At 35.9% G+C, this 144,179-nt stretch overlaps 3 protein-coding genes and 3 long non-coding RNA genes across 8 annotated transcripts; 3 read left to right on the forward strand and 3 right to left on the reverse strand.

Moving 5' to 3' along the window:
* The first annotated feature begins 26,505 nt into the window (after window positions 1–26,505).
* Sema5c (Semaphorin 5c) lies at window positions 26,506–92,330 on the forward strand. 2 transcript variants are annotated; one of them, XM_090173916.1, is made up of 19 exons: window positions 26,506–27,061; window positions 56,503–56,810; window positions 76,426–76,525; window positions 77,606–77,714; window positions 82,040–82,138; window positions 82,257–82,470; window positions 82,548–82,636; window positions 82,959–83,158; window positions 83,240–83,381; window positions 83,455–83,567; window positions 83,880–84,078; window positions 84,140–84,216; window positions 84,514–84,650; window positions 84,758–84,925; window positions 85,318–85,491; window positions 86,355–86,729; window positions 87,260–87,442; window positions 88,561–88,713; window positions 90,129–90,396. In XM_090173916.1, the coding sequence occupies exons 2-19, from the start codon at window positions 56,711–56,713 to the stop codon at window positions 90,257–90,259; spliced, it is 2,763 nt and encodes a 920-aa protein (XP_090030042.1). In that variant the 5' UTR covers window positions 26,506–27,061; window positions 56,503–56,710; the 3' UTR covers window positions 90,260–90,396. The 2 variants fall into 2 exon arrangements, with proteins under 2 accessions (XP_090030042.1, XP_090030041.1); XM_090173915.1 differs by lacking the exon at window positions 90,129–90,396 and adding an exon at window positions 90,447–92,330 and having other exon boundaries at window positions 26,507–27,061.
* On the reverse strand, window positions 59,245–61,227 carry LOC149947454 (uncharacterized). Its single transcript, XR_016480663.1, has 3 exons — window positions 61,122–61,227; window positions 60,948–61,016; window positions 59,245–59,441 (listed from the first exon to the last, which is right to left on the reverse strand). It is a non-coding gene; the product is annotated as an uncharacterized LOC149947454 (long non-coding RNA).
* On the reverse strand, window positions 88,681–89,789 carry LOC149947455 (uncharacterized). Of its 2 annotated transcripts, none has more exons than XR_016480695.1 (3): window positions 89,678–89,789; window positions 89,494–89,586; window positions 88,681–88,785 (listed from the first exon to the last, which is right to left on the reverse strand). It is a non-coding gene; the product is annotated as an uncharacterized LOC149947455 (long non-coding RNA). The 2 variants fall into 2 exon arrangements; XR_016480696.1 differs by lacking the exon at window positions 88,681–88,785 and adding an exon at window positions 89,171–89,329.
* Window positions 92,331–92,990: 660 nt separating the features above from the next.
* Window positions 92,991–94,489, forward strand: LOC149947456 (uncharacterized). Its single transcript, XR_016480654.1, has 3 exons — window positions 92,991–93,087; window positions 93,933–93,979; window positions 94,055–94,489. It is a non-coding gene; the product is annotated as an uncharacterized LOC149947456 (long non-coding RNA).
* Window positions 94,490–114,101: 19,612 nt separating this feature from the next.
* On the forward strand, window positions 114,102–125,200 carry LOC149947457 (organic cation transporter protein-like). Its single transcript, XM_090172742.1, has 12 exons — window positions 114,102–114,190; window positions 114,295–114,424; window positions 117,875–118,254; window positions 118,688–118,791; window positions 119,682–119,836; window positions 120,064–120,232; window positions 120,679–120,829; window positions 123,046–123,140; window positions 123,225–123,439; window positions 123,512–123,693; window positions 124,212–124,351; window positions 124,866–125,200. The coding sequence occupies exons 2-12, from the start codon at window positions 114,313–114,315 to the stop codon at window positions 124,957–124,959; spliced, it is 1,797 nt and encodes a 598-aa protein (XP_090028868.1). The 5' UTR covers window positions 114,102–114,190; window positions 114,295–114,312; the 3' UTR covers window positions 124,960–125,200.
* Window positions 125,201–125,878: 678 nt separating this feature from the next.
* LOC149947458 (mucin-like protein) lies at window positions 125,879–140,468 on the reverse strand. Its single transcript, XM_090172767.1, has 6 exons — window positions 140,187–140,468; window positions 137,390–137,584; window positions 136,520–136,705; window positions 127,107–127,283; window positions 126,895–126,938; window positions 125,879–126,065 (listed from the first exon to the last, which is right to left on the reverse strand). Exons 1-6 carry the CDS (start codon window positions 140,248–140,250, stop codon window positions 125,991–125,993), a joined length of 741 nt encoding a protein of 246 aa, XP_090028893.1. The 5' UTR covers window positions 140,251–140,468; the 3' UTR covers window positions 125,879–125,990.
* Window positions 140,469–144,179: the final 3,711 nt, after the last annotated feature.

Consider the following 144,179-nt stretch of genomic DNA (forward strand, 5'->3'; position numbering starts at 1 on the left):
TTATTTCTTCCAGGGAAATTTTACAGGTTATTAAGATTATATGAATAGTAATATTTTATCTATTTCTTTAGTAGCCACAAATTTATATCAAGAAGTTTGATTTTAAAAGTTGATATTTATATACGTATTTACTTACAACAATCACTTTAGGCCTTCCGACGTAAGATACATTACTTAAATTTGAAGCATTGTGGAGTATAGAACTCATATTTTTCAAAACAAACTCTTCATTAAACAATACACCTAAGAAAATAAGGGAAAATATTTGTTAAGATAAAATATATTTAGTTGATATTTAATTATCATTATAATTTTTGTACCTTTATCTTTCTTTTTTTGTTGGGCTTTAGTTATTTTCTTAACTTTTATTTTACAATAAGTATGATCCATAGCTTATGCATAGAAATGGCTCGTGGCACAATGAGACGTGACTAGAAGATTCAAACCTACCACGTAAATTTCTAACGGTTTTTATTTTTTCAAAATTATTCTTATTAATAGAGGGCGCGATCTACCGAGCGAGTGAAAAAAGTCTACCACGTCTATCCCCAAGGGGAGCGCATTCAACGAACGAGTTTTGGAGATTTTCCGAAACGGCTCGGAGAGAGAGAGAGAGAGAGAGAGTGTGACGTCATACGTGGTCGACCCATATTCTTGGGTAGCTAACTTTTATATATGGGTGTCTGTCAGAAACCAAATAATCAGGTATTAAAACCATTTTTCCTAATAATGGTTTTGAATTATATAATTATATATATACAATTACGTTTGTAATATAATTTATAACTAGTTCATTAATTAATATAAATTATATTAGTTAATTACGTACGTAATATAAATTATAATTTCGTATGTAATATAAATTATATAATTAGTTAATTATGTATGTAATATAAATTATATAATTAGTTAATTACTTAAGTAATATAAATTATATAATTAGTTAATTACGTAAATAATAAAAATTATAATTACATATGTAATATAATTATATAATTAGTTAATTACGTACGTAATATAAATTATAATTACGTACGTAATATAAATTATAATTACGTACGTAATATAAATTATAATTACGTACGTAATATAAATTATAATTACGTACGTAATATAAATTATAATTACGTACGTAATATAAATTATAATTTAAGGTAATCTATTTTAACAAACTAAAATGAAGGCTTTGCGATCTTTTCAAGAATAGAGTAATAATATTCCGTATCTTTGGCAATGGTCTTCATTTCGGGCACAAATTTTTTCTATATGAAAAAGCATGAGTTACGTTACATGATGTGGTTACTTTCTTAATTTTGATTACTTCTGGCTTTCTTATTCCCTTCGCTTCTCGTGGTACAGCTGATTCAAATAGTTCATTTGTATTATTGTCCTCACCCTTACAAAAAAAAGATATCTGATTGATTCCTCGCTGAGGTTAATGATAATAGTTAAGAGTAGCAAGATGTTGACTTACTTGTGTGGAACGAAAGGCTTGTCACCACCATCATACGCATTGTAACCTGGCCACTGGTAAATAAGGTATTAAATGTCGCAAGCTGACTTCGTCCTAGGGTATTAGCCTAGCTAATTATTATAATTATTCAACATCTCAAAGAATACTTTTAACAAAATATTTTACAATTCATCTTTCATTAGTTAGACACTTATTGGTCATGTCATTAGTATCAGTCTTGATTAAAAATGACTCGTACATTTTTGTAACGAACATTAAGATCCTTAGGGCCGAAGAGCTTGTAAATTTTCATCTTTTCGGAAACCATGATATGATGTCCCTTTATTTTTCGTTTTCCCAATTCCATTTTTACAGAGCAGCATATTTCAGGCGGGTTATCACAGTAGCTATGAAAAACACAATACTATATTGAACATTACAAATATGAACAAAACGAAATTCAAGCATAAATTTATGTTCATACATATTAAACTAAACAGGGTTCTTTAAAACTAAATTAGAGGTGATAGTTATATGGAATTAGGATCGTGCATAATAGATAAATAATGTAATTTCACTATTTCATTTATTTCTAAACCGTTGAAGGAAAGTAAAATTTCTCAAAGTGATTTCACAGCAAAGGCTAAACTAACAAAGGTTTTATATCATTGATCAACACACCTTAATTCTTAAATTAATAATGACAGTTTAGAATAATATTATTATATTAATATATTACTTAATCCCTAAATTGTAACAAATAAAATACAAAGAACGGCTTTTGAAGCTACAGCAGGCGGCCGCGGCAAGTTGGCAACCACGGTGCTTCAACGCGACTCATGTAGAGCGCCCACGTATGACGTCAGAATTCGAGAAAAAAATACTTTCTACCGCCCACTTCGAAAACCCGGCTTCTGGCGTTTTTAGACAAGCGGGAATGCTCCAACCTAATAGTGTATTTTTCTCTACGAACCTTGGTCTATCCCCTTTTTATTCAATATCCCCTCCCGGCAGCGGCGAGTTGTCACTGCGGTGTGGGATTTAACGCAGCGTCGGAATTCCCCTCCCTACTATTCCTAGTTATTGTAAGGCTTACGTGGATGTTTTAGTGCCTCTCTTAAGCCTTTACCCGGCATGAAAATGTTTATGGCTCAGCCGCTCAGCTGTTACCTAATAGTGTTGATAAATTTTCCTATACTTTTCTTAAATTCGCAAAGTAGATTTATTTATAACGGTTATTACTATATTTATTTTATTTCATTTCATTTAATATAATACTTCTATTTCTTTTAGGGTTTCTGTGATATAACTACAACATGCCATGGGGTGTAAAAATGGTGTTGGGAAATCCAAAAATAAATTATCATATTACTGTTTTCGCAAGGATAAAAATTGAAAATCTCTTTGGCTTACAAGAACTTCAGCTTCGATTAGAAATGTGAAAACCGCAAGAATCTGTTCAGCTCATTTCGCAGCTGATGAATACGAAAATAATCTAAAATCAGAACTACTCAACACAAAAAACTCGCAATTATTTGAAAAAAAAAACATCAGTTCCTATTCTGAATCTGTGAGGTTGTGAAACTTTATTAAAAAATAATTCAGACAACAGGCTGTCATGCGGGAAATTTAAAGCAATAACGGATTATCTTCAAAATACAAACAATGCCACGAAACTAAGAAATCTTCAATCAAATCCTATCAGATTTTCGGGAATTTTAAATTCTAGTTATATTACTGTAACTTAAGACGTTCCTGATATTGTGAATCTTATCAAAGTTCCTAGAATTTCTGAAACCAACAATGTTACGTATGAAGTTCCTAGTCTCACAACCTGAGTGTTTCAACTATTGAATTTTATTTTTCACTCAACCTTATAAATTCAACGGGTGATGGAGATAGTGAAAGATGAAAAAAAATGAATGTTTTTTTCTGGAAAAACAAAGTTCTGATGCGCGGCAAAAGTACAATACCTTTACAGCAACGTAAGAAAACCACTAAATAAGTTCAAAAATAAAATTTTAATGACACAGCTATCACTCGAAAGAATCTCTAGTTCCAAATTAATAAAAGATGTGATACGACTTGGTCTAGAAAAAACTAAATTTGAGAAGCTGTATTATGAAAGCTGTTTTACACAGTTTTTTTGCCAAATAAAGCAGCTTATGGGGAAAAAGAAGGTTTACTGGAATAATACTTATGAGAAAAATGTACCTTAAAGTCAAGTATTATTAAAAATGACTGATAACTCAATCAAATTTTCTCAACTTTATCACATGTATTTTTAATTAAGAACTGTAATTGTGTAAATGATTGTAATTGGAAATTAATACATTTTTAATCCTATAGGAAATGTTTTGTTAAGTCATTTTACCATCTTTGATTGAAACGTACGCTTAAATTAGCAGTATTTTTTAAATTGCTAAAGATTTAATATTATGATTATTGTGATGAGCACAACCATTATGTTTTTATATTTAAATGTAGTCTTGATTAAAAGGATATTAAACTAAAATATATTGAACTCAAGCTTCATATGTAACCATACCATAAACTATCTAATAAAAACCATTAAATATTTTAGGAAAAAATTAAACATAAAAATAAATAGTATATAATAAATAATAAAAAGTAAATAATATACATAAAAAGTACATAGTATATATATATAATTGTTTCGTGTGATTATGTTACATATGCTATTACAGATTCATATTAAATAATCATATAAATGCTAAGAATAACTATAATACATTTCATATTATATATTAGGTTAAAAATAAAAACGTAGTTATAATTTACAATAAATAATAGTATAACAGTTGTTCCTATTAATAATGTGCTTGAGCCTCTACCTGATTATTTGGCTTTTGACAGACACTCTTATAAAAAAGTATGCTACCCCATAAATGTGAGTCGCCCACGTATGACGTCACTATCTCTCTCTCTCTCTGAGCCGTTTCGGAAAATCGTCCAAAACGCGTTTATTGAATGCGCCCCCCTTTCCCCTGGATGTCTTTCTATAAAAACTAGAGATGTCTTTGGGCCTTTAATTTGGTTCAATCATAGAATATACTGCCGTGCAAAGCACAAAAGCATAAACGACCAAAACCAAAATATGGAGAAAACCCGCGAAATTCAAACTTTCTTTGCCTTAAGATACCCTAACTTACTTCTTTCAAGTTTATATAGTAGACTTGGATTTTTCAACTCAAATTATATTTTCTTCCCCTTCGGTTTTCTAGTAACCGAGCACTCTTTAGTAAGCCTACCGCGGCAATGGTTAGCATTCATTTTAGTAGCAGGTATAGATAGTACTATTTTAAAGAGAGAGAGAGTTTGGCACAGGGACAGGCATGGCCCCCATAGAACCCGTTCGAAGTTGGGTACTTAGAGTAATACCACTTATGATACTTGATATATTTATATTTAAAAATGTATTATTTTATAATTGAATAGAAATAGAAACTTTACTTAAAATTATATACTAATAAAACGGTCCTGGGGGGTGTTACAAAACACTGCCGCCGCCCCGGGGACAGTAGCGGCGCTTAAGGTGGGCTGAAGTGGGCTTTAGCCCCCCCTGCATTTCTGAGAGGGGCCACATATTTATAATTAAGAGGCCACATATTTGAATTTATGAATTTTCTTTATCTATAGAAATTTTTTTTTATTGCCAAGAAACGTTTTTCTGGAAAAAAAAAACCTTTCAAAATCAATTCGTTTAGTAGACCATAAACAGATAGGTTCGGGAGGAAGGGAGCAGAAATTGAGATAAAGTTCAATAGACAATAGAAAGAAAATAAAGGGGCTTAAAGGAATTTAGGGAAATACCTCGGGCATCCATGTGTTCCCTCCAGGTCGGATACAAGGTCAGTAGGGTGTCTAGTAAACGCAACGAGAGCCGCAACAATAAAACGACCTTGCTCTTCTCGCTTCCTGAAAAATTTTGGGTATTTTCAATTTTACCACTTTTGCGAAATATGGTCAATCCCAGGTTCTCGCTAAGGGCCACGAAATAATTAGCCCACATGTGAAAAAACCTTAGCGCCGCTACTGCCCGGGGACCCAGCCTTCTTAAGCCGCCACTGGCGTGAAGTACGATTTAACCATTTACGAGATAAACAGTGTTTTGTGTGAGCGTGTATGGGCATTTCAGCCATATTTAAGTACCATTATCTTAATAACTATTAACTATATAAAAATTTTGTTCGCAGGTTTTTTAGAACAAAGCGCAAACAAGTCGCGTTTTTTAAAATTTCACAATGCTTCCCCTTAAACAACTGTAACGAAAATAATTCGTATATTGAACTTTATACATATTTATGGGTGTCCCCCGTGTTTTAATACATCGGTTGGCCATGGTTTTCCCCAAGTGTGCGTTGGACTCTCGCGGAGTATTGCTTCACCTGTAGCAACTCTCGAGTTTTGGGAAGACTGTTTTAGATCCCGTAGTAGCGATGGCACACGAAGAGCTTGAATAGGGCCACGTGCATGAACCTTCTCTCTCTTGGTCTCTCGACCCGAAGATGACCACAACTTGTCCTCTCGCTCCTTCGTGACAATGGCGACCGGCTCGCCGGTCCCCCAGTTCGTGATTTTCCATCTTACTGTTTCGCGGTAAACGAAACGAGTAATGTGTCGGCGACAACTTTAATTCGCGTCCGAATAGTTTACTCATTAATGTATCGCGTTCCGCGTTTCGTTATGGAGCCCAGGAACTTCAGCCGATTGAATCATCGAAGGACTATTTTTCTATATGTAAGAACAATACGTTTAAACAAGAGCCATGTTCCATAAACTGTCTTCATTAGTGGGGCAATAACTTTTATATTTGTACTTGGTTACCAGCGTAATATTAATTTGATCGTTTCATTAAACCACGTGTGTATTATCTCTAATGCTGACACTTTATTTTTGGATGATTTAATACCCCTAGACAACCTGACCCTAATTCTTATTCATATATTTAAAAGTGTCACACAACAGATTAATCGGAGAGGCCAGAGTAATGGTTAAGGACGCGCACTTTAGAGCGAACGGTTGAATGATCGAATCTCACTTCCGTTAATATTTTTTTCATTTTAATTTTACTTTAAGTTTGAACATTTTCTCTTCTTTTTATATCAAATAAATTATATTACTTAAATTCCTCGAATAATATTACTTAAATTCCTCGAATAATATTACTTAAATTCCTCGAATAATATTACTTAAATTCCTCGAATAATATTACTTAAATTCCTCGAATAATATTACTTAAATTCCTCGAATTCATTCTCTTGTCATTTTCATTCATTTTAGGATCCCAACGCCATCTCGTATAAAAAAATAACTAAGAATTTCGGAATTGCTGTATTTTTCATTTAATATAAATTGATTATTCATAATGGTGTTTAAATTTATTAGTATTTAAAATTTTAGTTTGAACATTTAATACAATTTTTATACCGCCATCTAGTAACAAAATAATTAACAAAGAATTTTGTAATTGCTATATTTTTCACTTATAATTATTTATAATAGTATTTAATTTCAGTAGTATTTCCAAAAATATTGTTAAAAATATTAAATTACACTCTTTAAATCTGAGCAAACCAGCACCTACACACGGGTACACGATTCATATTACAAAAATTTATTTTTATTTCCTTGTTTTTTGAAAAACTGGCTCAATTATCGACAAACTTTTATTGATACACATATTTCATTTTTAATATTTTTAAAAAAATTACAAGAGTGAGTGAAGTGACTCAACCAAATTTTCTAAACCACCACTTCTCATAAATGGACATATATTATAACAAAAACAGTTCTTCGAACTGAAAAAAACAGTTTAGAGCTCGTTAGAGGTGCGGCCTTAAAGGGACATATATTATTTTTTATTGTTGATTAATTTGTCAAATTAATTGAAATAGTATTAAACATTAAAATTTTAAAATTTATTATTATTAGTTTATTTTTTGTTGCAGATTACTGCAATAAATAACTAATACACTAATAATAATAAATTTTAAAATTTTAATGTTAAATGAGTAGTGAACAAAATAAATATAAATATGGATACCTTTGTGGGCAAAATTTGACCAAAGATTTTGTGTTAAAAATTGGAGGAGCAGTGGACTGTGATTTGAAAGCAGAATTACGTCATTATGTTGTTCACAGGAGTATTTTTTAATACTATTTCAATTAATTTGACAAATTATTCAACAATAAAAAATAATATATGTCCCTTTAAGGCCGCACCTCTAACGAGCTCTAAACTGTTTTTTTTTCAGTTCGAAAAACTGTTTTTGTTATAATTCCTATTCTATCATATCGAAAGAAATTTTCTAATTTAAACTTCCCGCCACCCGCATATTATAATCCTATTCTAGCATATCGAAAGAAATTGTCTAATTTAAACATCCCGTCACCCGCCAATTATAATCCTGTTCTAGCATATCGAAAGAAATTGTCTAATTCAAACTTCCCGCCACCCGCCGATTATAATCCAATAATTTATTTCGCAGTTGAGCTGTTTTTGGTAGTGGAGGGTTGTTCAGTCGATGTTGAAGTATACGCTTTTGAGGTTTTTTTACTTTTCTTTCCCGAGAAGAAATTTTTTACCTTTCCGAATGCTTTCTTGGCTCCATTTGAAACGCTGTCTGTCATGGATTTGAATTTGTCTGAAAATAAATTATACCAAATTAAACATTATTTTGATCCACGTTTCTTTGAAGTATTCCCCTGTTCAATTGAACTAAGTTCGTACGTTTTATATAAAATAATAAATTTTAAGCTACGTAATTATCTGTTATTACGTTATTTATGCAGTATGCAGTTATTTTACATTAATTTTACTTCTTATAATTTTTATTTTATATGCAATATGTTCATTTATAAAAGGTAAAATTAATTGTGGAATGTATAAATATAAATCCAAATATGGACAAATAAGTGTCTTATGGAGGCCTGGTTGATTTTGCCCTAACGTTATCAGAGTTGGCGAAATTAAAATTTGAATTTTAGCACTTCGGTAATGTTATTCCAGCATCCACGTCGAATAAAGTTGATTAAAACGTAATTTCGCTCCCCCTTTTTTTAATAGGTACCTATTATCAAAAGTAACATAATCATTCATACATGGGCCTCTGTAGAACATCTAAATACTTAAAACTTCAGATAGATTTTGTTCGGACAGAGCGAGGGGCTGATCACTCCGCGTAATCGGTGTACAGAGCCGTACCTTTGACTGTACTATTGGGATTACGCGTAATCTTTGAAGTCCCTGCCTTTGGCAGTGCTAATCTAAGCGTAATCCGGTGTACAGACTTTCTAATAGTGGTTAGCCCCTCGGGACAGAGCATCGAATGAATAGACTGAAAAGGATATTATGCTTATACTTCTGGTATTTTCCGTCAACTTCACCGATCGAATAGCAAATAATACAATTTAAAGGCTTACGGAATCTCGCGATTGCGAAGCTTGTGATAAATTTGGCTTAGCCGGTAAATTACGTATGCTTTCAGATGAGGTTATGATATGGTACTTCCCTAAATTACATTACCCAACTAAAACAATGATTAACTATTTCATAGCGTGCTGAAAGTTACGCCATTTACGTCACATCCATTGAACTAGGTTTAATTCAGGAAAATTGCTTTACGTCAAATATATAAGTGATTAAATGTTAGGCTATTGATGAAATGAACATGATTGGTGCGTGCACGTATTACGGTTTCATTTTCACTCACTTTTAACGCTTCCAAAAAAGGACTTGGTTTTGTCTTTAAATCCTGATTTTTTGGTGGTGGATTTGATGGACTGGGTTGTTGTTTCCTTTCCTTTATCGGAAGAAGTGCTGTTTGAGGAACTCACAGTTGTCACAGATTGAGCACCGACGGAATACGACGACAGTTGGGCGAGGAAGAATGCCGCGACGACCACGCATATCGTCAGTGTGAGAATTCGATTCATTTCGTTGCCGTCTTTATGATAATAACAATTGGTCTTTATTCCTGGACGTATGAAATGGTTTTCTTTGCGTATAAGGCTATTTTCTGGTGAGATTTTCTACCCATAGCATATCAGTTTAAAGCTTTCGTAGGAAAATATTAAGTATCAAGTGTAATTTTACAATTCCGTTGAAAACCAGCAATCGATTTCAGAATTGTAATCGTCAACTTCATCTGAAATCGCCGTACTTCGAATTTAATGAACCTATATATCTAAATTATGTACAGATTTAATGTAATCTAAGTCTTACAAAAAATATATGTAGGCAGAGTTACAGGACTATTGAACCCCTTAAATATCCTCATGACGCGTGCGATATATATTAATCATAATAATCAGAAATAACATTCTTTAAAAAGATTTAAAAAAATGTAAAAAGAGATAAAGAGGGCGAATTGCAGATTATTAATCGTGATTAATTCTAAACTTAGCTGTAGCTGTATAAAAATTAAATCATTCTAAACCATATGAAAGGTTTTAATCATCATTATTAAGACAACCTGGAAGCTGCTCCTCGATAGACGGGCTAAGCTTTTGCCTTTAACCATACTAACAATCACCACTGTATTTCAATATACATGTTCACTGTTAAATTCAGCAAACTGCGTAATTTTGCAATTTAGCTCGCTTCTGGTACAAATTTTGGGAAATACTCTCAGTTTATTTTTTAGTGACCGACAATTTGCCGGATATTTTGGAATGACTTGGCTGTTCTCCATTTGATAATCTGTTCTACATACCGTATATATAATATCCAAATTCCATCACTTCCCACCAACTATTGATTTACGTACGCAAATGCTTTTTTCGGGTGTATCGTATTGCAATAAATTCGAAAGGTACAGGCACTTTAAGATATAAAAGTCCTTTCAGCTTCGCGCCTTGCAATCGGCGCGAAGCTGAAAAGCAAGGATACACTTTGAAATATCTCATTGATAAAACGCCGTACACTGCAAAGCTGCTGTGATTTTCTCGATCAATATAAACCCAAATGAACCGAGCCGAAGTGATCATAGATTTTAAACTATGCTATCCTAAAAACTTTGAAGAGGTCGAACATTGCCTAAATAAACAATTTTTTTGTTAAACTATTCGGAAACTTAATTTGACCGTAAACTCCGTGACTTTGACTTTCATGATGTGCCTTTCAGAAACTAACGAGTAAGCCATTAACACCAAGTCTCGCATGTGGTGTAAAAATCCATTTCTAAATATATGGAAATCATTTTTTGTCCTCAATTGTACCTAGGAATATGAAAACTCGGATGTACCGAATGTTTTCAAGTTGTGACGTGAATGCCTTCAACAAAATGTCTTTATGTCTATGATTATTTGATTGTTAAAGTGTCATCAAATTCCTATTATAAATATGGCGTGTTCTTTCTTTAAGAAAATTTACTGCCAGACATAATGTCCGATAAAACTCTGCTAATACTAACTGAGTTACAATATGGAAGGCGAACTCCTATGTGTTTGTTAATTTTCATATATATATATATATATATATATATATATATATATACATGAAGTTCTAGTTTTTTTTCAGGTTTTATATTTAGGGACCTTCAGAGAAATTTAGAACGAAACATTCGAAGTGGTTTATTAGTTTAATTTAAAGTCCCCGATTCATCCTAGGCGGTACATGGGCTTATGCTCTGGGCCAGATAATTTAATGTTTTGTTCTTTGATATTAAACTAATTGGAAATCTCGATAATAGATCAATTTGTAAGAGTAGCGAAAAAATTATACTGTACCTGACGTGAAGTCACACCAAAGATTTTAGACCAATATTGCATGTGGAGTACAGGGCAATATAATCCTGTTAAAAGCCATTAAGTTTTATTTGTTTTAAAATGAACAAGCCTACACGATAGGTTATTTGATCAGCATCTCAAATTTAAATTATCCAGCTTGTAATATATCATATACGGCTTTACTTTTATGTCTAACAGGCACTGTTGTACGCAGTAACATCTATATTAAAAGTTGGGCCAAAAAGTTCTACCCACCCGCTAAATTGATATTTGCATGAAGTTAAAAAAAAAATAACTGAACCATAACTATTCTCAGAGGCTTAGGAATTCCTTATTGACTGTTATTATCATGTAGTGTAGAAGTATGTGGATGAATAATTTAAACGTGTAGTTGTAAAAAACAAATAAGATTTACTTCAAAGGTATCTATTAAAATTTATCGCAACGACAAGAAAACATATGGATGAATAAAGTCGAATATGTATTTTTGGCTGCCCTTCCACACCACCACCATTAACTGAATATCAAAGCAAGAAAAAAATGCCACACTGAAACGTTTAAGGAATATTAAAACTTAGATAAAGGTACCCCATTGGCCACACGTTGTATGGTGGCCAGGTTACAGCTCACAAGTCCTAATTCGACATTTTATTTAGTTTTAATCCTGTACGATAATGCTTTTCTTACCTTCGCATATACCGTTTTGCGTTTGAAAGTATTATGACATAGGATAATAATTGAACGAAAACAAATTCGAATATTTAAGCCACTTGGCTTTTAAAGTAAGTAGAAATTAAATCGTAAAATTGTCTATTGCATGTAACACGCGTTAGGACATGTTTTTAGCGTAAATCGCCCCTAGATGCTGTTAAACCTGGTGGGAAAAATTGGAAAGTCTTTCATCTACCTTATATAAGAAACTTCACACTCCCTTAAAATTTGTTGAAATCATATTACAGATTGCAAGTACATTCTTAAATGGTTGGGGTAAACCCATGTTTTGTGTTCTTGTAATTTCTTGCAGGCTTCAAGTATTGCGAATTAGCAAATATGTTTTCTGGTGAATAGATAATGTGTTTAGCCCCCGGTTCGCATCGTGATTCCTCGATGAAAAACCACGCCTATTTGCCTTTCATTATGTAATCTCTGCCCCTTTCCCCCGGTAAGGGGGAGGACAGTCAAGGAAAATCCCAAACTCTATGTCTCCGTAGGTAGATAATATCTTCCGCGAATCATGAAAACAAGGTTATATTTGCCATTGCATATTCTCTGTTAACATGAATATATTCTTGGTAATAGTTCAGCTCAACACACAAATTACGGTATATTAAAATTACCCGCCATCCATTCTCTTATAATTTCTGTTTACACACATGTCTGTAAGCGACTGACGAAAAGAAGAAAATTTTATATTTATTCAAAAAATACACATATATATTCAGTGGAATTTATTCAGCTGACACCAATACGTATTCGTGGTATTACCTTCAGACGATTTCCAGAAACTGAAATAAGTGCACGGGTTCGATACTTTCCGTTGAATTTAATACATTTTAGTTATCGTTTGATTTGGCACGTGCGTATTTGATTTAAGAATGTTGAAGATGTTAGTGCAACTTGTGAGCTTTTCGCTTTGCGTATTTATCGTATTCGCGGGTCCTTCTTCCAGAGAAATATTCTGCGGTAAGACAAACATAAAGGTGACACTTTAATGAACCTAATCGATTTCCTAATCTATTTTACTCAGATTACATCAGCCAAGAAGTGAACTTAGACAGGATCGTAAAGTGCGTTCAAACAGCTATGCCCAAAGAAGTTTGTGAAGCTTATTTCATAGTTTAAACTCAGATCTATAATCTAAGAATGTTTTGATTGTTCAATGTTGGGTGTTGAGCGAGGTTAAGTAAAGTGCACAAATGTGTAGGGGGAACTTGTGCTCGTGTAAACGTAGCCTTTTTGTTTACAAACTAATGGTAGTTCGCGTTCTCCGTACACGTTTTTCAGTAAAAGCTTAATATTTTTTTTTACTTCCTAGACAATTAATATAATTTTAATTGCGTGAATGCACTGCATAGTTGTTTACTTTGGGTGGTTAGTATTACTTATTTTTAAAGATAATGAAGATGAAGGATGACTGTATGAAGGATCTAGGAGAGCAAAACACCCCGAGGAAGGAGTTTCTCATCAAGAAATGCAAACCAGAAAACAAGGCTATATCTGACCAAGTAAGTGTATGCTCATTTTGTTGAGTTAGTCATAACGAAAAGGCAATTAGTCTGTTCTTGTTCAGACCAAAAGCGCTTTCAAAACTATATATTAAACCCTTTTCGATGTGGTCGTACATCTCATTCTCAATACTTTTTAATTGAAATCTATTGAGGATTTAATGTTTTTCAAAGGAGGAATATCTCAAAGAAAACTAAGGCATAGCTTTTCCAAAGATTTTTCCAGGTTCATTTATGAACAACCCACTTATAAGTTAATTAAAAGGTCAATGACTCCGAACTATGAATTTTAATTGATTAACACGTCTACTAGATTCGATTTTATGATGTGAGCTTTTTCGAAATGATCTGAAATAGAACTAGGTTTGATTCCCATCCGGCACGAATGTATTCGTTTCCACTGAAGATTAAATTTTTTCGCTTACATTCAATCGGTTCGTATTACTGAGTTTCTCTATTGAGTAATAAGCTTCGGGACCCGGGTTCGATTTTCAACCGATGCTATTGGCAGAGAGTGTAAAGATTATAGAGGCGTCTCTCTTTCAAAAAAGCGTACTACCTTTTTTTCCCAAAAATGTCCACTACTACCGTAAGAGCGATGGCGCCACCAGTGGCTACGGTATCACAGCGCGCGCGTTTCGATGTTAGGTTTAAAAAAGACGCAAAAACTTTCCCGATTTTTAATGCTAGTTTTACAAGGTTTTTAAATAGTTTAGTATGCCTGGGGTATATTGTTCCGTTTTAAATTGTAAAACATCGAAAACACGTAATCCTCGTTTATCTTATTTTAAGTTTCCAAAAGAAAATAAATGAATAAATATTTTAATTCAGGTAAGTATGTAAATTTTGGTAAATATTTTAATTCAGGTAAATATCTAAATTTGGTAAATACTTAAATTGAATTTAGGTAAGAATTTAAATTCGGGTAAGTATTTAAATTCAAGTTCAAGTTCGTGCATTGTTTATCATTTGATTTCACATTGTTAAGAGTTGCAAGGGCCAAGTCAACAGTGACTTATAGCCCTTTTTGTATAGTTTTTTTTAAAATTTTTTATACAATTTAATACTTTAGTAAAATAGAATACATTTGTAGCCAAAATGTTTTGGAATGTATAATTTAGATAAAAAAAATTCAACAAAACACAAAAACAAAATTTATAATTGGGTATTTAAATTTGGGTAAATATTTTAATTTGGGTAAATATCTGAATTCGGGTAAATATCTAAATTGTGTAAATATCTAAATTGTGTAAATATCTACATTTTGGTAAACTTCTAAAGTTGGGTTCATTCCATGACAAATCGATCAAATGTTTTGGAATTTTCCACCCTACCTTTTTAGATTTGGATAAAAATTAGTCTTAGGGTTATTCTGGTCGATAAAGCTGAATAAATTTGGGTAATGAATGAATTTACAAAATTTACAGTACCTGATCAATCTACCCAAATTTAGATATTTGATATGAATTTACCCAATTTACCTGAATTTAGATATTTATAGTAAATTTACCCAATTTACCCATTTTAATTTAGATTTTTACCCAAATTTATTCGGCTTTATCGCCCAGAATAACCCTTATGACTAATTTTTGTCCAAGTCTAAAAAGGTAGGGTCATAAGTGGTATTACCACTTTTGGTAGGATGGAAAATTCCAAAACATTTGGTCAATTTGTTGTGGAATGACCCCAAATTTAGAAGTTTACCAAAATTTAGATATTTACCCGAATTCAGATATTTACCCGAATTCAGATATTTACCCAAATTCAGATATTTACCCAAATTAAGATATTTACCCAAATTTAAATATTTACCTAAATTCAATTTAAATATTTAAATTAAATATTTACCTGAATTAAAATATTTAAAAAAAATTTAAAATATTTACCAAAATTTAAATATTTACCCAAACTTAAATACTTACCCAAATTTAAATATTTACCTAAATTCAATTTAAATATTTAAATTTAAATATTTACCTGAATTAAAATATTTAAAAAAAATTTAAAATATTTACCAAAATTTAAATATTTACAAAAATTTAAATATTTACCAAAATTTAAATATTTACCCAAATTTAAATACTTACCCAAATTTAAATATTTACCTAAATTCAATTTAAATATTTAAATTTAAATATTTACCTGAATTAAAATATTTAAAAAAAATTTAAAATATTTACCAAAATTTAAATATTTACAAAAATTTAAATATTTACCAAAATTTAAATATTTACCCAAATTTAAATACTTACCCAAATTTAAATATTTACCTAAATTCAATTTAAATATTTAAATTTAAATATTTACCTGAATTAAAATATTTAAAAAAATTTAAAATATTTACCAAAATTTAAATATTTACCAAAATTTAAAATATTTACCAAAATTTAAATATTTACCAAAATTTAAATATTTACCAAAATTTAAATATTTACCAAAATTTAAATATTTAGCAAAATTTAAATATTAACCAAAATTTAAATTATTACTCAAATTTCTATATTTACCCAAATTTTGACATTTAACCAAATTTAGATATTTACCCAAATTTAGACATTTACCAAAAATTAGACATTTACCAAAAAATTAGACATTTACTTAAAATTAGACATTTACCCAAAATTAGATATTTACCAAAAATGAGATATTTACCCTTTAACCACCTTTGTTTTAAAAAAAATCTTTAAAATTTTGAATAGAGAAATATAATATTTTAGTTGTCAAAAACGTTTTCGGTTGCCATGGTAAAACTAAAGCCCAACGCATTTTTTCCCTTTGGGGTTTTTTAAGTTACATGAAGGTCTACTTAATCCCTGAATTTAAACAAAATCGATGAGTTACACTTCGGGTAGTCTCCTTGTTAGTGAGACTATTAGGCACCTAAGTGGAACGAATCCGTGCTTCTCTTTGCGGGTGGGTTTGACTTAAGGTCTATTCACACGAGCCAACTTTTTGATCCAACTAGATGAGTCAACTTTGAGTTGAGTAAACTAGTTGGTTCGTGTGAATAAAAGTTCGATGAGTTGATCCACCAAAAAAGTACGCGAGAAAAAAATGGATCACTGATCCATTTTTGCTGACTCAGCATTTTGATTTGAAAAGTTGGCTCGTGTGAAAAGGTCTTAAATGAATAGTACTTATCTCATCCTTATGACTCGTGATCTCTGCAGTTCCGAGGTTGTGATGACACGTAGCGAATGCGGTACAGGATCGGTAGCTTTACGGCATGTTGGCGCTGAAGTCGCGAACACACGTCCGTACTAATAAACCGACACACGTTACTTATTTGGGAACGCGGTCCATAACTGTTTTCAACCGTTCTTTAATTATAGTTTATAAAGAAAATCACTTCGGGGGTCAGCACTGGTAACTGAGTAGATCTGCATGTTACTCGATCAGGAACGAATCTGATTTTTCAAAAGGTGACAATTAGGTCTCTCGTTTCTTGGCTTTTTCCACACCGGATATTAGTTCGCCTACGTCACTGGTTTTTCAGTCTTCTCAATATGGTCAACCACGTATGGGCACGTGGAAAGTTTACGGGGAAACACGCGAGTTTTATAATATGCCTAAGAATACAATAGGGTACACTTGTACCCAAGTAAGCCTATCCCTCGAGATTCTTCGCTGAAAGTATTTCCAATGGGGATTAAAGAATTGGGAAAGTCCAAGTGACGACCACTAGGCTGGCGACGCTTTCCCTTGAAGTAAACAAGTTGGCCTAGACCCAAAGCTAACTACACTATCATATATATGAATGTATTAATTATTTCGTCACACTGTGAATAATCTCTTGAAACCACCGGATTCTAATTGCATTGATAATTTGGATGAGTTCATTTTAAACATTGACACTTTTAAAACTGCAGCTCCAGGACCGGATGAAGATTTCTACAATTTTGAAAATCTTGTAGTCTTAAAGGCCAGGGGCAATGTTCCGATGAAGACTTAGAAATTTGTAATTCTATTGAAATTACAAAACCTGCTAAAACAAAATGTTCTTAGTTACATTTCAGGATATCTAATTCACCGCTGCTACTAAAACCATCAATGCTCTTCTTGCATATCAACTCAAAAAAAGACAATCCAATTGTTGACCCAACAAATCGGCTCTCTTACTTTAAAGCGTTCAAAACATCAAAGAATTCTTCTTTCGGCAGCCTCATCGTACCAACTGATAGTTCCTTCAAATTTGTAACGGAGACAAATGAAATATTTGACACCAGTTTTAAGCTTTTATCTCACATGACAAATATTAAAGGACATTTGGAGAGATTCATCACCCGAAGAATTGGCAAGAAATGGTTGAAAGCTACCGAAGATTCTCCATGTACAACGCTTCATCGGTGGAGAAAAGGGCTAGACGAAGAGAAAGAGACTCTATTAGAGGGGGAGTGTGGCGTGTTTTAGACGATTACACGACGGGCTGAATATTATCGACGGGGAAATAACTCGACGAGTTTAGCAAGCGGCTTATTCGAGTAGTCGAGTACTCGAATAAGGCAAATTTTTACTACTCGATAATCGACGAGTATTTAAATTTTCTTATTCGAGTTCGAGTTTCGAGTACTCGACCTCAAAAAACGTCGGGTACTCGATGATGATCGAGTACTCGCACACCCCTAGCCATGACCGATGAAAAATATTTTCCGGATGTTTACAAAATTTAAAAATTTTCCAGTAGCGACATCGTGTGTCTCAAAACCTTGCACGAAATTTTAACGTTACGGGAATATTAATAATAATCAGCTAGACTAATACCCAAGGCACCACCTTAGGCCCAAGTCATCTAGCGACTTATAATGCCGTTAAACAGGTAGCCGGGTTACAACGCGTAGGAGGGTGGTGGCAAGCCCTTCATGCCACGCGAGCCAACAGCTCCCTACACTAACAATTATCGTTATCCTCAACAAGTTTTTATGGAAAGAGGAAACCGAAGAACTCAGGGAAAAACCCCTTTAACCAGTGGGGGGAGAACTTGCAAACTCAACGCAGAAGGAGTAGTTCCGAGTTAAGAGACGCCTCTCATAATCTTTACACTCTCTGCTATTGGCCTTGAGAATAAGAGGTATACCGTAAACAATTGGTGGAAGCCCAACCCTCAGCACTCAGTCCGTCTTTAACGTCAAAAAACCGTAATTATCAGCAGCACAACTGAAACACACACCAATACAAATACCCCACACACAACACACGAATACTCCCAAGGCAACTGCAATACCGCTTCTCATATCTCAGATGACGCTGTAATAAAAGTTGCCTTTTCTACGTCTCTGGAAATTGCGAACACAATGATAACACTTTGCCCCAGGTTGCCAACTGCGATCCCCGTGTTAACACTTGGCTCCCGGTTGCCGACTGAGTTCACCGTTCTAACACTTTGCCGCGGGTTGCCAACTGCGATCACCGTGCTAACACTTTGCCCCGGATTGCCAACTGCGATCACCGTGCTAACACTTTGCTGCCGGTTTCTAAATGCGAACACCGTTCTAACACTTTTCCCCGTGAGGTCAACTGCGAGCACCGTGTTAACACCTTGCCCCCGGTTGCCAACTGCGATCACCGTGCTAACACTTTGAACCCGGTTGCCAACTGCGATCACCGTGCTAACACTTTGCCGCCGGTTTCTAACTGCGAACACCGTTCTAACACTTTTCCTCATGAGGTCAACTGCGATCGCTACGCTAACCCTTTGTCCCTGGTTGCCAACTGAGATCACCTTTCTAACACTTTGCCCCCGGTTGGCAACTGGGATCACCGTGATAACACTTTGACCCCTGTTGCCAACTGCGATCACCGTGCTTACAATTTGCCTTGGGTTGCCAACTGTGATCACCGTTCAAACACATTGCCCCGTGACGTAAACTGCGAACACCGTCACACACAGACAAGGCGAAGGCAATACTTCTCCATGGGCAAGTTCAATCGAAGAGGTAAAATGATACTTAACGCAAAAATAGTTTTAGCTCTTTAGTTTTAAAGCTTATCGCCGGTTTCTGAAATTTTTTATTCCATTTTGTAATTAACAGAATCAGTTCGTTCGAATTCATATGTCAGATTGTATCTGAACAATAAAATCTCAACATTTTTATTTTATTTTTAAGGGCAGAAAAATGAGCAGTTGATAACAAAATATGTTGAAATTATTTAAGAATAGTTAAATATCACAATAATTTTAAGTTCGGAAAACTTAAAATTCCGGCTTGACCACAATTTGGGAATTTCTTACAATCTGATACTTTTCATTCTGCAGTACTTTCGTAATTCCCATTGATTTAGCGTAATTAACGATCTTCTCATAAATAATCCATATCCCGCTTTTAATAAAATATGAAGAATTGAAGGAAATAATATCTTTAATAATATATTATATATCCTTTGAGCTCTAGGTATTTCATATATTAAAAGTTTACAATTATATACCTTATATCTAAAAATGTAACATTCGCATTTTTCAATCGGCGTAAATTTCCCACGAGCCCGCTGAAGCGGACACAGTTCAAGTGTTACCGTGTATATTACTCCGCCTACCAATGTCAAATGTAAAATTTACAATTGCAAGGGTCCTTATTTTTAAACATCGCAATATTTTTTATCCCGAAATGTAATTTGAAAAAATTGTGAAAAATACTACCAGAATAAGGAGATCTATACTTCTATCTTTAAAGATACATTATACCCTCCTGCTAAAACTTATATTTGTAACTTTTTTTTCTGTTTCAGTATGAGCAGTGTTCACTGAGCGCTTTCCAAGTAAGTGATGTTTTCTTGTACGAGAATTACTTTCATTGATATAGTAAAACAATGGAAATAGAACCGTCAAATGTAAAAAGAAAAAACGCAGTATTTCGGCAGAATATGCCTTTGATGCGGTTACAAAATTTTGACTACCATGAGATTAGTGTGTGTTTATCACCTTGTCCATCCTTTTTAAACTAGCATTATTTTACGATTTCGTATACAATGTTCTAAAGCACAAGTAAATGAACCAAGTGATAACATAGCTATTTATTCTCACATTGGTAGCTTATAGCTACAATGACTCCTTTGAAATTTGGATTTTCAAATTTCTATCGCCACGCAGCAGTCATTACCAAGCAGCTTGTGGAATGGTGAACTTTATAAGTCAATACCCGTTGGAAAAGATGGCTATGATAACAACTGTTGATTTACTTCTGTTCCAAAACCACATTTAAGTTCAATAGTTTTCCAAGATTTTTTTTTCTAAATTTCAGTAAATAGTTTAATTATTTCTTTCTCTCTTTTTGTAAAGCTTATAGGAGAGCCGAAGTTAAGGAATCTACTTCGTCCTTTTTACGTACGTATTTTACCATACGTGTTGGGGTTGGTGTTTCAGCCTCCCTCCCTAAATGAATCAAGGGTGGCGTGCAAAACGCATCATTGCTTTTAAGTCCCAAGGGGGTGGAGTGCAATACGAAAGTTGCTTTTAGGTCCCAATAAATTACAACGTTTGAATCTCACCTAGGTCCTGATACCGAATTGGGATTAATTTCCTTGACCATGCCCCCAATACCATTAAGCAAAGCTTTACTTTACTAGATCCCTTTATTTATCTTGCCCTTAGAATAAAGCCTATCCAGGAGATTTGTTAATTCGACTCAATTTCAGGAATGCTTGGAAGCGTAAAAATTTCAGTGAAAATGGAACTGTAATCAATTTCAATGAAATATTATTTAGTTTTGATTAAAGTACTCTGATTTTTGGATAACTTTCATCATTTTTTTTCTCATCTGGTGTGGGTGGTTTTGTCAAAGAAACTCTTAAAGCTTTCCGTAGGGGTGAAAGTCGAAAGGACCCTTTACTGTATATAACAAGATGTCACGGACATTTAAGTACACACAATTCCCCCGATGTATTAACTATATTTTAAATATTAGATTTAAATTTGAACAAATTTCCAATCATCTTGTACATTAACATAATAAACCCAAGAGGAATTTAAACGGAATATAATTTTTTGAGTTACCGGGCTTAGAAAATATGGTAGCGAAACGCGAACATGTTAATTTAAAATGATTTCTAAACAAACCGAACTTTTTGAGTTACCTGGTTTTGGAAATAAGGTAGCCAAACATGAACACTGAAATTTTAATTAATTTTTAGACAAACCGAAATTTTCAAGTTACCTGGTTTTGGAAATAAGGTAGCGAAACACAAACCCGTTAAATTTAATTAATTTTTAGACAAAACGAATTTTTCGGGTTACCTGGTTTTGGAAATAAGGTAGCCAAACGCGAACGAACTAGGTGAAAAATATTCGCCAGTCCTGGACTGCTCAAAAAACTGTTCAGGACTGTTCTGACGTCAGCAAAATTTCCAGGACAGTTCGGGACTAGAATAGTCTAACCTAAAATAAAATTAAAAAATGGCGGCCGTAATGGGCATGTTACTTAATTTATTAAATTCAGATATATAAAGCTCAGAATCCACATCTGATGATGAAATTGAAGTAATAGGAAATGTTTTAAGTACGGCACGAAATTTCCGAATGAGTATAATGTATTATGATAGTTTAATTGTTAATCATTATCATGATATTGGATTTAAGAGTATGTTTACAGTTAGGCCTATCATTTACGAAGAGCCAGTCAGGAAATTTGGTAGCTCAGAGCATCTGATCATTTTCCAGGGATGTTTCATTACTTAATATTGTAATGGTTAAAATAAAATTGTAACATAATTACAGGGAGTGGAAGACAGGTATTGTCACCAGATAAACGTCTATTAGTATTCCTCTGGTTTGTTAGACATTGGAGTGTATCATTCCATGAAACTTCAGACTGATTCAACATAACATAAAACAGTGTTAGAAACATCTTAAAAAGACTCAATAATTTTTTTTAAATTGTGTCTGCAAGTATAAATCGATAGCCAGAAGATAAAGAAGGCTTAAATTGATGGTTTGAACAGATTTCAGATTTACCTAATTTCCAGGGGATTTTAGTGAACTCTTTAATCTAATTCAGGGCATATTTTAAAACAAACCTTTAGCAAAGGAAAAACAATAAAACTAGTATAACCGTAAATTGTAAATTTTTATAGAAAATAAAGGATATTTACCATTGATCAATCAACTAATAATGTGTTAATTTGTTTTATGGTTGGCCTGTACTTGTAGACTCTTTTAAATATAGCGATAACGTAAAATGAAAATCCATTTGGAGGCAAACCAATTTTATTTGTTTTTATTATTCACTTTTTTATATTTTAATCCCCTCATAGTTGCTTACTTTGCCTTATTTACAAGACACAGGTTTATCCAGTTGTTGAAAACATGTAGGGGATGTTTTAATTGTTCTCAAACCTTCGTTGGGATTTCTGAAGGCAATATCTAAAAATAACTGTCTAGTTTTGAAAATAATACTGAATTTTTGGCATTTATTAATATCACAATGCTTGTTGCAGTAGATATACATAGACTAGTTTAACCAGCTGTAGAAAACTTGTAGGAGTGTAGACGGTACGCGATAAAACTATCTTCACTCCTACAAGTTCGGTTCACATTTTGTACCACAGGCTTAACCCGTCTAATTTCTATAATAATACTTGTTAATTTCACAATGCTTATTATACACAGTCAGTCAAGAATGAATTATTGTTATCTGAGATTTAACTGAGAATACGCCTGAGACTGCAAGGTGCGCGCACTGTATCTCCCCCTTATCCGTGAAAAACAAAATGAAATATAATCGATTTAGTTTAAGGATAATGAATAAAAAACTATTAAATAATATTTACCGCGGCCCAAGAAAATACAATGGGCACACCACACCATGTATGTAAATAACAACGGATAACTTCCATAGCGACAAGTGTTAGCTGAGACTAGATTCTACGCAGAGCAATATGCAGACGAATTTTCAGTTATTTCGAATTGGATTCTCGCCAGTACCTGCTTTTGAGTAAGTACTGCTCGGACAGTCCCGAACAGACTTGGAAATAGTGATATTGTTTACGGGGGCCCTGCGGGCCCAGGGCCCCCGACCCCCCTTAAGTTTATTTTTATTGAGAGCCACTGGCCCAAGCGGGGGGGATTGGGGAAAAAATTAAAATTAGGTAGGGAAAATAGGAAAATAAAAATTGGTTACGTTACTTACATAACATTTATTAACTTTAAAACAAGCAAGTATATTATAATATCACACATAATCATTTGTAACGCTAGATCCCACTCTCGTATAGGGTAGGAAAACAGAGTTTCAAAAACGGCGTACAAATCATGTTCCAGAAATTTCCGTAAAATGTTTAATAAATATTTTTTAATTAAATTGAGAGCCCCGGTGGCCCGCAACCCCTGTTCGAATGATTTATTTTAAGAGCCCACTGATTTTTATTAAGAGCCATTGGCCCCAAGACTCCCGCTAATTCCAAGTCTGGTCCCGAACGATCCGAAAACCGGTTCTCGAGACCGAATAGTCTGCGCCCGAACTGTCCGAGAATTCTATATCCGGCGAATAGTCTGCGTCGGGACATTCCGAACGGTTCTGGACTGGTGAATAGTTTTCACCTTCTAGATGGCACCTGTATCAATTATCACGAAATTCAAATATGAAAATAGTGCTTGTGGGGTCCCGCAAATTGGCCCGAAATCTCACTTAAAAATAAAATTTCTTAACTCAACCGAACACATAGCTCAGAAATGATCAGTACTAACTAAAAATATAATATTCAATCAAGCCTGTCTTACACCCCATACAAAACGCGTTTAAATCTCAAATTTGAAAAATAAATACCTTCAGAAACACAACTCTTATTTCTAATAGCCAGTTTTAGGTTCTGATGAATTATTTTGCAAAGATAAGTGTTAATTTTGAGTTTTAAAGCGATAAAATTGTGAATAAGCCTTAGCTACGGTGAAACCGTGAAGATAAATATGACCATTTCAATTTGGGCAAATACACTGTTAGAAATAAAGGTCTTATTTTAGACCTCTAAAGACTAAAGTGGTTAAAAAAATTCCAATGTTTAAGATCATTCAGGGTATTGCCACAGAACATATTTAAACCTTCTGCTCTCCAAATTAGAACCATTTGTGGCGTGTTAAATTACTTCTTCTACACTTTGTTATCCATTTTACTTCATAAACCGTAAGAAGTTAGACGTTTCAAACTCTATTTTCAGTCCATTTTTTTTTAAATTATTCAATACGACTCAATGTATTAACCATCAACATGGCCAGATTAATCGGGTTTTCGGCTGGGGGAAATAGCCCAATAAGCGTCCCTGAATTAGCGGAATAAAGGAGGGCAAAATATCATTTAATTATTTCGGTATTTAATATAGATATAATAAAAAATTAAAGAATCTAAACTAAATTATTATACAATCGTTTTATAAACCTTCATTTTTAAAAGTGTAGTAGGGGTCAGAACTCGGAACAACTCCTTCCGCGATGAGTTTACAAGTTCTCTCGCACCTGGTTTAAGGGGTTTTCCCCCGAGCTCTTCGGTTTCCCTTCCATAAAAACTTGTTGAGATTAACGGTAATAGTTAGTGTAGGGAGCTGTTGGCTCGCGTGGCATGCAGGGCTTGCCACCACCCTCCTACGCATTGTAACCCGGCCACCCGAATTAATGGCTTTAAAAGTCGCTTGATGACTTAGGCCTAAGGTGGTGCCTAGGGTATTAGCCTAGCTGATTGTTTATTATTATATTTGGTCATGAAACACATTTCTTCGTCGATAAGGAACTAATATTACGGATTAGCCGACTTGTTGTAGGTTTACTTGAGTTTAGCCCACTACTTGCTAGGCTGTAATTGTTGTTCCTAGCCTCAGAGCTTACCCTTGTTAAATGAAAACTCTTTCGCTATTTTCTAATTTGCCAAGTTCTTTAAGAAATAACTTCACTGCTTGGGAAGTGCCGCTTCCTGTCGTACCTAAATCGAACAGGTACAGCCTTGATAAATAGTGGCGGATTAACCATTGGGCTGAGTAAGCTTAAGACTAGGGGCCCCCGTACAAGCCAAAAGTTAGTGGGACCCAGAGACACTGGAACAAGGTCACAAACACTAAGAACCCTCGGGATATTTAACCATCCATAATTGTGATAAGCTAAATGGAAATACAATAAAAGTATTCTCCAAAAACTTTTATTTTTATTTTTATTTTCATTGTGCATTGAGGAACGACCTCAGAAATAATATATGTAAAGGAAGACTACAGGACCGGCCTACTATATTACGAACGGACCGACCGCTCCAGGCACCAGGTCTCAGGGGCGCCTCAGTGGTAAAGAAAAATAAAAATATTTTTATATTAGGTGCAAGCAAGGGGGGCGCCATAATCGGATCTCACTCCATCCTAAAAATTGTTTCAGGCCAGCACTGGAAAACTATAATTTTGAACGTAATTTAAATATACCTTTAGGTTTTGAGACTGGAAGTGTTTAGTTGCATGTTAAATAAGTTATCGTTTATTTTCGTTTAAAGTCAATTTTGTTTCGATACGCCGCCGGTCCGGTTGTGGCGAATAAAAATCTAATCTAACCTAGCCTTTGCTGTAATATTGTCCAAACAATAAAAAGCTTCTTCATTTGTCCAAGCAATAAAAGTTTTCCATGTCTAAACAATAAAGAAGTTCTTCGTGTGCTCTACTTTATATCCATGTCCGTTTTAGTTACTGTTATTTTGTTTATTTTTTATTACGTTTAAGGGGGTGCCAAATTCAATGCTCAAATTGTTTCCCCTTAATCCAAAACGCTGCTACGGGCCTGAACGTTTATTTTCTATCTTAAAATATAAAATTTTGAAAAACAAAAAAAAAACAATAGTTTGAAAAGTAATCCAAGGTAGTTTTATGGTATATTATGGCAATCGCTTTTTTACGCTACATTTTAAGGCATATTTCATATTTTTCATTTTGACCACTCGATATATTTATGAAACGTTAGAAAAAAATGCGACGAGGGGGAAAAATCCATCCGGGACTGGCTGCGAAGATTTGAGAAAGGCGGGAATAGAAACTCGAAGCTGATTGGCGGCCCAGATGCCGCGGGGCAAAAAGTTCAAGAGACAGCCAGGGGAGTCCCGCCGCCGAATTTAATTCCACGAAGGAACGATTGCCGCCGAAGACGCCGTTGTTGGAAAGTGGAAGACGCGCGTGCTTCTCTCTCTCTCTCTCTTTGCCTTTTCTTCGTAATATTTTACGAGATTGTTCTTAAAAGCGTACGTCCGGCCGCCAGTCGTGGAAGCTACCGAACGAAACTACATCCTTCTGAAGGTCGAATTGGGATTGTTTAGCGCCGCGGGGCGCCCAGCTAGGTGGACTTTGGCCCCTACTCTCTGTTAGCACCACTTGTTCTCTTCCCCTCTGCCCGGGGAAAAAGGTTCTCGCGCCGAGTCCGACTTCAGGCTCCTCATCCCCCTTTTACCCTCCGATATGTTTGAAGTTCGCTGATAAACATCCACCCGAGATAGTTTTCACTCGCGTTCGAACCTTTGCGAGGAACATCTTGAATCGCCGTCGCTGGTTTGAAACCTTTCGCGTTTTGGCGGGCTCTAATGCGGTGTTCGCGAACTGAACTTAAGCTGCGGTAATCGACTAATAAAACTGTACGAAGACGAAACTCGGCTATAGTGAAAAGGGAAGCCAACATTAGAGTGGATTTTCGGTGAGCTTACGTTTCTGTAAATCTTAAGCAGTAGGGGTGCAAACCAATGTTTATGTCTCGCCGTGCTAATGGAAATACCCCAAGGTTACTGGGGATAAGCCTAGCCGACGGTGGTACTGGGATTACCAGTGGCTAACTGAAAACGTTTTATTCAGAGCACCTGACCACCTGACTAGCCTTCCTCAATGGAAAACGCCAGGTTGCAATAAGTACGACAAGTTTACTGCGAGGGACAGATTACTCGAGTAGAGGATGTCCGAATTATCTGGGTTAAAGATTTATTCATGATTTAATCAATTTTAATTTTTCTACAACCAAAGCTACAGATTTAAATGAGATTTAATCATATGAGGGTGTCCTAATAATCAAAGGAGTGATATTTTTTTTATTCAAATTAATTATAAATTTTAAAAATGGTGGTCTATTTATTTAGATTATTTTCTTTCCCTAATTAGGTATAGTCTAGTGCAATATTTTTTTAATAATAGCAAGAAAATTTAGCTGCTTTGTCGTATTGAATGCTGCCATTATTATCAAATTTTTGCTATATTTTCTGTTACTTGCCAAGCGTAATAAAAGATGACCTTTTGGTAACACGTGTCCGCATCTGGAGATTACCCGGCGTCATCGAAGGGATGAGATTTACCCCTTTAATTCAGAAAGTGGTTTAAAGCAGCGTGATTGAAAGTACTCCAAAGTGGAGGTGACTCGTGCACCTCTCCGAGATACGCCTTTAGGGAATGGCGAAAAACTATACGTGTATTTCGCGTATCTTTGAAGTCTTTTAACCTCTTTTAATTTTGTAAATAGGAGAAACTTCATTCGTACCGCAATAACTCGATTTCGATATACCTGGAAGTTAATTTACATCTGTTATAGCCAGAAAATATGATTAATTTACCTTCCACATATAATATCCCCTCCCAAATTCTTGACAAATTTTAAAAAACCACGCCAACATTTAGGTATGGTGTCGAATTCGCCTTTACTTTTTGACGTTGTTTACGCCTTCATATTCAAGTTAAAACTTAATAAAGCCGAGTGTTGAAACCTGTCGTTATTCCCAACCTCTCTTTAGTTAGTGAGCTGCTGGGTAAGAATATCGAGTTACCCTTGGTAATACGTATTTTCGGGAATTGTGTGTTGTACGTGACGGCGAATTTGAAATGGTAACCTCCACTTCAGACAACAAACTGGTAGCTCAACTCTCATTATTTCGTTTCAATATTTTTTACCACGTCGCGTTGTCTGATGTAAACAGGGGCGTAGGTACCGGGGGTTGCCGGGGGAAATGCCCTTCCCAAACAATTTGCTGAGGGGGGCAACTAATGTAATCGCCAGGAGACTGTCCCCCCAGAGCGCCTGCTTTGAACTGCTTTGCCCCCCACTAGATTTTATTCCACTGATTTAAACCAAATTCGTAATTTGAATCACTATTATACTTCAATGTACTTATGGAAATGTACAAAAGTATAAATTGGTAATTTAAATCATTATTATACTTCAATGTACTTATGAAAATGTACAAAAGTATAAATTGGTAATTTAAATCATTATTAATTATACTTCAATGTACTTATGAAAATGTACTAAAGTATAAATTGGTAATTTGAATCATTATTATATTTCAATGTATTTATGACAAGTTGGCAAGCCAAAATATACCTCTCCTCGGAAGAATTGTCCCTAGTGGTATTAATTTCTCGAGATGTCCCTCAAAGATATATCTCCGCAATTCAGAGTTATTTACTTAAAACGTAATCCCGGTTCAATACCGCCCGTTATAAAATTTTAATTATATTTAAAATAATTGAGACGAAACAACCGAGTATAATTTATTCAGAATATTATAAATTAAGTAGTTACAACAATGAGTTAGACGTACTAAAACAATGCACAATTGAATTTAACCCTATTTACGGTACAAGTTTATCAGTTAAATATAATACGAAGCAAATTTTAATGAAAGAAATATCTACAGAGGGTATTTGTATTTTTCTCGCTTACGAAATACTTGCCGCATCTTTAACGCTCATTTTATATCAACACTCGCCCTTGATGAAGATACCGTGTATATCTGGTAGTGGAAGACTCGTAGACTTCCTGTTGACGTTGTGACACATACCGCATGTAAAAGACCAATACCGACCAATTTCCAATATCATATAATGACTCGCACACCCAGGAAATCAATGACTGCATTAGGAATCGTAGTTGTCCAAATATCCACACCAATAAAAAATGTAGAAATTATGTTTAATTCAGAGAAAACGGCATGGTATTAGAAGATAAAACTTATTTTATACAAGACGTTTCGAGCCGAGGCTCTTCTTCAGTCGTTCGTTAGTTTTAATTAAATTAAAACTAACGAACGACTGAAGAAGAGCCTCGGCTCGAAACGTCTTGTATAAAATAAGTTTTATCTTCTAATACCATGCCGTTTTCTCTGAATTAAACATAATTTCTACTAATATTCACCATGGTAAATAATAAGTTTAATAAAAAATGTATTAACAAGAAGCGAAAAACTTACCATTTACAAAGCACAGAAAGCCACTTGACTAAAAGACAGCTCATATATCAATAAATGACCGTAGATGGAATAGTTAGGGCTCTTTATAAACAAGTTCACAAAAATAAAAAATATATCCACAGATATTGTATTCATCCGTTTAGTAAAAAACCCGCCTTATCGTAATGGTTCCTTTACTTTAACTGTTTCCCTAAGGTAGTCCATGGCTCGGCGGTAAGCTATCCGCGTAGTAAAAATGCGACCCGAGTTCGATTCTTGATCACGATGAACTTTAAGAATTAAAAAATTAAAAATTAAAATACATAATTATTTAATAAAATATAAGATGAATATAATTTATAAATATTTAATTAAATATAAGATGAATATAATTTATAAATATTTAATAAAATATAATATTAATATAATTTATACATATTTAATTAAATATAATATTAATATAATTTATAAATATTTAATTAAATATAATATTAATATAATTTATAAATATTTAATTAAATATAATATTAATATAATTTATAAATATTTAATTAAATATAATATTAATATAATTTATAAATATTTAATTAAATATAATATTAATATAATTTATAAATATTTAATTAAATATAATATTAATATAATTTATAAATATTTAATTAAATATAATATTAATATAATTTATAAATATTTAATTAAATATAATATTAATATAATTTATAAATATTTAATTAAATATAATATTAATATAATTTATAAATATTTAATTAAATATAATATTAATATAATTTATAAATATTTAAAATGATGTAGAATAAATTACATTAAATCGCAAATTGATACTAAGACGAATACCGTGTACAATTGGTGGAAACCCTGCCATTGGACGTTGAGAGGTTGCATAACACTCAGCACTCAGTTCGTCCCAAAGTCATTAAGAAGAAGAAGTCATTGGAGAGAAAACGCCCGTACAAAACACAACAGACTCAACATCCACAACCATCATAACACAACTATCTCAACAACCACAACCATCATAACACGAACTCAACATCAACAACCATCATATCACAAATACAACAAACTCAATACCCACAACCAGCGTAACACGAACTCCACATTCACAACCTCGGAGAGGTAAAAATGTACAAAAGTATGTTATCTTGCCATTAAAATTCGGAACAAACTAGATTAAATATAGTTTTTAAATAGTAATTCATTTTAAAGGAGATTAATTTTAAACAAAAGTAGTTTATCTGACAATGTCAATTTAAGGGAACCGTGAAAGCTTAGATGCTTAAGTTAAAAACGTCGTTTGCTTAATCTCGCTTTTGATATGTTGATCAAAACCCATTATGCCGTGACTCTATTTATACGTATAAAAAATTGTTGTATTTTAGTAGAAGATACGATATGGGACTATACTTAAATTGTTTGAGATAATTAAAACCGGGGGTAAAGTACTGGGCTTAACTGACAATTGCTCGGATGAAAGTTAGTTTAAACCTGTTACAAAGTTAGCTATTCGCTCCAGATCAATTTCTATCCCGTTAAGAAATCATTTTATACGAACAATACCTACAATATATATATAAAAGTAAATTTATCATGTAGGCAGATCGGGTTAGATGTAATTTTTTGTCAATTTGATATCTCGCGTAAAGTGCATGTTGGAGACGCTGTTCTAGCGTATGATCAATCAAGTTTCGAAACTATCTTTTGGAAATCCCTTCGAAAATTCCAACAATTTCGAAGCGTAGGCTGAATCTTTATAGCGAAAACATAAAATTACAGTTTATAATCTCGAAAAAAAATTATACAGATACCAGCGTCTTTTTCCTTTTCAGGGGAATAAATGAAACGCGTTTCTATAGTTCGCCAAAAAAATATATTTCGCAACATATGTTTTTGTTTTGTAGTTTTACCCCGATAGATTTAATAATCATTTTTGGTTACTTTTTTTCAATAATAAACGTGTAGGTTCGAAATGGCGACGGTTTTCGGTGGTGTCTGGAAATGGCGTCGCGCCCATCGCGAATAGTCAGTGTGGGTCGTTTTTGGACGGAATCTAAAAAATGGGAAATGGAGGGGGCGATGTGGACGCCGACCAACGAGAGCTCTACAAACAAGACGTTTGAGGGTTTGAGATCGCAGAGAGAGAGAGAGAGAGAGAGAGAGAGAGATAAAGAACGAACGAACTATGGAGTGGCAGCTACAACTTTGGAAATATATTCGCGCTGGGTTACAATCTGTTTGCCTCTGGTAGAGTGCACGTAGTCGATGTAGGCTTACGCGCTGGTGATAAAGAAGGGAGGGACTTCGTTCGCTGCGTCCGCGAACTTCGGAATTATTTCCATTTTCGCGATTATTGAGTGACGTGCTGAGGTTATACCGTTTAGTCGGTTAAAACCATTAGAGGCCACCAACGCGCTCTTCTTAATGCAAACTTCTCATCGGCTGATATATAATTAAAAAGTTAACGGGTTAACGGACGCCCACGCTTATACTGATATGGTCACACTCGTTTATTCTCTTAATTTCGTGTAAGCTCCCGAATTGTATTGCACATTTTCGAAGTTAAGCTTAAGTTAAAAAATAGTTATAACAGAGTATGATATGAACTGCGTCTTTAATAGAAGTTCTCAAAATTTATATATAAAATTGTTCTCTTGAAATTCAAGTAAAAAATATGTTTAAACGGAAAATGCGGGAGGTTCATGTCAAAACCAGATAAGTCTATTTACCGAAACGCGAAATATACTTAAATGGAGGTAATATTAAGTCATTTTATGCTTGTTGAAAGTTTGAGTCACGTTGACTTATTATATTCGAAATTATAATTTCTGTAAATACGGTAGTGTAATTCGTTTGTTTTTCCTTTTGACAAATTTAAGCTCGGGCGATAAGCAGGCTCCGCGTTTATTTATTCTAATTGTGTTTTACCGCCTTTATTTTCGTCCTACTGTTTTACCGTTTTTGAATATTTTTCGCTTCGCATTTTGAAGATCGAGATGCTGTTATTCCGCATACATACGACTTCATTTTTATCGGACAGAATAAACTCGAAACGTGGTCATTTTAGACTGTCTGCTAAATTCCCATAGAAACGGAATAGTGGTCTTATAGCGAAACACTCGAACTTCGACGTGAGTTATTTCAGGCATCTGGATTTCTTGAGGGAATATATTTGTTTAAGCTGTTGATATTTGATAAGCTCTAGTTTTTAACGTTGACGCGCGGGTACCCGTACTTTTACCGCGGAGTGTTTTCGTCAATTTGTAATCTTTGCGCTTTGAACCCTGCCTTTTGATTATACTCGGGTTCGATGAAGCTTCAAATATTTTCCAGCCCTTTTAATAGCTACTTGATACAATATAGCTTAAAATTCCCTAGATCGGAATTTTCAGCATTCGGGTTCGAGGGTCGGTAATTCGCTACCGAAACGAGTCTAGGTGGCGTAACAGCGCTAGCTTCTCCGAGGAAGCGCCTATGATCTAGCGTCTATAAATGCCTTTCTATAAAATAAGCTACACTTGCTGAACTTGTTTTTTAAGTAGCTCATTCGTCCCGAAATACGTAGAAGTTCAGTTCAGTTTATGATTAAAAACAGGGTACCTCGTCAAATTTAACTCTTTATGTCCAGGGCTTTTCTTAGTAAAACGTCATCGATACGTCATCCGTGACGCAGCAGCAACATCAACACAAGAAGGCCAATGTTACTTTATAAAAAAGGCCTATTATTTTTTTTTAAATAAACTTCTCAAAATATAACCAAAAAATATTAAGTCAAATTTAACCCGTTTCAAAAAGATGCTATCGAATTCCGTGTTCCTGAAAAATAAACCTATGGCTTTTAAGATCATTAGGTAATTACGATTATGTTAATGCTTGTTTTCACTGGTGAGCGTTAACAAGTCCTCGTTAGGCCTAAATAATGTTTTTTGCGTCTATAGTGTCTGCTCTAGTGAAAAACAGCCCTAATTATTTTCCCTTTGGTCTTTGCTCTTCCCAATGCCTTAGTCACTTTCCATAGAACTATAGTAGATTCATAGCGTGAGAATACTAAATTATTTGAAATGTCAATTACGGCTTCTTTGGCAAAATTTAATAAAGTATTTGATAGGGAGGCTAACAATAGAACGATTTGCGCGATAACTTTATTTGAACTAGTCATAGGAGGTCGTATGTTTAATACGGGTAGAAAGTCGAAGGTTCGTTTTTGGAACCTAGAGGCCTCATCTTACCACCCCGAGTGGTACACACGAGGGAGGATATCATTCAGCCCGCGTTAAGATCGGCGGGAGTCCTTGAGAAAAGCGTAAGACCTCAACAGCCTCCCGCAGCAGAGTTGCATCTTGACGCAAAACCTAACTTCTGTAGGCATCCTGCTAAACACGTGTTCACCACACGGAATGTTAGGACAAATTTTAGAAGTAGTCGTTGAATGCGTATGACTATGCTTTTTTTATTCGAATAACTAAGCCCGTAAAATACTTGTAAAGAGAATATGTACCAATTGTAGACGATATCTAATTCCTCGAAATTATTTTATAGTGAAATTTAATTCGAATATTCTTAAATAGTTAATCAAAAATTTTAAAAATCCTTCCTATGCGCTTTCATGTATGACCTTAATCTCGCTGTAATTGTAAGATTATCGTGTGTCCTGCTCTAGTTCAGAGCGTATACTTGTAAGCAAGATTTCAAAATATTTTTTTCGAGACTGAAACAGAAATCTCTTTTTAAAGACGACATTGAGTAGATGGTTGTTATTCGATTGCCCCATTTGTTTATCACAGAAGGATTTATTGAAATTTCTGGAACACTACCAAATACTCGCTCTAAAACCAGCGCCATTTTATTTTAAGATACCCTACCCGCAGAGCCACTCGGCGGAAGATATAAAAACAATTAACATAGAGGACCCACCCTGCAAAATTTTAATTTATATGAAATACCAATAAGAAACTGTTATTTTGTATCACGTCGTCGGAAACGCAGACGATTTTAAACCGAAAACACGAAACTACGCAAGACAGGAAATTCGTTTCGATATAAATTAAAATTTTGCAGGGTGGGTTGGCATTATTACCCACCTTTTAATATACGACTATAGTACTTTCTCGAACTACTTAACGCGGCAGCCGAGTGGACATTTTGATATACGGAATTGGGAGGGAAAGTAAGCCAAAATTTAAAAATTAATTACCAAAGAACTAAATATTTTTAACGTGGTTTTAAAATTACTTTTTGAATCGTCTATACTCTACTGGTTGGCTCTTCCCATTTAAATATCAGTCTATAAGTGATTTCCAAATACGTTGTTTAGCAAATGTTAGCTGGCCCTTTGTTGCGACATAGCTCTTTAAAGATAGTTTGGTAACCGGGGTTGCATCACTCGGAAGTTTTTAATACCGCTACGCGTACCTTCTACGGGACTTCTTTTCTTCTGGGAATCTTTTCAGAGCCGCCGTTGCCGCTTCGTCTTTGGGTTCCGGTTTCCAACCAGAGGTTTAAATTCGGGGGGGGGGGGGGTGGTTTTCTTCGTTGGTTGTTAAAGGTCGGGGTCGTCAACGAGACGAGGTCGATACTGCCTCCCCCCATCTCCGCTTTTTAACAACAGCTCATCAGTTCCTTCTCCGCCAGCTTGAGGAGTGGTGAGTAGAAGACCGTTTTGGATTTTAGCAGGGAAGGGAGGGGGGGTGGGATGAAATCTTGGGAAATGCTTATGGGGAACGAAATAACGTTTTGTACGGTGTTGGAAATAAAATAAATTTTGTGTAAATATTCAGTGCGTATCACATAGGAAAATTCGCGTAACTTGTTTGTGGATCTTAAGTTTATTTGTTTTCCTTCAGGTCCTTAAACTACCCTAAAATCGGTAATTGTTGACAAACGTACCCTTTTCCAATAAAAATTGGGGAAAAGCACCATCGGCTGAAAATATTATTTAGGCCTATTTCAAAAACCAACTCTTAATTATGCCAAAAACTTTAGTATTTTTTTTGGAATAATTAAAAAGTGGTTCCTATTTTACCCTATTTTTATAGAAAAAAGTAAATTCATCCCCTAATGGTTCTTGAATATCGATGGTAGTCCCGAGATTCTAATTCATTAATGGCCTAGTTTCGAGAAAGTTCATCCGTAAAGTCGGAAATTGATCAAACAGTGATTTTAATTCATCCGAGGAAACCTCCTTCGATTGCGATGGCCAGCTTATTTAGCTATTTCATCATCGTACCTCTATTTCATGGATTTTTGGTTGTAATAATAAAGTGTTGTGTTGATGTGAAATGTCACTTGTTGCAAAATCATTCTAACAAATATATTGAAGTTGAAAGCCCGACCGTTTTAAGCATTGCAAGTGATGTATTACGGAACAATTCTAACACTATCCGAAAGTTTTTGGAAAATGCCATCCCAAATGCTGCATTGAAAAACGTTTTGTTTGATGAAATGGACCATCTCATAAAGTATCAATTCTTTCCGTAAGCAATTTAATCTTTCATTGAAATTAAGCACTGAAAAATATCTTCAATGTATTATAACGATGAGCTTAATGTTTTGGGTCATCATTGATAAAGAATGCGATCGACGCAAGAATCCTGTATCTTTATATAGTGTTTTTTTATGTAATCAATAACTAATTATTGAGTTTAGTGTAAGACACGCTCAACTACATGTTTTTTGGTATGCTAGGAAACATAGCTGTTTCCAGATAATCTCGTTTATGTTTCGCTTTATTCGAAGAAGTCGCGTCTTAAGCTTAAAGTAACCGCTTTCCGGTTCCAGACCAGGGAGATGTGCCTTTATTTGTCGACTTGTTCTTTTCGGACTGCGGCGTTTTGCAGTCGAGGCCCCTGGTGGAAATTCGAAATTGCTCAGTCGTGCGTTCGAGTCCGCGAGGCCCATTTGTCGCACCCTGTGAGCGAGTCTAATTTGTTGTTGATATAGCGTGATTAATCAAATGTTTAATCGAGAGAGAAAGAAAAAAAGGCCGGACTTTAAACGCTGCTTCGGATAATCGAGGTTTAAGGGTCACTCACTATAAACGAGCTTTTTCTGCGCAAAACCTTTTCACGTAAGAGTTAAACAACAGGTCAGGAGATACGCCGCTGTAGAACTAGAGAAGCTGCTGCGCCGAGAATGATATTTGTATTTTACAAGTTTTGTCTTTTGTGATTTTGACAGCGATGAAGATAACCTCGTTTGTAGTTTTGACTACTATCCTTTTATTTAATTGCGATTTCGTGCGTTGTTATAGGGTTCGTAAATATTTTCTTTTCAAACATTACTAGGACTCAATTATTGTAAATTATTTTAAATATTGAACTAAACAAACATTAAAGAACGTATTAGCGCTTTCCGAGAACGTATTAATGAACTGTAAGAATTCTTACTATAACCTTATTTTAAAATTTAACCTAAAATGAAGGAATTTTGACCATTCTTGTAAGAAAAGTCAAGAATTTCTATCAACTTGAACTTTAGGCGAAAAACTATTTTTTTTTGGAAACTAAAAATATTGTTATAGTCAGTGAACATAAAATGGTTCTGGGATATTGTAAAGCTTTAGGCTTTTCTCTGGATATTTATTTTCACCTATAAAACAGAAATAACGGGCATTTAAATGAATAACATCTAACAATAGTAAGAAACAAAATACTTGCAATCATATATGAATTAATTAAATATAATAATGAAGGTTGCAGTATACCGAATGACATCGTATGAACAGTATTACGAAGTTATTTAAAATTATGGTGCTTTTAACATTTCTAGTGCCATAGCAATCTACTCGTTTTTATCACACTATTTTGGCAAAGTACGTAAAATCCGTGATTTCTAAATGAAATATTAAACAATTTTTCGTTTCGTAATATTTAATTCTACCGAATCTTTCGCTATATCGTTAATACGGCATTTTTAATAATTTCTGCAATTAATGGTGCCTCTAGGAAATATCTATAGCCCTAGTAAATTCTTTAAGAATGTTAACGACTTATTGGGCTCGCAACATGTAAGATATTTCTGGTTCCTCTTAATTCGACCTCTGCCAGATCCGAGTTTAATTTATGCGCTCTACACTCCGGGATCTCACGATAAGCACTTGGCCAACTGATCGCCACGAACAAGATCGGGAAAATATCTTAAAACTATTAAACAAATTTTTATAACCAAATACTCTATACGCCCATTCATAACTACTCCGGGGTTGTCTCCCGAAAATATTTTTCTTGACGTGAATAACCAAGGTCTTTCGTTCGGAACGGTTGTATATCGGGAAACCATATCTCTTTACGGATATTTTTGCTATAGTTGCGTAAATCGGAGTAAGGTGAATAGGAGCTGATAAAAACAGATTAATGTAAATGAGAACATGAGGGGCTACAAGTAGATTTTATTTTAATTCGCTTATCTGTTCGAAACATTGATACTGTTCAATATGTTTTATTTAGCGGCAAACGATTAAAACATTATATGAACCGACGTCCAGAATTTTCAAGATAACGCCAACATTTTTCTTTACATCCTAGTTTAAAACCTTTTTTCTATAACGTGCTGCTTTCTTTTTTATATTTTTACAGCTCGATACTATTTAATCGAAGTTAAATATTCGTTTAACCTTGTCTTTCTACAATTTTGTGCTCTTCGGTTGAATTTAAAAAAATCCAAAACGAATACCTATTATCACGTCGTATAAACAACAAAATATTAGTATTAGTTTTTGCTTAATTTCCAAATGAATTTCATGGTCTTGGCGTTATTTATTATGGTAATATCAATGACTTATATTCCGGTTTGAAAGATTTAAAAAATCGTAAAGTACGTCTCTTAGTTAAACGTAGACGCGCACATTTTTTGGAGGTCACTCTTTTCTTCTTTATTTTTATGAAAGCCCTTTGCCACTGCAGGGTTTTGGAATTTTTCATAATTTTTCATCGCCGGCCTGCGTAAGAAAAATCTTCATTCCAAATTTACTCCTTTTTTAGTAGTTGTCGTTATTTAATGAGAAATGGTGCCAGTTTATCGCGAACGAACTTTCCATTCAGTAGGTATACTCCGCTGTGAGATATAAACAACGAAGGTTTTGGAGAAACAGGGTGGGTGGAATTAAATCATGAATTAAATCAGTTTGATTAAAATAAAGTGATTTTTCAAAAACAATTAGATGAAGATTACTCCCGATTATACAGCTACGTTCCAACTAGCACGTTACACCGAGCGTGCGTCGCGCACCGTTATTAAATAGACGCGAGAAAGCTCTCTACTGTTATACAGTGCCATCTTCAGCCTAGTCGGTGTAAAAATTATCCTCATTAAATTATGTTAACATTTAATTTCAGACTAAATAACCGATAGAAACAAAGTTTCCATCTATTAAACTGCAAAAGAACAAGTATTTAAAAATTAATAAGTTCAATCAAATCCAAATATGCCGTTAAATTAAAATCTTTTTTGATTTTTTATTAAATGAAACCTGTTCAGAAAACGACTTAACTTAATATTTTAGATCAAATTCCCAACGGCAATATTTAGTTAAAATATTAAAACAATTAAAAAACTGACCAGTAGACCGACGAAACTTCGTAGTGCGAAAGTAGTTCAGCTATTGCATTGTCTGCGTGAAATGAAAAATTGATTTCATTTAATAGATTGTTGTTGCTGGTAATTTAACATCGCTTTTACAGTACGAACCACCGTTTTGAAAGTTTTTGCCCACGTAATATTTCCACAGGGATTTCTAGCAATGCTGCAAAAATTGGTCAAAGGGGAAAGGAGTAGGTATAAATCTAATTTTTATATCTGATCACAGGTACTTCCTATTAAAAAATGGAAACTCAGTTAATCGGATATGAAGCATTAAAAGTCGCTTGATGACTTAGGCCTAAGGTGGGGCATTGAGTATTAGCCTAGCTGATTATTACTAGTACTTACGAGTCTGTGGTCTTACGAAGAACAATAACACTTGCAGTTTACTCTCGAAACGAGTAGTTGGTTTCTGAACAGTAATAGCAGTGTCGAATGTGTTCCTTGTACTTTCGAGCCTTCTTTGCCGCGAGGTTTTTTAATTTCAACAACCAAATTACAAAACCTAAACTACACCTGTAACCATATGCAGGTATGCAGAAACCTAATATACCGAAATGTTGATCTTAGCATTTCGGCTTCATTAGCTAGGCTTTGCAGACTCCTGTGTAGGGATTTCGTGGTATGCGTACACTATATCCATCTCGGAGTTTGTTCAAGGACTTATGGCATTTCTGTCTTTTGTCGGGGGAAGCTCGGATTTCGTCGTAGATGATTGCCATGTAACGTATAATTTTCAAACCTTTCTGAATTTTTTTTATAGAGAAGTAAATGCACCAAAATTGAATTTTTTTAATGGTGGGAGGAGGCATTACCTTTACGGTTGGGGCGTAAAACGTTACTCCATTTTATTCGAAGGTGCATGGTGGCGAGGGGAGATCTAAGACTTATAGAATGATTTTAAACCATTTTACCGGCTTCTAAACTCGTGGGCCCCGCTAAACAGTTAATTTAGTCCCTAAGAGATCTGTTATTACTAGTGATAACTTCAGGTTTTCGGATAAAAACATGGGGGAAAAACTAGACTGCAAACTTGCCCCAATATTATGTACCGGCAGCGTCACTTCCTCCGGCTTCGTAGACTACTCTTAAGCCGAAAATATCATTAGGGTCATATCACATTTTCGTCAAACGCAAACCTTTTCAACTCCAAAACTAGGAGATTCTTGCGCAGAAACGGCGGCCCTTAAAGTGCGGAATAAATTTCCCACTGAGTGAGAAGGACCTATGTCAGGACTTAACCGCTAACTTTACGTGCCTTTGGAAATATAAACTCCAAAAAATGACCCGAGAGAATACATTTGCATACTATTTAAACCTCTCATTCTTTTTGTCGATATTTTGTGGAGAAGTATTTTCTATACAGCCAAAATCAGGGAACCCACGAAGGGGTCCTTTTCACGTTGTAAGAGTGGTTCCATCGACTATAAAAGGATTCGACGGCGGCGCAGCATTTGAAGCGGCCAAACTTGTTTGGGAATTACGAGAGAAGCGGCTCCATGATATATCATGAGCTTCTTTTATACATTTTTAAGGGGGTATCGTTGCTTCTGGGGAATGGCCTGCCAAACTTGGAAAGCAGTTTTCATTTTAGAAATAATTTGACGCGAGGGAGAAAGAAGGCTTTGGAGGAGGCCGTTCGCGAGAAAAGAATGATATCGTTATTACGTGGCACTTAGTAAAACTGGCTTTTGGCGAAAAGACTAATTTTTTTCCTGCACACAACTCCATCCCGCCGAAATTCTTAACCGACGACCGCGGAATAAAGAGCCAAGGAGATCAAAGATAATAGTTTTTTTTTGACTATTTGTTAAACTCCCTCTTTTATTTTTCCTTGAAACTGCGTTTTCGAAGGAAATTATTAGGAGCTGCTTTCCCTCGTTTTCCTTCTGCCTCCCTTAAATCTCTTTTACTCGTATTTAAACTGTATGTGAGGAAATACTAAAACCACCATTGTTTCATTTGTACGTTTAGAATTTAACAACGAGGGTTTTCGTATATTTTATTATTGGGTTTTACCTTCTATTGCACCTAAAATGCTTATGATCAAATCATTTCTAAGGTTATTACGATAATTCGTACCTAAATGGTTTTAAGCTTCGTCAAGGCTACTTGATGGTCAACGACGAACTACAAGATCTGTTACGCAGCTTGATAGTATTAAGGATGTTAAATCTAACTAGAAATAGATAATATGTCTAAAGAGAGAAGTATCCATCTAGGATGATGGGCTATACCATTCTCCAAAATTTTATAACAGATTACAGGCTAGTTAATACTCTAATCTGTAATTTCAGTTGAAACTATTGGCTTGTACACCTATTACGGGAAGTGATCAGCCCTCATGGTGAAAATGAAATGTGTCCCTTCGCAGGCTAGGAGCAGTTCTCTAAGAGCCAGAGCCGAAACAACCCCCCCTTCAAACCAAAATCCTGGCTACGCTACTGCTAAGATCTCTATAACATATTTCTGCCTTTTTCGTTACGTACTTTTTGTAGAAAAGTCCAGATTAGTAGCTAAAAGTGTCAAATAGGCAAAAAGTGGCTAAAAAGAGGAAATTGCATTACAAAGATAAATTAATTATATTTAAGTTTTTTTTAAGAATTAATGTATCTTTCAACGAGGCAACTAGTATCCCGCTTTACAACCCTTCGCAGACGTCTACAACGTAACCTTTGCCAATTAAATTTTCTAGTGTCGTGTAAAAGACAACGTGTAATCCTTAATTTCATTACTGTTAAAATCAAACCGCATAACCGTTTCATTCTTAAAATTCGTGACCGTACCGAAAGTGACTAATAACTTAATTTTATTCAGGAATCCATACCTCTACTTAGAATGCTTATCGCGGCAGATTTTAGTCTTGATGTGGCTGACGGTTTCTTTTGACGTCACTATGTTAACTTAACAAACAACTACGTGAGAGGGGAGCGCGCAAAGGGAATTGTTTTTTGTCGTAGTCGGGGCTAAAGCCGTCAGTGATGTTACCATGCGCGATACGGCAGGATAAGCATTCCAAGTAGAGGTATGGATTCCTGCTTTATTATATTAACATTTTTAATAAATTTTATTTTTAATATTACCTAGTTGACACTGAACAGTGTTAATATTAATATTTTTTAAATATCAAAACAGACTAATCAGAATCTCACTATCCCTGTAGTATAAACCAATATTGGCGACTTTTGGCCAAATTAGCCACTAAATTCACTCTTCTCCTGGCCGGAATTTTATACTATTTTCCACACTATTGGCCACCTGTTTCTTTCCACTTAGGAACACTGCTAAGTAGGCATTAAAAACACCTCTGAATTTGAGCTCTTTGGATCAACCAAACGGCATGCAATGTGAGTATAGTGTACCAATCGACATACTTTAGTCTCCACTAGGACCGTAAAACCCATATCCTTTAAAGCAATGCCGAATATTTTTACTAAATTAAACTTTTTTTTAGAGACTAAATTGTGATGGTGGCCTTAAATCAATGGCTTGATTGTATGGATTATTCTCGATCTTTCTTGACCAGGAGAATTGCACAAGGCTTGGGGAGGGACAAGGTATAAAATACCACTTGTGTCCAAATATATTACAAGATAACTTATATCTTAAGATAATTAAGTATCGAAAATAAAAATAATGGTTTCACGAACATTCTGGTATTTAAAGGCTGTATTTGGAATAAATTATATTTAATGTCACGAGCTAATGTTAAAGGAGAATTAAGCGTAAATGAACAACAAACTGTCTCCAACTTACGACGTCCTGGCTAATCTTTGTTGAATGGTATTTAATCCGTAATACTACACTTGTAAAATTCTTTGGCCATATGCCTAATGAGTATTAGATTTTTTTCTGGAATTTTATCGAATGAATCAGGACAACAGACTGCTTGGCTGTTCTATTTAATCGCGGATACTGAATTAAAATGCAGTCAACGTTCGTTGGTATCGTTTTATAACTTCGCTAACTTTGGAAGTATCACGAATGTTGCAATTGACCGTTTTTACCACAGTAAATGATGGGAATTATTTGTCCTGTTATGTCAAAATTAAATTGTGCTTTATGCATTTTATCGTCGTAATTAAGTAGAAGCTGACTGGCACCTTTTTAAGGTTTTAAATTTTGTAGATACTATAGGCGTCTGTGCGTGCCTTTGGTGTTTACGCGAAGCCTTTCAAAATGTTTCTCGACCTTCACCCCAGCTTTGGCATGCTTCAACTGTTGGTCTTGGCTATGTTTTTTTTCTTGGATTATTTTTCTTTTTGCTTCGTCTCGAATCTTCTTTTAACATTTTCTGGCGCCAGAGAGCGCCACGGTTCAACGCTCCCCCTTATGGAAAAGAGAATGAAAAGAAACCTCTAAACGTGAGCTTGCAATCTGATATCTAGTTTTCTGCCCCGTGTAGAACTGCCCCTTCGTTTTTACGTATAATTTTCCCCGTTATCCCGTTGCGGAATAAGAGAAAAATGTCCGTCTTTCCTATATGAAAGCCACGGACTAGCGTGTTCGAGCCACGAGTTTATTTTACCAAACTGGAGAGGTTTCGTAACATTGCCTCCCCTCCGCGTAGGAATAGGACCGGCCACGCGTGGTTAATGTCTTAGGCGTCAGCCTCTGTTGAACCGTTTCACTTAAGGTGGACTGTTCCATTTCGTAGGGTGGACAATTGGGCTGAATCCTTTCTGTCCTGTCCAGCCAGATTGAGTGCTTGAGATATATTTACGTTTGGCTTTCACTTTAAGAGCTAATTTGTCGTAGCATTTCAATACGTTTTGCGGACATTAAATGTCTTTCAATACGTTTTATACTTGTTTACCTTTTACGTCAATTTAAAATTTCTTATTAGAAAAATAAATTACTCACGTTTTAACTGAATTTTTGCATTTTCGGTAATGTACCAAATACAAACTAAAACAGAATATAGTGTGAACTATTTATTCCATTAGCGCAACACTTTCCCCCAGTGCTTCACAAAAACAAATAATTGGCCCAAAAATATCGGAAACTCTTTGAACTTACGTGTTTTTTTGCACCTAAAATAACGATTATTTCGCCGCTTCAACATTTTTAACCTATTTAAATTAGAAATATCGGCTCATAGCGAACCGTAAATGGTACTCCCATGTAACTTATGGTATACTGGTTTGGGGTAACACGTCAAATTATAACCTAAATATAATAAAAATACTTCAAAAACGTACTTTAAGAAGAATCTACGATTGAAATTGGATGTCACATCCCAAACCATTAAAAGTAAACTTTTAAGCCCAGAGCAAATATATAAATATTCTTTTGTAAACTTCATTTTTAAAAATTTGAATACTAACCCAAGGCCAATGTTTGAATTAAACACTATAAAAACTGTAACAAGGTTCTATAATATTTTAAATCAACAGATCTGTCAAACTACAAAAAAATTAAACTCAATATTTTATATGGGAGTTAAACTGCATAATAAATTTAATAATAATATAAGACTTCCGCAAAATAATCAATCTGTGGAAATTTAAAAAAAATGCATTATTCTAAGATATGTGACCGTTAATTGCAAATTGTATTTCCGTCAATTAACTTTGGTTAGCTGTTTTATTCATATTTTTTGGAATTATTATTATTAGTCATTTTGTTTTAAACTAAACTTTATGAAATTTTATAAAATATAGCTATAAGTCGCACTAAGACTTGGCCCTCTAACCTCTATTCATCACGCTTAAAAAATAAATATTTGAATTTGAAAAGTAAGACGTTACCGCAATTCGGTCAGAAATGATAGTGATTTGAAATTTTGGAGAAATTAATTATTGGCGTTAGAGTGGTGTACTACACTATAAATACACTAGAAAATGTACTAAACTTTTTGATACATTGAATAAGCCGATAGTAGCTAAAATAGTTTTCGATAATAATCTCGCCAATAATAGTTCAACAATAATTCAATTGCTTCAGTTCTATTATAAATTTCGTTTATATGCAACAGGTATTTGTAACACTCTTCTTAAGAAGGAATCCATACCTCTGCTTGGAATGCTTATCCTGACGTATCGCGTATGGTGAGATAACTCTGACATCTTTGGCCCCACCTACGAGAGAAAAAGTCCCCTTTGCGTGCGCTCCCCTCTCACGTAGTTGTTTGTTAAGTTAACAAAGTGATGTCAAAAAAACCGTCAGCCACATCGAGACGAAAATCTGCCGCGATTCAAGTAGAGGTATGGATTCTTGTCTTAAGTAATTCTGACATTTTTACGATATTATGTTTTTCCGTTTTCTCACTTTTCTGCAAAGGAAATAATTATTTGGCGAAGCAAATTCTCGTTATCATAAGGGTCTTCTTAATTTTGATGTTATGTATTAGCAATTTGAGTATGGTAAGTTGATCTTACGAAGTATAAAAATGACGTCTTTTTTCTGTTGTATTAAAAGTGACGTGATCACGAATACTTTTTTTATTCTGATAGTCTCTGAAATAAAGCCCATGTATTTTTAATGAAGCGATAATGACGTCTTGCAGAGACTTGTTATTCGATGTTCAACCCGGTTTAATTACTGATATGAATACTAAGAACATGCCGATCCCAAATGCCACTTCCTCGAAATCGTACACGGGTGCTATCGCCTCTCTTGACTTTGGTTTCAGGTTATTTTTACCGCAGCACTGTCATTAAGAATGTCCGCCTATTAAAATTTAGTCACCTCACGTACGGCTTATTGTTATTCGTCATAAAAGTTAGATTTTAAAAGCGAAATTTTTGCTCGTATAAAATCACGATTATCGTCTAATTGGAACTCTTAATTAAACTTGTCAATGTCGTGCAAGTGTGAAGTATACTGTCTTCGCAATTCGTTTTCACTTAATTCGTCATTTGCTTCCTAAAGGTGTGGTTCAAATTTTACCTTAATGAGTGTTTTTGTTTGGATTTTAGTTGGAGGCTGAACGCGTGCTCTTATAAGAAAAATAATGGGAAAACTGTAGTCTTATTTCATGTCTAAAATATTTTCCCTTAGAAACGATTTATACTGATGCTTGTAATAGCAGATATTTAGAAAAATATGCTAGTTGCCAACTGTGCCGTCATTACCTCATTTTGTTTGGCACGTATTTCGAAAATTCAATTGTAATACTAAATTTTTCTGCTGCATCGCCGGGTGTGTTTCGGTTGTAAAACTAGTAGTAAAAAGTGTCAGGTGGGCTATGGCTGTTCAATCTTATTTTCTAGGGCTACAACTATTCTTTTGACGGCTTAGTATTTTCGAATTTAGGGTGAAAGAAATGGGTGCTGAGACGTATAAACTTAGCTTTAGATATCGGAACACGATGTAATTACCACAAGCTATCAATTTGGTATCACCCGATTCTCGATTTTCTCTTGCGAAATCACCTTCCTGCATCTAAAGTGACATAGATATTTGTAACGTAGAAAATAGAGCAAACTACTTATATGTTATTATGTTTTCGAAACCTTTCATTATTCAATTTCTTTCATATATCTCGTTATTTGTTTAAGGTTCGCTGTATGGCGTATTCGAAATGCTACCTACTTGTTCCATTACGGATAATATTTCCTAGAATTTATCTTAAAAATAAATTGTTGAATACCGAGTATTCTTGATAATTTAATATAGAATGAACAATATGAGTAGCCGGATATTTACTTGCAGGTCGAAAGTTAATAAAATCCGTTTGCCTATGGGTTGGGAACCAGCTTTAGGAATCAAGCTGATACCTGGAAGAAATAAATATAAAAATAACTTGATTCTCTTTTGACTTTTAAATGATTTAGTGAACAGTGTGTTGTTTATTTAGTAGAAGATTTCATTGAAATGTAACGTGGTTTCTCGAATGTCCGACCCGTAGTGGTATACTCTCGTTGATTTAGCAAAAGGAATTGTAATTTAATATTCATTACAGCGAGTGTCCTGTTTCGTGCTTTGAACCCTGCTAAATTCCATTTTTCCGTTCTAATAAAGATTGGGAGAACGAGCGAAGAGATGAAATATAATACTTTCAATAGATAGAAGAGCTATTGCCTTAACAGGACAGCCGGTACTACATAAATAAAAGCTAATAGAAAGGAAAGACATTTGAAAGACTGACACAAAGCTTTTGATCAGAAACTGTTCAGAGGAATTCTGTGCCAGTAAACTTTTGAAATATTCTTAAAAGGCATATGTTTTATTAAATGCACATGATAAAAATCGTGATTCAACTCCAGAGTAGAAAAAAATTATTCGTCTTAAATGAAGTTGGACAATATTTATTATTTATTAAAAAATTGTAATGGGAAAACGTTCGATTTGTTTGTGTGTTTTTAAATTGACTTGTTACGAAGATATTAATTTTTCTGTAAACCATACCCAGATGAAAAGCAGCGTAATTGTAAATAAACTGTTTGCACGCGCGCTGTTTAGATTTTCGTGATTATTTTGAAGAAATGAGTGGGATCCTCTTTTTTTTAATATTTTCGGTTCTTCCAAACATTATTTCATCGCTCTTCAATTTATATTACTAACATTAAGGAATTTATTCAGTTTCCACGAAGATAAAGACCTTTCGAGAAAGGCTTTTTCCGTAAGTGGCAGAAGTCTTGATGTGTGCAACGGAGGTATATTTCTGCGTATATGGATCTTTGTGGGTGGTCGCGGATGCTTCGTCCTCGGGCAGTTTTCAAACGTCTCTCTTAAAAGGGTGGATTCGCGTGTTACTTTCTTTCTCCATTTTGAATGTCTTAATTTTGTCCGAGTTGGCATTTATTCCGTTTAGACAGTAGTCAATTCTAATAACTAATTACAGCCAAATTTAATCCCTGTCAACGGCGAATTCCATCTTTCCTGTGATCAGTCGTATCGCCCTTTCCCCAACTGTAATCAAAAAACTGGCCGGAAAACTATTATTTTTCCATAAGTAAGCCCGTAATTTTTAATTTCACGTAGAAATTTATTTTGAGATAAACTATTGCTTCGGTTGAAATGTAGTGATTGTGGTCATCGTTTTCAACAACATTGAGTGAGTGCAAGTTCTCTCCCCATTGGTTAAAGGGGTCCCCCCCCCCCCCCGAGCTCTTCGGTCTCACCTTTCCTAAAAACTACTAGAGGTTAACGGTAATAGTAAGTGTAGGGAGCTGTTGGCTCGTATGGCATGAAGGGCTTTCCACCACCCTCCTACGCATTGTAACTGGTCACCTGGAATAAAGACAATAAAAGTCGCTAGATGATTTGGGTCTAGGGTGGTGCCTAGCTGATTATTATAATAATAATAATAATAATAATAATAATAATAATAATAATAATAATAATAATAATAATAATTTGTCCTTTTGGGTCGTATTTGTTGACAAACTTAATTGAGAAAATAGCCCAACAAGTTTGATGTGAAACATATTACAACGGGGCTTACTTGTTTTTCTCGTTCTTTTCAGTTTAAACTAAACATTTCAGATAGTGTGCAAACGTTGTAAAATTCGGGTAAAAAATATTTTGGTATTCGTCATAGCGTGCAGCTAGAACGTAATTAATCCTAATAAAATTAATTACAATCAGTAATTTAGTTTGCACTAAGAAATTGCTACAGTAACTACTTTTGTATATGTTTTCATTAGGTGATTTAAATAATTTTATTTAAATCAGTCCTGGCGGCTGTGGTTAGACTCTTACACTTAACCATTACCACGAATACAAGAACGCTTTGGGACCTTGGATAGGACATTAATTACATCGCTGGTAACGATATTTTATACTGCCTTGCGTTTCTGGTCGTCTAGAAAGAAGTCCACCGTAATTTTCCTCCTGGAATCATATTTATCGTCTCGTTTTGAGTCGTTAATTTGGTGACGTATAAAAATTTGCAATGCTAGTGAGGGAGAGACGGCTAGTCACAAATCCACTGACACGGACTTGACTCGAAGCGGCTAATAGCCTTTTCGTGTATTCGAGCTCTAAAAAATTGTGGAGAGTCGCGCCACTATCTTTATCACCAATACTAGTACCTTAGGCGATGCGCGATATTACTATTATAAGCGTAATATTTTCCGCGCTAACCGAAAAGCTCTTATTAGGAAGAAAGAGCGCCTTAATCATGTTCGCTTTCGCTGCGAGGCGCCTTTTGTGGTCCCCTCTCCACTCCCCTCTCAGGGAAAGCCCGTCTATTACTGGCTGGCTGCTATAATGTCCCCTTCCCTGATTTTCTATTTCCTTCAAGACGCCAGCAGCCTGCCGCAGTTTAATTCTGTACGCGTTGTTTCTCGGTTCTCTATAAACGAGTTCTTGAATTGCGCGAATCTCACCAGGATTATGATGCCCTCGGTCGCTCGCCTCATACCACGAGTACGTATGTGTTCAATTTTTAACGTTCTAAACAATTGTACTTGAAACGTCACCTCCATTAATGTGGTTAGCTAATGTGAACACTGCTTACAGTAGGCCCTAAGATTTTTTTTTAAATGGATGAAGCGACTGAGCCTAGGTTTTCTTTTGCCTGTCACCCTGTAAATTTACTCGTCCTCTAGGCTTCCCCTAGCATTTACGCTTACCGCCAAAAAGGTTTCTGAAGAAGGTCCCGGCGAAAAAAGTTCCGTTCATGCAGGGCATTTTTCGCTGGCTTGTTGGCGTCCTGCTGAGAGAAAAAGCCCCTTGCTTTGCCCCTCTTTTTGTCACTGTCTAGGAACAGCTAGAAAATACGTTAATTCTTGTTCAGCCGCGTAGCAACGCTTGATATATTTAATATAGTTTGAGCCTTCACTATCAGTTCAGGGTTATATCTTTGCGTTATAGGCGTATTATTTTTGTTTGCTAAATGCCGTTAAAAATACTAACAAATTGTAAGAATTTATTAATTTAGTAACTAGTTTTACTACATCGCTTTTAATTTATTTTATAGCATAGAATAATATATAAGATTAAAGCCGGGAGGTTAAAAAAATGAGCCATTTCAGTTAGCCTAGAACCACCAAGCTCCCATCGTCGTTTTTAAATCTAAAGCGTGCCTAGCCGACGAAAATCCAGCAACTAAGTTCACTTGTCGTACTGACCGCGAGATGGATCTGTTAACTGAAAAGGCTAGTTATCCAAGTCTATAAAGAAATGGCCGTATGTTTATTCATCGAAAACCACATGGAAAAAATGTTTTTGCAGTATTACTAACGAAATGAAGATAATTCTTCCGAAAAGCATCGTTATGTTTTTTCCTGGCAATAGCGAAATTAGGGGTCTCATTATTTTTTTATGCTTGCGGCCATTGCCCCCCCCCATAGCTCATGAATGTACCCCGCCGTAGAAACGACGTTAATTAATAATGGGAAACAACCAAAACATTTCTGACGAATATTTTTCTTATAAATCTGGAAGATCTGACCGTTATTTATTTTTTCCTCAAACTTTCCAACCGCCACTTAATCAAGTTAATCGTGGGGTATTGAGCACTGAGGGAGATGACGGGGCTCTACTGTCTCTCCATGTCGATGTTTTTGGCACTATTTAGGCTATTTTAGAAAAAAAAACGTTTGCGGTCTAAATTTTTCTTCTAAGTTCTAAATGATTGTGTTCAACAAAGACCTAGACTGCGTTCAGTAACTCTAAAAAAGCTGTTTTTTGACTTCCGGATTTGACGTCACGGATTTGAAGTCATCGGCTGTAAGAGCAGGTTTATCCGTTGCTCAACGGTCACGTGACTTAGCAGCACGGAGTAAGGCTAGCTGCAGACGCCGCAACAGACGATATTTTACAAAATTTACAATAAACGTAAAAAGCGTTCAACAATCAACAACGGTCTCAACGAAAATTTTTTTTAGATACTTCGTTGAGAGTTACTGAACGCAGCCCTCGCAATTTAGGAACTGTATACTCACCCTAGTGAGAAAAGCTTTACATGATTATTAACATCAAAATCAATTTTATTCGCGTAATTATATAATTTAAGATTTAGGTTGTTTATAGGTAATCCTGTTTCTCAACGACCGTTAAATTGAACCGAAAATTGTCGGTTTAATACGCTGATTTCTAGTCACAAGCTTGAATGTTCAGTAATTAAATGAACAAGATTATTTTTCATATAATTACACCTAACAAAGGTACTGTGATTTTGGAGCATCTTGTTCGCTGAATGGTTTAATGGTAAAGATAAAATCATCATTGCAAAGCGCAATTCGTTCACGCGCAGTAGCCACTTGATGCGTGTCTTATACTCTCTGTGTAATATTACAGTTAATTAAATTAAATTGAAAGCGCTCGCAGCGTGAGCTAAAATTTCCATTTCCATAAAATATAGATCGTAAACATATAAAAGCGTTCTTGTTCATGAATGATATTTTTTGGGCTTCCGGTGGGAGCAAACACTCGCGCGACATTCACCCCGCGGGGCACGATTAAGGATGGATACCTTTTAATCCATATTCAGTTCACGTATGTAGGGAAGACCGCCTTGGCTTCTCCACTCTGTCAGCTAAAAAAACCATCCAAGATACAACCCTCGCGAGGATTTCCCAAATAGTACACTACCCGCTTTGATGTATTCGACTTGAATGAATCTCCCAGCTCGGTCACTAGCATTGTTTTTCATTTCTGAGCGCGCGTCTTTATAGCAATCTACCGACTGACAATTCTTCGTTCATTCGATTACGCGCTTAGTTGTTTTCAGTGTTTACTGTCTTCGACATAATGATAATTACGAGTAAACTTCGTACCAATTAAAGGGAATATAACCTCAGGTATTTGGTGTGGAACACCAACGCTTGCAGCTCTGGCCGCTCTTGCCTTTGGCTTTAAAAATGTTTGGCGCCACTGTACAGGGACATTTGAAAAATTGAAGGGGTCTTCCGTAAAGATTGCTTTGCAGGTTATATTCCCTTTAAATCTGCTTTTTCGATGTGTTTATTTTGGATCAAAGGGGTTTAGTACATTTTACGCAAGGTCTTTTACTATAGTAATATCGTTGCTTGTCAACCACGACAATCACTTATCATTCACGTTAATTTGGTAGTAACGAGATTTCTTGGAAGAATATATAGCCGACATTCTGCGCGAGTCGTTTCTCTAATACAATTTTACAGTAGCTCATTTTGTTATCGAATAATAGAAATAGTCATTTGGAAATTTATTTCCATAAAATTTATTTTAATCAACTATTTCCGGATTTAACAATAATTATCGTTACGTAATTTACATTATTACGGTTGCAACAACAATGGTTTCGGTCAAGACCAACTTCGAAAAACCCGTCCATTCGTTTGTCCTTGGGATCTGTGTGGCTTTAAATTAGCGCGAACAAATACGTTCAAAATGGGCAAAGCTTTTGGCTTGTTGTTTTGATCAAACAGTTGAAGATGGACGTTCTTTTACATTGAATTAAACTCGATAAAATCTTTTAAATGAGAGAAGCTTCTTCTCTGTCCATAAAAGGGGGTTTAGCCCCCTTGCTCGCCATCTCGGAATATTTTCAAATTTCGAAACGCTGTTTCACATTTGACCTTGGAGATATCTCATCTCGATACGAAAATAAGGGGAGGGGGAGGGTCTAACCTGCCTTAAAGAATATACCAGGGAACGCGCAAAAGGAAATCAACGAAATCTACTTAAACGCCATTTTGGGTTATTTGACCACGTATTGTAAATTTCTATACTCCATGTCTTATTTTTTTTCTTATTCTTTGCAATACATTTTTGATCGTATTTCTATTTTGTGGCTAATTTAGCTTTTTAGGTACCTTTTCTAGACTTGGGGTGCCATTAATCCACTTAACCAATACGGCTGGCTAATATAATTTCCAACCTTAAAGACGTCACGAAGTATCACGTATTGTACAACTTGCAATTCCCCATAATAATATTTGGCTAATATTGTAGAGCTCGTTTATTTCGAAACAAACTTCGGGATTGACCAGGAATTTTACCAAGTTACGATTATCTTTCTCTGCTCGTTATATCAACGTTCGATAGTCGAACGTATTTCTTGTCGTTATAATTAAGCTTCAGTTGTATGAACACTACCATGGCATATGGGATCATCTATTATTATACAATATTAAACGCGTTATGTATATAAATATCCAATAGGGAAGCGTCAGAAGTCTGTTTTGGTCATAGCCCGCTGAGTGCGATGTTGTTGGTACCCCTCGCTGAGCGTCAGCTTCACTCTCCCACATCGCTCCAGCCTGGTGGGGGTGCGGGGCTTCAATTTATCGTCGCGGGGAATACATTCTCCCGGAGCCCGCCGTCGGAAACTACGGCGCTGCGATGCTGTATATTCTGAACCAATTTCTGTCCCCGAGAGTCTTGACTGAAAACACGATTTCGATCCGCTAAAAAAGCTATTTTTAAATGGCACTGGTAAGGCGGAGAGACCATGGTGGTGGTGGTGGTCTTCGCGTTCTAAATAGCGACTCATAAATAATGTTTAAACTCTTAATGCTACGGAATTCTTAGAAGTAGAAAACCACCCTCTCTCAAAACCTTTTTTCCCCCGATGGGAACCGTTGTTGGCGACCTATTTATATTGTTACTCGCAACAAAGTGAATATCCAATAATTTGATCACGGGTTCGAAATTATTAAAGGGCATATTCTAGGTGTCAAACACTTAGGAAGGTCGAAGTCTTTTCTTCGCTACAATCGTTTGACCCCAAATAAGTTTTTAAGTAATATTCTTTTGGTTTTTGGTGCTTTTCATTTTTAAGGGAGTATGAACTTAACATTTCTAGGTGCAATTACGTCTAAAATAAAAGTAGAAGGGCCGTCTTAAGGCATGAGCTAAATGGGCTACAGCCCAGGGCCCCCAGCCAGTTTTGGGATATGGGGTTTAGTTGGTTAAATACTATTTATGCTCATTTAACATTATGTATCTTTTAGTTACGTCTAAAATAATTTGACTCATCACCACATCGTGTATCATACGGTACCAACAATTTCTAAAACCTAACATCGAGTCACTGTCACTAAAAATCTTATTTTCAGTAGGCCTATGTTATAGTTTTGAAATTAAAAGTTTTGGTTTGATTATTGTGTAGTTGAATTTAGACAACGGACATACAAAGGCTGACCTTTGGGGTTCGCGAATGTCTTAAGAAATAATTTAGCCCAGGGCCCCAAAAGGTCTTAAGACGGGCCTGGTTAGCAGACGTTTTCCCCGATTTAGTTTCTACTTCCTTTAAAGCGTTGATCAAATACTTTAAAAATTAATGTTTGAATTGGCCAAATTTTTGCAATAATATTTCTGTATACAAAGAAAAGTACAATGTACTTCGTAACGTTTCATTTTCAATAAATTTAAAATTTTTAGGAATTTTAAATCATTAGTGCCTATAACAGAAATCGTTTACCATTTATTTTGCTTTGTTTATCATTTAATCAAACTTAATAAACAATAACTTCTACAACGTACTGAGACGTACACGTACGTGAAAGGCCTTTTTTTTCGTTTCAAACGCCGGTACCGGTAATGGCGGTTCTCGGAATATATTCATTCAGCCAAGGGCCTTTTGAATATCGTTGATGGAAGGGGAAATAGATCCTTTTCTGCGGCGTTTCCAGTTCCCTCGTTAACGAGCAACTCGGATTAATAGACATTTCATTCTTTTTTCACGTCGGAGTTATGTTTTGACTCTTAATATATGCGTATAATAACGTAATTAGCGGTGGAAAATCGGAGTAGCTAATGGCGTTTTTGCGCTCTGAGCGGATTCTAGAGAACCGGGCTCGCATTACGCAAGTCGCGCTTGTAATATTTTTTCGAAAATCCAGTTTTTATCTGGGCGTGGAGTCACCCAAATCCCAATGATAATAAGAGCTTGGCGATATATCTTGCGCCTAGATACGGTCGTCTCACGTAGGTTTCTCAAATTTGTCTTACACTTTACAGCGTCTGCGCGGCTTTGAAGAAAGATATTTTGCCCTTGTTGTTATTCTACCCGTCGTTTCGAATGTGATCTAAGATTATCCTACACGCGTAGAAATGGCATTCGTTAAGTGTACAACTACGAATCCCCCCGCGCTCCTTCCCCCTTAAAAAAATAAGTAGCCCGGTATCTCATTGGTTTCTTAAAACGTATCGTACGCTACCGGAGTGAAAATTCGACCGAGTGTTGAATGATAAATTTAATTTATTGACCTCACAATTAATACCCTCAATTTTAAGAACACTTTATACAACCCTTTAAGACGCTGTAGGGTATTTTTACGAGTTGTCTGGCGTAATATGGAAACGAATAACGCACTTTAATCGTCGTACGAAAGTGTGATATATGTTACTACTCCGTACACCGCCCTCCCCCGTTTACAAAATGAAAACGTTTATCTCATCCAAAAGGTTGAAATAAGCAGGTGCGCGATCCACAAACGAAAGTAGTTCCAACGGTAGCTTCAATAGGCTCCCGCCATCCCCTCCATTATCACTATTCGCCACGCAGCGACCTTTGAATATAATTTATTTGGGATTCTTTGGCAGTCTTCTCTGCCCGTTCGAAGCGTCGATCTCGATACTGAATTTGAAAGACGGGTAGGCGTCCTCTCTTTTCGCGTCGGGTTGCGATGTTATGGCTAGAGCTTTGCTCCTTCTTTTTGTTATTGCGTTTTTTTGCGAGCAAACAGACGGCTGCGTGTATCGGCTGTCGTGATGTATTTCATTGGGTCTCGTAGTGGCGCTTGTAACGTTACGCCGTTCAAACTCGCTACCATCTGTTTGATATTGATAGGCGAAACTCCAAGCAGTCTCTCAAAATCTTTTAGTTTCGGCGCCAATTGTTAATTTGTATTTGCGCTCTACGAGATTATGATAATCGTAACACGTAATAGTATTTATCACTTTGTTAGTTATGTAAATGTATATGGAAACGGATAACTGTGGAATATGATTATATTTATTATTGCTTCATTAATACTTAACGTTAAGGAATCTCGATTTTTACCACGCTAAACCTAATTACCACATTTTATGGTTTAACGGAATCCGCTTGTTCCGAGCATCACCTGCCCTTTCCCTTCTAAAGCGCTTAAATTTACTGTCAAGTTGCTCCGGGGTCAATTTTATTACTTGGGAGCTCAAGGGGTGAAATAGTCACCTGTGCGGTTACTTTGGTCCATCGCACCTGGCCCGTATACGTTGGCTTTGAGTAGGTGGGCTGGGGAAAGATTTTTTTATAGAGAATATCAAATGGTCGCCAACCTGGCGGGGAATTCGCGAACCCACAGTGTGTTCAGTTACTTTACCAAAATTTCTAAATAATGAATGACCTTCGAAAGGAATAAGCGACATAAAAAGGCTTTTTTTATATTCATACTGATAAATTTAAAATTTAAATATTTTCTGCCTAGCGTTATTCGCAATATAGTCGATTAACGTATATTTGTTTCTCTTTCAGAGTAATGAGATGAACGATTCATATGACAGCTGGATTTGAAGGGCAAGAAGTAGTTTCTGGCAGACCAGATTTTTCTTCCTGCATTTTCGAAGGTGTTGTTTATTTCGGATTAATTTCGATCACGCGCTATGTTTGTGGAGCAATGTATTGAAATGCCATCGGCCAAGAACCAGGATACCGATTATATGTGAACTTTGCGATTATAGTTATGGAGCTAATCAAGAAACTTAGTTTTGTTTGTATTGTGCTCCTCGCTGGACTAAGTAGGACGTGTATTTCTGTGGATTTTAGATACGTTCAAGGAAATGGTAAGATTTTTTTTCTGATAATTATATCTTAATATTCAGGTTTATCACATACACAATTATTTCTGAGATATTTCAAACCGCCCTAGCAATTAGAAACGACCCTTGAAAATAGTGGGAATAAGGGTCCTTTCAAACCCCATGAAAATTTATATTTTGTAATTGAATAATATTTTTTGTTGAAAAAAGAATTAAAAGAACCAGCTAAAATTAAGCTCGTCGAACAAGGGTCTATAAACTCCTTCGGGCCGGGGCCGAGGGTATGTAAATCGTGTGCGAAAATAAATAATGAATTTAACGGTGGAAAAATAGGCCAAAATTCCAGGCCGCATTGAAAAACCGTAGACATAGGAAATTAGGGATACTGATACTTGAGCGTGAAAGAAGGAATTTGGAATTCCCCCTCAATTGTAAGATGGAGCAAGAAATTCAATGTGCTGATTTCAACTACATTAAAATAATACAAAATCCCATATAGATTTATTTAGAGCTCGACCAAGGGTTTTTTATTTCTCTAATAAAACACATTAGTTAGAAGAAAACCTAAAACACCAAGTTAATAAATAACCCCTAATAGAAACCTAGGAGGAAAAAGTTTTTCACTATTCAAGTTAAGGCAATATTCATGTTTTTAATAAGCGCGTATGAGGCGGTTCGATCATTGACTGGAATATCACTAGATTCCCACGTGAGCTTCGCAAACAGGGCTAAAAAATTACAGAAACAAAATACGGAAAGGGTGGAGCTATTCGATTTTCAAGTAGTTTGTCGAACTACTGTTGTGGCCCTTTATGCCGTTGAAATTGTTTTTTTACTTCAAATAGGCTGTTGGTAAAGTGTAAAGTGTCAAAGAAACTTCCATAAATGGAATTGTTGACCTCCGTTGATAAATCTAAACATTCTAAATATTGTATACCAATTCCACAGATGTTCACAAAAACCTTTTTTTTTTATTTTAAGTAATTTTAAGAAAGGTAAAATATGGTAGCAGAGTTTCCCAACTATTTTGAAGTGGTTATTATTTTATCACGTTTGAAGTAAATTGCTTACTAAAATACTTTGATTATACGGGAACAGTCGTGCTATGTGCTACAGTTTCTTACTATATCTATATTTCTGGCAGATGAAGTAAGTACTCGCGAGCCGGTTTCACCATTTCACGCCGTAGAAGATATTTTCTCTTTTCTTGGCGAAACGAGACTATTAACCTTTCAACTATCGCGGGTGCACTTCGATCAGTAATTTCTAAATGTTTTTTCCTATAATGTCATTATTTCCAATTTTGAAATATATTAATTGGTCATTTGAATCGAGAGAAAGAGGTATCTTTTTATCGAGAACCGTGGGCTGGGACGTGCTTTGCTCGTCATTATACTGGAATCCCGCTATATGAAAAGGAATGCTTGTAGTACAACTATTAATTCATTTGTAAAATCGAGTTTCGTTCTTCATTCCGAATTTAATCGCAGTATTAAACTTGAAAAATTTCACGGTTCGTGGAGCGTGACCGAATTTCTGTTTTCACTTTCGTTCGCAGCCGCATCACACCCAACTAAAATCGTGACAATCGTTGGCAGAGCGTCGAGCTCCGAGACCAGCTTTTCTGATAAATGAATGAATGTGCCTCTTTATAAACTATTTCAGACAGCTAATTGTTCTTTAAGGTTAAAGGAACAAATTCCGTGTTTTCGAAAATTAAGCCGTTAAACGCTCGTTACTAGCGTATATTTTTTGCTTTTATGACGACATAGTTTTGAAAACGTGTCCTTTTGAAGTTGACCGTTAATCTTAGTCTCTTAACGGAAGCCCAAGATTTTGATTCTAGCAACAAAGTATTTTTTATACAAACGGAGAATGAATATGTTGATCCGAAACCCCAGTAGTGAGAGGGGGGTCTAAGAATAATGTCACCAGCTTGCATTTTAAACTCGTCAGGTGACGTCAGTTTTAGGAACCAATGAGATACTGGACGGAATTGATTGAACTTTAAAGGGAACAAATTTATTATCCCGAAGTATAAATAAATACATTCTTTGATTCTAATGATAAGTCAAAATTTTTAATGCTTTTCGCTGTACTCTTGTACATTATTGGCCGTGATCTCCTTATTGAATTTTTCTAAATTGTCCTTAGATCAAGAATGTTTCGTAACGCGTATTTTTTATCGGAGAGATTCTCCTATAGAAATCTCCTAACTTGTGAAGGAAAGAAATCGTAAATTTTAAAATGAAAAAATACATGTTTTGGTTTAAATACGAAAGTTTATTCGTAATCAAAATTCAATTAATATCGCCAAATATATCAAGTATCATATTAGAAGCGACGGTGCAATGACATTCCTTATAAAGGCCGAACATTTAGATCTATGTAGTTAAATGTTTTTAAATATCTTAGAGCTTCTAGTTTTGGTAAATGCAGATACCTTTAATTGGGCGATTTTATTTTTCGTAGTTTCGAAGTCTTGAAAGGTTGAAATTTTAGAACATGACTGCGCAATATTATTTACCTTTAGGTTTTTCTTATGTTTTTCCGTCTTACTGTGATCGGTAAGGTTTCTTAAATGAGCTTTCATAGTGTAATTGCAAAAGTTACATTTGGCCAAATTAGCTTCCCCAGGAACTGCACGAATCCAATCTGAAACGCGTATTAAAGTTTAATAAGTTATAGAATCGATGTAATAAAATAAATTATTATTATGTTTTTTTTTTAATTGAAATATTTTACTAGTCATGGCGTTAGAATTTAGATAAAATAATAAAATAAAGAGTATAGATACTTCTGCTCTATTTTTTTCTTCTCTTCAGGCATGTTTATAGCTTAAGTTTGGTAATAGTCTAAGTATTCAAAATCGTGCGCGCACTAAAAGTTAAGTGTAACGCGTTGAAAATAATTTTAATAAATGATTTTATCTAGTATAATTTCAATGACTGATTAATCTAGTGATCATAATAAAATTAGATAAATTTCAAAATACGATGGAAAATATCGTCCCGATTAGATAACGGGTTTGTGTGTGCATAAATAGTTTTATCTGATCTACAGAGTTTGACTTATAAAAAAAGAAGTTTTCTGTGAAGAGTTTTTTAAAGCGTCAATTGGATCATGGAAACGTGACTTAATACTATAAAAAAAACCCTATTTAGAAATCTCCTATAACCTCCTATTGATATTTTTTTCCCCACTAACGAAATCTTCTACTACAATCTCCTACTACAAATAGGAGGAAACCTCTAACCTGGCCACACTGGGCATGAGTAGGGCGCGCCGCCGTTGGCCCGTCTGTTCCGAGTCATCATTCATTTCTAATGAGAAACAAAGGGGTTCGGGTTAATGGAACGGCTCTACCTCGTTCCCGTATCGGGGCTTCCTCTTCCATGCGAAAATGCAGGACCTTTTGGCCATGCGTTATCGTGCGCTTTCTCCCACTAATAGACTTTAAATATATCTAAGCACTTTGATTCGAGGGGTAACCCGTCCCGCGGAATTTTACGTTCCCTTTTGTTATTTTCCCGAGTAGAAATTTAATTTATGGCGAAGGAAGATGCGCGTTTTCAAGTTGTTGCCCTCAATAGGGGAACTATGAGGAAGTGGCCGGTCTAACACCCCCATTCTTTTAACAATAAATTTTTTGAGCCGAATAATATTGTTTTTTCATTCGTTATGTATTGAGGTATGGTTGCGTTGCACCAGCGACTGTAAAAATCTGCCCTTTATAGTGTATCGATATTTTCAGATTTTAAGTGAAATTGATAAGTACTTGGCGTCTATCGGCTATGTTATCTTAATTGTAATTACTATTTAATATTTTAGTTTGCTTAAATTTGTTTCATATTGAAAATGATCTAAAACATGTTTTCCATTTTCTTATTCCTCCATTGAACTGTATTATGTGATTTAAAATCTTTTTTTTTTAAATAACGTGATTTGAATGATGATTTAAATTAATTTTAACCGGAAAACTCTGAATCAGAGTAATAAAAATATCAAATCGGCTAAATATAATTGAAATGGGACGTGACTTACTACACAATTATATTTTCCCTAATTAAAAGTATAACGTCGATAAGGCTTACGATTTATATAATTGTAATTACTAAATCATTTAATTAAATTTAATTAGATTAGATAAAATTCAATTACCGCCAGTTAACCACTTGGGCTCTTGATAAAGGCATTTGGAGCAAGACAACGAAGGGGTAGCAGCGGCAGCTAGGAAGAGATAATCATGTAAAACTTTCGGGATAGCCCTAATCGCTACATTATTTAAACCACGAAAATAAATATTCGCTCTTGTTGATAAATTGCCCTACTTACTGGAGAAACTAAGAATTGGTTCTCATGCAGTTTGCAGAATCACAATTAAATGTAGATAGGCAATACAATGAAGTAACTAGTAAAATTGGTTTTCGTTTGGCTAGTACACACATTTATATCTTGCTGAAAAGGTTTTTTCCCGTTTGCGCTACCTGTTCAGGTAATAATGTTACGATGCGGTTACAAACCATTACAGCTCTTTATCGGTGTATAGATTACAATTTAATTCTTTCATCCTCGCGATCACGTGTCTACCAAGAATGAAGTACTCGTAGTCCTTTATTCCGTTGGTTTTTGACATGTTTGGAGTGTTTTATTTATCTCCATAAACTTGATTGCGTTTTATCTCACACCAAAAACAAAGTGCTCTTCCCGGGCTATCGATGTATGAAGCACTTCCCTTCTTGGAATAAGGACTAAAATGTTAAATTTATCAATTCCTAGGAAGTTCTACGGAAAAGATAATAGTGAACGCGGTTTCAAAGGTAGACGCGTTTAAGTTTTTACGCACAGTCTGATTAATACTCGAAAGTGAACCTTAAGATAGCATTCTGTTATTTAACACTTGCAAAAAACTCTCCCTCCTTGAAATAAGGATTGAAAGTTTAACTTTATATACTCCAGGAAATTCTTACAGATTGAAATTCGCGTTTAATTTTATCTAAGGCTGGCGTCTACAATGGTTTTATTTCTGACGCACAGTCTGATTACAAAAATTTAATTATATGCAGCTGTTTAAAAGGGCGTTGTGTGTTCGAAACGGCCTTTAAACCACGAAGTTTCAATCTCTTCAATATTTCAATTTAACCATTTCTCAAATATAATGTTAATAATTTCACGCTATCTTCGAAATTTCGCAAAAGTACCGTAAAGCCTCCAAACGTCGAAGCTTTACAAATATGGCGAATGTTCAAATTCTCGAATCCCACTCACGCACGCACAATGTTTGTGTATTTTTCCCAAACTGGACCATGCCCAGTGGTACGTGTACTCTGGAAAAAGTTTTCACAGTGCGGTTCGGATGAGAGTGATGGGATTCACGGTGGGCTCAAAAAGGCGCGCTTGGAACTCGTTTCCAGGATCGGCTTCGTTTTAGGGTGTTGCTAAGAAATATCTCTTTCCTAATTGAATTTTCGTTTAGTTAATATATATCCTTTTTGAAAATGAGGCAAGGTTGTCTTTTAACCACTGGTTTGCCCCCTTCGGATTTTAATTTTCTTCAACTAATTATCCTGAACGCGATAATCGTCTCACTCCTCTTTCCGTTTTTGCACCTAATTAACACGCCTCTTCTTTCCGTGCTAATTGAAATGGCTCAGCGGCAGTTATTACCACTATCGAAGCAACTCGTGAAATTCAATGCCAATTAGAAGTGAAACACGGCATTTCCATACTTAATTTTCCCGCAAGAAACTTATTTTATTTGAAGTACTGCTATAAAATTAAATATACAAATTTAAGCCAGGGAAAATATCTTATCAACGTTTAACGTCAGTTCTTGCGTAATAATACGAAACTTCGACGTGTATTTTTTATCCCTTTTCAAAATGGACTAATCTACTTATTCGCTAATTTTATCATCCTTTACAATGCAGTCCATAGGTGGTTCCTTTTACTATTTATATAGAAGTTGCACTATTGATATGACTAAAATGTAGTAGTATAGTGAGTTGCAGGCTAAGAAAGACAAAATATATAGTACAGTAGGCGCAAGGATACCTCAGACCATTTCCGGCCAGTCGACCGCGCGTAATTTAAATTTGACCACTTTACAGTCAATTTCAAATTTCGTGAGTTTCATCGTTTTTTCGCGCCATCTAGGAACCGAAATTGGAATCTATTTTTTAATTTCATGTTGTCATGAGTTTAATTACTGAATGCAGCTAAAGAAGGTTCGATAATTGAAGCTCCAAATATTTTAAATAGCCCAAGAGGTTACTATAAAAAGCATGATAAAGGTTTATTGTTAACAAGTAAAGAGAAAAATATAATTTTAAACGTCTATAGCTCATTAAGACAACGTTACCCCCAAGAAAGCGTGGTAACTATTTTAAAAGAAACTGCCGATTTAACTGGTAAGACGTAGAAATAAATTTACAAAAATAAATAATTATACATACTATTTTATATTTAAGAATGATAGGAATGCCTTATCTTTTAAATTTGCTCGCCACCACAATTATGAAATTAAAAAATAAAGATTCCAATTTCGGTCTCTAGATGGCGCTAAAAGACGACAAAAAGAGCAAAATTCGAATTTGACCGTAAAATGGCCAAATTCAAATTTCGCGCGGTGGAATGACCGGAAACGATCTGAGGCATCCTTGCGCCGATTGTACTATATATTTTGTCTTTCTTAGCCTGCAACTCACTATAGTAGTAGAAGCTGTAGCTGTAGTACTAGTAGTGACTGTAGTAATAGTAGTAGCTGTAATAATAGTTTTTTATATATGATAGCTCTCTGTTTAACTCTTAGCGATACAAAGAAAATATCAATGATGCATCACAAATGAAAACGGAAGTTAAAGCAATAGCATACAAAGAAAACAAAAGAACAGAAAAGGCCAAAAAACCACTTCGAAATTTACATTTCAAAATTCGACGTATTCCTTTGGCGTATTGAATAATCGATATTTTACTAGTTTTGGAAAAAATCACGTCTTCATCGAATAGGTGTTACAATTGACACAGTGCAAAATATTTAAATTAATTCAGCTGTAATAGTAGTAGTAGTAGTAGTAGTAGAAGCAGTAGCAGTAATAGTTAGATGTCATAATTTTGCAAAAACTTTCATAACTTTATACCTGGGCTATATATCAACATCAATCTTTTTTCAAAATGCTTATAAGGCTACTCGCTACCTGCAGAGCCAAGATTCGTCCGCTTAAACTATTTAATTAGAAAATTTGGCAAATCTTTTAATTTTATCACTCCTGAAGTTTCATTGATTTTTAGGCACTCTTATAACTATTTCCTATAGAACCACTAATCGTTCCTTTTTGATGACATTTATCTGAATCGTCTCTTCCGTTCAAACGCAGTCCCGTCATTTTAAACAAATTAGGGGGTATATGGCACCCCTTTTTCAATGTCCTTCCTTTTCATAATTATCTTCTGTTTTCCCAAGTGGCGTAATCAGGGGGTGGCTCAGGGGCACATGCCTCGAGACGTATGGTCGTACGTACAAATATTTTTATTTTACTTTTTAGTTCCACATCGATATATATATATCGAAGTGGGACTATTGCTATGGATGGAATGTCGTTAAGTGTTGTAGTTTGTTTGTTTGGCGTGGAAAAGCAATGACACGGTAGATGGAGCTGCGAAAAATAATTTTTATAAATTATATTATTGGCGGCACCGGGATTTGAACCCAAATAGCTGCTGGCCGCGTAATCTCCTTAAACCGACGCTTTAACCAAGCGAGTCACGGCGTTATCTTCAATCTATATTTGGAACTTCTAGTCGTTTTTAGCGACGCGGGGGGATTTGGCTTGTTAAGTTGTCGCAATTGCCGTTCCTTTTTCCGCGTTATTTTACATATATTTACGGCGTTTAAGGTCAGGTGAACCTCAAACTTCGCCTCACTCCCCCCCAACCCAGTGGATTTTCACGAAGGGTGACGGGAAGTTTGAATTACAGTGTGGGGCTACACAACTTTTACCGATGGCCAGTTTCAGGTCTGTCAGGTATACAGGGGGCACAATTTCGACCCCCCTTTAATAACAATACGCACTCTTCGCCGTCAACTCTTTAACTTAGGATGGTACTTTTTATTTATGCAGTTGTTAATAATCCATATTATCTGCTCTAAGAAAATACCAATTTAATCACCGATATAATATAAAATTCGAGAATGACATATTCTATTAATTTCTGTTCTGCAAAATTAAATTAATGGGTATTTTTTTATGAATTTCCGAATTTACATGACTTTTGGTGCCTAAACTACCTAAATGTTTAATATAAATTTCCTAAAAAAACACATTTAAATCCCAGTTTAAGAATAATAATAATTTAAGAGTTATGTTCGTCGTGTTTTGCGTACCTATTTCACCTTTGATACGTTCCGTCTATCTAACGATAGGAAATCACATGGCCTCAACAGCTTTTGTATTGGGTTGCCCACCAGGGTATCCTGAGGGTAGGCGGTGGCCACTCTTTAACATAGGATGCAGGGGCGGATTAAACCTTTTGGCGCCTTTAGGTACAGAAACATTTTTCGCCCCTGGGCATTGTTTAACGGGCTGGTCAACTAAGTAGGGGCAAGCCAAGTACTTGCAGGGTTGGCAAAATCCTTGGTTTTTTTCAAAAAGAACAAAAACAATGTTTTTTATTGTTTTAAACACGGTTCATTGTTTTTAACTGTTTTTAAATCAAACAATAAAAAACACATAATAAACAATAAAAACTATGTTTAAAACACGTTTTAAACTCTTCATTATACTTATGAATGGAATCAGACTCACGAGTAAACTCATTTAAAGAAATATTACGTATCATTAAACGAATTATCATAAGTGGCATAATTACCCTAAGTGTTTCAATAAGATGAATTTTTCAATGATACCTTGTTTAACGAAAGTGACGTAAATTACGTCATTTTTTCCAGTGACGAAATTTACGTAATGTGTTTGCGAAGTGGCGTCTGCGGCGCGAGCATTAAAAATACCATATAGGGTACTTGAACGGAATTCGCGAGTCCTACGTTTCTTTGGTCTGTTTAGAACAAGCTCAATTTGAAGATTTTCTGTTGGAAAGGCTCCAATTGGCACACTTAGGGTAATATGGTTTTTAATTTAGCTATCATCCTGAAATTTTCGGTCGCATAGTACTAAGAAAAGGGAAAATAGCTAGTTATCCACACATTGTTTTTAGTTTTGGTTTATTGAAATGTGCACGTCTGCAGTCATAAATCATCACAAATAAACAATGTTATAAATAAAGAACTTAGATACCTCTATAATCTTAAAACTTCCATCACGTCATAAAATTTCTAAAAAATCGAGAAAGGGGACCGAAATCCCTTGATTTTTATCTAGGAGTGCCGCCTAGTCGGTTTTAACCCGATCTGTCCAGACCGGCCGTGTTTCTTTTTACTTAAAACCCGGCACAACCCGACTAAACAGCAGCCCTACTTTTATCTCGTGCATAGGTATTGTCCCAAATAGATGTATATTGGCAGCTATATACATTATATTTAAACAAAAAGACAAACTTCAATGCGTCGTAGGATTTTTGCACTGGTAGGAAATTTAGGAAATCATATCGAGCCCTTTCAGTCGCACTTTTCAGAGAATCTTAAAATCAAACTACCCGTTATCAATAAAATTTACCTTTCTTAGAGCCTTGGAATGGTTTTTCTACCTTTTCCCTCATATTGAATAACCAAAATCTTCCAAAAAAACGATGAAAATTTACCTTATAAAAACATGTTTAAAACAGATAGTTTAAAACGTTTAAAACAAATTGGTGTTTGTTTAAAATAGTTGTTTTAAATGTGTTTTAAACACTTGTTTTAAACATTTTGTTTAAAACTTGCCAACCCTGAGTACTTGGACCGTGGGGCTTTATCAGAGTTTTGGCGCCCCTAGAAAAATTCCGCCCTAGGCACGTGCCTACTCTGCCCAATGGTTAATTCACCCCCGATAGGATGGGAAATTATATATCAAACGATAGGAAATCACATGGCCTCAACAGCTTTGTATTGCTTTGTCCACCCGCGTACCCTGAGGGTGGGTGGCGCCCAAGTTTTAATCCTTCAACTTAGGAGGGTATTTTATAAATCTAACGATAGGTAATCACATGGCCTCGACCGCTTTTGTATTGGTTTGCCCACCTGCGTATCCTGAGGGTGGGTTGCATCCAGTCTTTAACTTAGGATTGCAATTTATACATCAAACGATAGTAAATCACATGGCCTCAATAGCCATATTAGTTTGCCTACCTGTGTCTACTAAGGGGGGGGGGGGGGGTGGCCCTAAATGGGTTAGAGTTTGAAATAACTGGTGGCTTTACCGGGGAGTCGGGGTCCGGCTCTTGTAACCCACAAGGGCGGTGGCGCACTGGGAGATGTTAGCTCTGATCAAATGGTCCTATCTCCACGTCCGACTTCGGTCAGGTTTGGGCTGGATACTGAACTTCGGTTCAAGCTAACGGAGAGGGTCCAGGCAAACTGGTCACCTCGGCGGATTGGGTAGCCTGCTGTGGGGCGGCGAGCCTCCGTATGAGGGCACAGCGGACCCATCTCCCGGCCTTTTGGACTCCCACCAGGATCTCCGGTGCCAGCTGTGCCGGGTTATGCGGGCTGCTGTGTGCTCGTCGTTCCCCTTTAGGAGCTCTCTCCAAAGGGTTTGGCTCCTTACCTTCATAGGTAGGGTGTCGGCTGGAGTTGCTATAGCATCCATTCTAAATCCCACTGCTGTGTGCGAAGTGGGGATTGGTCCACCCATTGCTGCACCTTCTGCTGGGTTGAGTGGCTTGCGTCCAAGGTGAGACCATCAGTAGTAGGGTTCTGCTACCCATGCTGGATTTGTCACCTGTCCGGGCTAGGGGGATGCTGGCGTAGGGCACTATGATGATAGGCCTCCGGTGGTATGGTCTCTGTTACTAGGTACACCGGGCTATAAATTCTGACACACTGTGTCTACTAAGGGTGTATGGGTTTGCCAACCCGAATACACCGATGTGGAACTAATATTACGGCCTGGGCCGACTTGTTTAATGGTGTGGCCCCACGAAACAAAATCCTGGCTACGCCACGGGTCTCCCCTCTGTCTGCTCAAAAAATTCCTTCAACTAATTAGGGGGTCTTGTGCCCCTTTGGTTACTAACTCTAATAACGCAGTCTGCATAAGTGGCTTTTTTCGATGGTGGATTTGGGTACCTATAGATCCCCTTCGAACATATGAACCTAAACTGAGACGAAAAATCTGAACGATACGTCCATTAATGGGGTATGAAAAACTCTCAGAGGAGTGATACCCGTTTGGGCCCTTGATTTCTCGGTGACGACTGAGGCGATAAATGTAACCATTAATGGGTGATAAAATTTTCTCTCGATCACGATACCCATTAGGGCCCGCGGGGGCCCTTAAATTTGGGAAATTAAATTCTTGGAAACCGCTTAGACCACATTGTGATGCTATTTTATGTAAATATCACAATTAAAGATCAAATATGGTAAATAATGTATATAGACTTATTTTTTTTTGAAAACTTATTGGGAAAGGAGGGTTCTTTAAGTTTCTAGTTTTCGACCGTGACCAGCGGGTTTTTACTTTAATCCCTTCTCGAGCGCAAATGATCCCTTCCTATGGTATATTTAATTGTACCACGGATATTGTTGAATTTCAAAACGTGGAACTCGTGGAAAACCGTCAGCGGAAATTGGTTGGTAGTGATGTAGTGGGAAATAGGTCGTCGTGTGGTGCATAATCAGCGAACCTTTTAAAAAGAGAAAACTGGGACGTCAACCACTTCTTTTAACCAGTCTCCAGAAACGAGAACGAAGCCACTTTGTCCGAAGCGACGTCTAAAGTTTGTGTATAGGTCGTGCCATGCCCGAGCTACGCGACGTCACCGACTTTGTAGCTAGCCTTAGCAGCGTCGACCAAGACGAGCTTCGAGCGTCATTCGTCAGCCCTGCTCATTTCATCGGAATCGATGAGGAAGTGAATTTGGACCCTGTCGCCGGACCATCCACTCATATAAGCCACCACCTAAGATAAGTACATTCCACGGGCTACCCGTACTACGTGCCGCTGTAATAGGCCATTCGTTGGCATCGTCCGAACTTCGTGTTCGATCATGAGTTCGTCTCCGTAACAAGAAGACGCGCGCCATAGAGTGGGGTACCCCTGTGTTGACTATCATCGTCGGAACTATATAAAATTCCACTGCCAACCCAATCAGTTATAGTTCATTCGTTGTAATTACGGTTTAATAATGTAGCGTTCATTATTTTAGTGTTTAATGGTTTTTATGATCATTTAATGGTTTAACCGTCATAATAATTTGAAGTGTATTTAGTTTACCTAAAAGTCTTTATGAATAGGGATTTTGGCCAATTACCATTCAGGCTTATATTTTTGTGTTTTGTAATTTTAATTCCCTTTTTAAATATTAAAGGTTTTTGCAGGGTTCATACAAACCTGGAGAACCTGGAAAACCTGGAAATATCAGTGAAACAGATTCTTTCCAAAAAATCAGGGAGATATCAGGGAAATTTTAAATAATTTACCAAAACCTGGATATATCAGGGAAATTCGTTTGAGTCTGGAAGCGCCTCAATAATTATATATAATTTTTTCGATTAAACGAAAACATTCGGTGCTTTAGCACCTGGAAATATCAGGGAAATTTCCAGGAGAAAACCTGGAAATATCAGGGAAATTAATATTCCAAATGTTGTATGAACCCTGTTTTTGATTGTTTGGAACCTTTTGCGTTCTAGTATTTCATTAAATTATAATTTTTTGCATTAATTAGTGAACTTAATGTCAACTTTATTGATTACGCTGGTTGCGGTAGGTAATTGGTACTTCGACTATGAAAACGTTACAACATATATAAAAGATACGTCGATTCATCAGTTAGCGATGTCCATTGGGGCCTTTGGGGGCCCATACATTTGGCTGATGTGGGCCTACTTGTTTAACGTTCCAATTAATAGAATGTGGATAACTTTAGCTTCCGTTGGTAGCTGATCACGTCATTCGACAATTGGGTATCTAATGCATTGGTAGTAGGGTGGTTAAAAAAAATTCAAATATCGAAATGTTTGGGTTCATTTTGATGAGAACATGACCCACGAAAAATTTTAGGTTATTTCATTAATATTTAGGACTGCCTCAACGAGGTTACGTTTTACCACTATGAACTAACCCATTTATAAGCAAAAATCAGTTATGTCACTTAAATACTTTACTTGAACCAAAAATTTAATATTTATTACTTATTTAAGTTTTTATAAGGTTTATTATAGAAATAAGTACCGGTACACAATAAAATATTTCACAGAAAGCCCCACTAAACCAGGTTATAACTGCTGAAAATCACAAGTTAGAACCTGGTTTTGTGGGGATTTCTGCCAATTATTTTATTGTGTACCGGTGCTTATTACTATAATAAGCCCTGTGTAAATTTAAGTAAGTAATAAATATTAAATATTTCGTTCAGTTAAAGTATTTGAGTGACATAATTATTTTTTGTTTATAAATGGGTTTGTTTATAATGGTAAAACTTTAGCTCGTTGAGGCAGTCCTAAATATTAATGAATTTACGTAAAATTTTTCCTGTGTCATTTTCCGACCAAAATGAACGAGAAAATCAATGTGCACCAAAACATTTCGATATTTGCATTTTTTTTAAACACCCTAATTGGTAGTTGAATATAGACGTTTACAGAGTAACTTGATTGTTTCGAAAGATAATTCAATCACTTCGCAGGGTATTTCCGATATTTACGAAAACGGTTTTCTTAAACAAAATTACGTCTTAGAGAGGTTATAAAAATTAAGCCCACACAAAATTAAACCAATTAGACTACGCCTTAATATCTCCAATACTGAAAAGCTAAAACTGAAGTATCTCAAAAATAAACATTGTGTTATTTGTGTTAGAAAAAGAGATAAGTTCGATATAAATAAGAGTGGTCGTCCGGGTGAAAACTTTCCGGGTTCTTCTGGCCCGTGGCGCCCGGAAGAAACGTTCTTTTATACCCCGGTTTATCAAATACAGACGCGTAAAAAAAAACTTGTCGTAGACGTATATAGCAGTTAAAAATAATCTAGCTCCAACGTTTGTTTTTGGCTATGAGGTACGCGCGCGTCTATTACGTCGCCCTAGAAAGAGAGAGACGCTTCCCTTCGTTTTTAATAAGCTCGAATATCGCCCATTGCACCTCCAGTGAGAAATTCCACACTTCCATTTTATTATCTTAGCAGACGAGAAAAAAAGGGGGAGGGCGGGGGTAGGCCGGTCGGATGACGCCGACGACATATTAACTTAAAAGCGTCGCGTGAACGCTCGACAAGCACCCTCTAGCTACTCCTGCTGGTCAAGTGGAGCCTCCATTTGCAAGTTGATAAGTTTATCATGACCTGGATAAATAGGAAGTGTAAACCGGATTTTCGCTGCCGCCAAAAACAAACTCAACGGTCTCGTTCGTCGTTTCGCTGTAAGGAATGGGGAACTCGTTCTCAATCATTTTACGTGATTAAGAGGTATCGCTTGGTTCAATATACGTATTCTAATCCCGAAATCGACAGTAATTCGTTCCAAAATTGACTATCGATTGAGTTTGTACCCCTTGGTGGGGTAAGTATATGGTTCCCTACGGTTTTCGTAATCCCGTTGCTCCCAATCGGATTTTGGGGGTCGGCCGTCTCAAACCGTCTTTATTAATATTCCCGTGAATTTGAGCTTACCTCGATTCTCTTTTTCTGTTGACCCGTATCGCGTGATGTGGTTAATCACTGCTGGCTGTATTTACAAATGTTTTCTGCTATCTTTTTCAATCCTCTTAAAATCACCAATTTTAGCCAGGGTTTAATTCATTTTTAATTGCTATTACATCGGTACTGTCTTTTTTCTTATACAACGGACCCGACCCATATGTGATTTATGCTGAAAACTTGATTTTTAATTCACCGTTACCAAGTTTTATTTTATTTTAAGCATTGCAAAACGAGTAGACGAGATCCAATAAAAACTGGTTCGATAAAAGGAACGTTTCTTAATCTTATCGATCGGTATATAATTTTTCGTTAATCTTTGTCAATCTATTGTCTTAAGCCAAAATGCCCATTCCACTGCATATTTGAAAATTGATATTAAATTTAGTTAATTTCAAAATTCTTTTTTATTGTCTTGGTAACCACCATGTTTAGGCTATTCTTGTATTTATATTTCAATTTGATTTCGTAATGTATTTACCTAGTTTCTTAAAAGTTTTTTTGGTCCTAACCGAAACCCCCTAAATATACTTAAAAGGTTAAATTTAACGGGGCCCGCGCAGAAAACTGGTGGAATACAATCCCTTCTCTCCGAAAAGCAAAGGGAGAAAGTGAAGATCGTGACATATTGTAGTGCCTTTCAGTTCTACGTCCCAGAGCGTAGTCAAATATTATATTATTATTCTAGCGCAAATCGTGTAAATTTCGTAAAGCCTGTGTAAAATGCAATTCGTTGAGAGGATAATCATTGCACTGCAGTTTTATTGCAACGCAGTTTTAATCTTAATTAAATGGCATTTGGCAACTTTTTCATTGCTTAACGGAAAAGTTTAATATAATGCTGGAAAACCTCAAAACTTGATTAAAAAAACGATTTGGTCAGTCTTCTGTTTCGGTTGAAAATTATCATTATTAGCAAGAATAGTCAATTTATCATTGTCAGTTTTGGTGTACAATCTGGTCTTAAAAATTATTGTTATCGATTTCCAAATAATATCCCAAAATAGCTTCCTTCTTTTATGCTACACTATATATTTCAAAATTCTTACACTTTTTTAACAAAAATTAGGGTAATATGAATAAAAATGTTAACCTATTTTAAATTTCGTTTGAAAGTGTAAATTCTCTGTAGATACCCCTGTTACCCAATTTTTTAAGCAGTGGCGTAAATAGCGCCCCCGCAGACCCCGCAGCGCGGGGGGCCCCGAGAACTAAGGGGCCGCCAAACGTTTATGATTAAAATCGGTGCTATTTAAAAGGGCTCCGAGTCGTTTTTCGCGGGGGGGAGGGGGGGGGTGGGCCGGAGTTCCTTGTTACACCACTGCTTTTAAGTCTTTTTTTTTGGCAAATTAACGTCTCGTTGTTGAAACAAGCGTATATTAGGCGTTACCTCTTTTGCACCTAGTCTATGCTTTTTTTTTTCGTTTTTGATTTATCTAGATTGTTTTTCATTCCACAGGATCACGCGCACCTGTTACTTCCATCTCCCGTTATTCTTTTTATTTACCATAAACACCATTTCAATAAGTCTAAGGTTTAGTGCCGTCAATAAAAGAAACATTAATGGGGTTTTTTTACGCGAAAAAACTCTTAATTAAGCAAATTCGAGATGGACCAATGAAAATGTTTCATTTCCAACGCGTAGTTATACGCCTTCAAATGGTAAGCGCGCCTTCGTGGTGAATCCGTAGAGGCAGGTCGAGTTCACGAGCCAGATTGTCGGATTAACCCCGGTTGCGTAATTAGGCGCCACAATGAAAACGACATAAAAGGATTTCTGTTTAAGGTCACGAAAGTTACTCGAATTTTAAACTTAATTTTTCCCCGTTTATTTCTGGCAGAGAGAAGAAAAAATAAAAAGATTATTCGTCCGTTCGCGACGAGGCCCCGGACGAGAAGCGCGACTCGCGGGCGCCAAACAAAGCTCTCGATAACGGCAGTCAGGATCCGCTTGTATAGTACCAGACGAAAGAAACTTCTATTAAAAAAAATATATTTTACCTAAGTTATTTCAGCGGTTTGGGCGAGACCATTTAAGAGAGAGAGAGAGAGAGAGGGAGAGAGAGAGAGAGAGAGAGAGAAAAGCAGCGACGAATTTTGGAGCCTCCGTCAAAATCAACACGCCCAAAACACGGGGCTAGTATTTTGTTTAAAAGGCGAAAAGCTCTTCTTCGTTCTCCCCATGTATTCTCTCGAGAATGTTGCGTTTTCTGAACCGTTCAATAATACCGCCGTCGCTTTCCTCCTGGGAAAATAGGGAGTCAAGTATATTAATACCTGGTAGCTAAACGCGAAAGCCGCGCTATCACCGAAAAAGCGTAACAACTATTTTAATTATAGCTTTTCATAGATTCTCGAGAAAAAATTCCTTTATATTTAGCGAGCATTCATCGGCTTTGAGAATTCCGGCTAATTCTTACGTGGGCCGACGCAACGCAAATATTTCCACGGCTCATTACCAAATCCGAAACTAGTTAAGCCTTTTAATGCTTCTTCGTACATACGCGAATTTTTCAATCCTACGAACACCCACTTAGTAGGATATTCTCATAATGAGAGAAGAACCTATAACACGGTTATAAATAAAAAAAAATTAACCCTTTTTTTTCTGGAAAATTTATTAATAATTTTCTTGCATTGGTAATGCAAACAAATTTAAATTGTCTTAATTATATTTAATCAGTAATTGTAATTTTTTCATAAAATAATTGAGTTAAATTTTAATCAGATAACTCTACTCTTTTTATTTCGTCAAATTTGCGATTTAAGATTCTAAATTCATAAATCATATTTGAATGCGCTTTTCAACCCTGGAAGACCTGAGCTCGGTTAATAATAAACGATATTTAATCGACTGCGCTAAAGTTTCAAAGTTGTATTGGCGTGTTTGATCATAATACTCAATATTCTGGTACGATAATCATAAATCATCGTGAACGGTACCTCGTGAAGGTCGCAAGTTTAATTTTTTGTTTTAACGAGAATAAATTTAGGAATATAGAACATGATCAACCTGAAATTTAGGTGAAGGTTAAAAGTGAATAAAGCTATTAATTTGGAAAAGCTCTTTGTTGCGGTTAAATTAGTAGCTACGAAGATTACTAGACCTCATTGGAAAAGTATTTAAAGGGATATTCTTCATTTTGAGAAAAAAATCACCAGCTAGAAAGTAATCGTATATTTACAAAGGGCAACGCTGGGAGTTTCTATATAAATCCTGTTCAAAAACATAAAAATTTTATGTAGATCAGTTTTACCACATATAATGGTTTTGAAATAGCCGGTGCCCGTATAGACTGGGGGCCCAGGTTTGAACACATGCATATTGGTCCCCGAAAGGTATAGCTATAAATAGTAATTTAACTAGACTTTTAATTTTGATAAAACCGGGTACACCGTACCCGACGACAAAACAGGTCTGCTATTACAATAAGCGACCTACAAGTGATTTATATCTATTTATTAGGAGGGAGTCTTCGGCCCGAAAATGTAATTATTCTGCAGGTATGATGAGCTAGATTATAGTAATGACTTGTATTAGTAATGTAATCGATCCTTTAAAGTATAAATAGACGCGATGCAAAATAGCAGAACCACCATACGATTTCACGATATGTATTATGATGTTCTCTTCCTTTGCTAATAACTTAACCTATTTGAAAATAATATAAAAAACGCGAGACAACAACGCGGGACCAAACTTAAAGGGCACAGAAAATCATTTAAGAAAAACGTTAATTAGCGAAACTCCGTAATTAATTTCGCGGTGTTGTTAGATTTAGTCTATGCAACTGGTCGATTGGAAACTGAAATGAATTATAATTTTTTTATTAAATTCCGGTAAATTGCAGCTATAAATTGCAGCTATTCTATTTCTTCGCGCTTATCATGATTTTCTTTTGTATAACTCTTAAAAAGCTAACCATATTGCAGACTTAAGAGCAATTTATCACTTCGTTAGAGCTTAATCACCAGCAGATACGAGAGGGTATAAATGTATATAAAAGTGTGGCATGTGGAGTGGTTTATTCAGACTTCTCTCAGCCATTATCTCTCCCTGTTGGCGCTGGTGGCCAAACCACGGCTTTTGCGGGGAGGAGTGAGACTGAGCGAGGTCGTTCACTCGTTTTTGGATTCTTCGCGCACCTGTTAACTAATATTCTATTTATTCGCCTCCGGGACGGACCAGCTCTTTGGAAACGCGATAAACAAATAAACAAACGTGTGCCCACCGTTTGCCGAAGGTATCCCGCCGATATCGCGAGCGGGAAGCCTCATCTCCCGTGATTTGCAAATCGTGTCCTCGGGCTTTAATTAAAATATTTTCTCTGGCATTTTGGGTGTAAACGGCTTGGTGGAAAACGTGGAACGCGATATGTGTATACTCAACTACGTTTTAATATCGCATTGATATGATATAATTGGAATTTGGAATGACAAAATTAATATACTTTATGAAAGCGCGCTTTCAACTTTCGCCGAAATTAAACGCACTCACTGTAATTACTAAATCTACCGAAATGTGCCCGAAGTCTTTTAAAATATTTTACTTGCGTTTTTCCTTAGTCTTAACTAAAATTCCTTTAAGTCGCGCTTTACCATACATCTTAAATCACTTTATTTAGCCGAAAAACAACCGTGTGAAATGAAAAAATAACTCGTCCGAAACCACAAAATATTTAAGTGATTAAGTTCTTGTTAATTATTTAAAAAATTCCCACTTGCAGTTGCAAACACGATGCATCTGCATTAGATTGATAAGCTTTCCTAGCTTCACGATTAGGAATGATAAAGTCGCGAACTAATTTTACGTTAATAATGAACCAATTTTAATTTTTTGATGGCAGATTTGACGGATTCCGTGGAGAAATTCAGACAGCCTGGGGTGGCCAGGTTCAGCGAGCTTGTCTTTGACATTCCAAGATATCAGCTTATAGCCGGAGCAAGGTAAAATTTGTAACCTAAATCATACGCTGGTCTTCCTTGTGTATTTCAACGCCTGCTTTATTACTTGTCCATATAGTAACTTGCTCCATGGTAAATATGGAATGTCTTGCTGATTTTATTGGCTTTTACCAGGTGTAATACTTCTCTTACTTGAATTGTTCATCCAGTCCACAAAATTGTACCTTTGCAAGGCTTCAATAGGCGTGAATTTCCCGTTAAACCGCAGATATGTACAACGTACTGTTCAGCCTAACTATATAAAAAGTATATAATTATAATAATAATAATCCGATAAATTTATCTGACGTTGGGAACACAGGAATCCGGCATTTGGAAAAGCAGACGACGAGTGAAACTAACAACAAAGGCCATTGCTTAACGAAATTGTTACCCACACGTCGGGGAGAGATGTTTACGCCTAGAAATGGGTTGCTGAAATTCTATTATATAATTCCTTGGGATATTTACTTATTTAGAAATCACATTTTAATCTATAATAGTTTTTAGAAAGTTAATATATAGTGTGAGGGAAATTTATATATGTTTTTCCAAAACAAATTATTTACAATATCAGCGAGAGCCTGCGAAGGTACATGATTCAAGCGAGTAGCATTCAAAATATAGAAGCTGAATACTTTATTTCGTAAGAGTTGTATTATTAACTTATGGTTTTACTAACATGAAAAACTATTACTTTTATTTCTTATGAGGGTTTTTTAAATGTGACAATCCAATATCTACGGGGCTCTCAAAAGATGTCGTTGGTATTGGTTGAGGTTCTAGTTCATTGTTCTATTAATTTTACTTACTATATGATTAGTTTTATTTTACCTTGGGGAATGGACGAGAACAGTTTTGCTTCAAAAACTTTAAAATTAGCTGTTCAAAATTATTGAATTTATTTAGTCCATATATAGAATGAAAAATACATCTTTATATTTTAAAAATATAAAATTTGTATTTAAGTGAACTATTTAACTTACTTTATATCAGTAAATAAAATATGGGCTGAGAGCTTGAGATAGTCTTGTTATAATTTTGATATTTAACCTTTTGCTCACAGCTATATTTCTCTTTTAGGGACTATTTGTTCCGTTTAAGTCTGGAAGGCTTGAGGAAATTAGAAGAAGCTCATTGGCCAGCTCCCACATCAACTATTCAAATGTGTAGACACAAAGGACAAACGGAGGTTAGCAGTTTTTCTGTCTATATAATAACTTAAATCATTTAATTTGAAATATCAAGAAAATATTTATTTATATTCATGGAGAATGAGTACGTTGAGGCGAATTTTGGTGTTGGTTCCAATCCACCTCACGCTCCTCCCCCTGAAGGTCAATCTAAACTCTATGGTTCCCCAAAAAAAGTTTAAAACACCGGGTTGACAATCTGAGCACGAGCTAAATCATACAAAGGCCTACGGGGATATCTCCCGAATAATTTAAAAAAGCGCAAAGAAAGTTCTTACCTATTTAGGTGGTGTGGAAACGGAACCATTCCTATACGATTCCCCAGGGCCGGATTAACCAATAGGCCGAATAGGCCTTGGCCTAGGGCACCAAGCCTACAAGGGGCACCAAGAGGGTTCAAAAAAATAAAAGTACAAAACTTTAGTCATTTGCTTTTTACAAAATATATTCCGGAGTAATTTTAGTAAATGCGTCCACCCCTATGAACCAAAAACGTTTGATTGTCACATTCTCTGACGGACTGCCGTCTAGCCCCTGACGACATACTAAATCTGGCAGCAAAATGAATTTTCCTTCCATTTCTCAATTATAAATTGAGGAAGCGCCTAGATCGCTATTGAAAGGGGCCACCAAAATTAACTTGGGCCTAGGGCCCCATAAAATCTTAATCCGGCCCTGCGATTCCCCCATACCCAATAAAATGGTCCAAGGTCTTCAATGTAGTATGGATCAAAATCTCCCCGAAAGCATTATCTTCAATGAACCTGGTTTTGGAAGTAATGTAGTGAAACGTGAATACGTTAAATTAAATAAATTTTTGGACAAAGCGAATTTTTCGAGTTGCGTGGTTTTGGAAATAAGGTAGCGACACCCGGGAGAGTCAGATAGCATCTGTAGAGTTACCAGGTTTTGGAAATAAGGGCTGCGTTCAGTAACCTACAGCAAATGAAACATTTTAAAATCTATCAAGTGGTTTCTTACTGGACGATTTTCCCAATTTCCGGTATGACGTTGCGCTGCTCGATCGATTGAAAGCATTTCAACCTGCTGGGGGAGCCGGTTCATTTGTAGTGTGACGTCACAAGGTTAAGGAAAGTAATGGCGTTTAACCGATTTCGTGTGTACAGAAAAGCGTTTAGTAGCTGTTGATACCGCTGCAGGTCCGATTATTCTTACTGAACGCAGCCTAGGTAGCGAAACGCGAACGAGTATCAATTGGTACGAAATTCAAATATCACAATAGTAGGGTCCCGCGAATTGGCCAGAAATCTCACTTCAAATTAAAATTTCTCAATGCAAGCGATAGCGTAGTTTAGAAATGATCAGTACTAACTAAAAATATAATTTTCAACCAAGTTGAACTTAATTAAAAAAATTATGTAAAGTTAAATTCGAAAATCTAATATTCGAAAATCGCCCAAAATCATTAAAATGGGCAAATGCTCCACTTCCCGGGGGCCCAATCTCACAACCGTTAACAATCGATTGAAGTATCATGTGTCTTTGTACCTATAACATACCGAGAGAAATCGTACGAACACCGGCGGCGGCGGACACAGTACGTGAAACTTATTAGGGATGCACCGATATGGGAACAAACGATATATCGGCTATTCGTGGCCGATAAAATCTACCGATATATCGGCGGTAATATCGGACGATATTTCGGCCGATATTAACAAATTTATCTATCATAACATAATTGTATATGATAAAATCATTGTAAAAGACGGTTCAGTACACTATCATACTATTTTACTATAATTTTTCATGAAAAAAAGTTTGCAAGAGCATATCCGAATGTTTGTTTTCATTTTACGTGATACATATTTTCTATCACAAATCGAATATCGTTTTTTTTTATTTGTTTACACTCGTAATCCGCGGTCTAATTTTTTTTAATGATATATAGCTTCTGAAGTCTGGCGTACGTGGCGTGGCCAATCAAATAAAAAGTTATCATTAGTTAATTAATCGATAATCTTTTTAATGTTTTTCTGAAAATCCTTTTACACACAATCCTTAGGGATTTGTGTGTATTACGATCACTATTATAGCCTCGACGGGATTTTCGTAATTTTGGGATCGGAGCCCGAGAAGTTGGGCAAATGCCCAATTTACTATTTTTTGTGGTTTCGCTTTGTGTGGTTGATATTTTATTTAAAATTAAGTCCGATAACGTTAAAAAAATAATTTTGGTTAGGTTAGGATTCAGCGGATATACAACTTCAGTTATATCAGTAAATATTAAATTTAAGTATAGTTTCCAGGATAATTTACGGGACCCCAATTTTCGTGGTTTTATATTTTCGCCTAAAAGTCTACATAACGTTCCTTAATTTAAGTCCGATTTTCATGAGAGTTATATTTTTGAATAGCTGTGGTTTCCCTTAAACCTAGATTTGCAATTACGTTGCTTAATTTTAATTCTAAGTGAGGTTTTTTGGACAGCGTATACGGACCCCCGCAACTTCCGACATTGTAAATCCGCGTGTCTATAGAGTTCTAAACGCCAGTTTCCCTCTCGCATTTTTCAAGGCCGTTCGCGCCGAGCTTTCAACGTGTTCCCAGAAGTAACAATAAGTGTGACCCCCAACGTTTAACGCACGTTTAACGCCCTTTTTACGCACGTCGTACGACAGGAAGTAGGTAAGTAAGATTTGATCAAAAAGCACCAGATTTGTTACATCTAGGCCCATTCGAGCTTAGGTTGCAGCCACGTTGGAAAAAGTTAATTTTAAGTGAGTTAATTAGCCATTTCGCGTCATACCTGAATTCTTTACGCGCTGAAGCTATATTCGCATTCCATTGAAAGCCTGTCTGAAATAAGAATAACGTATGGACAGGCGCGTAAAAAATAAGTGTGACCCTAAATATTTGTTATGCCCAGAAGTTAAGAATAAGTGTGCCACTAAATATTTGTTTGACCAGCTGCCGTACACACGATTACTTGCGGTATGTTAGTGGTACAAAGGCGATTGATATCTCAATCGGTAGGCACTATTATAGCCTCTACGGGATTTTCATAATTTTTGGGATCGGAGCCCGAGAAGTGGGGCATTTCCCCACTTTAGTGTTTTTGGTCGATTTTCAATTAAATGTACCCCACCAGCCGCGTAGGCACTATTGTCATATTTGAATTTCGTGCCAATTGATAGAGGTGCCATCTAACTCGTTCGCGTTTCGCTACATTATTTCCAAAACCAGGTAACTCGAAAAACTTAGTTTTTATAAAAATTAAATTAAATGAACGTGTTTGCGTTTCGCTACCTTATTTCCAAAACCAGGCAATTCGAAACGCTTGGTTTTTTTTAAATTAATTTACATGAAAGTATTCGCGTTTCGCCACCTTATTTTCAAAACCAGGTAACTCGAAACGCTTGGTTTTTATACAAATTAATTTAAATGAACGTGTTTGCGTTTCGCTACCTTATTTCCAAAACCAGGTAACTCGAAACGCTTGGTTTTTATACAAATTAATTTAAATTAACTTGTTCGCTACCTTATTTCCAAAACCAGGTAACTCAAAACGCTTGGTTTTTTTAAATTAATTTACATTAAAGTATTCGCGTTTCGCCACCTTATTTTCAAAACCAGGTAACTCGAATAATTCTTTTCCGATAAAATTCCTCTTGGGTTTATTAAGTTCATATTCAAGATGATTGGAAATTTGTTCAAATTTAAATTTAATATTTAAAATAAAGTTAATAAATAAGTGGGATTGTGTGTACTCAAATGTCCGTGACATCCTGTTAATACCGGTATAGGCCAAATTGGCCTATATTAGAAAAAAAGGTCTATGTATCGGTGCACCCCTAAATCTAATTAATTTGGTATAATAAAACCGCCTCTGTGGTTCCTCCCCCTCTCTCGCGCCTTTAAGAAACTTCAAACATTGAGCAGGGCAGGGTAGCAAAGCTCGTTCTAAATTTGCCACCCCCCATTAACTTTTGGGTTTGTTTAACCCTTAAAAATGTTTAGCTATAGCAAAAATTGAAAGCGAATACTTCCGGTATTTTAGTTGTTGGTTTAAATTTAAATGTTGGTTTGGTATCAAATTATACTTAAAATTTACCAAGCTCTTTCCTATTTTGTGATAATCTTCCATGCATCCATTCCTTTACAAATTAAAAAAAAAACTAAATATCGAGCGTTTCTAACTTTAAAATGAGCGTTTCCAAAGCTCCCTGCAAACCCCAGGGTTCCAGTTGCTTTGTCCCCTCCAATTTCTCAAACTTCCCTACGACCCTGAAGCCAGATAAATACTGGCATCGTGTATCAATGTATATAAGCACCTAATAGACGTAATCGGTTATTTTTCCAGGCTGACTGTCGTAATTTCGTGAAAGTATTGCTCTTGCACAACAGCAAAATATTCGCTTGCGGAACCAATGCCTTTTCTCCAGAGTGCACGTGGAGAGACGTAAGTGAAATTAACGCGTTTCCTGATGATATCCGAGTCGCCTATATTAATTATATTCCCGTACTGTTGAATACGCATTATAATAATGCCAATAATTAATTATTTTCAAACTAACTAGGTTAACGGCATAAATACTCTGATGCAAGGATTTAAAGGAGCGACGATGTGTCCGTATAGCCCTCATTACAATAGCACGTCATTAATCACTTTAAACGGGGATTACTACATCGCCTCTCCTCTGGCTTTCACCGCCAGTAATCACGCCATATATAGAATTACGGAACGAGGGGCCAATTTGAGCACCGTTCAATACGATCCCAAGTGGCTTAGCGGTAAGATTTTCTTGATGCAGCTTTGGTAATCTGTAGATATCACTATTTTTTTCTCTAATGTTGATTTTTACCTACAGGTCCCGATTTTGTCGGTTCCTTTGAAATAGGAAATTTTTCGTACTTTTTCTTCAGGGAGTCTGCTGTGGAATATATCAATTGCGGAAAGGTACGATTTTTTTTTACAATTAGTAATGCCAGAAGTATATAATGTATCTTATGTTATTTGTTTGAAAATTCGACGCCCATTAAAAATTATCTAGAACATGTTTCGTTTTAATTCATTACTTATTTCGTATGATACATATTTACTAATGGCAATGCGATGTTACCAAGATGTTTGCCATTGCTGTAATTTATTAGCTATGAATCATATGGGGATAATAATGAAACTGCGTAGTAAATGTGTACCACGGTTAATATCTTATATTATATTATTTTTGTCAATACTAAATTTCCACTATAATGTTAAAAGGTTTCTTATAATTTAGGTAGTGTATTCGAGAGTGGGTAGAGTTTGTAAAAACGACAAAGGTGGACAGTATATTCTTAAAGATAACTGGACGACGTTTCTCAAAGCCAGGCTCAATTGTTCAATGCCTGGAGACTATCCTTTCTATTACAACGAAATTCAAAGCGTTTTCTATTTGGAACAGGAGCAAATGATCTACGCAACATTTAACACCCCAAAGTGAGTTTATTGCGTGTTCGATTCCCAGTGTAAATTTACAACGCAACCAACATCGAATTACAAACGAGAGTTCTTTTACAGAAATAGCATTTACGGAGCGGCAATTTGCGCATTTAATATGTCGTCTGTGTCGCGAGCTTTTAATGGAGAATTCAAGTACCAGGATGGTCCGAAATCCATTTGGGATAGGAAAAACTCTGCTGAAGCAAAAAAACATTTTCAGGTTGTTTACCATTGCAAATAATCTAATTTATGGAATTAATAAGAATTTTATAATTTTATTGGTTTCTCTTTAGTGCGAAACGTCCAATGATCCGGAAAAAGAACTTGAGGTCAAGTCTTATCAGCTAATGGACGAGCCCGTACAACCAGCATATAGACAACCAGTTTATAAAACTGAGCTTGAAAGGTTAGATATTGAGATTTTACTCGTCTTTATTTGTACAAAGAATTAAGCTATGCTTGGTTAATCCCGTCCAAAAAATCCACAGAACTAAAATCCTAGAATTTCCCGAATCCTAGAATTTCCCGGTCATGGAAAACCTTTCAATAAAATCCAGTTTTCTTTAAATCCAAAACCTTGTGTCGAAACATTAAAATAACTGATAACAGAACAATTGGATTTTATTATTACTCAAATGGTGTAATTCGTTCGAAATTTCTGAAAACTGAAAACGGCTCAATATATTTATACCTAAATATTGGTATTCAATATTTTAAGGTTAAATCATATTGTGGTCGATGTTGTACAGACGAAGCACGAGGACGGAGTTCACGTTATATTTGTAGCCACAATTGAAGGCACAATAAGAAAGCTGATTGTTTTGCCCAAGACATGGAGAACCTGCCTGGTCGAGGAAATAGATTTTAAAAGAAACGGCACTATTCAGATATACACCATGAAGCTTTCAAAAGATATAGTAACTAAAATACTAAATGCCGTCATAATTTTGTTGTTTCTTATATTTTTTTCCGTTGTAGAGCTCTCTCTATATAGGAACTGACGAAGAAATTATTAAAATATCGGTACAAAGATGCAAGCGTTTCTCCTCTAAATCGTACGTTCTCGTATTTGTGTTTAGTTAATGTATGCATTGGCTGCTTTGAACTGTATATAACGTCCGCTAGCCGACTATCCCACTTCAAAATTCGAATATTCATTTTTAAACGATCGACGAATAGGCTAACAAAATGGCCTTGTGTTGTATGGTTTTAGTGCTAACTAACTAGCTTGAGGCAACCCAAAATTTAAACGACTTCAGCCGTAGAAAGGTCGTGGCTAGAGGCTCCCTTCTCTGTATACCCTTCTTGTAATATTTAAATTGTGTATAATAATTAAACATTGTTTTTTGAAGAGCTTGTTTAAATGCAATGGATCCTTATTGCGGGTGGAATGAAAACCAAATGGCTTGTACCACCGCTCCGCATCGAAATCCAAAGTCTGCATCATGGAAACAAGAACAACTGGAATGTCCACGAATAGATTTACCAAGTACGTTTTTAGATAGTTTATATCCCAGACCTTTGCAAGCTTAGTTAGTTATTGTTGGAGAGTTGTCGAAATCTTAGTTTTATATTAATCGGGTTCCATGTTATTAGCGAATGGAAATTGGAGTCCATGGACGAAGTGGAAGGAATGCAGTCAAACTGGCTTAGAAACCGTTGGTGAGAAGTGTCTTTGTCGTACACGCACGTGCACAAATCCATCTCCTGTCAACGGGGGTAAACCATGCTTTGGAATTGATTCCGAAGTATCTAATTGCACAAGTAAGTTTACTGTTATTTTTCCTTTTACGAACGATATTTGAAGTATAGAAATCCAAATAATGATTTTCATTAATTAGATTATGGATGCTTAACTAATTGCAATCAGTTAAGAATTTGCAGTCCGAATTTATTCCGCGATTAAGCCCGAACTATTTCATTTTGAACCATTCGCAATTTTTAAAAGGGGGTTTCCCTCAATTTCTTCGGTTTCCCCTTTCCATAAAAACTTTTAGAAGTTAACGGTAATAGTTAGTGTAGGGAGCTGTTGGCTCGCGTGGAATGGAGGGTATTAAAAGTCACTAGATGACTTGGGCCTAAGGTGGTGCCTTGGGTATAATTATTAAAAAAAATTAATATATTTATACAAAAGGCTAATATCTAAATTTCCTTAGGAAATGGCCAGTGGACTGAATGGTCAGCCTTTTCCGCTTGTTCGTCAAGCTGTGGAATGGCCGTCAAAACAAGAAAACGGCTGTGTGGAAACCCGGCTCCTGCATTCGGTGGCAGGGTTTGCATCGGGCCCGAAAGAGATGAAATATACTGTACTTCTAACCCGCCTTGCCCTTGTAAGCTCATTTCATTCTAGTTCCATTACATTTAATGCAAAATAATATATTTTTTAATAAATGAAAACAATGATAATAGGACCTTTAATTTTCTTAAGAACAAGATGGCCCAGGCCATAATATTAGCCTCATCCAAATCTCAACTCCCAGATAAACAGTTTTTAAATGTATAAGTTAAATCTGGCGATCGGTGGGGTCATAATGTTTAAAGGTCTTTTTATAATTGATAGAAATTCAAAATCGTTAAGACTGAAATAAAATCTTAATTCAAATTAGATATTTATTCTTGTTTCAAAATGCCGTCTATCACACCTGAAACTTGTTTTTCTGTCAGTATCACAATTTACAATGCCATATCTCAGAGCAAAACCAAGTAACGCGAAAAAAACGCTAAGCCTCGGCTGCACTATTAACTACCGTGTATAATATAAGAAAATTGTTTTTTCTATCAGTACATGAATTTTCAATGCCATATCTCAAATGAGAATCAATTACTGCGTAAATCGTTTCTGAGCGTAATACGTCGCATTTTCATTTGAGGGATAAAAATCTCTCCTTCGGTTATTAAAAATGGAGCGGCACTTACATGATTAGATAGAGGAAACTAAATCTCTTAAACCACCACCACCACCAACGACAGCATAAAAAAACAACCTCTTTCCCCTCTATAACTAGAGAGGATGAGGCTAAAAACACCATACTTCGGCAGAATATGATTCGAATTGGTTTCAAAATTAAAATTAATAATTTTATTAGTCTTAATTTTGTAACTGTACCATTGTTTCACTTTATTAATAATTCAATGACCGTTGGTGACTTCTTCTCGTCAAAAATATCTTTATTAATTGTATTTGATATTTTAGCCAACAGTTTAGCTATAGTCAATGGCCAGTGGTCGGAGTGGACTTCGTGGGACGAATGCAGTCTCGTTTGTGGTGGAGGAATGCAGAACAGACGTCGAAAGTGCAACAACCCAGCACCCTCGAATGGGGGACTCGATTGCTTAGGTTGCAACTACGAATACCGTCAATGTAACACGCATAAGTGCGACGAAGTTAGACGCGCGTCACAATGGACGCCATGGCTAAAAGCCAACACTACCAAAGACGGACACTTTGAGCAAAGATTCAGATTTACCTGTAAAGTTAACGTTCCTGATCCAACCATGGTGAAAATTGGTGCTCCAAAGAAAGAAGAGCGGTTCTGTTTAGAAGGTCAACAAAACTGTCTAGATGCTGGTAAATATTTTTCTTTGATCAACAGCATCTCAAATTTTTCAATGGTACAGTTATATTTAAATAAATAAATTAACCTGAATTTTTTTGGTGAACAGAATATTAAGACAACAGTATAGGTACCTCTCAAAAGCAGAAATTATAAAAATTAATCTTATATGCCATAACGAATCGCTGAAATGTGGTTTTCAGTTTACGAAAATTGCCCGACGATAAGCAACAACGAATATTAGATTATTACCTTTTTATTTCGATACAATTATAATCAGAAAATATAAAGTATAAAAATCATTGAAATTAAACTAAAGGGAATTGAAAAATAATTATGCCTTGGTTAGGTAAGCACATCGACGATAAGTGAAAATGCCATTGCGCTCGGCGCCGACCGAAAACCAAAATTTTGCTTTCTGGCGTCATTTTCCATTAAATGTAAACCAAACTTAGAGCTGTGAAAACTTCGGTTTTTTTGTGTCCATTTAGTGATTTTATCCACCTTTGGAATTAAAAAAAAACCGTTCGTCATGTGTTTTTAGCATTTGTGAGCATAGACGGCGAATGGTCAGAATGGGCATCATGGTCTAAATGCACGGTTCCGTGCGGGGGCGGAGTGCAGGTGCGGGAACGAGCTTGTGACAATCCTAGACCCACCGGAAACGGTGCAGAATGTCAAGGAAAGTCCAAACAAGAACAGGAATGCAATTTGCACACTTGCCAAGGTAAAAATTATCCAGTCATTTTGCGTATTAAATTTAAACATTTAAGAAACCTCCAATAGTAAACGAAAAAAATAATCAAAAATCGTTTTAAATATAGCTCTAATGTAAAAAAGAAGTGATTGCAAAAAATCGACACTGGTTCCATAAGTGTTAAATTCAACCATCTGTTAGAAATCCCATGAAAGAATGCTCTATAGCAGGGGTACCCAAATTTCCAAATTAAAACAACGCGATTTTGAAAGTCAAGATCACCATTTACAAGATCGAGATCGCCCTGTTTATGGAAGCTATTCTTTATTATAAGGTTTTAATATGTTTTCGTGATATACATTTTGAAGGTCGTTATCACCCTTTTGAGGGTCGATATCGGCATATACTAAAGGTCGCCCATTTGGGCACCCCTGCTCTATAGAATATTTCCAGCTTTGAAAAAAAGTGGTTACCATTTACTATCTCGAAAATAAATTTGACGAACTGAGTATTTATTGTAATTAAGTAATGATTTGCCTAATATACTGTAAAAAGAGATAAAATTTAAAATATCCTCACGCTAATTTAATACTTAGGCTATTGGTCTTGTTGGACCGAGACGAGCCCGTGCTCAGTAACTTGTGGCATTGGCACTCGAGCTCGACACAGAAAGTGTCTAGCCGACGATTTAGTATTGTCAGTCGCAGGGTGTGTAGGTCCGGAATCTGAAGAAAAGACTTGTGAAATGTCACCGTGCCATTGTAAGTCAAGAATAAAATTCGAGGAAACCAAAACGTGGTTTTTAAGTTCCCCAATCTACCCGAAATTGTCGCATGCGAAAAAAAACTTTTTAAACTATGTTAACGGCTTAATTTCGCAGGAAAGAAATTCCAGTCCTTGGAATGAAACCAAATTTTTTGTTTAGTGAACGGTTTTTGCAATTTATTGATTTCTATAGCTACTCAGCATTTTTATTGACATTGAATTTAATATGAGTTAGCCGAGCATGATTAAAATTGAAAACAACTCATGCATACGTAGTCCTTTTGAATTCCGCACGTCAGTTTTCGACTAACTTCGTATTTGCGTTGAGAGATTTTTTAACCGTATGACTTCTGTTCACAATCTTTATTCGACGTTCCATGTAGCTTCCGATGGCTGGGAGGAATGGTCGGTGTGGTCCCTGTGTGACAGTCTCAAGGAACAACACAGGAAAAGAAAGTGTATTCACGGCATACCCACTACTAGTCAATGCAGGGGACCAACAAAGGAAACGAGACTTTGCATCGAGGAGCAAATTGGTAAGAATTCCATTTTGAGACGTCTTGTGAGATTTTGGTTTGAAAAACCGAATTAGAGGTAGAAATTTGTACCTAAAGAAAAATAAAAAAATGTTGAACAAGCTTGATCGATGGACCCTTAAAGAGCCAACCCCGGCGTTGGAATTTTGTAAGTTTATCGCGCCAGCTCCTGAACTTCAGCTGGAAAATGACCAGATTATGAATCACGACGTACTTTATTTTCACACAGATATTCCAACACCGGTGTGGCCCTTAAAGTTAATTATTTTGAAAATATAGGCTTCGCGTTATTGACAGTTCTACAGCCAATGAATATGTTGACATCCAAGGTATGAAATTTCCCAAATCGCGGTTTGAATTCAAATAACCATAATAGTAATAATAATCAGTTAGGCTAGGAGGGTGGTGGCAAGCCCTATATTCCACGCGAGGTAACAGTTCCCTACACTATTACCAGTGGAAACTCAACGCAGACGGAGTGGTTCCGAGTAATCACCCAGTGCCACAAGCTGGTATCGAACCGCTCCTCTTGCTGCGAGACGAAAGTGCTAAACACTCCTCCACCCCACGTCTAATAGTCACAATAGTGACGTCACGCTGTCTCGCCCCGAGAGCTCTACATAAATAGGAGTAGTATTAATAAGACTGATTAAAGTGTTGGTTGCACGAAAAATCGATAGTAATAAAAACGAATGAATGCGGGCTTGTTTTGAAGCCCAGGACGTTATCTTTCCAAAAATGTCATTGTCGAAACTAATTAACTTTGAGTCCGACACTGACCTTTTTCGCTCCCCAAAATCCTGAAATTTTCGGCGAATTTCTCTCCTCCGTAGTACGAGCAATTTGGGGCAAATCAAAGCTGTATTTTTATTCCTAAAATAGAAGGAATTGAAGTGGAGGGATTCTGTTTACTTGTAGAAGTTTTCAAACCAGAGGTTTTTAATCATAATATTAGGCTTATTACCGAAATAAAAAATAAAAGCCTAGAAATTATCTTTACAAATCACGCGGTGCGGCGCGAGGAGCCTTCGGTTTCATATCGTTTTCTACTATGTAGCCTTGTGCAGGCCTATTTCAATAGCTCTATAAAATAATATATACGCATACATGTATAAAAAGTGTTATTTTTTGGAGCGCGCGGTTTCTAATATTTCCGTGTAGAGGGTCTCGTGCGTTTTCGCGCGGGCTCAACAAAAACAAAAATATGCGCGTGCTCTCTTACTTTAAATGTACGGTGAATCAAATTGCTCGACTCTACGGCGCACCGTGCGCCGCGCACGGTGCACGAGCACCGTATAAAAATTCTGTTATTAGAATCCCATGGTTCAATAGGGGTTTTTTTTTTCGTCCACGGAATTAGTAGCATCATAGTGGCATCTAGGAGCAACAAACACAACACCCCACTTTCATTTCAGTTTCGGCAGCGGAGAGCATTGCCGTAACGGACGACGGAATTCACGTAGCTCACGTGTTTGTTGCTCCTAGGTGGCATCAGGAATTTGTATGCAAGCCTAAACTCTGTTGGGTAAAGCGACCAATGAGATAACTCGTTGTCAATGACCACGGCAAAATTCAAAAACATTTCCCTTGCTTTTAATTATTTCTAATTATCTACGAAACGTAAAGCAACGAAACTTTATATTCGGGTATTTTAAACGTAATTTCTTCGTTTAAAAGTAATATTTAGGCGGTAACGAATAGTTTGCAACTTACTCTTTAATTTTTCATTTCAGTTTCGGCAGCGGAGAGCATTGCCGTAACGGACGACGGAATTCACGTAGCTCACGTGATATCGGCTTTCTTTTGCGGCATTATACTCGCTTGCCTTATTATGCTTCCCGGATTTTATTTCTACCTGAAGAAACGCGGCAGGCAAAATTCGAACCGACTGGCCGAATTGCGGCCGTCCAAACAAAACCACTACGTCAACGAAAACGAGTGGAAAAACAATTTCAACGCCAACAACGACCCGTCCAAAATCCCTCTGAGAGACTCGGCCACGATCAAGCGGAATGGATTTTTTAGGGCGCAGATTGACTCCGACCACAATTTTTAGACCCACCTTTTTAACAACATTGTCGCATTTATTTACCGAACAAAAATTATTACACATGGATCATATTGATTCGCTTCATTTTTTACCATTAATTTACAAAGACTACGTCGCTATTATCGTCAAGAACGGAGCTGCGTTTTGTGATCGTTTAACATAGTGCCAGTGACGTGACCACGTCAATAAAGTTCAAATTATATTATTGTATCACGTTTCGTAAGTGTAAATTTATTGTACAGAGAACGCGCATTTTTATATATAAATGGATCGGATAAAATTATGAATTTTCCTTTTTATCCTGAAATTGTGAATACGTGCCAAACTATTTTGTACAGTATACTGTTTAACCATTATTTTTCACGCTGATTCCAAAAATATTTTTGCACATGATTTATGAAATACCAAGGAGTGTCGAATAGAGGCGTAAAGAGAGCCCATTGTGTGGGGGAAATAACTGGCTAAAAATGGCCGTCTCTACGTCACCGAAAAGTTGTGAAAAAGCTTTTCAGTTTGGTTTTCATACTTCTTTCTGCTGGGCTTAAGTGAGAATGAATATGCGTGGCGGTCTTAGGGTGTTTCCCAAACCACCTCACGGTCTGCTAGCATGGTCCTCCCCTTAAAAGCAATCAAATCGGCACGGTATCTCATTGGTTCACTAAACCTTAGGGACGTGTTGAAACACACGTAGTTAAGTTTTTCGTTCCCAAGAGGTTGCGCGCCGATCATATTCATTCTCCCTTATTAGATAAATTACATTCTTGGCCTAAAGTAAGCTTGTTAAGCTGACCTTCTGCTCGCGTGATATTAGAACTTGAATATGGCGCGTGGTAAAATTTTAAATCAAATTAAAACTAACGAACGACTGAAGAAGAGCCTCGGCTCGAAACGTCTTGTATAAAATAAGTTTTATCTTCTAATACCATGCCGTTTTCTCTGAATTAAACATAATTTCTACTAATATTCACCATGGTAAATAATAAGTTTAATATATTGTTAAGCCTTCTTTACTCCTTTAGTCTGTAATCTTGGATAGTATGACTGTTTTATACGATGGACCAAACATGAACTAAGTACGCGTACTTTTATAACGGGCACAGCAGTCACGTGTAATTAATGTGCCATTTTTATTTCTTAACAATTTTGACAGCGATGTCGTAAAATTTATCGACTGTTAAAAATGTGCAAAACATTTATTTTTTTTAATACGATTTTTATAAAGTTTAAATTTCGGTTCTTGTATAATAAATCGTGCTCATCAATGTCAATATAGCGCTCAAAATTTTAAGTGTTACGTCTTTAATAAAGTTACGTTTAAAATTATATAGTAGTTTAAAGCCCACAATAGGTCGAATTAAAGTGATGAAGTATAGTTTTCAATTGTTTCATTACTGCCAAATTTAAAATTATAATAGTTAAAAATGAATGAAATTTTATTTTACAATATTATTCGGATTAATATTAACTTAATATCGGAGGTTATTTAAATCGTTGTATATTACTACTAATCACTGGAATATTTAACTTTGCAATGTAAGTACTCTAAAATGACAACTGAAGTGTAATTTTATTTCTTTCGCAACCTATAAAATCATGAAATAAAAATATATTTTTTTTAATAAGTTCTACTTTACTTAAACATATGGAAAGAAAGAGCTAAACCATATAAGCATTTTGTATTTAGTATCTAGAAAAATTGAGCTCTAATGCAAAATGAAATAAGCCAAGGTTTCGAATAAAAATACAAACGTGCAAATATAAAGAGCTTTTTATTTCCCCTAAATTTTGTAACTAGCATCCGTCGTAGTAAACTCAAAACTATAGTTCATCTTAAATGAATAGTGCAATTATATAACGTCCAAGCAATGACTCGAATTTAAAACTTACCGAGTGAGTGGATTTTAAATTTGACTTTAATCCGAGGTATTTTTCGATTTAAACAAACAGTTGTAGAAATAATTTAACTTTTTTTTTCTTATGCCATTGAAACCAACTGTACCACCGGTCCGACTCTTAACTGTTCATTAAGGCCCAAACACACATACGGTTCGCAAGCGATTTCGCCTGCGAATTTTCACGCACGCGCCCATACGCCATGACTTCCATTCTATTTAATTCACGCGACGCGACGCGATTTGCCAGCGAAATTTCGCGCGCGAAGGCTATGTGTGCATCCGCCTTTAGGCTTTATTGAAATTACAATATCCATTGTTGCGACTGATCTCTTAAATGAAATGAGGCGGCCCAGATCATAACATTTGCATCATGCATGTCCCTGCCCCATTGGATGTCCCAAACTAAAGCACCCTCAACCTCTATATTCGGTAAGACGTCTTAAATCATTTACTGTGGGGTTATGGAGCATTTTATTTTGGGGCACGAAAGAACCCCTTTAATAATTAATAGTGGCACTGGCATGGCTAGATAGAGGAAACTAATAACAATCATCCAATGTCTCAATTAAATTTCTATCTAGTGCTGTCAGGAATTCATACCTCGAACTTGGAATGGTTATCCGGCCGTATTCCCTCTTTAGGAGTTTTTACCCCGCGCAACCTCCCGTTTTTACAACTGTAGTTTTTTGTTGTTCGACTCCCCGGCCATTTCGAAATTTAGGGTTTGAAACCCCACCATTCAGCTCGTTCTCCCGACCTCTCCATGTGGAAGGATTAAGTCCGGCATTGGTATAGCGCTGTCAAATTGGCAGCAGTTACAATGCCCTTGAGAACCGCGAAGTCCGAATGACGAGGTGACCGTCGCTATCAATAGAGCGATAGCGAAGGGAAAAGCAAAAAGATGTTTGAACCCTTTTTCGACACTGGGGGATGAAATTATCTGAAACTAGGATTTAATACCATTGAAAATCGTATGAGAAAACACGTATGCTCTGACGTCAAAATGATGGGAAAAAAAACGGTCTCCTAGATAGACTCCAAGTTCGATGTATGAATTCCTGGTGCTGTTTATAGGCTACTCATACGGAGCTAGCGATGGCATGTATTCACTACCGCCAATTACGTCAGTGTTTTGAAAGAGTGCTATTTTTTCTATATAGTTTACCGGTTATAATTTCATTAGGTCACTTATTGATTGAGACTGTTTACCTCATGACCTCTGAGGTAAACGAAATCAATTCTTCTCGTAAGAAAATTTCAACTATTATCCTTAGAAAATTTCATCTATTCTCCTAAGACCATGAGAAACAAAATAAGATAGGTATGACGCTTCCTATTCGCTCGACGCAATTTTTTAATGATGGTCTGTTTCGCCAATGAACATATAAATCCTTAGGTGGCTAAGAATTTTGAATTCGCCTAGAGCTGTTACTAAGTCGTTACTCGCAGGAAGTCGTAGCCGACTCATTTGAAGGATAAACCAAGGCTTATTGGTCGTTCACAAAAAATGTAATCCAGTAAGACGGAAAGAGAGTGCTTTGGAAATGTTACCCTTCGTTGCGAGGAGGAGAGGCGTGTATTAAAAAGTGAAAATAACGTTTAGTTTGGCAAAATAATGATACATTTTTAATACGAATATAAAATTTACTATTATCAACATTCCCTTCATTTTTGAAGGGAACTATTTTCGAATTTGAGACCTAAATGCATGTATTTACATCCATCACACTAACCTGCCAGAAATATTACCAACGAAGAGAGTAGGGTGTGACGAGTTTCCTCTTCCGAAATTTTCGATTACGCTATCATTAACCGAAATCATTCAGTGTCATAATATGTTCTTTATGCTAAATCCGTTGTTTGATTTTAAAGAGAAAAATTTCCAAATTGGGCAATAAAAAGAGAAATCATAAACAAAACATACAAAGTTGTTAGCACTTTTCTATAATTTCTACCGACTGTGTCGCACGGACTAGTGCTCAATGTCCAATGTCCATAACTCCATATTTAGTTGGTTATATTGGGTTTTGCTAATCAAAGTGAAACTTCCTGCCAAACATTTGTGTGCTATAATTTGTACTGAAAACCTATAATGTTTAGTCTTTGGAACGATAATTTGCCTTTGGCAAAGCTGAAACCAGGTGTACCGTCAGTGGAAGATCTGCTATTGGACTGAACATCCGTTTTCTTACAACCACCTTCATATTTCCATCAGGGTTTACAGGATGTTCAGCTCACATCGCTCTTAATGAAAACTTTATTTCGTTCTAAAAATGATCGAAATCGGAGAAAATCATATGGCAATGCTAACTCTCTTAAGTAAAGTATCAACAATAATAGGAAAAAGTACACCCGAACTGATTTGCATTGTTATTGAAAAGGTTTAGCTCAGCATAGATCTCCCTAGTTTCTAAATATGCCCTAGACGAACTATACTACTAGCAAGGACCATAATATACTACTCAGCTCGGTTGGGAGTCCAATACGGAGCTGGGTTAGCGAGTGTCGGAAAAAGATTCGGAAAGAAAATTTTAATTAAAACAATAGGAAGTAGTTATGGCCCTTCCTTTTTCAGATGATCCTCATCAAAGCTTAATAAAAGCTTTTATGTACGTAGGACGTTATCCGAAATCGATTAACTTAATTTTCCATAAAATCAATCATTTTTCAAATTAATAACTTCCAAATACTGTCTCGTGGCATGGCTATAAAATTTTTGCCCAAATGTAAAATTATTAATTGGTTACCCCATTATACCTACGCCACTGACAGGTCACCCGTTGTTGAGGGCGGCACAGTTTGTTGATCTTTCTAAATTACGAGGTATCCAATGCACCTCATTGGTTGCATAGGCCTATCTATATACGCCGGTGAATACTCTGCTACTGCACTGTCAAAATGATGAAAATCCTATCAATATAATAAAACTTTAATAATTTACAACTCTTCTTTCCTGACCGCTTCCATTTTCTCTCGAAAATGTATTTAATTATCAAAGATTTCTCTCAATTCCATTGCCTAGCCACGGACAGCGGGGCAACAGGAAACAATAAATTTGCGATCCCGGAGCAAAGTCACAATGTAAAAAGCGATTCACTCTAGCATGTTCTCTAGATATTTTATACACAATGATTTTAGGAGCACTCCGGGAGAAGTCAGAGCACTTCTAAGAAAAACGGCATAGAACATGTGTTTGAAATTTAACGCGTGTTTGTTGGCAATTTCCTTTGGACTTAACATTAAGTGAATTGTGATCTCAAATATTTCAGGTGCTTCGAAAAAAAGTTAAATTAATTTTTCGTCGCAAAACGTAGAAGAATAAATTTTACCGATTCACAAAAATTAATGTAAACCAATCAAGTAGTTATTGAGAAATAAGAATTCAGAACACAAACGCAACCTTAATGATTTCAGGTGGAATACGAGTTATTATTATTATTATTATTATTATTAAAATATAATAAGACTTTCGAATATGAAATTTGGAATTATATTCGCTTATAAATATTGGGTTTTATACTTCCCATTGTATTTTCCCCATAGACTTTGTTTGGCGTGATTTTTGAACTCATACGTCAACTAAATGTTTAAATTTTATAATTCATGACTTGTATAACATTCCATTCTAGCTGAGCGTAAAATTACATGCAAATCGATCGTTTGCAATAAAAATTAATTTTAAAGTTTTTTCGTGTGAGTCCCAAAATAACTTCGCTCTAATTAAATTATGAAACCCCAATGAACAGGTCCGTATCGAAATTACGACTAAGTCAAGATTCAAACTTCGAGTAGCTTCGATAGCACCCCCCTTGAGTTCTGAGCTCCGAAAACCTTCACCAGTACGCCCCCTTTTAGTTGTCAACTCAGAAACTTTGTAAATGAATAGGAATATTGGGAATAACAAACCAAACCTATAAGTGAGGGCAGTATGTTATTTCCGTAGTTTGTTTAATGGTTTACATATTTAGCAGAAGTTTTTACATACCACTTGGTAAGTCCTATGAAACTGTAAAGGTTCCACTCTATAATTCTTCTCAATACCGCTTTGCAGTGATTGCTTTTTCTTATGATGCATAAGAAGCTACACCCTGAGACTAGGAAAAACTGAAATCGATTTGAGTGAATAATTTAATCACTTTAATCACTAGCCGAGATTTTCAATAGCTCTGCGCGAACTATAAATATTTAATTCCATTATTTTCCGCCTTGATTTTCAGTACAGGTCACGTTGCAGTCGTTTTGATATCGGAATTGAGTTCTTCGTTTCATCACATTTAAATTTAATGTCATAACGTGAGGAGACTTTCAAGTGTAGGTATACATCAGCAAAAATGCCTGGGTGTTTTCCTTTGATCACGCGAAATTAATAACTACGCTCATCGACGAAGCCTTCTACGAGGATGACTGGGCTATTAAAATATGGGTTAATTAACCATTTTATGCGCCATGCATCCTTCATCTTATCTTTGATTTAATAAAATACTTCAACCCAATACACAAAAAGGGCTTACGTTTATTTTGTTTCGCAAGTCTCCAATGTCAGATTCTTCTCCGCTACCGTTGTACAGACAAGAGCCACCCGCCAGAGCTCAGATATCGAAGTAAGTGGATCTTTTCAATTGGGGTATATTCCAAAGAATATTAATTAATTACAGTAGAATATATTAAACATATTACTTACTGGTCATTAATGAACAATTAATTAATTAATTAATTAATTGACGGGGGGGATCCCACCTACTTTCGATTAAAAAAACAAACAGTTTTTGGCACCTTTCAGTTTCAAATTCGGCACCCCTTTTTTGGAATTTACTGTTCAAAAGCGGTAATTTTCTAAAGCAACTGGGCTTAAAGTCCACGGAATAAGTATGCTCTTTGTTTACGCCACTACCCGATTTGTTATTTATATATTTATTTTGTATAGTGGTGTCTTAAAGTTTTCCTCTTAGTAAGGCCACAGTCACGGTCGAAAAAAGATAAAATTATAAATTAAATTAACCATACAAATTCAAAGTTATAAAATGAGTTAGCGACTCAAATAATGTTATTTTCTGTTACGCTGTTTCTCAAACAAATATTCGAGGCCCTTTTTGGTCCGGCGTTGTGGACTTTACCACCTGCTTACCCCTTTTGTACGGTTATGTTATCGTTAGAACTTAAAATCCTACAGTTTAGGGGAAAATGAGCGTTGGTGAAGTCTAATTTTTCTTTTAAAATGAAATATCTTTTGAATAACTTCAAACGTTGAAATAATCGTCAGAAAAATCACCAAGTATTATCGTAGCTGTTGATTTTTATAAAATATCGAAAAATCGATTTATTGGATTTAAATTGATGGTTTTATTTTAATTGATTTTTGGTTTTATTGATTTTTAAACATTTTGCGGTTTTTTCCTTGACAAAGTGATTGAATGTGATAAGTTGCACGCAATGGTAACGTAAACTAAAGTTCAAATAATCATAATTAAAATTAATTACTTCTTGTAAATTAGTTAACAGAAACTACTTTTATAAATTTTCATAAATACATTTAAAAAACTATACAACTTACCGCCGGTATTACCCCGCCTTAATATATATAACGAAAATATCCTTGCTCCAATATATATATATGTATAAATTATATATTATATATAATTAAACATAATTAAATATAAATAAAATTAAAATATAAATCAATATGATGAGGAATTTCACCCCACACTATGGTATTTTCCCTAAAACCTACATGTTTCAAACGAATTAAGTTGAGCAGTATAGTAAAATGTATACTCCTCCCTAAGAGATTTATTATATATTTCTGACTATATGTTAAACATGTTAGTCAGATTCTCCTGGAATTAGATCCTTATTATCGGAGGTCTTCATCATTATGGCCTACGCCAGCGCCCACAGCCCGGACAGTTGACCAAACAGCTATGGCAGCAAGAGAACCCTACTGCTGACGGTCACCCCTTCGACGCAAGCTGCGAAACCCAGCAAAATGCGCAACAATGGGATGACCACCCCCTCACTTCGCGCAGAGCTGTGAGAATAAGAGCGGAGGCATCTCCCACCGACACCCTACCTACATAGGTAGAGTGCCTAGCCCTTAAGAAAAGGCTCCTAAACGGGAACGACGAGATTCCAGTGGGCTCCACAGGGCCACAGCGCCTCATAATAAAACCCGCTCCCCACAGCAGGCTACAATAATATTTTTTCTGTGTGTAACAACTACATTCCGTAGGCTATATACGCTACTTACAATTGTTAGAGCCTAGCGCCGCCGATCCAACGCCGCCATCGCCGATATTTCATCCGGCTCTGAACCACCACCGCCGCGCTGAGTCATTTACTTTTTGGCGAGCTGCCACCGCCGCCACGGATAAATTTTGATCCCACCGCCGAAAATTTTAGTTATTCTACGTAACTTTAGTTTTTCCCATTCAAAAACATCCTGGAATTTTGTCTTTCCAAATTTTCAAAAGGGGTATAAAGTATTGCCTGTTTGCGCCACCGCCACCGAAAAATATCAACGCCGCCGATAATTTTTGAAAAATCGGTGCTATGCTCTAACCATCTGTTAGAAATCCCATGAAAGAATGCTCTATAGCAGGGGTACCCAAATTTCCAAATTAAAACAACGCGATTTTGAAAGTCAAGATCACCATTTACAAGATCGAGATCGCCCTGTTTATGGAAGCTATTCTTTATTATAAGGTTTTAATATGTTTTCGTGATATACATTTTGAAGGTCGTTATCACCCTTTTGAGGGTCGATATCGGCATATACTAAAGGTCGCCCATTTGGGCACCCCTGCTCTATAGAATATTTCCAGCTTTGAAAAAAAGTGGTTACCATTTACTATCTCGAAAATAAATTTGACGAACTGAGTATTTATTGTAATTAAGTAATGATTTGCCTAATATACTGTAAAAAGAGATAAAATTTAAAATATCCTCACGCTAATTTAATACTTAGGCTATTGGTCTTGTTGGACCGAGACGAGCCCGTGCTCAGTAACTTGTGGCATTGGCACTCGAGCTCGACACAGAAAGTGTCTAGCCGACGATTTAGTATTGTCAGTCGCAGGGTGTGTAGGTCCGGAATCTGAAGAAAAGACTTGTGAAATGTCACCGTGCCATTGTAAGTCAAGAATAAAATTCGAGGAAACCAAAACGTGGTTTTTAAGTTCCCCAATCTACCCGAAATTGTCGCATGCGAAAAAAAACTTTTTAAACTATGTTAACGGCTTAATTTCGCAGGAAAGAAATTCTAGTCCTTGGAATGAAACCAAATTTTTTGTTTAGTGAACGGTTTTTGCAATTTATTGATTTCTATAGCTACTCAGCATTTTTATTGACATTGAATTTAATATGAGTTAGCCGAGCGTTGGTGAAGTCTAATTTTTCTTTTAAAATGAAATATCTTTTGAATAACTTCAAACGTTGAAATAATCGTCAGAAAAATCACCAAGTATTATCGTAGCTGTTGATTTTTATAAAATATCGAAAAATCGATTTATTGGATTTAAATTGATGGTTTTATTTTAATTGATTTTTGGTTTTATTGATTTTTAAACATTTTGCGGTTTTTTCCTTGACAAAGTGATTGAATGTGATAAGTTGCACGCAATGGTAACGTAAACTAAAGTTCAAATAATCATAATTAAAATTAATTACTTCTTGTAAATTAGTTAACAGAAACTACTTTTATAAATTTTCATAAATACATTTAAAAAACTATACAACTTACCGCCGGTATTACCCCGCCTTAATATATATAACGTAAATATCCTTGCTCCAATATATATATATGTATAAATTATATATTATATATAATTAAACATAATTAAATATAAATAAAATTAAAATATAAATCAATATGATGAGGAATTTCACCCCACACTATGGTATTTTCCCTAAAACCTACATGTTTCAAACGAATTAAGTTGAGCAGTATAGTAAAATGTATACTCCTCCCTAAGAGATTTATTATATATTTCTGACTATATGTTAAACATGTTAGTCAGATTCTCCTGGAATTAGATCCTTATTATCGGAGGTCTTCATCATTATGGCCTACGCCAGCGCCCACAGCCCGGACAGTTGACCAAACAGCTATGGCAGCAAGAGAACCCTACTGCTGACGGTCACCCCTTCGACGCAAGCCGCGAAACCCAGCAAAATGCGCAACAATGGGATGACCACCCCCTCACTTCGCGCAGAGCTGTGAGAATAAGAGCGGAGGCATCTCCCACCGACACCCTACCTACATAGGTAGAGTGCCTAGCCCTTAAGAAAAGGCTCCTAAACGGGAACGACGAGCACACTGAGACCCAGCGTAACCCGGCAGAAATGGCACCGAAGATTCCAGTGGGCTCCACAGGGCCACAGCGCCTCATAATAAAACCCGCTCCCCACAGCAGGCTACAATAATATTTTTTCTGTGTGTAACAACTACATTCCGTAGGCTATATACGCTACTTACAATTGTTAGAGCCTAGCGCCGCCGATCCAACGCCGCCATCGCCGATATTTCATCCGGCTCTGAACCACCACCGCCGCGCCGAGTCATTTACTTTTTGGCGAGCTGCCACCGCCGCCACGGATAAATTTTGATCCCACCGCCGAAAATTTTAGTTATTCTACGTAACTTTAGTTTTTCCCATTCAAAAACATCCTGGAATTTTGTCTTTCCAAATTTTCAAAAGGGGTATAAAGTATTGCTTGTTTGCGCCACCGCCACCGAAAAATATCAACGCCGCCGATAATTTTTGAAAAATCGGTGCTATGCTCTAACACCTCTTCGGCGATTTTTGTTAATTGGAAACAATTTTGGAGGACCAAAAAATTATTTATTTATACTTTAAACGTTGAGGTGATTTTTGACGTTTGTCTTAATCCACCTCACGGCCTGCCAGTATGCTCCTCCCCTTAAAAACGAAACCAATAGGCTACCCTTACCAAAATTAAAACTGTAAAAAAGACTGCCACAGTCCCAAATACATCCTTAGGTCAGACGCAATTCGTACATTCTTTTATACTAAATTTAGATTTATTTTCGGTTGCACGATAGATATCAATTTTAGTATTAAATAAGTTTGTATATACAAACTTCGCTAAGACGTTTTTAAATCTGCCCCATTCCCAAGTACATCCTTAATTAAGTTTTTATTAAGTCGTAGATTCAAAATTCAATTATTTGTGAATACCTTTACCAAAAGCGAAGTTGTAATTTTAAGTATAAAAACAGACTCCTTTTAAGCTGCCCCGGTCCCAAATATATCCTGGTTTCAGAGTTAATTGATTCTTATTTGGAGTGAAAATCGAGACTTATTTAAGATTGCTATATTTTGGTTTGTTTAAGTTTCAAACAAGTTAGCAAAAAAAAACTTGTGTAAGACTTTTTTGAAACTGCCACATACAACCTTATTTAAGATTTACTTCAGCTCTGGGAGACTCCTAATAACGGTTAATTTCAGTTTAATTTAAGTCTGATATTAATCCTCTAAATTTAGTCTTGTTTAAAATGAAAAAGAAGGCTGGTTTAAGATTAAATTTAAGCGTATATAACAAGAGTTATTTTAAACTTATTACTAGTTGCAAATATAATATTAATTTTATTCTAGATTTTATGCAAAATAATGCATATGTTAGTCTCAATTTAAACTGCAAAAATAATGCATATGTTAGTCTCAATTTAAACTTCAAAAATAATGCATATGTTAGTCTCAATTTAAACTGCAAAAATAATGCGTATGTTAGTGTCAATTTAGACTGCATAAATAATGCGTATGTTAGTGTCAATTTAGACTGCATAAATAATGCACATTGTAATCTCAAATTTAACTGCAAAACTAACGCATATTTAAGTCTCAATTAACATTGCAAGAATGACATCAAATATGGCCTTCATTTAAACAATTGTTTTTAATATCTTTCAAGATATTAACTTCAAATCTATAAATACGTGTTTTGATAGCTTGAGAGCACATTTATTTCCTACAATACTCATTTAGAATTTAACTGACACTGGACGTATAAAACATGAAAGCACACTCTTGAAGCCATTGATCTTCTTAATTGGCGAGAAACCTAAAGGAAACAATACTAATATTTGGGTTTCGAATTCCTAAGTATAAAATAAAAACAAATTGGATTTTATAACACATTTTGTATGGGCCGCCGTTTATATGAATGAACATTCAAATAATAATTTCTTGAAATTAATTGGTTTTCTAGGAAGGAACTAACAATGTAAGTTACACGATTTAAAGCTAATTTATACCAATAAGACATTTTTAAGTCCATTATGAAATTTTTTATAGGTTATACAAAAACCGTTTCGGTTTTACAATTTTTGCGTTTAAATAATAAATCATAAATGGTTTGAATTTACCCACAAAACGGTTTACGCAATTGCAATAAATGTAAAGGCTCAGAGGTGTCGAGAAGGGGATGAATATTAAGTTAAGGCAAAGGTACGCCCAAAGGGGGTTGGGACACGGAAGCCCACTTGTCTACGCCGCTAGAGCTTCACGGCAGTGGCGTAGCTGAGAACTCAGAGGCCCCCCCGCAAAAATTTCTATGAGGCCCCCCTTCTTAATTGTTTTATGGTTAGCGCCCCTCCCCCCGAAGCTCGAGGCCCCCCCGCACCGCGGGCCCTGCGGACCATCAGCTACGCCACTGCTTCAAGGAAATCTTAAGGCACAAAATGAAGAACAATTGCTGTAACTAACAAATTTTGTTGAAAGTGCCAAGAGAAACATTTTGTTAAATTCATTAATTGAGCGTCAAAGTTAGTTTTATAAATAATGTACTGCCAATCTTATATAAAGAATATTTCAAAGTTTAAATAAGGATATTTTACACGGCATATTTTTATTTCATTTATGTTATTAAGGCTGTATTTTTAAATCTAATTCAAGAGTCTTTCATATCTTATCTTTTGAGATTTATGTTACAGTCTTATTTTACATTACATTTATTTTTAAAAACGCTGTAATGCCAATCTTATTTTAAGACTACTTTAAGTTTAAAACAAGGATATTTTACACTGTATATATTTATTTCATCTAGATTCCTAAGTTTACTTTTAAAACGAATTCAAGATTTGTTTTGGTGTTCATTTTTAAGATTTATGTTTTCCTAAAATACTCATCTTACAGTGTTATACAAGTCTTATTTTACACTTGATTTAAACGGACATTTAGCTGAAAACAACAGTCGTATTAAAGAGCTAATAAAATCTTTTTGAGTGTCAAAATTGGTATTTAAAAATATAACTTGTTGAAGGCTTAAATAAACCTAATTTAACGTATATTTAAATATTACAAAAAATTATTTCTTAAATAAGATTAAATCCCAATTGATCCTTATTACAGCCTAAAAGAAATCTCCTGTTTTGGTAAGCGGAACCTTGCAACATTATCGAAGGGAATTAAAGTTAATAAAAGATGGTTTTGACGAAGAATTTAAATATTCAAATTAAAATTTTATTATTATAATTAGACGTAGTACATGGAGCTAAGTCAACTCTGTGACTTGGAAGCCCTGATATTTTTATAACTTAGGTAAAAGAGAAAAAAATATATACAAGAGAAAAGAAAATAAAATAAAATAAAATAAAATAACATTTTTAAATTATAATTATAATTCATTATTAAAAATTAGAACTTTTAGTTTCTTTTAAACACTGGTTCTTTCATAGTAATACTAATATTGTGTACAGCAATGTTTAATAACTTAACACCGCTATACATTAGCGACATTAATTTTTTAGTGGTTTTACATAGGGGTAGTTAAAATATATCCGTAAATCTTGTTTTGACTTTTTTTATTTTCAACAACAATTTGTTTAGCACCGTGATAGTCATTATAAAGGAATAGGGTCGTCAAATAATTATACAATGGTTTTATAGTCATAATTCTATCTTTAGAAAAGAGCTCATTAGTGTGTGATAAATATGCAATGTTTGATTCTAACAACCAACAGTATTAATATTGTTTAAGACCAATTTATTTTATATTTTATCGTATATCGTAATTTGAGACTGTACTAAGGTTAAAATAAGAATAAGTTACACCGCGTATTTTAGTTTTCATCTAGGGTAATTAAACCTTTTTAACCTAATTCAAAACTCGTTTTAAGCTTAACTTTTCAGATTTATTTTATACTGAATGGGCTTTTATTACAGCACTATTTTCAATCTTATTTAAGACTTGAGTTAAACCGAATGTGCACTTAAACGTCAGACACATTGAATAATAAAACAAGTCTTATTTGAGCCTTAAATTAAATAATAGAAACGCTGTATTGCAAAACTATTTTAGGGTTCAAATAAGGAAAAATTTACACTGCGTATTTTAGTTTTCAAATAGGGTATTTAGACTTTTTTAAACCTAACTTAAGACTTCTATTAAGCTAAACCTTTCTGATTTATTTAATACTGAATATACTTTTATGATAGTATTATTTTAAATGTTATTTAGGACTTGAGTAAAACGGAATGTTTCTTAAAAATCAGGCTTATTTAAGAATGAAATAGGTCCTATTTGAACCTCAAATTTTATTCTAAATAATTATAACTTACGCTGCACATTTAAGGTTTTATCTAGGGTATTTACACCTTTATTCAATATAATTAAAGGCAGTGGCTGCGCAGTCGGTAGGTTCGGCAGGCTATAACTTATTTTAATTTCACTAGGGACCCCGAATCCGAAATTGGTAATGACACTTTATTATTATTACATCCTCGATCTGAAAATTTAACTTTAGTGGTTGATTGAGGATCAAATTTATAAATTTGTTGGGGATTATATTATTGCCTTTAAAACATAAAAGGGGCCCCATAATTGACAAAAATTATTAACCTACCCCTAAAAACGTCCTGGCGCCACCACTGATTAAAGTTTTTTTAAACTTAATGTTTCAGATATATATATATATATATATATATATATATATATATATATATATTATATTGAATTTACTTTTATTACAGACTTAATTTGAAACTTATTAAGACTTCATTGAAACAGAATTTTAACTGGAAAAATCAAACAAATATAAGAGTTCAGTTAGTGTTATTTGAGCCGCAAATTTAGGATTGTAGACCATTGGACCGAAATCCCATTCGACCGAATGTACCATTCAACCGAATTCCAATCGACCGAAAACCGCGTTTTGCGCGGTTTTCATTCAATATACCGTTAGTGATACATATTTTTATATCGTAGGTTACGTGACGATAGTATATCTAATTTGGACTAAACTATGTCTTAAATATTTATTATTTCGTACCGACGTGTATTTTTAGACCTTTTTCCCTTGAAATTTTATATTTTCCGGGTTTAATTTTGGAAAATAACCTTGATAAGACCCGACGTTAAATAGTTGCCTACCATATCTAACCTAACCCAACCCAACCTAACCTAACCTAACCTAACCTAACCTAACCCAACCCAACCCAACCTGAACTAACCTAACCTAACCTAACCCAACCCAATCTAACCTAACCTAACCTAACCCAACCTGAACTAACCTAACCTAACCTAACCCAACCTGAACTAACCTACCCGAAGTGAAAACGAACCAGATTTAAATTTCCCGCCATGTTGGGCTATAAACGAAAATACTTTTCGGTTCAATGGGATTCGGTCGAACGGGATTCGGTTCAATGGTATATACAACCCAAATTTAGTTATGAAAACTTTGTATTGTCAATGCTATTTTAAAACTATTTTATATTTAAAATGATAATATTATACCCAGTATTTGTTTTCTTTTTTAGTGGTTAATAAGGCTGAAGTATTTAATTTTAAAGCTGTATTTATCCTTAAAATTACGTTTATTGTAGTCTTAAATCAACCATTTTCTTTCAATTTCATCTGAACGAAATTGATGCTGTCAAATAAGTCTTATTTGAGTGTGAAATTTACTCCCAAAACATTAAATTTATTAGGTTAACATAAGTCTTGATTAAGTTATATTTAAATGTAACAAATAAAATTTGGTTACGATATTTTTGGCCGACTTATTTATTTGTTAAATAAGACGTAATCCAAATGCATCCTTATTTCATTCTTAAACAAGACTAATATTTTGGTATGGGTAAGCACCTCATTCGTTACTTAAAACGTATGTCATTGATCCTCTCAGCATAGTCAAGTATAAATAAAAATATGCATGGGGGTACTCTTCAGGCCTAATATGTTTTATTATTGGACGTTTGAAGTAGACGTTTTTGAGGTTGCATGGTACTTTTTTCTCTCCGAGCATGACATCAGGGGGAGTCAAAGATAGGATTGCGTAATCGCTATTTCCACTGTGCTTACAGGAAAACAAATGTTTAGAGAGAAGCCATAAAAGGTTCGGTTTTAATGGTTTTATTTTTAATATATTACGGCAAATTTAAACGTTTTGGCGGGAAATTATTTATTTTAATTAAGAACTTATAACGTTATTTTAAACGATGTCTAAAAATAGTTTTCATCCCTTAACGAAAACCTGTCTCCAATATCCACCGAAGTTGCATATATCTTTAATAATACCTTTAGGGACTGTTCTCAAATTACATAACGTAGTAAGGAAAGAGGGACGTTTGAGATAAATATGTTATGTCCGGTATCAGAATTTTATACCTGAAACTAAATTAAAAATTATTTTAATATTTGTTTTTCTTATTTATAACAGTTAGATTACTTTTCTAGATGTAAAACAAGAAAAATAGATTTAATCTTTGACGTATTTTAATAGTTTTAAGGCTTATGGTGCCATTGTAATTGAAGGGGGTCAAAGTATTTGTATACCGTAATTTAAGTTGTGGGCTCATTCCAATTGTTCCTCTTCATTATAAGAGGGAGGTAGTTGTATCTAGGGTAATAGGTAAGTCAAAGAGAATGGATGAATATGTTTTTGGCAGGTAGTATAGGTAGCATTCTCGTGAAGTTATAATCATGACTACAGTGTCAGAACTGTAGGAGCAAAAAGCCTACTCAAAATGAAATTCGTGGTAAAATACGACCTGGCAACTACTTTAACAGCCTTGAGCGTGTTTACTATTAGTTCGTAGAGCCTCTGCATGATAACTGTTAAGGCCTACGTGCAACATGAGTTATATTACATTTATACAGTACATATCCAGTGCGCCGAAACCTTCCGATTGAGTGACTGAAATTTGGGGTAATAATATTTTTCATTAAAAAATAGATAAGTGTTTTTCGTTGCATGCGGTCGCGCTGATATTATTATAAGTAACTTTAATAAATATAATTATGGTATATTAATAATATTAACCTAAATAAGTTTGTGAAATTCAAGTGGTTATATGTTTTACGCGTTAAAGGGAGCTGTTGGCTCGCGTTACATGCAGGGCTTGCCACCACCTACGCATTGTAACCCGGCCACCTGAATTAAAGGCTTCAAAAGTCGCTTGATGACTTAGGCCTAAGGTGGTGCCTTGGGTATTAGCCTAGCTGATTATTATTATTATTATTATTATTATTATTATTATATAATATTATAATCCTGTTCCTATACTTTTCATTTTAATTGCTTGAAACATTCGTCACAAGTTTCCACTTTGTTTTCAAAGTAGTCGTATACGTTCGTGGTGTTATTTAATTGAGGAGCTTAGAGTATTTGTTACGTGATAATGGAAGTGGGTTTTTTCTAATGTTTCCTCGCTATTACGAGAAGGTGTAGAAAAAGTCTAATTTGTGGCTAAGTTTCCCAAATCAAATTTTATTATCCTTAACGTATTGAAGATCTATAGATTATCAGTTATTTCAGAAGCATATAATGTATCTTTTGGGATTAAAGTACCCCATTATATGCAATGAAAATTAAACGTGTACCTTCGTAAGTTTGAAGACTAACGATGTAAAAAGTACAAAGCATTACGATATTTATTCAATTGAAGCTCTTCCGCTTTTTTAAATGTTTCCCTAAAATATATAGGAACCAATTTTTAAAACGCATAGTGAAGGTAGATGTTCTAGTGCATAACTTTAGCGGGACAGGGAGATTCATCAATAGACGGGTTAAGCCACGGGTCTTTCGAAAAAGTATAAGGAAACTTGAAGGAGTGTAGCCGTAGCTTCATTGTGTACGTTTTCAAGGGATGGCTTAACATTTATATTATCTCTGTGAGGTATAACATGAAATTTTATTACATTGAATGCTTTAGTTTTCGGTAGTTTGGCTTTGTATGGTAGATACTTTGTTAAAAATTAAGTCCGGTACCGACAAAAATATTATTGGATAGGTTAGGATTCAGTGGAACTATCCCTTCGGTTATATCAGTAAATATTAATGTTAAGTATGGTTTTCGGGGTAATTTAAGGGACCTCAATGTTCGTGGATTTATATTTCCGCCTGAAAGTCGACATAAAGTTCTTTAATTTAAGTCCGATTTTCATGAAATTTATATTTTTGAATAGCTGTGATTTCCATATAACCTAGAATTGCAATTACGTTGCTTAATTTTAATTCTAAGTAAGGTTTTTTGGACAGCGTATACGTACCCTCCTCAACTTCCAATGTTTTGGAAATACGCGTGCATGGTTATAGAGACTACTAGCCGAAAAGCCCGCCGTACAGGCTTGCCCTCAGCTAGTTGTGTGTTTCAAGGCACTCCACCCCAGTACGCCCCCCCCAACCCCTTAACCCATGCGAGAATTTCCGTGGCACCCTTTACTCCATAGTCGAACCACCGCAGTAAGTCCTCCTCCCTTTTTTCCCAAGTGATAATTTCCGAAGTACCCTTTACCCCATAGTCGACCTCGCCCCGTAAGGCCCCTTCCCCCTTTTTACCATACGATAATATCCATGGTACCCTTATCCCCAAAGTAGAACCACCCCAGTAAGGCCCTTCCTCCCCTTTTCCCCATATAATAATTATTGGGTACCCCCAGTAAGGCCCTTCCTCCCCTTTTCCCCATATAATAATTATTGGGTACCCCAGTAAGGCCCTTCTTCCCCCTTTTCCCCCATGTGATTATTACCGGGGTACCCCCTCCTCATTTTCCCCATGTGATAATTACCGTTCCTCCCCTTTTTCCCCATGTTAAAATTACCGTCCCTCCCCTTTTTTCCCATGTTATAATTACCGTGGTACCCTCCACCCCCTTTTCCTCATGTGATAATTACCGTGGTACCCACCTCCCCCTTTTTCCCATGTGATAATTACCGTGGTACCCTTTTCCTCATAGTCGAAGCACCGCAGTAAAGCCCCCTCCATTTTTTTCTCATGCGATAATTACCGGGGTCCACCAGTAAGGCCCGTCCTCCGCCTTTTCCCCATGTGATAATTACCGGGGTACTCCCCATTTTTCCCATGTGATAATTACCGTTCCTCCCCTTTTTCCCCATGTTATAATTACCGTGGTACCCACTTCCCCCCTTTTCCTATGTGATAATTACCGTGGTACCCACCTCCCCCTTTTTCCCATGTGATAATTACCGTGGTACCCTCTCCCCCTTTTCTCCATGCGAGAATTTCCGTGGTACCCTTTTCCCCGCAAAAATCGGAACGACCACGAAACCCCCCGCCCTTCCCCGTTTCCGACACTCACAGGCCTTCTGAAACTATCCCATACGATCCCCCCCCCTCCGAAATTCCCAGTGATAAGAGAGAAAATTTCGGGTGTATTGCGGGTTGGGACAAACACGGCCCAACTCTCAGGGGCGACAGATTTTGAGAAAATAGATAGTCGAACCACCTCAGTAACAAAGCGTTATATAGTCTTTGCTCAGTAACGAAGCGAAAGGAAGTCTCGGTTTCCCTCTTTCTCCTTGGCTTCAATTGGAAGTGCAGAGTGGAAAAAAGGTTATCTTGTGTGGTGAATTTAACGCCCATCACGCGCTTTGGCGATCAAAGCATCACGATGAGAGGGGTAGGTTGTTAATCGACTTTTCTCTTGAGCTCTTAGCAATTCATGAGGGTATTTGCTGGTTAAGGACGCATGGTCAACGTCCTGGTGATGGTGCAATGGTTTTTACAGATTATCTTTTTGCTATAAACGCAATAAGCAATCATAAAAACAATCATGGTTTATGCCATGATATCCGTAAGGTGTTAAAACGGATGGAGACTCAAGTCAACTTTACTTGGATAAAGACGCACACTGGGTGTGCAGGGAATGAAAGGGCTGACTTTCTTGCAAAGTCAGCAACCGATCTTCCAGAGGAGAAGGAGATGAAGCCAACTAAGTTGGTGATTAAAAGGTGGCTCAATGAGGTGACGACTCAAAGGTGGCAGGAGTCGTGGGATGAGAGTGAGAAAGGAAAGGTAACTAAGAAGTACTTTCTTAAGGTCAATGGTAGCTTCAACACGAACTACTATTTGACGCAAATCCTATGTGGACATGGTAAGTTATCACTTTACCTGTTCAACTTGGGTCATATCGCCCAAATGCATATGCGGTGCTCTGGAAGCAGACTCATTACTATGTTCGTAATTGTCCGAAAACGAACCATTTGTTAAGGAGACCAATCCACGAGAATGGACTCCATAATCTGGATAACGAAACGATCAAAGATCTTGAACGCGTAATGCGTTTTATCGTTGTGAATTTTGACGAACTCACGAGTGAGTCGTGAGTAGGTGGTGCAGGTATACGGGTGTATACTGTTTGGTGTACGTGTTTTAGGAAGCGTCTCCTATTTTTGTATACAGGTCGACGGCTCGGCCAGGACAAATGATGAGTAACCCCTGTAATGCTTTGGCGGTGCACGGGGTATATAAATACAACAATCTGATGTCTCCTTGGCTCTGGTTTTGCTAGTTTCCTCCCTCCATTCTGCTTTATTTTCCTTTCAAATTGTCCTCCATTGGTATTTATCTTTCTTTTATCAAATATTTATCTACCCCTGTCATGTACTAGTTTACGAAGCAGGGGTATACAAATACACTAATTAATATTCCGCGCGTCGCTTTTTCCTCACTGCCCCGCCTTTGGCTTCATGACAGACCAAGCAAACATCCCAGAAAGCTCGGACGTACGAGTCTTACGACCAACGTACCAAGCGCTCATAACACTCTTTTACGAGCGTATCGACCCCCCTTTACAATCTCCCATGTGGCGGCCGCCACCGCCGTACTACCTCTGCCTCCACTATTGATTTCCCCCCCCCCTAACGGGTCAACTCCCCATGTAGTCAAGCTATGGATTCCCCCACGAATATTCTCCGTAAAAGAATCTATAGATACGCGAATTTCTCTTTGGCATTTTCCAAGCCGTTCTAATATGACCCAAAGTAACAAATAAGTGTGACACTTATCGGAGTAATACGCGATGCTTACAACGTATGATCTGAAGTAACAAATAAGTGTGACACTTATTGGGGGCCGTTCTAATACGACACAAAGTAACAAATAAGTGTGAAACTTATTGGAGGCCGTTCTAATATGATCCAAAGTAACAAATAAGTGTCAAACTTATTGGAGGCCGTTCTAATATGAACAAAGTAACAAATAAGTGTGACACTTATTGGAGGCCGTTCTAATATGACCAAAAGTAACAAATACGTGTGACACTTATCGGAGCAGTACGCGATGCTTGCAACGTATGACCAGAAGTAACCAATACGAGTGACACTCAACGTGTGACCAGAAGTAACCAATAAGAGTGACACTCAACGTGTGACTATATAAGTAACAAATAAATGTGATACTCAACGTCTGACCAGAATTAACAATTAAGTGTGACCACAGAAGTAACAAATACGTATAAGTGCAAATAAGTATGGCCGTGGATATATATTGGTTATGTCACCGGCGTTGCAGGTTGCTGTAAATAGCTCAAACAAACTTAACACATCAGGAGGATTGTGTGTATTCCGACCGTCGTATGTCTTGTTCTTGTTACCGCCGGCATTATCAGGGTGGGTAAAGAATGTGACTAGATAAACGGAAGGTCTACTTTCGATATTTCTTCCATTATAAAACACGCGTATATTTGTATGAGATAATTGGTAAAAAAATATAACATTTACGTTATTATTTTAATTATACTTTTATTTCTAATAATGGTTTTCGAGTAATACGCCCTCTTCTTCGAACATTAAAAATTCATAAATTATAATCATTGTAATTTAAAAACTACACTTAAGGAATTCTAATGTTAATAAAAAATTAACGAAATAGCGAAATATTTAATCACTTTCTTTCCATACGGCATGGGTATTTAGGACTTTTAAATATCTATATACAATTAATATTTCCAATATACAGGACCATGAACAAATTAACGTTAGCTAAGAATATTTAGGGTCAACTATAGATTCTGCTAACGTGATTTTGAAGGAGTAACAGAGAGTCTGCGACTACGAGCGATGTATCTTCCCCCTTTAGCTGGGAAAAGCTAAGAGGCGGGGTTTTTCTTCCGTAAAACACGAGGTGAACAGGGCGCTGCCTTCTTATTATCAGTTCACGTTCATTTATTCTTGACAGCGATGACTAAGAAAAAAAATCCTATTTTTTCCAGAGTAAAACTTTGGTATCATAATAAATATGGAATTATTACTTAAAAGTATAGGAAGAAGGAATCATTGATATAAAACGCTTTAAGAATACTTATTAAAACAACAGCTTTGAACGGATTCGAAAGTCTTATTCGCGTAATAATGATTTTTCCCAAGGTATTTTTAACTATTTCATTTTGTAAACGTCATACTACTGGTATAATAAAAACAAAACACGAGATTAATTTCGAAAAAAATGGAATTGTAATGTACATAAGGGAGATTATGAATGTTGACATGTAAACTTAATTAGTTTGTTTTAAGCCATTTCTACCTAATTCCATTAAACAAATGTTACAAATCAAACTACTGGTATATTAATAAACAAAACACGATATTGCATTTTTTTCAATTTGCGAATATTTCATGGGAAATTGAATGACGTGATATTTATTGTTTATTTCTCATAATTTAACGCGACGGACGAATGAAAAATTGCAGTTCGTCGACGCTCCTCCAATAAAAAAAGCCAGGCCCCCTTTTCGACTCCTTTTCTTTGTACGTAGTGGATATAAAAAATTGTTTCATTATGAAAATATACCTAATACTACAAAATTTCGAAATAACTCGGATTTTGGGAAAATAGTTGCTTAACGATAACTGACAGTTGTATTTTTCGTTTTTCCAGCTACTGGAGGTAATACGAAGGGTAATTCACTCTCAAGACCCTTTCAATAAAGAGAGTTCGCAGCAGGAGATGGAAATCGCAGCCGGCTACGCTCAGATTCTCCATCTCGGACAGTTTCGCTGATTTCCACAAAATTCTAAATTGAAGGGAATAATTTATTTTTTCTTTAAAGCTTGGGAAGTACTCGATTTCAAGCGAGAAACCACCCCTCCCCCCCTCCCCGGCCGTATTTGCCCCTGCGCTCGGCTTTGGTGGCACTGTAAAAGAACCTTGGAAAGTAAAGAAGTAGACCTTCCTAGGCTTTTCCCTTCTATTCCGAGAGATTTGTGATAAATTGGAGCATTTCGTGTAAAGAGTTCCAAGGAGTGAGATCCCACGCGACTACGGACGAGGCGGTGCTGACTTTTTATTATTATATCAGATTACGGGACTTCTTAAACAAATAATTTTTTTATCTGTTAAAAGCGAACTAAATTTTTACTATCCGCGTTAAATTTAGTGCGTTTCGGCTCGTAAAATGCGGTTGCCTCAAAGTGAAGGACTAGACTCCGAAGAACAAAATCAATCTTACCAGCAAAATCGAGTTTTATTTGGCTTTCAGAATTTCAAAGAATTGACAACTGAAAAAGGTAAATCTCGCTTTTTATCACTCCACCTACAGTATTCTGAATATCTTTTCATATCGTTACGGTTAAATCGAGGAGCTGACCCCTTCCTAAACATTTATACACCGATTACAGCCTTGGGTAATGCTATTTAATCTGTAATCATGTACGTAATCACTTTAGTAAACTCAAATTTACCGGCTTGTACACCGATTATAGAGATTGATCAGCCCCTCCGGTTAAAGTGGTAAATGTTTAATAAGAAAATACTATTCTGACCTCGGCCGAAGGTTGAAACCAAATTTCATTATAATATATATATGTTTTTTATGGTCAGGGTGATTAATTTATGTGTACAGAAAGATTGATTGACTCAAGAAGTTTCTTATGTGATTGAAAAATTGTGTAGAATTTAAGGGAATGATCTGTACTTAAATTTGTAACATCTTGTTGGTTAACAACTAAATGCTGAGTAATTTGAAACTCTTTACTCTTTAATTTACTAAAGTTTTAGTGAGGTTCTTTTTATTCAATTGTATTGTGTTCGAAAGCGTAAAATGAAACTTGTCTATAGCCCTATTAAATTATAGAAATATTTTCGTTTGCATAAAATGGGAAGCTAAAATTAATTTCCATCCACTATGATAATAATTTCTGTCGCTTTTGAAATGAATTTACACTGAGAATTTTCATATATCGGCAACGCTCTCGAGGGAGAAAGTGGCAGACCCGTTGGCGGAGTTAGATTATCCTTCCTAACTTCCTTAGACCTTTTTGGCTTATAATCGCAATTTGTTCTAGCGTAAGCTTTTAAATAAATGAAGTTTTCGTGAATTTGGAAATAGGTTTGCGTGATAATGACTTTTTAGCTTTTCGAGCTTCTCAACCAATTGAAACTTTAAAGTTAATTTTAGTATAAATGAAATTAAAAAAAAATTAAATTACGAAAATTGGCAACTGTAAATTTAACTGATTTAAATGACTAACTTTTAAATTGATATATAATAAAACAGTGGCTATCCAAGTATCCATCGCCATACCGAAAAAGTGTGTTGGCGAAGTAGTTAGCACTTTCGCCTCGCAGCAAGAGGAGCCGGGTTCGATTCCAGTTTTAACTTGGGGCATTGGGTGAAACCTCGGAGTCACTCCTTCCCCGATGAGCTTAAGTTATATCCCTGCTGGTTAGAGGTGTTTTCCCTCGAGCTCTGGGGTTTCCTCCTTTCCATAAACACTTTCCGAGGTTGACGGTAATAGTAAGGGTACGGAGCTGTTGGCTCGCGTGGCATGAAGGGTTACCACTATCTTCCTAGCAATTTCACCCGGCCGGCGGTAATTGGCTTCACAAGTCACTAATTGACTTATGCCTGTGTGGCTCATTGGGTATTATCTTGGCTATTTATTATTATTACCTTTAGGCCATGCAATAATAGAAGTAGTGAGAGCGCGTAGACAGCGCCTAATTTCTTTAAGTTTAGTCCGATCAACAAAAAATGTACTTTTCACCCCTTTTTATCGGGACAAGGGATGGATGTTAAAGGTCCACAGAAGAGTTGATTCTAGAAGAATTTCGCGTGATTTTTCGGAAATAGTCGGAAAAATTGAGCAAGATTTTGTTAAACCAGCTACAAAAACTACTTTAGCTGCAGCGTAGATGACTATGTTTATTTGGAACAATCCTTTATCGAACATTTACAAGGTAAATTTGTGAGCCAGCCACTGCCTGCCAGATATTTAACTTGCCATCTATTTCCTATTATTCGAATACAATAATTGAAAACCGCCGCTTACCGCATGATAAATGGTAAATTACTGTTTAAGTATCGTAAAAGTTTAATAAATATATAAATAAAGTAGCGCTTGAGAAAGCAAACCTTATCCAATAAAATTGAACATTAGAGAGTCTATAGAAATTGTGAAATTAAAAATTGCTAATCGACTTATCAACAACATTGATGGCCCCGCCCAGGAGATTGCTATGCACTATGTACAGTTACTCAACCAGGGGAATATTGTTTTGGTATAAAATGAATTTTTGTTATTCTTCTACCTACACTCGAACTGTGTTTACTCTGTTTCTGTCAATAACTCTCGGCCATAGATTGTCTCTAGATTAGTTTTGCCTTACGACGACGCCAGTTGTAGCGCCGAAATGGCCGTAGCATAGCTTTTTAATAAAGTTTTATTGTACAACAGTGGTTCTCTGTTCTTTAGATAGTTAAAGCAAACCTTATTCGGTTATTAATAACAAATTTATTTTTCAAAAATAACCTCTATTAGATCACGATGATCGTCGAACCAAAATGAACAATCAAATAATCTCGTTACGCGTTTTATTCTACAAGCTTAGTTTATCATTTATCTAATCCTTATGAAACATCTTGTTGCTACCGGTTAGGTAAACTAGCAAGAATGTAACGGAAATAAAATTTTATGATTTTTAAAGGCTTAATTATTATCTTTTGTTTTCTATAAGCTAACTGATTATCTGTTAGCTATCTATTTTATAACTGTTTATCTGAAAGCTATCTCTCGTAGTGTTGCAATTATTTTTAAGGGTTTCGTGGTTGACTTTTTTCGTTCCTTTGGTTGCTCAAAGACTTAAAATTTCTGATACATTTCAGTTTTGAGCCCTCTATTCACTATTATTCGAATAAGATAATTTGAAAAAGAGTTCGTCAAATTTTGATATCCAACTTCTTAAAAGAACAAAAATAGTTCGAAGCATTTTGGATGTACTTCCCTATGACTAGTCCCCTTGGCTTAGAATTTCCCGGAACTCCTTATTGTGAAATAAAGCTGACCCGCTGAGACTAATAACAATTTTAGCCTTTTTTGTGGCCTTGTTTGCGTGACTTCCTTTTGGGACAAGAGAAATTGTTATCGTAAATACGTGGCTTACTATCGTAAACCACCTTTTAAATTCACTAAAAATGTAAGTCAAGCTGAAACCATTATCTGGCTATGTTAAATATCTTATCGAAGATGGTTTTAATGTTTCATCTTACGTTTATGTTTGGGGATTATTAAACTCTATATCCCTGAAGACTAGCTTTAAATTCGGCCATGTCAAGGTTCCAAAGATATAAAGATAAAACGGAATTTTTAATGAAATCCAATTGTAGTATTTAGGTGAGATGTTTCGTGGCGTTACAAGATTTTACTACTTAGCCTAACGTTAGATCGCAAAATTAACTTATAACGGCTAATTAAGCAATACCACTACTTAGCCCTACCATGGACTAATTAAATGAAAATACAATTTCATCGAAGGGCCATGGACTAATTAATTAGTCCATGGCCCTTCGATGAAATGGTATTTTCAAAAGCTATCGAAACATTGCATCTAGGAAATTCTCCTTGTTCGCCATAAAAGCAAAAGCTTGATTTCGTCATTTAAATTATTTTGACGCTACTCTTTCCTGACGTACGCGTGTATAAAAATTGAACTAAAATTCCTTTTGATGCGTTTAACAGAGATCCTGTCGATAATTGATGATCCCAATGCGCAAATCGGGAACGAACCATCGAACGGCGCCGCTCCGAAAAACATGAACGAAGTCTCCGATGTCACGGACATAGTCGGATCGTTCGGCGTGTGGCAAATATTAACGCTCATCACCGTCATCTACATTGAAATCATAGCCGCTGTTTACAATTACGCCAGCCCGTTTCTGGCACCCAACATCGTTTATTCCTGCGACGCTAACGCCACCCTCCACGGGAAGTTCCCCGAAGACAGTTACGAAGTCACCTCAGTCCAACAATGTTCTATTCAAATACAAAATTCAACGTCAATCGAATGCACCCACTGGAATTATTCTCACACCCTCTATATCAGAACAGCCGTAGAAGAAGTAATTAACGACCACCAAATTTCAATTCACTTACCTCATCCCAAATAAAATTTATCAACAGAAGTTTATAATGCATCTCTTACGAGAGAACTATCCATCTACGCCATTAAAATGTTACGTGTACCTTTGCAGGTTCCATTAGGCAGTAATGTGTGCACCTCGTAACGGCATTTTCTGTTATGTAAAATATAAAACTTGCACTGCCTAGAGATGCTAACTTATTTAGAATTTGTAGGATTTCACTATATGATTTTTACCCAGCATTGTTTAATCTTCTGTAACGTTTTATGGAAAATCAACGGGAGCCTCCGAAGGTATATGTTACAAGCGAATATCGTTAGCAGTACAGGAAAAATAATACTTCATCTTCTAAGAGATCTATATTATATACTTCTGATACCAAACATATCTTGAACAAATATATTTTCAATAGTGGGATCTAGTCTGCGATGACGCTTGGCTGGTGAGTTTTTCCAGTACCATGACGTTGTTCGGGGATTTGGTGGCATCCGTAGCGCTTGGACACTTGGCGGATATGTAAGTTGTTAATAATGCCTTGAGTGCTCTATCTGATCGCCCCAAGATAACGTTAGGCCCAAGACTAAAAAATAAAGGATCACTGAATAATTAGCAATGTTAGTTTAAACAACCTTCAGGGCTGTGGTGGCGGCATTTGTAAACATCTCTACGCAATAAAAACTATATACAAAAGCTTAAAGCCTATCACGTAACGCCTCTGCCACTAGAGTACGCGTGTGGTGCATTGCCATTTGGAAACTAATTACGTGTGCAGAGGCGCCAAACATTTCTAAAACCAAAGGCAAAAGCGGCCAGATCTGCAAACGTTGCTGTTCCACACCTAATACCTGAGATTATATTCCCTTTAACATTGACTTTGCCGTTACTTATTTGTTGGTCTAAGGTTTGATTATATTTTTCGTGGAGATTGAAAATGTAGTAACGAACTATTAAGAGCTGTTCACCAATTACGTTACTGAAAAAAATCGAATTTTTCAACACCGCCACTCATACTTGTAACAATTGGAAAAACCCTTACCTTAAAATAAAATAACAAACACTCAAACTCCCATAAACCATTTCTTCCAAAATTAACCCCGTTGGTTTATTGTTTTATCCCTAGAAAGCTAATTAAGCTATTATAAATGCGAAAAAAAGTAATAAATCGCGACTAGAATTTAAATATTTGTTAATATGAGGTTCCGTCATAAAATCCGTGACGTAAAATGTGAGCAACCCCTCTCCCCCTCCCTCTGTAACATTTAGAAACGCTTTAAAAAAACCTCACCCTTAATTAAATTAAGATACGGTAGCTTTCTGAAGGTATTTGACTAGTTGAGTTGGAATAAGAAAGGCTTTAATTATGGAAATAAAATAAATATTTGCCCATTGTATCTATGGTATTGCAGAATTGGTCGGCGAAAAACTCTGTGGGTCGCACTTTTCTTCACCGTGATTGCCCCTCTGGTGACGCTCTTTTCGAAAACGTACATCCAGTTCGTCATTGGCAGGTTTCTTTGCGGAGCAGCTGGCTACGGCTTCATGATCGTCAGTTACGTATTGAGTAAGTGGCAACATAAGTCTATATTATCGTTCTATAAGTGTCTCTCTTTTTGAAAAACATCACTGAGAGCTGTTTATTGATTAAAGTTTTCGGGGGAAGAAAATCGACCCCTATAGCCAGGGGCTGTATTTTAAGTGTCATATTCATGGAACAATATTATTGAATTTTAGTGGTATGCCTGAACGTTTTCCAGCGAATAAATGTTTGAGCCTTCTCTTAAATTTCAGTGATGGAGATCGTCGGAGTAAAAGAAAGGGGATACGTTGGAATAGCCGTGAAGTTTGGATACGCCGTCGGTGGAGTGTACGTTGGGTTAATCTCTTACTGGCTGAGAGACTGGTACAACATTCAAATTGCATGCACAATTCCTACCATCATTCTTCTAGTTTTATGCGCGTAAGTATTTTTGGTGAAAGTTCTAGTTTTCAGTAGCGCACCGCGTGGGGTAAAGCTACTGAAAATGGAAAAACTACAACAATTATGAGGGGAAAAATAAACTTAAAAAAATATAAGTTCCGCCAAAGTTGTTGGTCTTTTTATTTTTTCACGTTTAAAGTTATCCCACTACAGACTTACAACTTAACTTTATTACTCAACAACTTTGGTGAAAACTGAAATATAACCATTGCCACCGTGCTATTAAAGTGGCTTATCAAACGGGCTGGGCTTAAACTACGTCAAATGTAAGACGTAACGCGTTTTTCACAAATTCATTGGTTGGCTGTCATCTTCAAGAAACCGCGTAGTTTAAATTTTCTTGAAAGTTAAATATTTTACTTATTTTTAATATTTTCGGAAAGGTTCCGGCGTTTAGAATTAATAACTTCTGTTTCGGTTCTTAGGTTTATTCAAGAATCCCCTCGTTGGCTGTTAAGCGTGGGAAGAAGGAAAGAAGCGGAAGAAGTGGTCAAAAGAGTAGCCAAATGGAATAGAGCGGAAGTCTCCACCGGACTGTCGGAAAAAATTGACCAGCTCGAAAAAATTATCAAACTGGTGCTTTATTGTTTCAAATTGTTAAGGCAGCTTTTCCGAGGGGTCGGTCATTGAGCCAAATCCCGTACAAGATTTATATTAAAATCCACAAATCCAAAATCCAAGAATTTCGCTCCCATAGACTTTGTATGACAAATCCACGATAAAAAAAACTCTCACACCAAAGAGGCAAATGTCCGACCCCTCGAACTTTTCACTAGAATCAAAACGCCGCGACGACGAGCGCACAAGCAAAAAAATTGTTGGATCTAATGGAGATATTTTTATGCGAAGCTCACCGTCACCTTGGACGAATAAATACGGGACGGCTCGCCGGTAGCTTTGTTCAAGCTTTTCTCTGTAGTATCAACTTTGAGGCGACTGGACGGTTAAAGGGGGGGGGGGGCAAAAAAAGGGGGTTTACTGGGGCGTACAGGTAGCGCCATCTACTAAAACTTTTGGATGTTTTATTTTGACTATTGCGGTGAAAGGAGCGTCTGTATTTACGTCTAAACTGCGCAGTTAAGGCCTCGGTTATTTGTCAGGCTTCCTTTTAATACACAGATCAAGTGGATCAGTGTCACCAATGTTTGTTGTTTATTTTTCTACGAAAGTAAAATTAATATATTTATAAAAGTAATATTTACCACAATCTTTCGTTTAGGAGGCATCTAAAACTATAACCTGAACTTTAAGCAGACTACGGAAAGGCTTCACTCTAGCATGTGACCGAAACAGCCTATCACGAACTTGCCCCGTTTTTCCCGCGCACCACCAATTGAGAGAAAGAGTAACCAAGCGGTCGCATCAAACTTCGTAGCGTAAAATCGTACACGTAAGCCGTCCCGTATTTATTCGTCCAAGCCGTCACTGCGTTTTTGCGCGAGTGAAATAGTCTTTAAGGCGATTATAACTCTAGCAAGTAAGGTCATGTTTCTGTCAATACTCACTCGTGGCGCCACATTCCAAATATCCACAGCGGCGGCGATCGGAAAACATTCCTGCGGGGGCCCGGGCCAGTATTGTTTTATCCAAAAATTCATATACTTAAAACTTAAACAAGAAAATGTATAGCTCTAAATTTTTATACATAGTTTGCATCCCTACGTCATCAATAACGCAGTTCCAATAAATAGGTAATATTTGTAATTTGAGGAAGAATGAACCGTACAATAACGCCATTTTGCTGGTTTCAATTGTCTGTTTGCGGATTTTAATTATTTTAAAATGATTAATAATTTAGTTTCACGTTAAAAATGGTTACCAGCCTTGTTAATAATTGTTCGATTAGTTCAATTAAAACCGAAGGTAACTGTAAAAGGGATCACCACAAAGGCCTAATTTGATAAACTTTGTCAACCTCTTTTCGTAGATATTCCTGTCGTCATTTGCTATTTATTTAAATAACCCGGGTTTAAAATCTTATCTGGTTTTGCTTAAGGCCCATTACGATATTATTTTAAAAACATTTAAGCATATAAATCTAATTTTCGTCAGTTTTGTCGCTTCAATGAGATAACCAACAAAATGGATTCGTATTTAGTAGCTATCGGCGAAATATTTTAAGTTTTTGACCGCCCTCCCGGTTTCCACGGAGGCCATAAGCCCCTCCCTTCGGTGCAAACTATGTATTACTACTTTACTATATATATATTTTTTAAAGTGTTCTTTCTAATATCTCATCCGTCAATGAATACATTGATAATAAAAGTTAAGTCGATATCTTTAGAAAAATCTCTGTGTACATGGCTATTGGCTAGATAATGAAGTCTTTCTTTGCCACATACTAATGCTACAGGTATCTGCAATCTCACAATAACTTAATAATAATAATAATTAGCTAGTCTAATATCCAAGGCATCAACTTAGGCCTAAGTCATCAAGCGACTTTTAAAGCCATTTAAAAGACTGAATTCGGAACCAAATAAAGGCAGTGAGATTATAAATATTTCCCTGCATTACTATTTTTCCTCAATTTTATTTCTGTGGGGGCTCTGCCCTAGTTTGTTTTTCCCTGTGGGGGCTCGAGCCCCAGAGCCCTCACGGGATCGCCGTCACTATCCATCCTGCTGGGATTTATAGAAATAATTTCACGAAATATAAATTTTTTACTACGTTTTAGATTAACGTGCCACGAGTGAGTAATGACGGAAGCTTGACCTTCCTTGCTAAGGCTGTACCCTCTAAAACTTTAAACGGCAACAAACAAAATATTATGAAATTCGTTGTCTTTCCAGGAGCAAGAAAAAGCCGGTAAATCTCATTTCTCCGTTTGGGACTTGATGAAAACACCGAACATGCGATGGAAAACTCTCATTTTAATTTATACTTGGTACGAAATCTCGCTTACGTTCAAAAGGGCGGGGTGTTTACGGCTACAACCTCTTTAATTTTTTCGTTTTAAAACGAGGAACAGGTGCGTAACGATATTCATTTATTACGGCGTGACTTTGAACACTGGAACGTTCGGAAGCGACATGTTCTTCAGCTTCGTGATTGTTTGCGCCATTGAAATCCCGGCGCAAGGCTTGGCTTTCATCGGTGTCCGGTGGTTCGGCTGCAAGAGAAGTCTCATAGTTCTTTTCTTAGCTACTGGTGTCACGTGCTTCATTAGTACGTGCTTGGGAGTTGGTAAGTGACACCTCCTAAAATTAAGAGTAATCCCTGTATGTATTAATGAAACTTAATGTCCGTCCGTAATAGCGCCGCCATGGGCAGCCACGTTACTTCTGACATTCGTTAAATTGTTCGACGCTTCTTGCACTCACTTAACGTACAACTATTCGGCCGAAGTGTTTCCAACAACCGTTCGCAGCATCGGTATGGGAACGAGTAGCAGTTTCGCCAGAGTGGCTGCTATGATCTCGCCGTTCGTCAAAGAAATGGTTGGTTTTTGACTAATAGACAGATTTAATATATATTCTCAACGGGAAACAAACATTTAGAGCAAAGCCCGAAGATATTCAATTTTAATGCTTTATTTATATTAGATGACGCCAGTTTAAATACTCATTTATTACAGAAAATTCTTGTCTAACATTGTTTTAAGTGAAGTGTTTTCCAAATTTCTATTCAAGATAATTTAAAGTTTGAGGCAGCTGGTAAAATTAACGGTATATATAATCGGTATCAAGACGTTAGTCTTGATACCGATTCTAATGTAATTTTGGCAAACCAATATATGTTTATTACGCACTGGTTCCACGATGTTTCCATTAACATGATTTCCCATAAACGGTTGACATTAATTTTAGTCGCGGTTCAATATGGTAAAAATAATTAACGAATATTTTCATGAAGTAACGAATGTTTCAGGAAATATATTTCTTGTCCTATATCATTTTTATCGCAGGAATTTAATTAAATTGTGAAACTTAGAATTCGTTTTGCTATTTAATTGTAGGCGAAGTCGTATGGAATCGCTGCTCCTTTTGGGCTTTTCGGCATCCTTTGCGTGATTTGCAGCTTCTTTTTAGGATTTGAGCCAAACACCTTCCATAAAAAACTTCCCGAGACGTTAAAAGAAGGTGAAGACATTCCATTGTAAGTTTAAAGGTTTTTTATATTATTTAATTCTATCATACAAATGAGCCAAATCGGTTTACTTTTAGTTACAAAATTCTAAGTTATATATCAGGCGATCATATAATATGCCGATTTTAGTTAATTTTAAGCTAAAGAAATATAGTTATAGTTAGAAGACTAGGTTTAAAATGAACTTTAGTTATATTAAACCCAATCTGTAGTCTTATTGCGGATAATATTACGAAGTAAAGGTTTAAAAATGAACATTGTTTTACTAACTAGAAATCTATAATATTGTTCCATTTACTAACGAGTTGCCCGGTTTTGGAACTAAGGACCTAACATGCCTCAAAGATAGTTTAGGTCTAGAAGTATTTATTAAACGACTTTAAGGATTTATATTTTAACCCATTATAAAAAAATAATTTTAACCCATTATAAAAAAATAATTTTAACCCATTATAAAAAAATAATTTTAACCCATTATAAAAAATAATTTTGACTAACTACTGCGATTACTTTCAATTTTCAGGGTGCCAATGAAGTATTGGTACAGAGAAAGAAAACTTCCAGACATTGAAACCGTGGGTTATGTGAATCCCGATACCGAAGTATCGAAGTTTTAAAGACTGACGCCCAATTTGTATCATAGAATTGTACAAATAGTTTTAATTTTAACACGGGTTTTATTTTATTGACTATTAACACTTTGTATTTCTTCATTTATTTCAATACACAGACGTTCAAATCATAGTTTTTTAGCACTTGATTATTGTTTGTTTATTTGGGTGCCAGACGTGAAAGACGCGTACGAGTTTTTTATGGTTGGAAGCCTGAGGATTTCACTAAATAAAATATTTTTCATCCTTTTTTTAAATATTCAGTTTATTTTTAAGAAAACATATCGCATATTTTACGAAATTTATCGATTCAATGCAAACAAACTACATACCAACGTAAGGAAACTGATTTAGATGGTATTTGATGATAATAATATAGTATATTTGATGATAATAATATAGTAAAATCCTCTCAAATAGTTTCAAAGCTCCCATTTCGTGAAACAGGCACAGCAGGAAAAACTCACTACAGACCAAGTCTGTAAAGAAACCTGACTGTATGTGTGATGTGGATTTTGAGAAAGCCACTCTGGAGGATTCCTTTAAAGTTACGTCACAGTCCTTAAATAACGTATCAGGGCTGCTTTCAATAACTAAAAGGAAACTCATGATTGAGCATCGGGATAAAAAGTTATTGTGTGGGTATGCGGCAGTTTCCGTTTTTGCGTAACGGTTATTTCAATCGAAAACAATAAACCCTACAACAACCTCGTATGTCACGAATCGCATCCAAAATCATGGAAATGCCTCTCATCACGATGCTCATCCACGATATCGGCAATTCCTTTTTAAGAAAGCACTTTTTTTTTTTTACCAAATGCAGTCTACCTTTTGATAAGTGATGTTTGATACGCCGTAGCTAGTTTATTGGAGAAAAAATACTTCTTGTGCTCAAATATAAGTTAATATAAAAGATTTAATTCCATGAAAAAACATGATTTCTGAAGATTTTCACGTTTTATGCATTTTAACTAACATTTTCTAAGAGCGATTTATTATTAACAATATTTTATGAAATCACGCTATTATATTTATGGCTATTCTTCAACATTATCGTAATCTTCGTAGTCCGCTTCGGTAACTAACTCAGTTGTTGATTCGGGTTTCTGCAACTGGACAAAAAAAGATAAATATCAGGTGACTATGGTCCTGTCGGTGCGTATCGGGGAAACAGAGAGGGGCAATTCATTAATTTTGCAGCTTCGCTAAGGGACGACTTATAAGAATTTCAAGATGACCCTTCCCAACGCCACCAAGTGGTAAAGAGCGGCAAAGTGGATTATTTTTTATAGTGGGGCAAACTGTTCCCAAAATGATGAAACTCGCATCCGACAGAAATGAGATTTGTGCTATAAGGATCTACGACAGTCAAACTTCTCCTTTAGCGTATCTATTTAATTAATCCACGAAAAAGTGTAGTGTTAAAGATGACAAAATTACGTTATTAGCCAAAACCCAAAATAATCATAAGTTATTTTGATTTTCACATACGCAAAAAAAGGCCGTGCATTGCAACTCTCAATTGAAAGGGAATAATAGAAATCACTAAGAAATTCCGCAATACTTCTTCCCATAAATTCACTTGGCCTTCTGGTTTTAATGTTTCTTTTACGACGCAGTATCTTACTTTTACAAGGCTACGAGCGCGTGATAGGAATTTAGAATTTTCTATCGGGCGTTCAAATTGCGCTTGCTAAGATTGTACTAAAGCTCTGTTTTGTGACGTAACAGCAACATGTTTTATTTATTCATTTTTGTTCATTTTTTTTTATTGAAAGATCTATTGTTTTTATGATATCATCAGGATTTCATCGATTCCTGCCCCAGCCGCGCAAAGATTCATGATTGTCTCAAAAGCGAAGCAAATTAATTTCCCTATGCCCTAAGCAATTTCGAAAACGGTCAGTTTCCCTTTAAGAAAAAGGTACAAGGAATACGTACTTTGGGTGGAAATTTCCTAACCAACTCCGAGCATAATTCGTTATCTGAAAAATTAAAAACCGTAAGTACAAACACGTAATAGTTACAACAATACGCCTTTATTAGACACGGGTTACGGAGAACGTGTAATCTTGTAGATGTAGTCTCGCTCACAGACTGCTCTCTTACCACGCTTTCCCCAACTCGTTAACCCGTCTATTTTAATCACTTACCGTAATTAACGGGACTGTCGTATCGAAAAACAATATCTTCTCCAAGACCGATCCGGTCGCAATTCTCTCCACCATATTTGGGTTCAGGATTTGTGCAATTGCGGAATCGTTTGGCTACGTACTCACCATCTTCGATGCTACATTCGTACGGAGAATAGTCACCATAGCCTCCATCAACTTTAAAATATTAAATTACGTATACATGGTGCTTTTTTTGATCAACTCAGGCAATTTCTGAAAATAACTATTTAACCTAGAATTTCGAAATTTTTTCTGTTTGGGTATACACTCTTTTACAAGCGCATCGCCCCCTCCCCCCCCCCCCCCGCTTTACAATTTCCCATGTGGCGGCCGCCACGGCCGTACTACCTATGCCTCCACTATTGAAATTTCTTTCCCCTAACGGGTCCCCTCCACATGTAGTCAAGCTATGGATTCCCCCACGAATATTCTCCTAAAAGAATCTATTGGTAAGCAACTATTTATTTTCTGAAAAAAAACGGAAAATATTTCATAGTTTTAATATTTTTGTCTCCGGTTGTTAAATAATGCGCGTAATGTTTGTTTGTATATATCTTAATTAAAATCAACATAAAATTTTGTTAAATCAAAAACCAATTAAAATTAAGTGTTTAAATTAAATCTAGAATTGTTAACTTAAGCTTAAGCGTAAATTTAAACCTCTAAACCAAAAAATGTAAAATTGTAGTCTTTAAAATATTATATGTTTCCATTGTATATGTAGTGTATTTTCCCTCGTAGAAAGGGCGCGAATATTTTCTTTTGTATAGAATATTGATTCTAACTAATATCCTGTGTAAACCTGGGAATTTTCCACGATACCCCCATATATAACAGAAAGTGCCTCGTCACCACGCTCTCTTCCGAGAAAATGGAAAAACCCACTAATCCCTTAGTATTCTTCGACAAAGGGTATATATGGGGGAGTCTGGAGATATCTCAGGAAGAATGGTCAGAATCTTAAAACTGTAGTTAATAGTCGGACAAAAGTCGTTTCGCAAAAAGCGAATTTAATAAAAAAATATAGTCGTTATTTTAGAACCTTCTATTAAGTTATTTCAGTCCGATTAAAAAAGAATAAAATAGCTCTTCCAAAATAAAAGGAACCCATACAGTATTAGGTTAATGTAGTTAGATTAAAACTAAAACGAAAATCACCCCTCCTATATTCTTCAGCGGTAGGCGCTAGACAGAAAATTTAATTGAAAAAGATGTATGAAACTTAAAAATGTAGTTGGTTCTGTCGAAAAAGCGCTATTTTTCCCTAAGATATTAAGTTTAAGAAAAAAAAACAAATAAATACTACCATAAGTGGTATTACTCTAAGTACCCAAGACGCGCTGTTCTCTGGGACAATTTCTCCCCCTTTTCGTGACGTCAGCACGTGAGGTGGTTCAGGGGGCGTTTGCGAGCGTGAAAAATCCCCGAGAGAATCGAAGAGAGAAAGATTTGAATTTTATTTCTGCTAGTGGAGCCCACTAGTGTGCCAAACAGGAATTAACGGGGTGGAGGAATCTCATTGGGTTAGGCCGTTTCTCATGTATAGCAGATTTTGGGGGAAAGCATATTCAAAACTATCCCCCTCTCCGCGAATCGACCGGAGCCTCGGGAATCGAGAGGAAACTCGAGAGAAGTTCGTTTTTTCCCCCTTCGGTTTTCTAGTAACCGAGCACTAAGGCCTACCGCGGCAATGGTTAGCATTCATTTTAGTAGCAGGCAGAGGTAGTACTATTTTAGAGTGAGAGAGTTTGGCACACGGACAGGCGTGGCCCCCATATAAGTGATAGAACCCGTTCGAACTTGGGTACTTACATTGTTAGAGTAATACCACTTATGATACTACCTATAAGAAAACTATTAAAATGCATGTCTGTTCTCAAACGTATTTTTAATTATCTTTAAAAATCTATGACAAGTAACCTTTTTTTCTCATATGAATATTTTTACGTAAGACAAAGGCGAATGATACACTCAGCAGTACATTGGCCATTTCGAGGGTCAAATAACAGCCATTAATAATCAGATTACAACAGTGAACCGGTTTCGCCCTTTTGGAGCTCATCAGTACTGTCGGAGCTCATTAGAACTGTCAAAAGCGATATAAGACCCAAAAGTGTGCCAGATAGTTATATTTTCCACTGAGAGCTTGTCACGAAGTAAAAAGAGAGCGTAGGAGAGGCGGGTAAAGAATGCGTCATCAAAATATGGCGTTTTAGAACGTGTCTCTATGGCGACTAAAGACGAGATAAAATAGCACCTAGACAAATAGGTGTTTTTATAAATTAACGTAGCCTTCTTGTTTGAATGTAGCTACTACGTCACAACTTTAACTTTGATAATATTACGAGCGCGCTTAGGGCGCGAGAAACCTCGGATTTTCATGGGGGCGCGTGCGTGTCAAAACTATTCTAATAAAGCTATGACATCGTGACGTAAGAGCAACATAAAACAAGTTCGGCAAGCCTAGTTGAATTTATAAAAATAACTATTAGACCATAGACCAAAGATAAAACTTCCAATACCTAGTCATCTAGTTGGTTTTGTAGTCTATGGCGAGACTAGCTCTCAGTAGATATTTCGAAAGGCGCTAAAGTAGGGTTGACACACTTTATGGAGGTTTGCAGATTGCGTTTTCCAGTTGATTGCTCGAGATTCGTTCCGAATATGTCTCTGACGTCATAGATCTCGCACCAATCGACAAGAGTAAAACCGCAAATGGAGCAGATCCGAGCACGCAAATGGAACATAAAATCTAGAGCGCTCGAGAGCATGCAGTCAAATGGAAAAGGCTATTGCAAAATAAATAAACAATAAAATAAATAATAAAATAAATAATAAAATAGCGCTGGCACTCGCCGGGTGAAGACGTCTCATTTTTCGCTCCGTGTTCTCTAGTGTTTTTTAGTTTTTTACCTAAGGCTTAAGGTTGTTCCGTTTGTATGGCGGCCCTCGAAAACGATGAATTGGGAATCCCTAATTCTGGTAAAGATCCTCCCGACAAAAATAAGAAGATAAAACCTCTACCTCCAGCGGTGACGAGGGAGCACGCCGTAGTCTTTCAGGCGATCCCCCAGGTAGCTGCTAAAATTTATGCCAAAGATATTAACCAAGTCATAGGTAAGGGAAATACCTTTTATATCTCAAGAATTCCTAAACAAAGAATTTGCGCATACGTCGCAACAACGGAAATGGCGGATCAATTATGTACCGATGGGTTCGAACACGAAGGAGAATTAGTAAGCTGCGAGAGATTAAAACGCCCCTCTGAAAAAATTACAATATCAAATTGTCCCCCTGAAATACCCAACGAACTCCTAATAAAACGGCTAGCCAAATACGGGAAAATAACATCTGATGTAATTTATATAGATGTCAATTCAGAAGAAGATCCCGATTTAGGAATATTATACAATTTTAAACGTATAGTGTATATGCTGCCAAAATCTGATTTGCCTAGAAGCATAAATATGCGATACAATGACTACAGTGTGGTAATTTTTCTTGAAAAAGGTACACAAAATTGTGAGAGATGTGGGAAATGGGGGCATACCGTCGACCGATGCTACGAAAAAAAAAGCCAATTCAGAAGTACACGAGGAAGAAGTAGACAAAATACCCAGCATCGAAATTAACGATGTAAATTTAAATCCTGAACAAAAAAATAATAATGATTCCCGCAACAGCCAACCAGCTCATTTACAAAAACGCTCGTATGCTGAAACCGCAAATAAGAGCGCTGACCTTTCACTGGAAAATTTTCCCGCTTTACAATCAAACAACACAAATAACAAAACGGCGTCAGCCAACAATAAAAACAAGGCAGGTGGAAGTGGCCTAACTAAATTTAGACAGATTAATGAAAAAGTAAATAGTCCAGATTGGAGCAAGTCCCTTGAATCATCAACTCCAAAAAAAACGAAAAATTAGCACAAATTCTAAACTAACAGATGAATCATTTAACAGTAGTAGTGAGGGCGAGGCTGGCGAAGAGATAACTTGTTCAAGTCAAAAACCGATATCTTCTAAACTAAGCGAGGAAAGATTATCAACCTATCTCCAAAAAATACGTAAAATAAAAAAACGGAAAGATTTCACAAGGCAATTTTTTACCACTGACCTCCAAGGTTTATGTTCTCAAATAACAAGTTATTTGGATAATACAGACGATGCAAAAGAACTTAAGCGTTTAAACAAATTAATAGTAACATTAAGAAAACCTGAGTAAATACACAATGAGTAGTCATCGCTTTCTTTTATATTTTATGTCTATGACACTTGTATCCCATAATACAAGAGGTCTAAATTCTCCTTTTGAAATGGTTAAAGAAATAAATTTATTAAAGACCCACAACGCCACCTTCTGCTTTTGGCAAGAAACAAAACTTGCTAAGACTCCAATAATCCTTAACACGCATAATCCATATATTATTCACTTCAGTGGTTTGTCTAGCCATCAGGGAGGTATCGCTACCGGTTTTAAAACAAGTTTTTATTTAAAAAAATGACATTTTATTCAAAGTGACTACACTAATAGAGGGCTTTCTACAAAGAACCGAATTAATATTTAAGGATATCAAACTAAGGATTGGTATCTATAATTGTTATGTTCCACAAGTAAATGCGTCTGCTATCGATCTTCTCGAAATGATTTACAATGACATTCAGAGCTGCAGCTTTTCGAATATTATATTAATACTCGGAGATTTCAACTGCACTTTAAACCCAAAAATGGACCGCCGTAATACATCCGAGTCCCGTTTTCCAGTATGCAAAAAATTGAACGAATTGGTATTTTCATATAATTTAAAAGACGTTTTTAGAACATTACACCCATACAGTCGCGACACCACTTGGACAAGTAGTACTAATTCCAATAAAAGGGCTAGACTGGATAGATTCTACGTCTCGCCATCTCTTATCCCTTTAGTTAAAAGAATTTTCCTCAAGTATGGCGGATCAAACTCAGACCACCTACCTGTCTTCCTAGAACTTCAGATCAAAGCTGAAAATTGGAATACCAGGCTAAGTGATACCTGGTGTTTCAATAACTCGCTATTACGTGATAAAAGTTTCGAAGATATTTTTTTATATTTTTGGAAGAACCAAGTTAAATCATTTCCAAATAAGTCCGAAGATGTACTACCCTGGTGGTTAAAGACCAAATATTTAATCAAAGGCCTATGTAAAGACTATACCTATCGCAGCTCAAAAAAATGTTTGATGAGATTTTACAAATACAGAAGAAACTATCCGTAGATCCACCTTTACCAGAAAATGAAAAAGAGATATTAGTAGAAGAATTAAAACAACTAGAAAATAAAAAAACGGAAGGAATTATTACTAGAGCTAAAATAGATTTTACATTGGCAAAAAATTAGCCGTCAGAGCGCCTCGTTCTGGAGGAAAGTTTTAAAGGTATCAACAAAATTAATAGCGTTATAAAAAGAGATGGTACGGAGACAGCCAACAATAAAGAGGTTGTAAACGAAGTACGAAATTATTACCAAGATTTATTTTGTTGCGAACCAGTGGATCTAGAAAATAATTACCACGAGATCTTACCAAAACTATCATATGAAGATAGTAAACAATGCAATGCCGATTTAGGAAAAAACGAGTTCGATATAGTAGTTAAAAACGTACCCAAGCGCAAATCACCGGGACAAGACGGACTCACAAATGAGTTTTACCAACATTTTTGGCCAGAAATCGGTCAAATCATGTTTCAAATGTTTTTATCTATCACGAAACTAGACCAAATCCCAAGTTCTTTCACCATGGCTATAATTATCCTAATCTTTAAACAAGGAGATCCTAAACTCTTGAAAAACTGGCGTCCCATCTCATTATTGAATGCCGATTATAAGATCTTCGCGAAGGTCCTGGGTAATCGAATTCGAAAAATAATAGACAAGATAATCAATGAAGATCAGACGTCTAGCATTCCTGGGCGGAGTATAAGTTCTAATATAACCATAGTTCGAGATATTATTCAATACTTCGAAAACAGGAATATTCCATTGGCTATAGTCTCTTTGGACCAAGTTAAAGCTTTCGATAGGGTAAATCACCAGTACTTATTCAAAATTCTCCACCACATAGGCTTGGGACCAACAATCTCCAATTTCATAATTAGAACTTATTCAACAGCCGAAGCGAGAGTCAAATTAAACAACGTTATTACGGCTAAATTTAAGAGGAATAAGACAAGGCGATCCCCTCTCATCGTATCTTTTTAACTTATCCTTGGAGCCTTTTCTGTGTCATCTAAGAAAAAATTTAGAAATATACGCGATAAATTTACCCTTTTTGTCGCTTCCTCTTGTTGTCCAGGCGTTTGCTGATGATTCAAACAATTTTGTAACATCCGAAAATGGCTTCAACGTAATAAAATCCGAATGTTTAAAATACGGTAGGGCAAGCAATGCGAAGTTCAATCTGGAAAAGAGCAATGGTCTCTGGGTTGGACCGTGGAAGAGTCGGAAAGACGCTCCTTTAGGAATATATTGGAGCAATAGATCAATAAAAATTCTGGGGCTAGTGTTTTCAACGGACAATAATTTATGGAGTAAATCCTCTGAAAAGATATCCGGCGACATCTATACGTCACTGGAAAACGTAAAACGAGTAGCGCCCCACTTATCTTATAAAGCAAGAGCGCAAATTTGTAATACAGTCCAGAGTAAATATTTCTATTTGTTACCTCACACGAACACTCCAAACGCTATATCCGAAGAATTTCAAAATAAATGCTTAGAAGTAGTTTGGCACGGAGAAAACAAACATTGGTGTAGACCAAAAATTGTAACGCTAAAGACTTGCGAAGGTGGTTTCGGATTACAAACCCTACTAACACAATGGAATAAATTCGCTTTCACCAAACTGAGGAGGTCTTTGGAATTCAAGGGCCACACCATCGAGCTTGATTTTCTACTATTTTACTTAAAATCAACCAATCCCATGAAAATGGATTTCGCTGTCTTTAGCTTTAAAAATTTTGATCTGTCTCTTGATCACTTACCTAAATATTACCAAGGACTCTTTAGTTTTTGGAACTCACTTCCTATTACGCTGGCTAAACCGACTAATCTAGCAAGCTTATTAAATTTCCCGATTTGGAAGTGCCCATTCTTGCGCCTTCCTATCTATCATCCAAAATGGAAATCGGAGGGCTTACAGTTCTTCAGAGATATTTTCAATGTAGAAAAGCACGGTTTCGTTTTCTCAGAAGATGGGAGAAATTTCAGTGCCGCAACTACAAGAGCCTTAAGAAGACAAGCGGATATGATAAATGACGACCTCGCGCGTGTTTTCTCGTTAGAGTTCTTTGAGAAAGAAAACTTTGGAGAACCAAAACATTTAAACTTTCATGTAGAATTACAATTTGAAGAAAATAGTGTGGAACTAATAGTAAATGTAGAAAACTCAAAACTTCAAACTTTTTTAAACCCAGTGCCAGACTTTCACAAAAACAAACCGCTCGAAATACTAGCTGAAAAGCTCGAAAATTCCGACCCCCCTCATGTTAAATGTAAAATTATATGGAACAATTCATTTATATACCACGAGAGTAATATTCTTTGGCGGCTGTTATACAGTTTTGTCATAACTCCAGTATTAGCATCAAAATTATATGGTTTAAAGCCAGAATGCCCGTTTTGTGGCTATGAAATTGGTAACACCAAACATATGTACATTGAATGTCCGATAGTTTTAGATTTTTTAAAAACGATTGAATTTTTAATAAACCATTTTAACAAGGATTTTAAACTAAAAGAAATAGATTACTGGATCTATAATGTAAATTTTAAACCCTTTGCCAATATAACCAAAGTTATTCTAGCTATAAGTAAACTTTCAATATATTTCACATATAACAAAAAAATGAATAATGTCATAGGCGATAGCGCAACATTACTCAAAAACCATTTTTCAGTGCGGCTAATGAAATTTATAGAAATTGAAAAAGAGTGCCACAAAAAATATAGTATATCTCTGTACCAAGATTTCTTAGCCAGTACATTAATTAGAGAGGTAAACGACCTTTTTGTGCTAAATGTTAATCTTTAGCGAACGAATGATATGTATAAATCTTTGAAAAAAAAAGGCGAAAAAATATGTAAATATTGTTTGTTGTTTTTTATCCAATTTTTAATGTTTCTTTCTTGTTTTCCCCCACTGGCTTGTAAATATTTGTTGATTTTTTAAATAAATGCCCCTCCCTCTTTCTGGGAGAGGCTTAAAAAAATAAAAAAAATAAAATAAAAAAAATAAAATAAATAAATAATAAATAAAATAAATAAATAATTTCACTGCACGGCGTTCTAAAAGACATCTTTTATCGGACCGATCTACTGTTGGAATTTTTCGTTGTAGAACGTCGGATTTCGACGGCGCAGTGCCTGAGCATAAAGTTGTCTTTTAGAACGTCGTGCAGCAACGTTTTATAAACCGCATTAAACTACTCGCTTATAAAATGCATTTTTGTTATTTAAAGTGTAGGTTTCGTGATTTATAATCGTTTTAGTTAGTTAAAAACGTCTCTCCAGTATGCCTCGTTATTCTCGTGAAAATTTTCTCGCTAAAATAATTTATTTGTGAAGCAACCGTATTCGAAAAGTTCGAAGCGTTTGCTATTTGTTTAAACTCAGAGATCCGGATAAAATACCAAATCGTCGTGTTTTTCGAACTGCTTGTTATTTCGAAAACTAATTATATTTACAATTAAATGTGTATTTAATAAAACCATTAAACCAAGTTAATAATTTGCTTATAAATAAATCACGTTTCCCCAATGTAATAAGTTAGAGAGTAACTTGGAAAAAACCTACCTTCGCACTATACATTCTGAAACCTATTTGGTAAAAGCCGTACTAAAGTACAAACAAAATCAGGAGTAAAGAGGCTCTGATACTTTTCGCTAAGATAAAAATATTTAAACTCGGTTCAAGTCGCTGACTGACTTGGGCCTTGGGCATTAGCCTATATGATTATTATTTTTTTTATTCTTTTAGGATATACGTATCTAGTAGAATCTAAATTTACTTAATGTTTCCATGGTTACTAAATTGTTCTCCACCCCCAAAATCAGTAAAATGGAAATACGAATACCCGATTTGAAAACATTTTATTGCTATATCTGTCGTATTTGAACGTGGTTCATCAAGGTAACTTTCACTGGTTATTTGTGTTAAGTGTTTAAGTGGAAAATCACTATGGATAATCAGAAATAATTATCCCAAAAATTAGAAACGTTAAGTATTGGTCTTGATGCTAATGGGCCGTGTGTTAAACCCCGAAGTCATACGATTTCTCGAGTAGATACCAGCAAGGCGGTTTCACCAAAGTAACTATTCCAATCTTATTGTAAAATTGCCTAATGAATACCATACTTGGGCAGTTAGATGGATCCTTGCATTCTTGATATTTGACCAGAGCTCCTTTACACATGCGTCCTCCATTCAGTGGTATTGGCTTAGTACAGGAGCGAAATTTGTACTGATAGCCTTTCTTGGAAGAGCAGTTTGTGGATTCGCATTCCGACCAGGTGGAAGACCAAGGCGTCCAGATGCCGTCAACTGAACCAATGTAACATATTATATTATATTTATCTCGCTAACGGTTATAGAGATAGCAAATACCGAATTTTCTGGATCCCCTATTGCCCAAATTGATATTACGACCTCGAAGGCTTGATATTTTTATCTATTGATATTGTATCTATTGATATATCATTTATATTTATTTCCGTTACGGTTTCAGAGATAGCAAATGCCCAATTTCATGAGCTCTACCGATCTCCTCTCGTCGTAACAAATCTTAATTAAAGTTTAAGCAGACATATTAAATTTGAACAGGACCGTGTTAAATCTGAAAAAGTTTTCTCCATACTACCTATCGTTACTCCCCTATGTAAAACTGTTAATTTTCTAAAGGGGTGAAGAAGTACTTCTAAAGAAGTCCGAGGAACGTCAACATTTTCATTCGGTGGCAATACATAGACACACAATACCATTGAATTCCTATCCTCATTGCTAAACTATTCATTGGCAAAGCTAGCGTGATTCTAGAAAATTTCGACAACATAATAGTGTTTCTGCAATGAATCTAGAAGAATGCGTTTACTCCATTTGAGGTTTCATAGAAGCAGTGTGATTTTGCATCCTCCTCGAGCTTTTTGTTTTGCATATGTTACGGAATTAATAGAATATTTTAATAACCTTTTCTCATTATTGTCAAAGCAACTTGTTTGAACTACGAACCTTTACAGGGAGGTAATTGGCATCTCAGTTTGTATTCTTGGATATCACCTTCCAGGCAATCTTCGATTTCCTCATCAGAAAGATCCTTTATTACTACGCAACGTCTGGTTTTAATTTTAAATCCATAATTGCCACAAGACTTCGAACAAGGACCATATTCACTCCATTCTCCCCACTTTGTCCGTTCATCAGCAACTATTTGGGATATAATAGAATTACTGAATTGTTTTACGGGCTAAACTCTTTTTCCCACGTACACGTTTAAAGTTTGAATAAGAATTTATTTATTTATATAATTAGGGAGAATTACTACGTTAGCACATTTAACACTCAATTGTGTGGGGGGGGGAGGAAAAACATTCCCTATGTGGGGTTTTAGGGAGCCAATCAGATACCGGGTTGATTTCAATTATCTATATTTGAGGAGAATGACTATGTTGAGACGATCCGCGAGCATCGTTCTCGAAATTTGGTCCGGGCACTAAAGGGGACAATGAAAAAGGTCACTAGCGCGTGCTTCAATCGTGTCGCAAGACGTCAGTTTTAGAGAGCCAATGAGATACTTGGCTAGTTTGATTTTTTAGGGGGAAGGAGCTGGATTGGGAGGAAACACTAAAAATCGTCTCAACAAATTAAATACATTCTTAGTTTTAATTTATCGAGTTTTTATAAACAATATCGCTAACATTATGGATATATTTAACGCGAATTGACTGCTGATTTCGTTATTTGATTTGGTGATGAGGAAGTTCTCTTTAATTACTCATAAATTATAGTTGACCAGTCCCGACTTGCCGACTTGTAAAATTCCAGTTGACCGACTTAGCGAACCGACGGTTTTATAAATCGTTAAAAGTGTTCAGTTTGTTTTTGCTCCTGGTCCAGTAAGAGCTAGGGCTGGGTAGCCTTAAAAGCTCTGTAGTGTTCACAAATAAATAAATTAATTGAGAACATTGTCAATCAGAGGGGAATCATTGGACATATTAAGAGTGTTATACAATTAGAAGGTAGTTAATTTTAGTAATAGGTAGTATTACAACTTTAAGAAATCTTTAAGTTTAGATTGAAAATGATGATAAGCTTTTAAGGAAACCATCTCTTCAGGAAGGGCATTAAATTGCGGAATGACCCTCCTAAAGAAAGAGTTTTTGACGGCGTCCTTATTAGAATGTTTAACAAACAGTTTACGAGAATTGCCACGCGTACAGGTATTTGCAAAGAAAAAATATGATTGATTGGGATTCTAAAGAATTTTGAAAAGGCTAGTCAGATCAAGATATGTACGACGCGAACTTAAGGAGGACCAATTTAATTGTGTAAAACGTTGATCGCGAGGCAAGTAACGCAAAGAATAGGGGATACGAGAAGCTCTAGCCTGGACATCATCGAGTAGTTTGATGTCTTGCAACAGGTATGGATTCCAGATCTGACTAGAGAATTCCAAAAGAGGACGTACGTAACATTCAAAGAGTCGGGTCAACAGCTCTTGGCTGTTTCCTGAAAAGTTGGCCTTTATGGTAGCAAGAAGACCCGTTGCCCGACCACATGCTAGTGCTTGTGAAAGCTGAGTTCGTTAGAAATATAAACACCCAGATCACGGGTTTCGTTAACTCGTTGAATGTTACTGTTAAATAAAAAGTAAGCTGATGGGACATGAACAACAGATTTCGAATCATTAAAATTAAGACCATTAAGAAGTGACCATTTTTCTAAATTCAGTAAGTCAGATTGTAGTGTTAAAATGCCAGCATGAGACTTGATTACTCTATTAATTTTAAGGTAAATCATTAATGTATAATAAGAAAAGTAGTGGCCCGAGGACACTACCTTGGGGTACACCACTAGATACAGGCAGAGAGGCACTAAGTGCATCGCTGACACGGACACGTTGGGATCGAAACAGTAGATAATTATTTAGCCAACAAAAATATTATTATCGATACCAAAGGGTTGTTGTAACTTAGCCAGAAGTCGATTGTGTGGGACGGAATCAAATATATAACATCAACACGTTGATTATTATCAAATGCGTCCATCCAATTATCTAAGGCCGACAATAAGTTGGACTCAACGGATTTGCCATGGAGAAAACCATGCTGGAATTCACTAATATAGGGGGTAACATGCGACAATAACTCAGTACGAATACACTTTTCCAGAATTTTACAAACGGTCGACGTAAGGCTATTTGGTCTATAGCATGCAGTTTACTGACTGTTTCAGAAGCGCAAATTATTTCAATAACTTTACTAACGACCCAAAGTTTAAATTGTCCAACTGTGACATTCCGAAATGTAAAAAGTTTTATTTATCGCAGTGGCGTAGAGATTTCCGTGTTAAAACCCCCTTAGGCATAGCATTGACTGTACTAAATTTCCACCTCTCCTCGACCACTTCTGAACTTTTATGTAGTCTGAGCACATTTGACAAATTTCTAGCTACACCACTATTTTTTTTATTTTTGTTTTATAAATGTAAGACTGGGAGTCGGTGGTAACGTGATCTTTCGAAGCGATTAGAAGTGTGAAAAATATTTAGAAGCATTAAAATTTTGTTAAAGCCGCTCGTAATTCTTATTCACCATTTAACCGAACTATGTCCGTGGCTAGTCCGTGTCCATTTCTCTGGATGCATTCACAGCAATGGAGCCTCAGAAATTCCCAGTGTAGACATATATAATGTCCTGCTTAAATAGGTTAAAATCGCCAACGACTTTTCAACCAAGATAAATATTGCGCGGAAACAAAAACCGCTTTGAAAATGTTAGCATTGACTAAAATTTTAATTGTTCGCTTACCAGTATATGTTGAAAATACACACAAAATAACTAAAGAAACTTTCATTATATCTAGAAACATCATGGCGAACTAATTAGTTTGACTAAAGTGTTTAAGCTGGAGATTGACGCGTGATCTTCTAGCAAGTTCCTCCACAAGTTAGAGCGGAAGCGAAGCCGACCAGCTATCAGAAGATATTTTCGAAGTTGAAAGTTAATTTCACGAACAGGAAATGACACATTGTTTTATCATCGGGAAACGGACACCGGCGTGTTGCTCAGTTCTCTGCTTTCCCGTCGACACTGCGTGTGTGCAATATAACAACGCTTATCAATTTCTTAGAAATGTTGCGTCAAATTTCGTAAATTAATCCATTACCCCTTCTAGACATTTACGCCAAAGACGTTCAAAAACATGGAATGGAACTTGGATTGAGAAGGAGTAGAAAACACACCTATGATTAGATCTAAGTTTGAATAGCGATCACATTGAAATATTGAATAATGTAAAATTTGCCTTCCTTGCTTTAATCGTTCCATAGATGACAAATAACCGATATTCTGAGCTTCCGGTTTCTCAATTTAATATTTCGCCCGTGGCTGCTTGATATCTCCAAAAGGCTGATAAGACTTCGTACAAAAAGTCTCGAACTAGGGCCGAGATACGTCACCCATGCTTTTTCCAATTGATAATCAAAGAATATCAGTATGGCGGCCATAGCCAAAGGTACGGCGTGACGTCATGCTGCCAAATCCCTATAGTTCACATGATATTTCTGGAGCAGACGATGCTTTTGTAAATTGCTCATTCAAATAGGTGTGACGTAGTTATGGTAGTACCAGCCCACCTTCAGTGACGTCGCTGGTTGACAGGAAACCAGAAACAAGCCGCGGGGAGGGTAGTAGAGCGCGAAGAGAGGAGAGACTAGAGAAATCAGTCGAATTCGTATTCCTAATAAAAGAAACCAGAAAAATGCGGTATAGAAAATAAATACGTAAGGTCGTTTTCCCTTCAATTTTACACTTGTTTTTGGCACTATAAATTTCTGTAAGTATTATATTATCTAAATTATTAAAACTTCCAGTATTAGCTGACATTAAACCGAGAACTTTTATAAGCTTATAGCATAGGGCCTAGGCCTAATATTATTATAAATTAATAGTGAAATTGTAAATGTTATAGTTTTAAGGTAAAGTTGGAAAGGAAATTAAGATTTAAATTTTTATCAATAACCTAACTAATGAACGTATGCCATTATTTTCAAAATATCCAAGATATATTGTTTTTTGTTATTTAAAAATGAGAACTAGAATTAAATATTTAAATTCAAAAAGTATTACTGAGGCCCAAGACAGGAAAAAAGATAAGAAAACTAAAAAAATAAGTAGTTAAGTTTAAAAAATAAGCTGCCTTTTTGTTCAGTTGACAGATTTAAACGGAACAATATAATCCTTTTTTAATGAATTTCAAAATGTGCCTTTTCAATATTAAAATTTTCCTATTTTTTATTTTAATAAAAGTTTTATTAAAAAATATAGTTCTTTCTTCTGACCCAAAAATAATTCCAACGTATTTATATTCTTTCACATTCTCATAAGATTATGCAATTTCACCACATTTTTGCATTTTTTTTACCCATGACAGACAAACTACATTGTACTTATAAGACACCCTACTCTACGGGAAAACCGTCAACCAGCTACGTCACTCGCGCGGTAGAAAGAGAGCTAGCGAGTTTTCTCAAAAGGAACGCCGGGCAAAAACGCGAATGCGCTCCCCTTGGCTTGAACCTACTATATAAAATACCCCCGTTTTCTCACTTAACTGAGAAAACCATATGCATTTTTGGATCACGTGATATTTCCGCTGGTATATTATCGATAATTCCCCAAAAACATTAATTGGAACATAATTTTGTCAGAGACGGTCTTATCCCTTTATACGGTAGTTTTGCGTAAAAATATATTTTCTGAAGTTTGCGATTAAGTTGAATTAACGCGATTAAAATGGGACCCAAGGCCAAATCCAAAGAGGAAATCAATAGAATATTAGAAGCCCTGTCTAAATTTAAAGAGGATATTTATCATCATAAAAGTGTCACTGGCATATCATTTCCTGTGTGGAAAGACGTGAGTGCGGTATTAGGTGGTCTTGCATATATGTCCGAACTTGGGCTGTACACATTTGTAATGAAAAAGGTTAAAGAAAAGGATGTTGAATTGTGCGAAGCCTTGGGAATTGATTTACAAATTGGTGATGAAAGTGGAAGCGCTTCGTCTATAAAATCTGAACGTAGTCTGCAAGAAAGCACCCCTACCAGTGAATCTTCCAAAGATTCTGCCAGTGATGATTCGAACTCGATCCGTTTTTCATTAGCAATTACACCAGACGACTATACGAAAATGGAATCAAAAGAAACGTCGTATAGAAAAAAAAATAAATTGACGCACATCGTCGATACGTCATATTTCAGCCAAAGGTGTGGACGCACACAGTTCAAAAATATTTTTTTGAGCACATGAAACTTCCTCGCGTGTTTTCTTTTAAATGAGCGCGAATTCAAGTCGGAGGCGATATCTACGCAAAAATTCGCGGCCATTGTTTGGATTATAAAGCGGAGTTCTTCGGCTACGTGAAGTATGAACCAAACTCTCTCTATGGTATGGAAATTGAATGTACGCTGACGGGTAATTTCAATTGTTCTCATGAAAAGGGAATTAAAAGAGATTTGTCAGGGGAAAAAAGAAAGGAATTGGTCGAAAAAATGGTTGAAAACCGACAAACCGCGACCATGATTAGAAATGGCCAGTGAAATGATGGAACAAGGGGATAACGAGCCTTGTTTAATTCCATCGGCCGAATGCTGTTTGTAAAATTATGTATATTTATCAGGGAATCATTCGAGATTTAGGCTTCTATAAATTTCGAGCTATTTATTGGATAACTACGCAATTACACGTATATAAAGCGTATTGCGAAACCAACCCAACATATTGCAAACTTTCAATCGACGCTACTGGTTCTGTTGTAAAACCATTGCAGATATTAAGTGGAAAAAGTGGACGTCTATTTACCTTTGGTTGCAAATGTGGGTTAATTCGGGAGCAATAAAACCAAAGGAGTGCGTCACGGATATGTCACAAGCCCTTCTTTACGCTGTGTGTAAAGCCTTCGCTAATTGCCAGTCGCTTTCAGATTATATCTCGCGTTGCGCGGATATTCTGATTTCTAAAAAGTCGGACGTTATTTTGCAGACTTGTTACATTAGATGCGACGTTGCGCACACCATGAAACTCATCGCAAGTTGGCCCAGTCTAAAAACCGAAAAGAATAGAACAAAAAAGTTCTTTCTTCATTCTCTTGGTCAAGTTATCCAAAGTGAATCATTGAACGATTTGGAAAAACTTCTATAAGTCATTTTGACTGTTTCGCTTAGCGAAACGGAAGGTAAAAACGTCACTTCCGAAAGCGATACGATATGTGAAGTTAGAAAAATATGGCTTCAAAGAAGAATTTCCTCTTCCGAAGCGCTTAACGTGGACGATCTTGCCACGCCCGAGCCAAGAATATCGAATGTTTTACACGGAGAAAGTGTAACCGGAGCCGCATTTGAAAACTTTGTGTCCGATATTATTCGTAAATGTGAGCGCGAAGTGTTTCAATCGGAATTTCCAGAAATTAATCCTGACGAAGAAGGAAACCGTGGTAACAAACAACTGGTGCCAAATTTGAAAAGATATTTATTAAAATTAGCTTCACTTCTTCCGCTTTGGACAGGGCTCATGAGACCAATTTTTAAAATAGGACGTATCGTTGCTATAGTAGTGCGGGAGTGGAAAGCAGCTTCAACGACTTAAAACATCGAATTTTTAAAAACCATACCCTCCCTCTGAGAGTTGACGAATTTCTATCAATCCACATCCGAAGAATGAATATAATTGGATCCGTTTCTCGAGCGCAGAATGTTTCTCTTACTACCGAGAAAAGCAATCAACCAGAAGATATATATCCGC

Source organism: Leiobunum rupestre, chromosome 4, assembly GCF_980474605.1.
Source record: "Leiobunum rupestre chromosome 4, qqLeiRupe1.1.hap1, whole genome shotgun sequence".
NCBI classification, from domain to species: Eukaryota; Metazoa; Arthropoda; class Arachnida; order Opiliones; family Sclerosomatidae; genus Leiobunum; species Leiobunum rupestre.

Bases quoted from the DNA above. Each gene is read 5' to 3' on its own strand.
- Sema5c (XM_090173915.1), top strand. From the start codon at position 56,711: ATGGAGCTAATCAAGAAACTTAGTTTTGTTTGTATTGTGCTCCTCGCT. The intron at 82,139-82,256 runs GTAAGTGAAATT...CAAACTAACTAG, and splicing joins CAGAGTGCACGTGGAGAGAC to GTTAACGGCATAAATACTCT. The intron at 84,217-84,513 runs GTACGTTCTCGT...TGTTTTTTGAAG, and splicing joins AAGCGTTTCTCCTCTAAATC to AGCTTGTTTAAATGCAATGG.
- LOC149947457 (XM_090172742.1), top strand. From the start codon at position 114,313: ATGCGGTTGCCTCAAAGTGAAGGACTAGACTCCGAAGAACAAAATCAA. The intron at 118,255-118,687 runs GTAATTAACGAC...TATTTTCAATAG, and splicing joins TCAGAACAGCCGTAGAAGAA to TGGGATCTAGTCTGCGATGA. The intron at 119,837-120,063 runs GTAAGTGGCAAC...CTTAAATTTCAG, and splicing joins GATCGTCAGTTACGTATTGA to TGATGGAGATCGTCGGAGTA.
- LOC149947458 (XM_090172767.1), bottom strand. From the start codon at position 140,250: ATGATGTTTCTAGATATAATGAAAGTTTCTTTAGTTATTTTGTGTGTA. The intron at 136,706-137,389 runs GTTCGTAGTTCA...ACATTGGTTCAG, and splicing joins CCAATTACCTCCCTGTAAAG to TTGACGGCATCTGGACGCCT. The intron at 126,939-127,106 runs GTAAGTGATTAA...TTAATTTTTCAG, and splicing joins CGACAGTCCCGTTAATTACG to ATAACGAATTATGCTCGGAG.